Source organism: Medicago sativa, chromosome 6, assembly GCF_051527215.1.
Source record: "Medicago sativa cultivar Bolivia chromosome 6, Bolivia_mono, whole genome shotgun sequence".
Lineage (NCBI taxonomy): Eukaryota > Viridiplantae > Streptophyta > Magnoliopsida > Fabales > Fabaceae > Medicago > Medicago sativa.
Window position 1 is genome coordinate 86,484,746 of NC_140754.1, and position 144,179 is coordinate 86,628,924.

At 37.5% G+C, this 144,179-nt stretch overlaps 6 protein-coding genes and 3 long non-coding RNA genes across 21 annotated transcripts; 3 read left to right on the plus strand and 6 right to left on the minus strand.

Annotated features, from left to right (window-relative positions):
* Positions 1 to 8,061: 8,061 nt before the first annotated feature.
* LOC146917752 (uncharacterized) lies at positions 8,062 to 25,426 on the minus strand. 2 transcript variants are annotated; one of them, XM_085716576.1, is made up of 11 exons: positions 24,827 to 25,426; positions 21,718 to 22,924; positions 21,180 to 21,461; positions 19,005 to 21,032; positions 18,450 to 18,921; positions 18,142 to 18,347; positions 17,905 to 18,024; positions 17,135 to 17,265; positions 8,981 to 9,371; positions 8,760 to 8,884; positions 8,062 to 8,675 (listed from the first exon to the last, which is right to left on the minus strand). In XM_085716576.1, the coding sequence occupies exons 1-5, from the start codon at positions 25,285 to 25,287 to the stop codon at positions 18,451 to 18,453; spliced, it is 4,449 nt and encodes a 1,482-aa protein (XP_085572702.1). In that variant the 5' UTR covers positions 25,288 to 25,426; the 3' UTR covers positions 8,062 to 8,675; positions 8,760 to 8,884; positions 8,981 to 9,371; positions 17,135 to 17,265; positions 17,905 to 18,024; positions 18,142 to 18,347; position 18,450. The 2 variants fall into 2 exon arrangements, with proteins under 2 accessions (XP_085572702.1, XP_085572700.1); XM_085716574.1 differs by lacking the exon at positions 24,827 to 25,426 and adding an exon at positions 24,015 to 24,536 and having other exon boundaries at positions 18,142 to 18,275.
* On the plus strand, positions 9,652 to 16,725 carry LOC146917753 (uncharacterized). Of its 7 annotated transcripts, none has more exons than XR_015013497.1 (4): positions 9,652 to 10,677; positions 12,285 to 13,748; positions 14,331 to 14,573; positions 16,654 to 16,725. It is a non-coding gene; the product is annotated as an uncharacterized LOC146917753 (long non-coding RNA). The 7 variants fall into 7 exon arrangements; XR_015013496.1 differs by lacking the exon at positions 16,654 to 16,725 and adding an exon at positions 16,527 to 16,623; XR_015013495.1 differs by lacking the exon at positions 16,654 to 16,725 and adding an exon at positions 16,181 to 16,436.
* A 9,454-nt stretch (positions 25,427 to 34,880) lies between the features above and the next one.
* Positions 34,881 to 38,924, plus strand: LOC146917754 (protein MOR1-like). 6 transcript variants are annotated; one of them, XM_085716597.1, is made up of 8 exons: positions 34,881 to 35,434; positions 35,512 to 35,660; positions 35,921 to 35,987; positions 36,269 to 36,979; positions 37,319 to 37,359; positions 37,740 to 37,811; positions 37,926 to 38,031; positions 38,775 to 38,924. In XM_085716597.1, the coding sequence occupies exons 6-8, from the start codon at positions 37,770 to 37,772 to the stop codon at positions 38,894 to 38,896; spliced, it is 270 nt and encodes an 89-aa protein (XP_085572723.1). In that variant the 5' UTR covers positions 34,881 to 35,434; positions 35,512 to 35,660; positions 35,921 to 35,987; positions 36,269 to 36,979; positions 37,319 to 37,359; positions 37,740 to 37,769; the 3' UTR covers positions 38,897 to 38,924. The 6 variants fall into 6 exon arrangements, 4 of the variants coding, with proteins under 4 accessions (XP_085572723.1, XP_085572725.1, XP_085572722.1 ...); XM_085716596.1 differs by having other exon boundaries at positions 34,885 to 35,434; positions 36,269 to 37,104; XR_015013490.1 differs by adding an exon at positions 38,587 to 38,699 and having other exon boundaries at positions 34,889 to 35,434; positions 36,269 to 37,359.
* A 10,175-nt stretch (positions 38,925 to 49,099) lies between these two features.
* Positions 49,100 to 51,302, minus strand: LOC146917755 (uncharacterized). The gene is made up of 2 exons (XM_085716585.1): positions 49,420 to 51,302; positions 49,100 to 49,252 (listed from the first exon to the last, which is right to left on the minus strand). Exon 1 carries the CDS (start codon positions 51,294 to 51,296, stop codon positions 49,482 to 49,484), a length of 1,815 nt encoding a protein of 604 aa, XP_085572711.1. The 5' UTR covers positions 51,297 to 51,302; the 3' UTR covers positions 49,100 to 49,252; positions 49,420 to 49,481.
* A 180-nt stretch (positions 51,303 to 51,482) lies between these two features.
* LOC146917756 (TMV resistance protein N-like) lies at positions 51,483 to 53,060 on the minus strand. Its single transcript, XM_085721925.1, has 2 exons — positions 51,948 to 53,060; positions 51,483 to 51,770 (listed from the first exon to the last, which is right to left on the minus strand). The coding sequence occupies exons 1-2, from the start codon at positions 53,037 to 53,039 to the stop codon at positions 51,483 to 51,485; spliced, it is 1,380 nt and encodes a 459-aa protein (XP_085578051.1). The 5' UTR covers positions 53,040 to 53,060.
* Positions 53,061 to 66,030: 12,970 nt separating this feature from the next.
* On the minus strand, positions 66,031 to 66,695 carry LOC146917757 (toll/interleukin-1 receptor-like protein). Its single transcript, XM_085716592.1, has one exon. The coding sequence runs from the start codon at positions 66,590 to 66,592 to the stop codon at positions 66,062 to 66,064; it is 531 nt and encodes a 176-aa protein (XP_085572718.1). The 5' UTR covers positions 66,593 to 66,695; the 3' UTR covers positions 66,031 to 66,061.
* Positions 66,696 to 88,448: 21,753 nt separating this feature from the next.
* On the minus strand, positions 88,449 to 89,860 carry LOC146917758 (uncharacterized). Its single transcript, XR_015013502.1, has 4 exons — positions 89,593 to 89,860; positions 89,096 to 89,267; positions 88,923 to 89,013; positions 88,449 to 88,752 (listed from the first exon to the last, which is right to left on the minus strand). It is a non-coding gene; the product is annotated as an uncharacterized LOC146917758 (long non-coding RNA).
* A 272-nt stretch (positions 89,861 to 90,132) lies between these two features.
* On the minus strand, positions 90,133 to 102,730 carry LOC146917759 (TMV resistance protein N-like). The gene is made up of 6 exons (XM_085716581.1): positions 101,967 to 102,730; positions 95,382 to 96,588; positions 94,880 to 95,161; positions 93,156 to 94,760; positions 92,579 to 93,068; positions 90,133 to 90,383 (listed from the first exon to the last, which is right to left on the minus strand). Exons 1-5 carry the CDS (start codon positions 102,422 to 102,424, stop codon positions 92,580 to 92,582), a joined length of 4,041 nt encoding a protein of 1,346 aa, XP_085572707.1. The 5' UTR covers positions 102,425 to 102,730; the 3' UTR covers positions 90,133 to 90,383; position 92,579.
* LOC146917760 (uncharacterized) lies at positions 97,270 to 99,723 on the plus strand. The gene is made up of 3 exons (XR_015013503.1): positions 97,270 to 97,669; positions 97,898 to 97,981; positions 98,063 to 99,723. It is a non-coding gene; the product is annotated as an uncharacterized LOC146917760 (long non-coding RNA).
* Positions 102,731 to 144,179: the final 41,449 nt, after the last annotated feature.

Sequence of the window (144,179 nt, forward strand, 5' to 3'; positions counted from 1 at the left end):
TGGCATTCAAATCAATCAATGCAAAGATGGAGTCTATGTTCATCAATCAAAGTACACAAAGGAGCTTCTGAAGAAGTTCAAACTTGAAGATTGTAAAGTGATGAACACTCCAATGCACCCCACGTGCAACTTAAGCAAAGAAGATGAAGGAGCTAAAGTAGATCAGAAGTTGTATAGAGGTATGATTGGTTCTTTGTTATACCTCACTGCATCTAGGCCAGATATTTTATTCAGTGTATGCTTGTGTGCAAGATTCCAATCAGATCCTAGAGAATCTCATATGACTTCTGTCAAGAGAATCTTCAGGTATTTGAAAGGAACAACTAATCTTGGACTCCTTTATAGGAAATCCTTAGATTATAAGCTAATTGGATTCTGTGATGCTGATTATGCTGGTGATAGGATTGAAAGAAAGTCAACCAGTGGCAACTGTCAATTTCTGGGTGATAATCTTATATCCTGGGCTAGCAAAAGACAAACAACTATTGCTATGTCTACAGCAGAAGCAGAATACATTTCAGCTGCAAGTTGTTGTACACAACTACTCTGGATGAAACATCAGTTGGAAGATTATCAGATGACTGCTAACAGTATTCCCATTTATTGTGATAATACTGCTGCTATTTGTTTGTCTAAAAATCCAATTTTGCATTCAAGAGCGAAGCACATTGAAATCAAACACCATTTTATCAGAGATTATGTTCAAAAAGGAATTTTAGATATACAATTCATTGATACTGAAAATCAATGGGCTGATATATTTATTAAGCCTTTAACTGTTGAAAGATTTGATTTTATAAAGAAAAATTTGAACATGCACTTTGTATCTGATTAAATGCTTGCTTGCTCCTGAATAGGATTTTAGGTTCTGAAGTTAGTTCAGAAGCGGTAGTCCATCAGAAGCTCTTTATTGAGGTTCTGAGGAAAACTCGCTTCTGATGATGACGTCAGCATCTGAAGTCCAGAAGCTGGATTTGTTGCTTCTGAATAGTTGAATTAGTGGAAACGTTGGAAGTTACCTTTTAAAAAGTAACTTCTGGCCCACTAACTTGGTAGTCACTCTGTGAACTTCTTACGTGGCCTGTATGTGTTGGTGTATAACTAAAAGGGCAATGATGATTTAATAGCTTTGAAAGTACTTTTCACGCGCCCCCAATTTTGTCATTAATGTTATGTTTGTTTGTCTCTTTTGAATTGCAATCGTTTTACTTTTAACACTTTGACAATTCACACACTACTCACTCACAACAAACACATTTGCTCTCAAACCTCTTGCGAAGTAAGCGCATTCTCTCAACCTTAGAACCCTAAAATCTTCATCTTCTTCAAATCTTCGTCAATCATCAAATGGCATCATCAAGCTCAAAAGTTTCAGAATCTACATCAAACAAGCAAAGCGTATCAGAATCTGGGTCCATCTACAAAGAGAAGACTATGGATATTCCATGGAAATCCTTAATCGTCCAAGTAGAATCACCAGTGGACTTCACTTCACTCAAGAAGTACGAAGTGGACATGGAAGGCTACGTAGAAACTCAGAAACTGTCTGGCTACTTCAACATGCTAAATGGGCCAACATATGTGAACTTGGTCAAAGATTTCTGGTTAAGGGCTGAAATTGTCAATAGAAAGCCTGTGAAGGCAGCAGATAAACCAGCTGGGTCGAAGAAAGGAAAGAAGGAGATTGAGTTGAATCCCACTTCCTTCAGTAGCCTTGAGATAAGGTCTGAAGTGATGGGTATTCCTGTAATCATCACAGAGGAGATAGTTGCTAAAGCTTGTAGAATGGATGCAGAAGGAAGGTTTCAAGAAATTGTTAAGAAGGATGATGTCCTTCTGCAAAACTACTACAACACTCTTCTGGGTGGAAACAAAGATGCTAAGCCTTCTGAAATGGAGATTCACAATAGAATGTTGGTGAAATTCAGCAATGATTGCTTCTTTCAAAGAGCAGGTGGGTCTGATCAACCCAACAACCAACAGAAGCTAGCAATCTATTTCATGACCAATCTGGAAAAGATAAACTTTCCAAGATATGTATTGGATCATCTCTGCTGGGCTATTAATGAAAGCACAGTCAAAGGAAGGAAACAAGTGCCCTATGGAAGATTGCTCTCTGAGATCTTTTATCAAGGGAAAGTGCTGGATTTGTTGAGAAGAACAAGGGATGCTTCTGATAAATGCTTCGAAGTTTCTACTGCAGAGAAGACTATCAGTAGCAAGACTTTGCATTCAATGCACTTTTTCAAGACAGCTCCTAAAGATGAGAAATGGTTGGAGTTGACCACAGAAGAATCTGAAATTATCAGAGACTTTCCTTCCATAGTTAAGGAAAGTAATCCTGAACACTTAGCTAGATTAGTAGCTGAGTACGTCTTGGAGGAAGATGCGAGGTCTCAGGAGGAAGCTGCTCTTGCTAAAGGGAAAGGCAAGAAGGCCAAAGCAGTTGCTGTGTCAGAAGCTGCTGTTTCTGATGCACCTAAAGGGAAAAGGGCCAGAACTAGTTCTGAATCTGATGCTGCTCCTACTAAAGGAAAGAAGGCCAGAACCAGTACTGAGTCAGAAGCTGCTATTGCTAAAGTTGCTAAGTCTGAAGCTAAACCTGTTTCTATCAAGGATAAAGGAAAGATGCAGAAGATTGGTGCTGCTTCTATTCCTCAGAAGAGAAGAAAAGGTAAGGCAGACTTGGTAATCACTCAAGAGCAGCTGGAGGAAGCTCTTGAAGAAATGGAAAAAGAAGAGGCTGATCCCAAGCTGAAGAAGAAGAAGGCTCCCCTTCAACTTGTGAGTCCTATGGTTGAGATGACTCCAATAAGGAAAAGGATGGCAGATGAACGTACTTCTGAACTTATTGCAGACAAAAAGGATCTAAAAGCACAATACACTCATCAAAGAGATGAAAAGCTCAAGGCTTTGGGATTGGAAGACTGTGATAGGTTCTACAAAGATAAATTGGCTGAAGTAAGAGCCATTGCTGGTAAGCCCACTGAAGACAATGAGGAAGACGATATGATGCTCATTTCTGAAAATGCTCCAGAAGAGGGAACTTCAGAAGTAGTTCCTCAAGCTGCTGATCCACAGAAGATCACTTCTGAAGCTGGCCCTGCAGATCAGGTAATTCAGATTCCAGTCACCTCTATCCCCATTTCACCTTCTTCACCATCTGTACCTGAACCAATAGAAGACACTTCTGTCTTAGACAATCTTGCTCTCCATTACTCAGGTGAGTTACCCATAGACAAATCTACTTCAGAAAAGGCCTCTGAAGCAACTCCAGAAGCAGCTGCTTCTGAAAACGTTGTTTCAGAAAACCCCCATCAACAAACACCTGAACCACATAAACCCACAACACCCCCACAATCACCAACAGCTACCATTGACCCCCAACTCAACACTCAAACATCAACTTCACCACAACAACCACCAACTGAAATTGAACACTCCCCACAACCAACTCCCATGGATGTTGACATCTCTCTAGTCAATGTTCAAGCCTCAACCTCTACCACTCACATTGCCTCTGACCAGCCTTCATCTTCAAACACACAAACACACTTTACCATTCCACTTCCTAACCCTGTTCAAGATCTGGAAATCAGTGATTCTGATCTTGAAATCCTTGAACAACCACCCACAAACATCCTGGAATCTGGATATATTAATTCTGAGCTTCTGACAATCCTTAGTAGATTGCATAATCTTGTGGATCAACGAAGGACAATTGATCTCACAAGTGCATATGAAGACTCCTGGACATCTCTTCAGAACCGGGCAGCTGAGCTTATTGAAGATATCAAGGCTAAATGCATCAGAGTCAAGCAAGCTTCTGTCAGGAAGTTAATAGAGCATTTGAATCAGAGTCTCAGAGTAAGAAGTTCTACACTGCTCCTGGCAAACCAGCCTTTCTTCTTAGAAACGGATTACTTGACCAGAGAAGCAAGGTTGTGTAAGCTTCTGAAGAAACAGATGGCACAGCAGCAGCAAGAAGCTAAGGAAAGGGAACAGGCTCTTCTCCAGAGGCAACAACAGCTTGAAGAACTGTTGCAGAAGAAGATTGAAGAAATGGAGGAGATGAAGAAACAACATCAAACCAACACTTAGTTGCACACCCTTGTGTTTTTCTTTTTGTTTGTTGTTTGTTTTGAATTCCTAGTCCTTGCTTCTGAAACCATTCTGTTTTAATTCTCTTTGCTTCTGAATGCTTACTGATTCTGACTGTTTAGCTGCTTCTGATATTTTAGATATTCATGTTCATATATTTTTGATCTGATTAATTTCTTGTATACTCTCTTTTGATTAATTTCTTGTATACTCTCTTTTTGTCTTTTATGTTTTTTTTTTATCTTTTTTGATAATGACAAAAGGGGGAGTATATGTGACAAGTATTTAAAGGCTCTGAGCCCCATTAATGGCATTTGAAATTTTTTGAAAAACTTCTATCATTTTTTTTACCTTATTGGTATAAGCTATGAACGAACGAAGGAGTATCAAAATTCAAGTAAAATTAATTGAACCATTCTTCTTATCTATAAGTTAATTCTTTCAATGATTCAATTTTGTTTTTAAGCTCTGATATTTTTTATTGTGCGAAAAATGAATTTAATTAACCTGGATAGAACTTAGGGGGAGCTTACAAACCTCACCTTAAATACTATCAGACTCAGGGGGAGTTTGAGCTTACAAACCTCAGATTCTGAGCTTACAAACCTTAGAACCCCAAAGTCAACTTGTTAATTAGATTAACAACAATTGATCAATTTTAAATACTTTTGTTTGTCATCATCAAAAAGGGGGAGATTGTTGGAACAAAATGTGTTTAACAATGAACCTTAAAGAGTTTTGATGATAACAAGGTATTAAAAATTGTAAATTGGACTAGCTAATATTTGTTCAAGTGTACAGGACCATAATTATAAAGTCACATCATCATTGGTTCTGAATGAGCAAATAAAGAGCAAAAGAAAATGAAGCTTAGATGATTCTGAAGGGAAAGCGCTCCTGAAGTCAAGCTGCTCCTGAAGAAATAGCGCTCCTGAAGTAAGCCACTCCTGAAGAATAGTGCTTCTGAAGACAAGAGGTCCAGAAGCCACATCATCAGAAGCTGCGTCATCAGAAGCTGCAGAAGTCATATCATCAGAAGCTGCATCATCAGAAGCTGCCTCATCAGAAGCTATTTCACCAGAAGCTGAATCTCAACTGGATTTGCAAAAGATTCAAGAATTGAAGAATTATCAATGCAAAAGCTGTCCATTGGATTCGAAAACACAAACAAAGGATTAGTGGAATTTTGCAACGGTCATTTCAAAGGTGTTTGAAGGCTTGTGCTTGCATTTTGGACGAAAGCGTTGACATTGTACTTTGTACGAATTGTACAACCACGTTCTCCACTACTCTGTTTTGTGTCCACGCTTCAAGACAAGAAAACAGCTCCAGAATACGGTCTCGCCTGCATATATGTTCCTTTGGATAAGGAATGGATTTCAAATTGGTTCTTCATAGGACAACAACCAAATCAGGCAAAAGATCATTGGTGAAAGATCAAGCTTCACTAACGACTCTTTGGTGTGCTGGCAATTTCATAACGTCTCTTTCACACCTCTATATAAAGGAGTGAAGACCTAGAGAATTGGTAATGCAAGAACGCTGAACGAAAGACTCACAAGATTTTCACAAGTACCAAACCTCTGCTGAAATTGTTCTGCATTCACTTAGAATTTCTGTGTCTCAAAGTCATATCTTAGAAATTCTTAAGTCCATTGAGTCTGTATCTGATTTGTATTGTGAGCACCTCTGATTGTATATCAAGTGTTCAACCTTAAACAATTTTCTGTGTAATTTTGTTTAGTTAGGAAGTCTCTTGCAGTTGTGCTTGAGCAGGAAGTCTCTTGATTGTGTTCTTGAGCAAAGGAAGTCTCTTGCTTGTGTGCTTGAGCATTGGAAGTCTCTTGCTTGTGTGCTTGAGCATTTGTAATCAGATATTACTCATAGTGAAATCTCCTTGGAAGTGCAAGGGGGACTGGACTACTTCCGGATTGTGGAAGGAACCAGTATAATTGCTTTGTGTCGTTCTTCTTCTCTCTCTCTGTTTTATTCCGCTGCATTTAGATTCTGATTATCACTTCAGAAGCTGTCTCGCTTAGCTTCTGATCAGTGTGTTCAGTTTTTAGGAGAAACGAAGAATTTTTTTTCAAAAACACAATTCAACCCCCCTTCTTGTGTTTTTCTCACCTTCAGGTTTCCCTTGAGGTTGCCTATAGCCTAGGATTTAGGGGAACTCACTGAGACATTATGTCTCATCCCAATCCTTATTTGTTTCAGATAAGCAGGATGAGTATGCATGTTCGTAGCTGGATGAATATTACTTCAAGGGTTCGTTCGTACCGCTGCAGGACAATTTGGATTTCAAGAATGTATTTTTATGTATGGATGAGTTGTATTGTATTATGATTTCTACGAACGTGACTTGATGTAAATATTATTCATTCGGTAAAATTTTATGTTGTATATTTTTAATGTATCCAGTATCAATTTAACGCACATGCTAGGCTTTCTAGATACGTATAGTATGGGTGTTACAGTCATGCTGCCATTATCAGGAATAAAAATAATCTAATAATTTAGTGAAGGACAAAACAAATCTTATATTTGTCATTTTAACAGGAATTTAAACCTTAATGTATTACAAAAATCTAGATAAACGCACTGAAATCTGAACATATGCCTGCAGTTTTTAATTGCTTATGAAGTTATTCACCTGCTCCATCATTTTCATCCTTGAAGTTAAAATCTAGAAACAATGTAAAAGACAGCTCATTACTATCATAGATACCAACTCTCTCATTTCATACAGTTAATCGATCTAAAAGATTGATCGAATTTGAACCTGGCTTACGCTTGCAGTATGCCAGAGTTATGAGGAACAAAGTTGTCGGCTAATACATAACCGGCTTCAAGAACGTCTTTGCTACTGTCGTCATTGACATTGTTCGTATTGTGAGGTATTCTTCATGGAACTCTAACTCCGAACAGCATGAATTCACCAGAGATGGCGATGGAGGCGCAAGACTTCATTGGGTTGAGAATTGATTGTGGAAAATCGCACTCAGAGGGATAAGGATAAAATAATCAATTACAGATGACCTACATGGCTTTTGTACGATAGAATTGACGTGCACTGGCATAAAGTTAGCGGTTATTGTACCATAATCTTAATTTGATAATTTTGAAAAGTATGGTGACCAAATTACAATATTAGAAAGAAAAAAAATTAAGAATGAAGAAATTTGAAATTTTTAACTTTTAGGTGTCATCTGAAATTCTCTAAATTTAGCTTGGGCAAAATAGTTCATAAATTTCCTTCATTTTGAAAATTCTACGAAAAATCATCCAAACAATGGAATTTACGTAAAAGGATTTGAATTCATTCAAAAAACTACATTACCTCAAAACATTCATTTATCCAAACACACTCTAAGGTATTTTGTTAACCATCTTATTGGTGTGGAGCATCCATCAATTTTATCAACAATAAGAGAAGTCTCTCATCTCAACCACATTTTTTCCATCAACTAAAACACACTAACTCAGAGATATTGCTTATGGCAAGTTCCACTCTGAGTATTGGCCTGCGGGTAGGGGAATGTTAGCTTTTCTAATGATAAATAAAAATATTGATGGTATGTCAAGGCTCACGAATGTTGGTAATGCTTCTTATACGAGCAGGTACTCATTTGGGTGATTTTTCAATGTTCAGTGACTATTACGTTTTGCATAGCGATGCTTTGTTGAAGAATGTAACATCCAAACTAAAATTTCAAATCAATTCAATTATTTCTAAATCTCTCTTTGAGAAATGAAGCGGATCTTAACCCTTGATGGGTCGATTGGTTTCCAATTTCCACGAGTTGAAAAAATATTATAACCAAGTCCTAGTAAGAAATTTTGTTCCACATTAAAAAGGGAAATCAAGATAATATAACCCTATGTAATGTAAAAATAGTACTACTTTATAAACTATAATATGTGAAACTAAAAGCTTGTATGTAAAAATATCTCCAATAATAGAAGGAAAACTTAAAGCATGAATAGAGATCGAATTAGTGTTACTAAAAATTGTACTACATATAATGACGGACAGAGGAACTTTTCACACTTGGCTGTGTGTATGGTGTTCTAATCTTTGTTTACACAACATTACCAATAATCATGTGCAACACAGAAATATTAACATTCATCACCCTTCCCTCATCTTCTTTAGTCACATTGCTGAGATGTTTTGATCAACCTGAGTCCAAATCCAACGCATTCTTAACATTACAACTGTTACAAAATTTATAAACTATAAGAATAAGAACTTCATAAAGAATATTAATAAATTACTTCGAAGTAAATGACAGAGGATTTTGACTCAGAACAACACTAACTAATGTCATCAAAAGTTCATCTATTCTATCAAACTGCTATGTTCTGCTATTTCATTATAACAAACATAAATTCAGAATTATGACTCGAATTTTCACGTCCCTAATAGTGTCTCCAGAAGAAAGAAACTTTTCAGAATCAGTGATGAAAAGAAAGAGACCCACCGGTACATAGCGTCTCCAGAAGAAACCACCTTCTTGCAAAGCCAGTCTGGCACAATCTTTCCAAAATCTCAACCTGTTCTTCAGCTTCTCCTATTAGGAGAACAAGATTAGTTAGCTAGATATTTGATTACTAAGAAATCATCTGTATTATAATAAAATAGAATTAGAACATACCAAATATAGAGTCAATCACATTAACCAGATCCACCAATGATGAAGGATTTGCAGTCCTCAGACCAATCTTTTTTCGGCCATAAAACACCACGCAAACTTTTGGGGAGGGCAGTCATTTTCTGAGGCTTAACATAAAAACCGAGCAACAATCTCTCAGATGTTTACTATGCAGGTGTGTGTGTGTGTCGACAAACTATCCATACAAGAGATAATTTTCAAACCTGTATAGCACCGACACCTCTTATGGCGTATCCAAAATGCGGAGGGGAGATCTTATGTACTGGTGGATTGGATAACAACATTTGGTTGAAAACACACCGACAATGTTTCCTTCTGCTTGCCTCTTTCTGCATTCTCTCTACCATGTGCTTTCACTTTCTTGGTTATCAAGGCAGTCAGATTCATGGGATGAAAAGCTCTGAACTTGATCAGTCTCCTTAGCAACATTCTTATGAGAAAAGAGTGTTTTAAAAGATGGACTCAACTGTAAGTTATTCAGCGACAATTCAATTTCATTGGAAGTTGATGAAAGTTCTGTTGACAAATTTACAGGTCCATCTTTGAAAATCAAGTTATAAGGTCTTTCGCTAAAGGGCTCTGCTAGTGTGGCCTCTGGAATAAAAAGCAAAAGAACAAGAAATGAAAATCAAAAAACAACAAAATGAGTAACCTTATCCACAATGAAAAACAAAAAATAAAATAATGAAATCAATTCTTTTGCACAAGTCAAACTTTTAAATTTGTCTACTTTAGGAAGAAGAACAAAAATAAATATAGCGGAGTCGGACCCAACGAAAATGTAATATCCCTCAAGATTTTTTTTAAGCAAGGGACAGAATTGTAATTTTGCCACTCAAGATTATTTAAGTGGAAAAAATCCACAATTTTCTACATTCTTCCACAACCTTTCTACCACAAAAAACATTTTCCCCTTCTTTCTTTTTCCTCCCTCCCACGTGTTCCTTCATTCCTCTCCATCTTTGCACAACCGCCCACTCCTTCAACTTTCCAATTCTTCATTTCTCTTTCAAATTTCTTGGGAAATCACATATAACCTTGTTTCTAGGGGACTCAAGAGTGGTATAATTACAAGGTAAGTGACAAAATTCATTCCTTCTCTCTTTCCCTTATGAACCGCACCATACACACACCATGTGTATAATTCCCTTTTCATGGAAATTTATTTAATTCAAGCTTTGGTGTATGTTTTATGTGTAATTTGAAGATGGTTATGTGTGGTAATGGCATTTAGAAACATGATATGAAGAATGATAGAAAGTTAGAAGCTTGTATGTGTAAAATTGGAGTTTTACAAGGTAAGAAAATTAAGCTGTTTTAAGAAGTTAAGTTGTAGCTTTTGAGTTGGAATGATTATGTATTTTGGGCTATTAGGACCACCAGAAATTTGTTGGGGTGCTGTTTGGAATGAAAATCTAGAAGCCAAAAAGCCATAAGCTGTTTTCGGGTAGGATTAGAAGCTGTTGCAATTGCTGTTCGGACAGCTTCTGTTTTCGAGTCATATCTTTTACTGTGTAAATCAGAATGAAGTGATTATTGGATATTTAGATGGTACGCTTAATTCCCTTCAATTCGGATATAAGATTTGTATGATTCGGAATAGAAATGAATTCAGAAAACGCATTAGAAGTTGGACTTAAGTGCTGAAAATCTGCAGAAAAAGCTATACGGGTTTTGGCGTGGAAAGTGCAAAATAAGTGATTTTGAAGTTTAAGTTGCTGAATAAATGATCTAAAAGTTGTTCATAAGTGTTTGGCTGTGCGGATTGAAGTTTGTAATGAATTCGGAACACGCAGAAGCCATAAGCTATAGTTAAGATGTTTCGGATAAAAGTGCTTACGGAGCACACCGGGAGCTTAATTAGGACTCAAGCAGCGAGGAGACTTTAGAAAATGTTAAGGTGAGTTCCCCTTTAGTTTTATAATTTGGTAACCATAAGTCCAAGCATATGTCTTATTATTTTAGTTGATCAGATATGGTATTTCTCTTAGATTGAGTAATTTATTTTATACGCATCTCATACGTGTCACTTTGAAGGTAGTAAGAACCATCATCATTATTAAAGAATTATGATTCATAATATGCATGAGATGTTTGTGAAATGTCCTATATGAGTATTAGTGTGTAGATTAGATGATTTGTTAGAGTTTATTAGTAATGATATTGTTACTAGTGTATTTGACATTGATAGTTCGTGGATTTAAAGAAGTATATGGATGATTAGTAATAAAAAGAACATATAAAGTTATACGATATGTGTATAGATAATTTAAGAACTTGTTCGGAATTGGATTAAGATAGTGATTGATGGAATGTTTATGAATTAATAGAATAAGTTGGGATAATTATAGCATGACTATTATGCCATATGAATGGTACATTTGAAACATAATAAATATGAGATAGTGGAATGACTATTTCTGAATTAGGTATCCTTATTAGTGTATCCTAAAACCTCTTTTATGTTAATAAGTATGTTTATGCTAGTATAATATAAATGTTGGAGGGAAATTCTATTAAGACAATTGATGTATAAAATTATAGAAATGATTTGAAAGAAAATTTGAAATGCAACCAATGAGTAATATGCTCATAGTGAATTATAGAAAATCACAGAAAAAGGAAATGATGAGAAAAATTGAAATGAGTAACATGCTCATAGAAAAAGAAAGAAAGAAAGAAAGAAAGAAATGAGAATATTGAGAAAAAAAAATCCGTTAGCTGCAACGAAGAGATAATGCAGCCTATGAGTAACAAGCTCATAGATATTTTATGAAATTCCGTTCGCCACAACGAAGAGATAATGTGGTATATTCCGTTCGCCACAACGAAGAGATAATGTGGTATATTACCGTTCGCCACAACGAAGAGATAATGTGGTATATTCCGTTTGCTACAACGAAGAGATAATGTAGCCTATGACGTACGGGTCATAGTAACGAATATGAAAATTCCGTTTGCTACAACGAAGAGATAATGTAGCCTATGACGTACGGGTCATAGTAACGAATATGAAAATTCCGTTTGCTACAACGAAGAGATAATGTAGCCTATGACGTACGGCTCATAGTAACGAATGAAATGTATAATTAATGATATGAAATTTTAAGTCTAAAATTATTGGAATAATATTTGAAAGAGAACAAAAAAATAGAATTGTGGAACCAAAGAAAATTCTAAGGACCCTCCAACATGAATACTAACATAGCATACACATATTAACATAAAAGTTATGTTTAGAATGAATTAGCTACGGAGCAATGTTTCATGGGTATTTTATCAATAGTTGGAAATGAGGAGTGTTAGTTATGGAACTAGGGCTTAGTTAGCCGAAATTAGATATTATCGGAAAAGGTTCAGATACATACTCAGATAAGTATGTCAAAGTATAGGTTATATCAGAATACGACATATTGGATATATGATTGTGATTGATTTGATTGTGGTGATTATGATTATATTTGATTTGTTATATGATTTTGTTATTGTTGCTGAAATGAATTTTAGAAGTTGGTGCCGAGCGGAGCATTGCTTTCTCTGATGCTAGGGGGAGAAAGGACTCACTTTGTCCTTGCTATTGTTAATGGAATTCATGAGGTTCCATTCTATTATATGGATATTGCCAGTAGTTTAGATTATGGAATTGATTAACGTTAATATTGACGCATCTTGATGACATAGAAAATGATTGTAGACTAATGTCAAACTATATATATATGAAGTATATGATAGTAATTTTGAATCAGAAGTATTTATCTGATAAGATGTTTTATTTTTAAATTGTACAATTAGTATGAAAATAAAGATGTTATTTGGATATTCTGGCTGATAGAACAAGTTTTTTTTAAAACAGGATTTACATCTTGGAAATGTTAAAAATACAGAGGAAACTCTGTCGAATTCCAGTGAACATTTATTTGAAATGAAATTCAAATTGGAATTTTTATTTATTTATTATAGTTGTCAAATTTGTTTAATAGGCTTGCCGGACTAGAATGATCTAGTTCGTGCGCCGGTCACGATGATTGTTTTTGGGTCGTGACAAAGTTGGTATCAGAGCTGGTCGATTCAGATCGTGCCTTGGGTCAATGGAATTCAATAAGATGTAGTGTGACTATTGGGTTCCAGATATTTATTTCAAATGTCATGTCTGGCTGAGCCTGATCAACTCAGACTAGTATATGACAGTTAGAACAAATGTCTGAGAGCTGAATATGACCTTGGAGGAATGAAGTACGAGAAGAAGAAAAGTCTGGAAGCTTACAATGAATTTCGTTAAGGAAGTATTCAACGCCACCAGTGTCTGGTGATTTATGAAGATGAAATTTTTTCAAGAAGGGATATAAATTGTTATGGGTAAGACAGAGTACTTTAATATTATTAAACGTTACATCGTATGTGGATACAAGAAAAGTAAGAAATTTAGGAATGAATGAAACCTTAACAGAAGACGCAGTATAAGGAGTATGATGTAAGGTGTGAAGAAATAAACCAGAGTGACGCCGCGGAAGCGTGGTGGCTGGTACCTGTGCAGTTTAAATTAGTCAGTCAGAAAGAACCAGTTAGTAACAAATGTACGTTAGAGCCTAAAGTCAAAAGTATAGAGGAATTATTGGTACTTATTAGCAAGTAAATCCCTAAATTTCGAGGACGAAATTTCTATAAGGGGGGTAGAATGTAATATCCCTCAAGATTTTTTTTAAGCAAGGGACAGAATTGTAATTTTGCCACTCAAGATTATTTAAGTGGAAAAAATCCACAATTTTCTACATTCTTCCACAACCTTTCTACCACAAAAAACATTTTCCCCTTCTTTCTTTTTCCTCCCTCCCACGTGTTCCTTCATTCCTCTCCATCTTTGCACAACCGCCCACTCCTTCAACTTTCCAATTCTTCATTTCTCTTTCAAATTTCTTGGGAAATCACATATAACCTTGTTTCTAGGGGACTCAAGAGTGGTATAATTACAAGGTAAGTGACAAAATTCATTCCTTCTCTCTTTCCCTTATGAACCGCACCATACACACACCATGTGTATAATTCCCTTTTCATGGAAATTTATTTAATTCAAGCTTTGGTGTATGTTTTATGTGTAATTTGAAGATGGTTATGTGTGGTAATGGCATTTAGAAACATGATATGAAGAATGATAGAAAGTTAGAAGCTTGTATGTATAAAATTGGAGTTTTACAAGGTAAGAAAATTAAGCTGTTTTAAGAAGTTAAGTTGTAGCTTTTGAGTTGGAATGATTATGTATTTTGGGCTATTAGGACCACCAGAAATTTGTTGGGGTGCTGTTTGGAATGAAAATCTAGAAGCCAAAAAGCCATAAGCTGTTTTCGGGTAGGATTAGAAGCTGTTGCAATTGCTGTTCGGACAGCTTCTGTTTTCGAGTCATATCTTTTACTGTGTAAATCAGAATGAAGTGATTATTGGATATTTAGATGGTACGCTTAATTCCCTTCAATTCGGATATAAGATTTGTATGATTCGGAATAGAAATGAATTCAGAAAACGCATTAGAAGTTGGACTTAAGTGCTGAAAATCTGCAGAAAAAGCTATACGGGTTTTGGCGTGGAAAGTGCAAAATAAGTGATTTTGAAGTTTAAGTTGCTGAATAAATGATCTAAAAGTTGTTCATAAGTGTTTGGCTGTGCGGATTGAAGTTTGTAATGAATTCGGAACACGCAGAAGCCATAAGCTATAGTTAAGATGTTTCGGATAAAAGTGCTTACGGAGCACACCGGGAGCTTAATTAGGACTCAAGCAGCGAGGAGACTTTAGAAAATGTTAAGGTGAGTTCCCCTTTAGTTTTATAATTTGGTAACCATAAGTCCAAGCATATGTCTTATTATTTTAGTTGATCAGATATGGTATTTCTCTTAGATTGAGTAATTTATTTTATACGCATCTCATACGTGTCACTTTGAAGGTAGTAAGAACCATCATCATTATTAAAGAATTATGATTCATAATATGCATGAGATGTTTGTGAAATGTCCTATATGAGTATTAGTGTGTAGATTAGATGATTTGTTAGAGTTTATTAGTAATGATATTGTTACTAGTGTATTTGACATTGATAGTTCGTGGATTTAAAGAAGTATATGGATGATTAGTAATAAAAAGAACATATAAAGTTATACGATATGTGTATAGATAATTTAAGAACTTGTTCGGAATTGGATTAAGATAGTGATTGATGGAATGTTTATGAATTAATAGAATAAGTTGGGATAATTATAGCATGACTATTATGCCATATGAATGGTACATTTGAAACATAATAAATATGAGATAGTGGAATGACTATTTCTGAATTAGGTATCCTTATTAGTGTATCCTAAAACCTCTTTTATGTTAATAAGTATGTTTATGCTAGTATAATATAAATGTTGGAGGGAAATTCTATTAAGACAATTGATGTATAAAATTATAGAAATGATTTGAAAGAAAATTTGAAATGCAACCAATGAGTAATATGCTCATAGTGAATTATAGAAAATCACAGAAAAAGGAAATGATGAGAAAAATTGAAATGAGTAACATGCTCATAGAAAAAGAAAGAAAGAAAGAAAGAAAGAAATGAGAATATTGAGAAAAAAAAATCCGTTAGCTGCAACGAAGAGATAATGCAGCCTATGAGTAACAAGCTCATAGATATTTTATGAAATTCCGTTCGCCACAACGAAGAGATAATGTGGTATATTCCGTTCGCCACAACGAAGAGATAATGTGGTATATTACCGTTCGCCACAACGAAGAGATAATGTGGTATATTCCGTTTGCTACAACGAAGAGATAATGTAGCCTATGACGTACGGGTCATAGTAACGAATATGAAAATTCCGTTTGCTACAACGAAGAGATAATGTAGCCTATGACGTACGGGTCATAGTAACGAATATGAAAATTCCGTTTGCTACAACGAAGAGATAATGTAGCCTATGACGTACGGCTCATAGTAACGAATGAAATGTATAATTAATGATATGAAATTTTAAGTCTAAAATTATTGGAATAATATTTGAAAGAGAACAAAAAAATAGAATTGTGGAACCAAAGAAAATTCTAAGGACCCTCCAACATGAATACTAACATAGCATACACATATTAACATAAAAGTTATGTTTAGAATGAATTAGCTACGGAGCAATGTTTCATGGGTATTTTATCAATAGTTGGAAATGAGGAGTGTTAGTTATGGAACTAGGGCTTAGTTAGCCGAAATTAGATATTATCGGAAAAGGTTCAGATACATACTCAGATAAGTATGTCAAAGTATAGGTTATATCAGAATACGACATATTGGATATATGATTGTGATTGATTTGATTGTGGTGATTATGATTATATTTGATTTGTTATATGATTTTGTTATTGTTGCTGAAATGAATTTTAGAAGTTGGTGCCGAGCGGAGCATTGCTTTCTCTGATGCTAGGGGGAGAAAGGACTCACTTTGTCCTTGCTATTGTTAATGGAATTCATGAGGTTCCATTCTATTATATGGATATTGCCAGTAGTTTAGATTATGGAATTGATTAACGTTAATATTGACGCATCTTGATGACATAGAAAATGATTGTAGACTAATGTCAAACTATATATATATGAAGTATATGATAGTAATTTTGAATCAGAAGTATTTATCTGATAAGATGTTTTATTTTTAAATTGTACAATTAGTATGAAAATAAAGATGTTATTTGGATATTCTGGCTGATAGAACAAGTTTTTTTTAAAACAGGATTTACATCTTGGAAATGTTAAAAATACAGAGGAAACTCTGTCGAATTCCAGTGAACATTTATTTGAAATGAAATTCAAATTGGAATTTTTATTTATTTATTATAGTTGTCAAATTTGTTTAATAGGCTTGCCGGACTAGAATGATCTAGTTCGTGCGCCGGTCACGATGATTGTTTTTGGGTCGTGACAGAAAAGCAGTTACAAAAAGTAAGCCTAACCAGTAGCCACAAAATCTGATATACTTTCTCATAATCATCAACCCATTTTCAACTAAATCTCATATAATAATTTCTGATTATCATCAATGCATTTTCAACTGAGTATAACATGCTTACATCTACCTAACATATGGAATCCCAAATCACAGAATAGAATACTATGCAGAAAATGAAAATCTAAAAAATGACAGTATTATATTGATTGCATTGGATCTTGTCAGATGTATAACTCAGACACAGCCAATGAACATCTAAAATAACAATCCAAATCAAACCTAAAGACCGAATAAGTCCCGTCTACCACTGTTTAGATAGCTGAATTGCTCAGTCAAATACAGATAATACAATTAACAAGAGCAACGCCCTTAAATAAAAAAAAATATGTTACCTTTTCAAATAGCTAGGTGATCTTCAAATCCAACTTTGTACACAAGTTTATATCAACAACAACCACTCAAATTCTATATATCTTCGGGGACTACATATTTCATCTGCGCTAGATGAGCATAAGAGAAGTTTCTGAAAATAAAACACAATACTATTATTCCAAAAAACACAACTACAATCCCTTCCTTAATCTATCAATAAAAGGAAATGTACCCCCTATAGTCCAAGTGCATATTTGGTATCATGGTAAGTTTGCTAAAATGAAGGTGGCACCATGGTTTTGTAGAAGCTCCAAGCGTAGTTTAGCAAAATCATGGTGGCACGCCGTCATTCTATCAAACTCACCATGAATCCAAATATACACTAAAGAGTATCATTGATTGCTGAAAATTCAAAAAACATCATTTAAAGCAGCCATATTCGCCACAAAATGTCATGGTGCCCCCATGTTTCACAAAATGGCCACGGTAGTAGTCAAAAAAGTCAGCCAACACAATCCATATTGACATGACTAAGTCTAAAATTTAACTGCATATGGTGCACTTACACACATTCCTCTACAGCACTGACGACTCTTATGGCGTGTCCAATGTCAACACGTTTCGGTGTCGTACACGGACACATGTGATTACATTCAATTAATTCATTTTCTCATATTATTACCGTATTGACATGACAATGGCAGTGTTGTGCCCGTAGTTGTCTGTGTTACTGTGTATCGTCCATTAATTAATTTGGGGAAATTTGACATAACAAAACAAAAAAACTCACCTCTTAGCAGGAACTTCAACTTTGTTGCAAATAATTTGAAAAGTTGGAGACTTTCTACCCAGATGCAACAATCTAATCGAACAACTCATATCACTAAACAAATCAGCAATAGTTCTGTACCTGTATTAAGAAAAAAAATACAAAAAGTACTTCTTTTTTCTACAAAACATTCAAAAACAAAAAAAAAAAAATTCCTATAAAAGTTGAAAAAGTGTTAAATTTAATTAGGGTTCATACTTTTCTGGAAGCTGGGTTTTTGAAATTGATGGGTAATAATGGTCAGGTCTTCTTCTCTAGAGTTGGACATGCAATTAATTTATCAACTGTGTGGAGAATCTTCTTCTCACACTTGAAATCTGAACCATCTTTCACTGATTCATCACATACTCCAAAAAAATAAGGGAAATAAAGATAGCTCTTCGATAAAGCGGAATCAAAGCTTCCTACAACTTATCATTAAAACATGGATAGTCCAGCCTATAATTGTGATTATACATAAAAAAATCTATCATAAAATCATGAAACACAATGAATGATATACTTACTTCAACATCCTGAGTGTAACACAATCTTAGCATCATTCTCTGGGTTGGTGAATCGAATATCCTTCATGTTACTTTTCTCTTTCAATACATGGATTCCACTTTTCTGGAATGGCAATCCAAAATCAACCCTTGCATGTTTCCATGAATTTTCGAAAAGTGCTTTGTCCATATTATCATCAAAGTTTTCCATTTTCATATGAAAAAGATGCAAATGATATGTATTCGGCTGTGACTTCGTACCCATCTTCGAACCATCTGTATTGAAAAATGTATTGCCGTTGATGATTACTCTTACAACACAACGTTGAGAACCATCCCATGTTAATGGAGAAACAACACAGAGAGCTATGGCAGGAAACTTGTTACGAAACCAGAAAGAAATTGACAATCCTGCCGAGCATTGGTGGTCAAACCACTCTGGAATTTTTGCCCGTGGCAAACGGAACCAAGTGTCTCCAGCCTCATGTAATTCCTGTTGGTCATAACTAATGTAAGTGTAACTATATCAAGAAGAATATAATATACATTACAAATAAAAACAAAATAAATCATAACCTGATTTAGTAATTTGCTTTTGCACGACGAAGTCAACGATGTGCAGTTTAGTGCAGATAACATTCTTAAAGATGGTGGAATGCCTTTAATTTCTTGAAGTTCCTCGCAATCATCCAAGACAAGCCTCTTTAAAGAATGACATTTTTCGATAGATTTAGGAAGAACTGTGAATCGATTTTTAGTTAGGTGTAATTCTTTCACATTAGCAAACAACATGACACTTGTTGACAAATATTCATCTGAAAGTTTGCAGTTCCCGAGACAAATATATTCTACATGTGAAGATTGCATTGAGCTCACTTTTTTCCCACCCTCGATGGTAAATTCATCCAGTTTTGACATTGCAACAACTCTAGTATATGGTAAATCAACAATTCCACAGTTACATGGATTAGATGCCGGAGATGGAGTAAAATTTTGAAATGGAAATGGCAATTCTTTTATGGGAGTATTATCCAAATAAAGGTTCGTTAAATTTCTAACCTCTCCCAATATTTCTGGGAAACTCTCTAAAATCGGACAATATGAAAGATCGAACCATTCCAATGAAGTCAACCTGAGCGGTGGAATACTCCTAAGCATGACGCAACGTTTAATACTCAAGAATTTGAGTTTATCCAACAACCCATCCACCACACTTGGAAAACTCTCAAGAGTACTACAATTTGAAAGGTCAAGTTTTTCTAAAGAATCCAACTTGAGAGGTGGGATGCTCCTAAGATTGTGACAACTTGTAACATGCAGGGTTTTAAGTTTTCCAAGAAACCTATCACCTACCAGTGGGAAACTCTCAAGACTACAACAACATGAAAGGTCAAGAGTTTCTAGCGAATCCAACTTGAGAGGTGGAATACTCCTGAGATTGTGACAACTTTCAACGTTCAGGGTTTTCAATTTTCCAAGAAACCCGTCCACCACAAGTGGAAAACTTTCAAGACTATGACAATGTGAAAGGTCAAATGTTTCTAGTGAATCCAACTTGAGAGGTGGAATACTCTTAAGATTGTGACAACTTTTAACAATAAGAGTTTTAAGTTTTCCAAGAAACCCGTCCACCACAAGAGGAAAACTCTCGAGCCTATAACAATATGAAAGGTCAAGTGTTTCTAGTGAATTCAACTTGAGAGGTGGAATACTCCTGATACTCCGACAACCTTCAACAAGCAAGGTTTTAAGTTTTCCAAGAAACCCGTCCACCACAATTGGAAAATTCTCAAGACTATAACATTTTGAAAGGTCAAGTTTTTCTAGCAAATCCAACTTGAGAGGTGGAATACTTTTGAGATTGTGACAACTTTTAACAAACAGGGTTTTCAGTTTTCCAAGAAACCCGTCCACCACAAGTGGAAAACTCTCAAGACTATGACAATATGAAAGGTCAAGTATTTCTAGAGAATCCAACTTGAGAGGTGGTATACTCCTAAGATTGGGACAACTTTTAACATATAGGGTTTTAAGTTTTCCAAGAAACCCGTCCACCACAAGTGGAAAACTCTCAAGCATATAACAATTTGAAAGGTCAAGTTTCTCTAGTGAATCCAACTTGAGAGGTGGAATACTCTGGAGATTGTGACAATTTCCAACAAGCATGGTTTTAAGTTTTCCAAGAAACCCATCCACCACAAGTGGAAAACTCTCAAGCCTATAACAATTTGAAAGGTCAAGTGTTTCTAGTGAATCCAACTTGAGAGGTGGAATACTCCTGAGATTGTGGCAACCTCTAACACTTATGGTTTTAAGCTTATCACCAAACCCATGTACCACAGGTGAAAAACTCTCAAGACCAGTACAATCTGAAAGATCAAGTTCTTCTAGAAAAGGTAACTTGAGAGACGGAATCATTATGATTTTGGGGCATTTTATGATTCTCAAGATTTTAAGTTTGCCCAAAACTGATTTATCAATTGCAATTAGTTGACCATAATTTTGAATTGAAAATTCTTCTAAATTTGGGAGACCAGATATATCAGGTATTTGTGCTAAATGTTCACTACCATCAAGATTTAAAACTCTCATATCCTGTAACTTCTGCAAAAAAAAAAAAAAAATAGAAATAAAAAAACACGCAGATAATAAAAAGTATATGAATAATCTTAAACTGGTTTTATTAATATAAGATAAATGATATAGATATGTTGCACTTGCCTTCTTTTTCGACAGAAATGTTGCATTTGCCTTCTTGATAAAGCTCTCCCCCTCAAATTGACTTGATGTTAGGAAAGAGAATAAATTGCATATAACAAGATCCTTCGGATTAAAACCAGATGGTAAATCGAATAAAGAATTATTGTGACATTCCAATACTCTTATACTATTTGGAAGATGTTTTGGACTTTTATTAAATTTGCCATTCCTTATGATCAGTATTTTGAGATTTTCCATCTTCTTGAAAGCTTCTCCATCCCATTCTACTTTCATCCAAAAGTAGGAATGTATGATTTCAATTTTACTTGTTCCCTAATAAACAAAAACAGGAAAAATCAATAGAACACATGGTAGGATTTTATCCCACGTATTTAAAGACCTTTCAATATTATAAAGCTGACAAATTGAAATAATGTGACAATTAATAACATTAATAATGCATAAAGCGAAAAGGGTAATGTGAGCATTAGTAACATCAATCAAAGTTAAAGATTTTTTTTTTTTTGAGGGAATCAATCAAAGTTAAAGATGAAAAGCCCAACCATCCATCCATATCATTATAACTCACCGTATTTTCTTTTAAAACTTTATTAATATCTTGAGAGTCCCATAACCTACTGCGTTTTCCAGGATCTTTTGGTGATTCTTGTCTAACAATTTCTTTTCCCATATCCTCTACCAAATCATGTAATGTCACATTACCAGACTCACTTATTTTTATGAGAGATTTTTCCACTAAAACATTAATGTGATCTTTCATGATATCACCATGATGAGCATGAAGTATTTGTTCCACTCTTGTCAATTTATATCCTTTGAAGCAACAAGCAATGTCAAGAAAAACAAGCTTCTCATCATCTTGCAAAGCATCAAAGCTCAGTTGTAGTGTCGTTTGGATCTTTTTATCAGGAACCCTTTCATAACGATCTAGTGCACATTTACATTCCTCTATTGTCTTATTAAAAAAATGAGAACCTATGACTTCCAAAGCGAGTGGAAGGCCAGAAGCATAGGCTACGGCACGTTTTAAAACGTGCGCATAATCTGGAAAAACTTTGTCATTCTTCAAACCTTTCAATTTACGCAATTCGTTCACATCCATTAATTCTCTTCCAAACTTTTGTACTGATAAAATATCTTTATAGCTTGGACTATATTTGTGTTTTAAAGCTTTCCATCCCACCAAGTCAAAAGCATCTTCATCATTCAATCCCTTCACCTCATATGCTTTTTCAACCTCATGCCTTGTTAGCAAGCTTTTGTCCCGAGTCGTAATGATGACTCTACTGCCTGGACCAAACCAAACGGATCTTCCAGAAATGGCCTCTAATTGCTCCAAATTGTCAACATCGTCTAGAAGCAAAAGAACCTTCTTTTGGTGGAGCCTTTGTTGTAATATGGAAATTCCTTCTGCAACGCTTGTAAACTCCATGTTCTTCTCTCCAACAATTCGAGACAAAAGGATCTTTTGGAGATAAATCAACCCATTTCTGTTGGAATTTTCTCTGACTTTTTCAAGAAAACAGGAACTTTGAAATTGACGGACAATAGAATTATAAACTTCTAAAGCAAGAGTAGTTTTCCCTATTCCACCAATCCCATGGATCCCTACCATGTGGACTGTATCATCAGACCCAACATTCAAAAGTGACGTTACATGTTGCTTTTGGTGCTCTAGTCCAACTAGGTAATCCCCGACAGGTAAGACAACAGGTTTTATATTTCTCAACACTTGTTCCACAATCTTCCCAATAAACACATGCTCATACCCATCCCTGTCCAATAAGAGAAAAAAGGTCACTCAAGTGGATATGTATATGTTTTTAACACTGATTATATATCAGGCTTAATTGTGTTTTCCGACATTGTACAATTTTTGTCCCCTCTTTTTTTTTTAAAAGGAATTTTGTCCCCTTATGTTTTCCCCATTCTTTGATAGTATCTCCCAAAATTTACGTTGATGTGATATCATTTATTGACGTAACACTCACCTCTTATAGTGATGTGACTTTTCTTTAAAATAAAAAATGTCAAAATCAGCTTGTACACTTGAGCGAATCAAACTTTTAATTAGGGTGTCAAACATTTTGACATTATTTGGAGTTTTATTTTTTAATTTTAAACAAAAGTCATGGGTTGAAAGTCATGTCGAAAAATGATGTCACCACAAAGTAAATTTGGAGGAAAATTACAAGACTAGCAAATCATAAAGGAGGAAAACATAAGGGGCCAAAATCATTTAAAAAAGATATGAGCCTAAAATCACAAAATTATGTTATATCAAGGGTCAAAAGTTGTCTTTTTTTTTTTGTGGTGACCGGGGTTCAAACTTCAGATCTTACAAATATTATACATTGTCCTTACCAACTGAGCTAAACTCATGGAGACAAAAAAGTGGTCTAATTACTACAACTAAAATTGTCTTCTGCTTTTGTTTATCATTTAATGTTTTGAAAAATGAATTAAGAAATATAATTATAGTATATTTTTTAATAAAAAAATTATTGTTTAGTGTTCTTATCATTCTCTTTACAGTCTATTATATCAATTAAACTTCGGAAAAAAATACGTGATGATAAAGAAAGACATAAATAATGGTAAAACAGACATTTCAGACAATATTATAAACAAAAGCCTATATTTCAGATTCATTAAATTAGTAATACATGTCACCCAACAACACTTAGATGCAAAGGATACCCGGTTTACACACAAAAAAAAAAAAAAGTAATATATGTGGTTTATATTATAGACCACATACATTATTTATAAAATGAATCTAAAAAGTTAGATTTTTTTTTCCTAAAAATTTCAATTACCACTCAACTAGACAAATGAAATGAAAAACAAAAGATTGGAATATACCCTTTCTTGTAATGAAATCCGGACAAATTAGCAACTTGACGAAGAGACACCTTCCATTTATCAAGATTGGAGCTGGCCTTATGTTTATCCATGGCTTCTCCATAAGTCTTTTCTAACTTTCGTACAACGGAAGGATCCACCTTATAAAATACTGGGAAAACAGAACGGCCCTTATCTTTTATGGAGTCAAGGATCTTTGAAAGTTCTTGTAAGCAAAAGGAGGAGGAAGCATAATTCTTAGAGAGGACAACGATGGCGATTTGGGAGTCTTCAATTGCTCTGAGAAGTGATGGTGTGATTTCTTCGCCTTTTTGAAGCTCCTCGTCATCCATGAAAGTTCTGACTCCTTTGTCATCAAGTGCTTTCTTGAGATTGCCAGTGAAACCGTAGCGAGTATCCTCACCTCGAAAGCTGAGAAAAACATCATACTTGAATTGATTTGTGACTGTGAGGGAAGCCATGATGAGTGAATGGAGTTGGTTTGATGAATATGAATTGAAGAGTCCGCACTAGCTCTACGTTCAGATGCTTATTCAGATGCTTATTCAGATGCTTTAAACACTAGCTCTACGTTCTTTTACAATTCTGTTTCGCGTCCGCACGTGAGTGCGTTGGATTGTCCGTGGTAGCTGCTGTTTTAAGTTTTGCCTTTTACCCTTCAAGGTTGTTTCATTGAGATTTACTGGGTCAGGTCCATACCTCATGTATTTCCTCTTTATTTTAATCTTATTTCTATTTTACTTAAAAAAAAAGACCCAACAATATTACAACAACAAAAAAACCGACATATGAAATGAAAAACAATAACATACCCTTTCTTGTAATGAAAGCCGGACAAATCAGCAACTTGACGAAGAGACAGCTTCCATTTATCAAGATTGGAGCTGGCCTTATGTTTATCCATGGCTTCTCCATAAGTCTTTTCTAACTTTCGTACAACGGAAGGATCCACCTTATAAAATACTGGGAAAACAGAACGACCCTTATCTTTTATGGAGTCAAGGATCTTTGAAAGTTCTTGTAAGCAAAAGGAGGAGGAAGCATAATTCTTAGAGAGGACAACGATGGCGATTTGGGAGTCTTCAATTGCTCTGAGAAGTGATGGTGTGATTTCTTCGCCTTTTTGAAGCTCCTCGTCATCCATGAAAGTTCTGACTCCTTTGTCATCAAGTGCTTTCTTGAGATTGCCAGTGAAACCGTAGCGAGTATCCTCACCTCGAAAGCTGAGGAAAACATCGTACTTGAATCGATCTGTGACAGTGAGGGAAGCCATGATGAGTGAATGAGTGTGGTTTGATGAATATTAGTATTCAGATTCAGATTCAAATGAAAGAACAGTTGTTTGGATAAAATTTAGCTAGGATGATGAATATGAAATGCAGAGTTGACCGAACTTAAAAGACTTTTGGAGTATCTAAAGTCAAGAAAGTGGGACATGCTTGTCAGTAGAGGCAATTTCCCCATATATTGATTAACCATAAATGTTAAATTGCTTGGACGCGCTTGTGTCAGTAGGGTAGGAAAATTGAAATTACCCGGTAGTGATTAAACAAAAATGTTTAGAGATGATAATAAAACAATCATTTTAGGACAATTTCTGTGATAATTTTCTCTCATACTTTTGTTATTTTCTTACTTCATCTCTCTTTTTTCTCATTTCTATGTTGTTTTAGTCTAATAACAAGAGAGAAAAACAAAGTATACCAAAAATTCTCATCAAATGATTGTTTAAATATCATTACCCTATGAGATACCTATTATTTCATACACAGTGAAACAGTAAAATAAAGCAATCATATACTCAATTGAATAATGAAATTTTTATACATGATTAACCAGATGTCATGCAGAAGCATAAAAAGCTGGTTAGCATTATTGTTTCTAAACAATCACATGAATTCCTGTTTTTGTTTGGTCACGTTATTTTTATCCAGTAGTCACAATTTCTAAATCAAATAGATAAAAAGAAGAAAAAAATTGTTTAGTTCACTCATCTATTTTTTAGCAACTGAAAGACACCTAAAAGTTGAACATTAGGGACTAATTCATATAGTAAATCAACTACAATAGACGTAATCATGGTTGCTCAATTGACCCCTCAAAATTATTCATCTTGTCAAAAAAAAAGTTGATAGTAAATTATGACTCAATCAAATTTTACACAAAAACAATCGATCAAAAGTTATGATTCAACTGGCGGCTAAATTAAAGGGCCTATTGAGCAACTATCTATGATCATTCGAGTAGAGCTGTCAATTGAGCCCCAAATTTCAAAGCCCACTTGAAAAAGCCCCCACCAAGCCCACTAAATTAAAGCCCCTAATTGAACAAAATTATTTGGGGCCAAGCCCACTATAAAATCAACTTATTTGTGGGCTTAAAAAAAGCCCACATTAATTTTTTTTGGGTAAAAAAATTCCGGTAAATTTTTTTTCTGGGGTAAAAAAAAAAATTTACGGTAATTTTTTTTTTGGGTAAAAAATTCCGGTAAATTTTTTCTCTGGGGTAAATATTTTTTTTTTACGGTACAAAACTTTTGGATTGCTGGTTCCTGCATTAAAAGTAAGGGGGGTGTATTGGATTAGGATTTTGAAGGACAATTTTTGCTTAAAAAAGTCTCAAAGATTTTAAAAGATTTTAATGACTTTCATGATTTTAAAAGACAATCAGGATTTTCAATTTGGATTTCAATGGATTTACATCATAAGATTTTAAAGGATTTTATGGATTTATAAGATTTCAAAAGATTTTATGAATTTTAAGGACTCATTGAAAAGAAATGATTACAACACACTCTCTATCATAATATTTTGAATACATACTCTTATTTTTTATTTTATTTTTATGAGAGATAGAGAGAGGGGGGAAGAGAGGAGGGAAAGAAGGGATAAAAGAGAGGAGATAGAGGGAGAAGAGAGAGAGAGAGAGAGAGAGAGAGAGAGAGAGAGAGAGAGAGAGAGAGAGAGAGAGGGGAGAGAGAGAGGAGAGAGAGAGAGAGGAGAAGAGAGACGAAGAGAGAAGGGAGAGAGAGAAGAGGGAGAGAGAGAGGAGGGAGAAAAGAGAGGAGAGAGGGAAGGGAGAAGAGAGAAGGAAGAAGGGATAAGAAAGAGATAGTAAAAACTTTTAAAGAAAAACAATCCCAAGAAATCTTATGTCTTCATGAAAGACTTTTTTTTGTTAAAATTTCACTAGACAATCTCACAAAATCAATCAAAATCTAATTTATTAAACAATCCTTTGAAATTTGAATGATTTTGAATACCATGAGACTTTTTTTAAGTGATGAAAAGTCTTGATTGAATACCTCAAGACTTTTTTAAAATGACAAAGAATCTTGATTGAATACCATAAGACTTTTTTTAAATTGCAAAGAGTCTTGATTGAATACCACAAGACTTTTTCATAATTAAAAAGTCTTTTAAAATCCCTTAGAATCCTAATCCAATACATCCCCATAAATGTGTGATTGCCATTACTTCCTACCTTCCTTATTTGGAGCATTTGAACCATTCAAGTTAACAAAAACTCCATCATTATTGGCCTAACCAGAATTGGAATTGGCATTAATTTCCATATTATTTAAGGGTCTTCCTACCTTGCTTTAAGGTCTTATCCGCTTAATTTAAACAACTTTTAAACTTTTTTTACAAGAACTTTTAGAAATGTGAATTCAATACTTTCACCACTTTTCAATACATTATTTTTATTTTTGTACTCTAAAAAATTATATAGTTAGGTAACTCGTGCATTATCATGTAGACTCTTTTTTTTGGTTACATTATTATCATGTAGACTCTCGTAGGGAAATCAGAATAATTCTACTCATACCTTTCATTTTATATTAATCGTAGTGAATACACCAATACTTAATAACGCTAATTTTATTTGTCAAAAAAAACAGCGTTAATTTAATAAAATTATGGGTTAATAGGTCTTTACCACCATGTAATATAGGTCATTTCCGGTTTTCCCCCTGTAAATTTTTTTTTCCAACCCCTGTAAAATATTTTTTTTTATTTACCCCCTAATAGGCCATACAAAAGCCAATTTTGTTGGAACAAAATGTGTTTAACAATGAACCTTAAAGAGTTTTGATGATAACAAGGTATTAAAAAATTGTAAATTGGACTAGCTAATATTTGTTCAAGTGTACAGGACCATAATTATATAGTTACATCATCATTGGTTCTGAATGAGCAAATAAAGAGCAAAGGAAACAACAAAAATTTGAAGCTTGGACGCTCCTGAAGGCAACTTGTTACTGAAGAGAAAAAGCGCTCCTGAAGTTAAGTCGCTTCTGAAGTGAGAATAGTGCTCTTGAAGTTAAGACGCTTCTGAAGTAAGAATAGTGCTCCTGAAGACAAGAAGTCCAGAAGTCATATCATCAGAAGCTGCATCATCAGAAGCTGCATCATCAGAAGCTGCAGAAGTCATATCATCAGAAGCTGCATCATCAGAAGCTGCCTCATCAGAAGCTATTTCACCAGAAGCTGAATCTCAACTGGATTTGCAAAAGATTCAAGAATTGAAGAATTATCAATGCAAAAGCTGTCTATTGGATTCGAAAACACAAACAAAGGATTAGTGGAATTTTGCAACGGTCATTTCAAAGGTGTTTGAAGGCTTGTGCTTGCAATTTGGACGAAAGCGTTGACATTGTACTTTGTACGAATTGTACAACCACGTTCTCCACTACTCTGTTTTGTGTCCACGCTACAAGACAAGAAAACAGCTCCAGAATATAGCTTCGCCTGCATAGATGTTCCTTTGGATAAGGAATGGATTTCAAATTTGTTCTTCATAGGACAACAACCAAATCAGGCAATATATCATTGGTGAAAGATCAAGCTTCAACAACGACTCTTTGGTGCACTGGCAATTTCACAACGTCTCTTTCACACCTCTATATAAAGGAGTGAAGACCTAGAGATTTGGTAATGCAAGAACGCTGAACGAAAGACTCACAACATTTTTACAAGTGCCAAACCTCTGCTGAAATTGTTCTGCATTCACTTAGAATTTCTGTGTCTTATAGTCATATCTTAGAAATTCTTAAGTCCATTGAGTCTGTATCTGATTTGTATTGTGAGCACCTCTGATTGTATATCAAGTGTTCAGCCTTAAACAATTTTCTGTGTAATTTTGTTTAGTTAGGAAGTCTCTTGATTGTGTTCTTGAGCAAAGGAAGTCTCTTGCTTGTGTGCTTGAGCAAAGGAAGTCTCTTGCTTGTGTGCTTGAGCAAAGGAAGTCTCTTGCTTGTGTGCTTGAGCAATTGTAATCAGATATTACTCTTAGTGAAATCTCCTTGGAAGTGCAAGGGGGACTGGACTACTTCCGGATTGTGGAAGGAACCAGTATAATTGCTTTGTGTCGTTCTTCTTCTCTCTCTCTGTTTATTCCGCTGCATTTAGATTCTGATCATCACTTCAGAAGCTGTCTCACTTAGCTTCTGATCAGTGTATTCAATTGTTTAGGAGAAACGAAGAATTTTTCAAAACACAATTCAACCCCCCCTTCTTGTGTTTTCTCACCTTCAATTGGTATCTAGAGCCTTGGTCTGTTGTGTAACACTTAACCGTGCAACAGTCAAAGATCTGAGAAAAACATGACTACTCCTCCTCCTAATGGTTCTGGTTCTAGTGATACTAGATATAAAAATGTCTCACATGATTATAGTGATAGTAAGAAAACCAGTGTTGGAAAAGTTCCAAAGTTCAATGGAGATGCTGAAGAGTTCTCTTGGTGGAAGACCAATTTTTACAGTTACATCATGAGCCTAGATGAAGAATTATGGGATATTCTGGAAGATGGTGTTGGTGATTTAGTCCTTGATGAAGAAGGAGCTTCTGTGGATAGAAAGAAACATACTCCAGAACTGAGGAAACTCTACAAGAAGCATCATATTATCAGAGGAGCTCTTGTCACTGCCATACCCAAAGCAGAGTACATGAAAATGAGTGACAAATCCACTGCTAAAGCTATGTTTGCTTCTCTCTGTTCAAATTATGAAGGGAGCAAGAAGGTCAAAGAAGCAAAGGCTCTTCTGCTTGTACATCAGTATGAGTTATTCAAGATGAAGGATGATGAAACTATTGAGGAGATGTACTCAAGGTTTCAAACCTTAGTTTCTGGGCTACAGATTCTAAAGAAGAGCTATGTTGCTTCTGATCATGTAAGCAAGATTCTCAGAAGCTTACCTGCCAGATGGAGACCGAAGGTGACTGCCATTGAGGAAGCTAAAGATTTAAACACTTTAAGTGTCGAAGATCTTGTTAGTTCTCTCAAAGTTCATGAGTTAAGTCTTAATGAACATGAGTCTACTAAGAAGAGTAAATCAATAGCTCTTCCATCCAAAGGCAAGTCATCAAAAGCTCTCAGAGTGGTTGAATCTGAAGAGGAAGAACAGTCAAGTTCAGATTCTGAACCAGATGCTGCTGAAATGGCCATGCTCTCAAACAGACTTCAATATCTTTCCAAGAAGAACAGAAAGTATCTCGCCAAAAGGGGTAACTCCAGAAGCTCAAGGAAAGAAGATCAGAAGGGATGCTTCAACTGTAAGAAGCCTGGACACTTTATTGCTGAATGCCCTGATCTTCAAAGAGAAAAGTCAAAGGAAAAATCAAAGAGGTCTACATTCAAACCAAGCAAATTCAAGAAGCAGATTAAGCAGAGTTTAATGGCAACCTGGGATGATTTGGGTAGTGAATCTGGATCTGATAAAGAGGAAGCTGATGAAGATGCAAAGGTAGTTGTTGGGTTGGTAGCAACAGCAACTTCAGAAGCTGGATCAGATTCAGACTCAGAAGATGAAAACGAGGTATATTCCAAAATTCCCAGAGATGAACTTGTTGAGTCACTTAAAGAACTTCTTACACATTTTGAAGTAAGAACCAATGAGTTGAAGGATTTAAAAGAAAAATATGCTGATTTGGTACAACAGCAAAAATCAACTCTATTGGATCTGAAAGCTTCTGAACAAGGACTTAGGGGTTTTGACTTCATGTGTAAAACATATGAAGATCAGCTCAGGTTCTTATGTCAGAAGCTACAAGAAAAGTGTAATGAAAAACCTTTAAGTAATCATGAAATTGCTCTTGAAGATTTCATTATATCTGGCATTGACAGAAGCAGAGTAGCTTCTATGATTTATAGCATTTACAAGAACAATGGCAGAGGAATTGGTTTTCCATAGGTGAAACTTGAGAAAACCAATCTAAAGTCTTGTTGTGAATGCATCAAGGAAGGTCTGAAAACATTCTTTGTACCAGAAGGGGCTGAGTTGGAAACTGTTGTTCAATCAGAACCTGAAGCTTCTAGTTCTAAGGCTAAGATTATTTCAAAGCCAAAGAACTCTAAGTCAAAGGCTATGATCAAATCTGATTCCAAGACTTCAAAGGTTAGGATCCTGAAAAGATCAGAACCTATTCCTCAGAGTCTGGTGAAACCAAAATCTGGGGTTCTGAAGTCTAAGTTTCAGAAGAAGACAGTTACTGCTTCTGAAGTACCAAAACCTAAGGTGATGGTTAATCAGAAGCAACCCAACTCACAGCACAAGGTACAAGAAGTGAAGAGTAAAGCCTTAAGTACTAACCTTCCAGGACCCATAGAACAATGGGTACCTAAAACTAAAAATGTCAATGATGCAGGTATGTCTAAGAGCAGTGCCAAAGCAAAGATCATGGTACCTAGACAGCGGTTGCTCAAGACACATGACAGGAGACAAGTCCATGTTCCTCAGCCTAACAATGAAAGAGGGAGGAAATGTGAAATTTGGAGGCAACCAGTCAGGCAAGATCATAGGTACAGGAACTATTGGTAATTCCTCTACCTCAATTAATAATGTATGGTTGGTAGATGGTCTTGAACATAACCTTTTGAGCATTAGTCAATTTTGTGATAATGGTTATGATGCGCTTTTTGAAAAATCCAACTGTACAGTAATCAACAAGGAAGACAAATCCATTGTGTTCAAGGGAAAGAGAGTTGACAACGTCTATAAAATCAATTTTTCTGAACTGGCTGATCAGAAGGTGATTTGTCTACTATCAGTGAATGATAAGAAATGGATGTGGCACAGAAGGTTGGGACATGCTAACTGGAGGTTAATCTCTAAGCTTAGTAAGTTACAACTTGTGAAAGGGCTACCAGACATTGACTATCATTCAGATGCACTCTGTAGTGCATGTCAGAGAGGGAAAATTGTGAAATCATCTTTTAAAACCAAAGACATTGTTTCAACCTCAAGACCTTTAGAATTACTCCATATTGATTTATTTGGACCAGTGAGTACTGCATCCTTATGTGGAAGTAGATATGGATTAGTCATTGTTGATGATTACAGCAGATGGACTTGGGTGAAATTCATAAAGAGTAAAGATGTTGCGTGTGATGTATTCAGTAGCTTCTGCACTCAAATTCAATCTGAAAAAGAATCAAAAATTTTGAAAATCAGAAGTGATCATGGTGGAGAATTTGAAAATGAGCCATTTGAAGATTTTTGTGAAAAACATGGAATTTTCCATGAATTCTCTTCTCCTAGAACACCACAACAAAATGGGGTTGTAGAGAGAAAGAATAGAACTTTACAAGAAATGGCCAGAACCATGATTCATGAAAACAATTTACCAAAACATTTTTGGGCAGAAGCAGTGAATACAGCATGCTATGTTCAAAACAGGATCTATATTAGACCTATTTTGGAGAAAACAGCATATGAACTCTTTAAAGGAAGAAAACCCAATATCTCTTACTTTCATCAATTTGGATGTACATGTTACATTCTGAACAACAAGCTCTACCTAAAGAAATTTGATGCCAAGGCCCAAAGAGGAATCTTTTTAGGTTACTCTGAAAGGTCAAAGGCATACAGAGTGTATAATTCAGAAACACTTTGTGTTGAAGAATCTATGCACGTTAAATTTGATGACAAGGAGCTTGAAGATAAAACTTCAAAGCAAGGTGAAAGTTCTGCAGAGATACAGGTTCCTGAAGCTACTCCAGAACCTGATCAGATAGCTGAATCTGAAGAAAGTCCAGAAGCTGAACCCACATCAGAAGTGCAAGATGAAACTGCTTCTAATGAAGCACAAGATGGCTCACATCAAGAAGATCCTCCCAGAAACACATTCAAACACAAGTCTTCACATCCTGAGGAGCTAATCATTGGAAACAAAGATAGTCCAAGAAGAACAAGATCACATTTCAGACAAGAAGAGTCAATGATTGGACTAATCTCAATGATTGAACCTACAACAGTTGATAAAGCACTTTCAGATGATGGATGGATCCTAGCTATGCAAGAAGAGTTGAATCAATTTCAAAGAAATGATGTGTGGGATCTGGTACCCAAACCTCAGCACAAGAACATTATTGGAACAAAATGGGTATTCAGAAACAAGCTGAATGAGCAAGGCGAAGTAACAAGAAACAAAGCCAGGCTTGTTGCACAAGGGTATAGTCAACAAGAAGGCATTGATTACACTGAAACGTTTGCTCCAGTTGCAAGATTGGAAGCAATCAGGTTACTCCTTTCCTATGCAGTTAATCATGGCATAATATTATATCAAATGGATGTCAAGAGTGCATTTCTAAATGGTGTCATAGAAGAAGAAGTGTATGTCAAGCAACCTCCTGGATTTGAGGATATTAAATATCCTGACCATGTTTTTAAACTGAAGAAATCACTATATGGCTTGAAACAAGCTCCCAGAGCTTGGTATGATAGACTAAGTAATTTCTTAATCAAAAATGATTTTAAAAGAGGACAGGTTGATACTACACTCTTCAGAAGGACCCTTGAGAAAGATATTCTTGTTGTGCAAATATATGTTGATGATATAATATTTGGTTCTACTAATGCATCTCTTTGCAAGGAATTTTCTGAGTTAATGCAGGATGAATTTGAAATGAGCATGATGGGAGAGCTGAAGTTCTTCCTGGGCATTCAAATCAATCAATGCAAAGATGGAGTCTATGTTCATCAATCAAAGTACACAAAGGAGCTTCTGAAGAAGTTCAAACTTGAAGATTGTAAAGTGATGAACACTCCAATGCACCCTACGTGCAACTTAAGCAAAGAAGATGAAGGAGCTAAAGTAGATCAGAAGCTGTATAGAGGTATGATTGGTTCTTTGTTATATCTCACTGCATCTAGGCCAGATATTTTATTCAGTGTATGCTTGTGTGCAAGATTCCAATCAGATCCTAGAGAATCTCATATGACTGCTGTCAAGAGAATCTTCAGGTATTTGAAGGGAACAACTAATCTTGGACTCCTTTATAGGAAATCCTTAGATTATAAGCTAATTGGATTCTGTGATGCTGATTATGCTGGTGATAGGATTGAAAGAAAGTCAACCAGTGGCAACTGTCAATTTCTGGGTGATAATCTTATATCCTGGGCTAGCAAAAGACAAACAACTATTGCTATGTCTACAGCAGAAGTAGAATACATTTCAGCTGCAAGTTGTTGTACACAACTACTTTGGATGAAACATCAGTTGGAAGATTATCAGATAACTGCTAACAGTATTCCCATTTATTGTGATAATACTGCTGCTATTTGTTTGTCTAAAAATCCAATTTTGCATTCAAGAGCTAAACACATTGAAATCAAACACCATTTTATCAGAGATTATGTTCAAAAAGGAATTTTAGATATACAATTCATTGATACTGAAAATCAATGGGCATATTTACTAAGTCTTTAACTGTTGAAAGATTTGATTTTATAAAGAAAAATTTGAACATGCACTTTGTATCTGATTAAATGCTTGCTTGCTCCTGAATAGGGTTTTAGGTTCTGAAGTCAGTTCACACTACTAGAAAAAACACATTTCACAACAGGACATCCACATCAGTGGTCAAATACCTGATGGGAAATGTCAAACGGCGGGGTATTCACATCGGTGCAGTAAATGACTGAGGGGAAAATTTGTAACTGAAGCTTTTTCACATCAGTGGGAATAACACCTGTAGGGAAAAGCAAACGCGGTGGCATTTTTGAAATTTTGATGAACTTGTTTTGACATCAGTCGCATATACCTGTGGGGAAAAACATGTCACTTTTCCAATTTAGCCTTTCCCTTTCACGTTTTCACACATACGCGTTTTCCCCTCTTCACTCCTCTGCAGAGAAACCTAACATCAAACCCTTCTCCTCCCAAACTCAATCAATCACTCACAAAAACGTTTTGGTTTTCCCTCTTCACGCAAAATCGAACAACAAACTGAAATTGGAGATGTTTTTACCCTTATCCCCAAACGACTGAACCCCAAAATCGAATCTGGACCCCGAACGAGTGAACCCTAAAAATCAAACCTGAATCACTCTATCTGAATCTCAATCTGTTGAACATGAATCTCAGTCTGAATCACTCACTCAATCTCGATGTGAACTCACTCGTCGAAATCTGAATCAGGTGAAACTCGATGTTCTTATTTCTCTCACTCACATGTTTTGATTTTCTCTTAATCTGACCTCTCAACCACCGCAAAGCTTCAAGCTAAGCTTCCCTTAAATCGAAGTTGTTCGAAATGCTCAAAGTTGGGTTCGCTCAGATAGATGTTCTTCAAAAAGCTCGAAGTTGCGTTCTCTCAAAACTTGTTCAAACTCGTGGTCTTTAAAGGACTCTTACTATCTGATTTGTGAGTTTCATGCTTCTAGTTTCTGAATTTGATCTAATTTTTGAATTTTAGGTTTTAGATACTTTCATTCTAATTCAACTGAATTTGATGTTGAATTTCTGATTTGTGAGTTTCATGATCCTAATTTTTAAATTTGATCTAATTTATGAGTTATATGTTTTAGATTACTTTCATTCTTATTCAACAGAATTTGATGATGAGTTTCTGATTTGAGTTTCATGATCCTAATTTGTGAGTTTAATCTAATTTATGAGTTTTAGGTTTTAGAGTCTCATGCATGGTGATCACGAGATTTTCATTCAAGGAGCTTTTCATTCGAGGAAATAGGTAATTCATTCATTGCTTACTGAAAATTGAATTTTGGAGAAGGCACGTAATGTGTTTGATGAAATGATTGTGAGGAATTTATTTACTTGTTCTGCTATGATTGGTTCTTGTTCAAGAAACAAGAGTAATTTAAGGTATTGTTTGCTTCTTACTTACTACATTTTTATCAACTGTCCAGGCTTTGAAACAAGGGTCTGATCTAGTATCTCTAATATATGTTTTCTAATACATTGTTTTTTTAGCTAATATTTGAAAATAGACATACATAACAAATATTGCAGTGCTGGTGTTGAGAAGGTTTGCATCCTGCACAGCGTCATGCATCTGCTATAAGAAGGAAGATCACAATATTGGGGACCTGTAAAGTGTAACGTGAGTATTCAGCTGGTGTTTATCCTGATTAAGAAAGGATGGTGCTATTATAGCAGTGCAATGAGGACCTGAACTCAATGTCCTGTAGTAATATGATACTTTTTATTTTGAAAAATGTTTTGTGGAATTCTCCATATCTATCCCCTTACCATTTTCTTATGATTATACTATGAAACTTTTGTGATAATACTGATAAGAAAATATGTTATCAATATAAGGTCAGTGTCTTCTTTTGAGCTGCAAAGGCATGTGATGTAATGCATTTCACGTTTCTGTCAACTGATAAACAGGTCTGAGAAGGAGACGAATCGTCGCAAGGACAACCTTTCAAATTTGAGGTCAAAGGTTAACCAAATGGTGTTTTTGGGTTATCCTTTGTGGTGTTCCGCATATATATGGCACCTTTGTAATCGCTCCTCTCTATATTGTCCTGCATCCCCTGAAATATGTTCTATGATGCACCACCTGATGTAGCTGAGTTCTCTGTCAAAATAGGGAGATGAGATTCAGAGTCATATTGAGTATCACTTACTAATAACCTTGGGCTATTGGAGTATACAAGGCCTAGTCCCTTTGATCACCATGTGACTTTTCTTAGGACCACTTTCTCAAGTTGGAAGGTGGAACAAATTGACCTTTATTGTAATGCCTTTTAATCCCTACGGAGTGATGTTATTAACAAGTATGAAGTTCTTAAAATTTTTCTGATCATCACATTTCAAAGTGTTCCTCAATCTGACATTAGGTACTTGTAAATGCGTTAGACAGTTCTTGTCAAATTGTATGCGGCATTGGAAAATGAATTTCACTAAATCTTGTGTGACTGGAATTTGTTTTAAGCTTTCGAGTTTATCTTTTTCTGTAATTGGCTTGATTTTTAATTGTAATTTAATTTATTTGCTTCGAAACTTAAAGTACTTGTTGGGGTGTTTTGCTGACAATTGATAATGCTCTTTCAGTTTCTGTGCAAAATACACGGGCAAGTGCGTCATCTACAGAGGTGTGTGTATCTTTTATCTTTTAGTTTAATAAATCTGGGTTTTAGTTTCATTTCTTTAGTGCATTGTACTGGGTGATTATTTTTTGACATGCAAGATGTTTGTTTTTCAATATGTTATTTAAAGTATTCTTCTGTCAAACATCCTTTCTTTAGTTACCACCCTCTCTTCAAAACTTGGTACCATGAATAAAATTAATTGCGAGACTTTGCTGTTAACAGTGCTTGGGAAAACAAATGCTAGTTAGTTGTATAGGAATTTGTGGAACATTCTAAAAAGAGAAATCTAAAAAGAGAAAATGAACAATTTATTATTGTTGAAGTTTACAAGCGTAAAGGTTTCTTTGGAGACGTACAATCATTATTCCTTGATTTACATACAGACTGGTGCACCTGTTAGAAGTGCTGCAAGTATGCTTAGTGGAAAATCGATTGAAACACCCGAAGATGTTGAGGTAATATAATATTTGTTTGTGTTCTGTCTCTCTGATTTGAATCAGCTCCGACAGTTTATCACGTGATTAACTAATGACGGTTTATACAACCTTTGTGTATCTAAATGCATGCAGCCCACTGAGATGAGTCTTGAAGAGATTGAAAGCCGAATAGGTTCTCTTCTACAGTCATATACCATCACACTATTGAAAAGTGATGTGTGGAAGGAGCGTCTTGAAGGTTGGAAATCACCAAATCAGTTTTGTGACTTTGTTTTATAAACATTGGAGGAGGAATGATGTTGGAAGTAGGATCGATAACTTGGTTGAGGATCTGACCTCCAACATCATTACACCCTCATATACTAATTTGATAATTTATGCCTTTGATACTTTGATACTTTTGTAGATCTTGTTACATTTTCCTATAATTTTTCTCAGGTGTTTTGATTATTTATAATTTAGGCCTTTCTAGATAATGATTTCATGATTGTGTCAAAGTAACATGGATCTTCGTATCTTTTGGCATTTTTTAGGCTTTAAAGATGTTTTATAAGTTGGAGTACAATAGAATGTTTTTTGCATTTATCATATTTACTTCAATATATTCTTTGTTGACATGTATTTTAGGTCTAGCCGTCTAGGGTATCTATAAGTAAACTATTTTTGTTGTTTTGCGTAATGTTGAATTTGGGTCTGCGTCTCATCCATTCTCAGAACTTTATCTTCTGATTTTTCGTTCAATGTCTTTTTCTAAATGCCATATGGGTAAGGCCACTGATTTTGATTTTTACAGCTATTTCTTCGCTGAAACAAGAAGTTGAAGGTTTATAGAACCTTGACCAATCCGTAGAAATATTGATTAGATTACTGTGCACCTTGCCTGGTTGGGGCGAGAAAAATGTTCAGGTTCAGAAGTATTTCCTTGACCAATCCGTAGAAATATTGATTAGATTACCCACATTTCTGTTTTAATTTGTGTAGGATTAAGCGAACGTGTAGCAGATATTAAGACACGGGCACATGCTATGAAATGCCTCACTACTTTTTGTGAAGCAGTTGGTCCAGGATTCATTTTTGAAAGAGTAAGTATGGTTGTTCTTTAGGGGAAATGTCTTTTAATTATTGGGCAAAAGTGTGTCCATCAGAAGCTCTTTATTGAGGTTCTGAGGAAAACTCGCTTCTGATAATGACGTCAGCATCTGAAGTCCAGAAGCTGGATTTGTTGCTTCTGAATAGTTGAATTAGTGGAAACGTTGGAAGTTACCTTTTAAAAAGTAACTTCTGGCCCACTAACTTGGTAGTTACTCTGTGAACTTCTTACGTGGCCTGTATGTGTTGGTGTATAACTAAATGGGCAATGATGATTTAATAGCTTTGAAAGTACTTTTCACGCGCCCCCAATTTTGTCATTAATGTTATGTTTGTTTGTCTCTTTTAAATTGCAATCGTTTTACTTTTAACACTTTGACAATTCACACACTACTCACTCACAACAAACACATTTGCTCTCAAACCTCTTGCGAAGTAAGCGCATTCTCTCAACCTTAGAACCCTAAAATCTTCATCTTCTTCAAATCTTCGTCAATCATCAAATGGCATCATCAAGTTCGCAACGAGAAGATTCAGTATCTACTTCACGAATGGTCCCTGAATATGACTACAGAGGAAGAAGCATGAAATTGGAAGAATGGGATTTACAAGTTCAGATAGAGAATCCAGTGGATTTTGATTCTCTGGATTTTCATAAGTGTTGGATCAGAAGCTACTTTGAAGAGCAAGGACTCATGCATTACTTCAAAATGTTGAATGGACCAACATATGAAGCTCTGGTTAGACACTTCTGGGTAAGAGCAAAATTTTACAACAGAGCAGCATCCCTAGCTGAGGAAAGTCAGATGGTGTTAATGTATCCTGAATTAGAAGGAAAAACAAGAGAAGAAATGGGTCTTGAGCCGTTTGTTGAGGATGAAATCAGATCAAGTATTTGCGGTATTCCAGTAAGAATTACTCAATGGCAGATAGAAGCTGTTCTTAAGGTTGAAGCGTCTGGTTATTACTCTGGAATTGATCTTTCAAGTGCTGCTGAACAACGCATTTGGAAGGAAAAAGCTAACTTGGTTATATACAATTCTGAAAAGGAGAAGAAATATGCTGAATTAAACATGGAAACCAAGATGCTTCTGAAGATTCAGAATGAAGATTTGTTTCCATGTGGTGATAATGAGAAACCAAATTTGGCTCAGAAGGTCTTTCTCCAGCACCTCATCAAGAAGGAAAAGGTGAATATGCCCAAATACATGTTCAAGTACTTGGTAGAGTGTCTGAAATAGAGTCAGCTGCAGGATAAACCAAGGCCCTGGGTTCCTTATGGAAGACTCTTATCAGAGATATTCTATCAAGGAGGTGTCTTGGACAGTTTAAGCAGAGCTCAAGGCTACACAGATCAGATGCTGGATACAAAAACTGGAGCATTCATAAATGCTCAAACTCTCAAGAATATGAAGCTGATCAGCAAGGTCTCCAAACTTAAGACTGATCTAAGTGAATCCCATGTCGTGTCTGATCTTATGAGGGATTTTCCACCCATCTGCAAACAGGATCCTATTGAAGTACAGATGAGGTACATCAAGGAACATTATGTGGCAACTAAAGAGGTCATCAGGTTGGATGAGGTACCTGAGGAAATGTATGGTGGTACTGTGCCTCTGGCAAAAAGCAGAAGTGTTAAGAGGAAAATGACCAAAGAAGAATATCTGAAGGTTGAAGAATCTGCTAAGAAGGCAAGACCTGCTTCTGTCAAGCTTAAGATTGGTGGTTCTGCAACACCATCAATTGAAGAGGTAGCTGAAGACAACAACTCTTGTGCAGTCCTAGGTTCTGGTATTGCCCCTATACAACCAGCTATACCAAAGAGGAAGAGGAAGCAAGCTTTGAGGAGGACCAAGGATTTTCCTCATATCTCTTTGACAGCTCAAGCTGCTTCTGATTTGGAATTAAAGGAGTTAAAAGGGAAGAAGGCAGCAGCTGAAAAAGTCTTGGAAATTGCTGCTGAGCTACAAGAGTCTGTAGTTTCAGAAGCCAAGCAACTGTTGCTGATGACCAGTGAGTCTGCTAAAGAGGATTCTGATCCTGAACCAGAGAAGGTAATTAATATATCATCAGATTCCGCATCCACACCATTATCAGATTCTGATGATTCTGATGATGATATACCCTTAGCCCAACTTTTTCAAAAACCATTAAAAAACCAGTCAACATCAACCAAAACCAACAAAAAGCCCTCTCAGTCAACTACTTATGAACCAGTTGGTCACATAATTAATGAGAAGTTGGCTGAACTGGCTGAGCAGAGAGAAAGAGTCATTGATACTATCTTTCGCCTTAACCCTCAACCCCTTAACATTCAACCTCTCAACATGATTCCTCCAGAAAATGTTGAGTTTACCTCAGAAAAGGCCTCTGAAACAACTCCAGAAGCAGCTGCTTCTGAAAATGTTGTTTCAGAAAACCCCCATCAACACACACCTGAACCACATAAACCCACACCACCCCCACAATCACGAATAGCTACCATTGACCCCCAACTCAACACTCAAACATCAACTTCACCACAACAACCACCAACTGAAATTGAACACTCCCTAGAACCAACTCCTATGGATGTTGACATCTCTCAAGTCAATGTTCAAGCCTCAACCTCTACCACACACATTGCTTCTGACCAGCCTTCATCTTCAAACACACAAACACACTTTACCATTCCAGTTCCTAACTCTGTTCAAGATTTGGAAATCAGTGATTCTGATCTTGAAACCCTTGAACAACCACCCACAAACATCCTGGAATCTGGATATATTAATTCTGAGCTTCTGACAATCCTTAGTCAATTGCATAATCTGGTGGATCAAAGAAGGACAATTGATCTCACAAGTGCATATGAAGACTCCTGGGCATCTCTTCAGAACCGGGCAGCTGAGCTTATCGAAGATATCAAGGCTAAATGCATCAGAGTCAAGAAAGCTTCAGTCAGAAGGCTAATGGAGCATTTGAATCAGAGTCTCAGAGTAAGAAGTTCTACACTGCTCCTGGCAAACCAGCCTTTCTTCTTAGAAACGGATTACTTAACCAGAGAAGCAAGGTTGTGTAAGCTTCTAAAGAAACAGATGGCACAGCAGCAGCAAGAGGCTAGAGAAAGGGAACATGCTCTTCTCCAGAGGCAACAACAGCTTGAAGAAATGTTGCAGAAGAAAATTGAAGAAATGGAGGAGATGAAGAAACAACAACAAACCAACCCTTAGTTGCACACCCTTGTGTTATTTTTTGTTTGTTGTTTGTTTTAAATTCTTAGTCCTTGCTTCTGAAACCATCTTGTTTTATTTTTCTATGCTTCTGAATGCTTACTGCTTCTGACTGCTTAGCTGCTTCTGATAATTGTATATTCATGCTCATATATTTTGATCTGATTTATTTAATTAATTTCTTGTATACTCTCTCTTGTTTGAGTTTTTCTCAAATCTTTTTGTCTTTTATGCTTATTTTTTTTATCTCATTTTTTTTGATAATGACAAAAGGGGGAGTATATGTGACAAGTATTTAAAGGCTCTGAGCCCCATTAATGGCATTTGAAATTTTTGAAAAACTTCTATCATTTTGACCTTATTGGTATAAGCTATGAACGAACGAAGAAGTATCAAAATTCAAGTAAAATTAATTGAACCATTCTTCTTATCTATAAGTTAATTCTTTCAATGATTCAATTTTTTTTTAAAAGCTCTGATAATTTTATTGTGCGAAAAATGAATTTAATTAACCTGGATAGAACTTAGGGGGAGCTTACAAACCTCACCTTAAAGACTATCAGACTCAGGGGGAGTTTGAGCTTACAAACCTCAGACTCTGAGCTTACAAACCTCAGAACCCCAAAGTCAACTTGTTAATTAGATTAACAACAATTGATCAATTTTAAATACTTTTGTTTGTCATCATCAAAAAGGGGGAGATTGTTGGAACAAAATGTGTTTAACAATGAACCTTAAAGAGTTTTGATGATAACAAGGTATTAAAAAATTGTAAATTGGACTAGCTAATATTTGTTCAAGTGTACAGGACCATAATTATATAGACATCATCATTGGTTCTGAATGAGCAAATAAAGAGCAAAGGAAACAACAAAAATTTGAAGCTTGGACGCTCCTGAAGGCAACTTGTTACTGAAGAGAAAAAGCGCTCCTGAAGTTAAGTCGCTTCTGAAGTGAGAATAGTGCTCCTGAAGTTAAGACGCTTCTGAAGTAAGAATAGTGCTCCTGAAGACAAGAAGTCCAGAAGTCATATCATCAGAAGCTGCATCATCAGAAGCTGCATCATCAGAAGCTGCAGAAGTCATATCATCAGAAGCTGCATCATCAGAAGCTGCCTCATCAGAAGCTATTTCACCAGAAGCTGAATCTCAACTGGATTTGCAAAAGATTCAAGAATTGAAGAATTATCAATGCAAAAGCTGTCTATTGGATTCGAAAACACAAACAAAGGATTAGTGGAATTTTGCAACGGTCATTTCAAAGGTGTTTGAAGGCTTGTGCTTGCAATTTGGACGAAAGCGTTGACATTGTACTTTGTACGAATTGTACAACCACGTTCTCCACTACTCTGTTTTGTGTCCACGCTACAAGACAAGAAAACAGCTCCAGAATACAGCTTCGCCTGCATAGATGTTCCTTTGGATAAGGAATGGATTTCAAATTTGTTCTTCATAGGACAACAACCAAATCAGGCAATATATCATTGGTGAAAGATCAAGCTTCAACAACGACTCTTTGGTGCGCTGGCAATTTCACAACGTCTCTTTCACACCTCTATATAAAGGAGTGAAGACCTAGAGATTTGGTAATGCAAGAACGCTGAACGAAAGACTCACAACATTTTTACAAGTGCCAAACCACTGCTGAAATTGTTCTGCATTCACTTAGAATTTTTGTGTCTTATAGTCATATCTTAGAAATTCTTAAGTCCATTGAGTCTGTATCTGATTTGTATTGTGAGCACCTCTGATTGTATATCAAGTGTTCAGCCTTAAACAATTTTCTGTGTAATTTTGTTTAGTTAGGAAGTCTCTTGATTGTGTTCTTGAGCAAAGGAAGTCTCTTGCTTGTGTGCTTGAGCAAAGGAAGTCTCTTGCTTGTGTGCTTGAGCAAAGGAAGTCTCTTGCTTGTGTGCTTGAGCAATTGTAATCAGATATTACTCTTAGTGAAATCTCCTTGGAAGTGCAAGGGGGACTGGACTACTTCCGGATTGTGGAAGGAACCAGTATAATTGCTTTGTGTCGTTCTTCTTCTCTCTCTCTGTTTATTCCGCTGCATTTAGATTCTGATCATCACTTCAGAAGCTGTCTCACTTAGCTTCTGATCAGTGTATTCAATTGTTTAGGAGAAACGAAGAATTTTTCAAAACACAATTCAACCCCCCCTTCTTGTGTTTTTCTCACCTTCAAATTTTTTTTTCTTTCAAGAAATGACCTATATTACAGGGTATAAAATCCTATTAACCCTAAAATTACTGTCCCTTTTTCATTTATATCATTCATTAATCTATGTGAAATAATTGTTCCACTAACTCTGAGAGAGAATATAACCAAAAAAGAAACTGAGATTGAGACAGAGAATACAATATGTGGAACAAAAAGCTTAAGAACAATTTATAAAACCAGTTCTAACTAGGACAATTTTTGTGATAATTCTCTTTCTCTCTTGTACTTTCGTTATGCTCTGTCTCTCTCTCTCTCATTTTAGAATAATAAGAATCTCTCTCTCTCTCACTCTCTCTCTCTCTATCTCTTTCTCGCTCTCTCGCTCGTTTTAGAATAATAAGAAAAGAAAGAAAAACAAGGTGTATCAAAAGTTATCATCAAATGGTTGTTTAAATATCATTACAATATGATATGAGATACCTATTTTTTCATACACCGTGAATCTGGGAATTGAATCAATCATTTACTCAATTGAATAATCATATTTTTATACGTGATTAACCAAATATCATGCAAATGTATAAAATGCGGGTGTTAATGTATCAATATTGTTTCTAAACAATCACATAATTCTTGTTTTTGTTTAGTTACATTATCTGTTTTATCCCGGTCTTGTAAACAATTTCTGTGAACAATTTCTAAATCAAATAGATAAAGATATAGAAAAAAATTGTTTAGTTCAGTCATCTATTTTTAGAAATTCAAAAGAATGTTGAAAATTGGGGACTAATTCATATGTAAATCAACCACAATAGACGCAATCATGATGGTTGTTCAATAGATCCGTCAAAATTATTCATCTTGTCAAAAAAAGTTGATCGAAAATTTTGACCCAATCAAAATTTACACACAAAAACAATTGATTCGAAGTTATATTCAATGGTGAGCTAAATTAAAGGGTCTATTGAGCAACTATTTGCAATCATATATGGCTGTAGTTCCCTCATTGAAAGTAGCCGCATTAAAGGTAGGAAGTAATGGGTCTGGCACAATCTTTTCCAAAATCTCAAATATGTTCTTCAGCTTCTGCTATTGGGTAAAATAAGATTAGTTAGCTAGATTGTTTATTACTAAGAAATTGTGTAAAATATAATAAATAGAATTAGAACATACTTATCTCGACAAAATCTAAACAGTTCATCATTATCTTTTGCAGAAGCTCCTCTTGTGATTGAAGTTCTTTTGACAGAGTCAAATATAGAGTCAATCACATTAACCAGTTCCACCAATGATGACCGATTGTTATTCGATGCATCCCAACAATGTTGATCTACATTGATTTTCTGAAAAGAATGACCAAGGTTAGGTTCTCATCTACCGGGATCAAGAAAGCAATTAACAAGAAATCAATTACTTTCACGAGAAAAAAATTTGCTTTAACAATAAATTAAAATTAAGGAAAATAATGTCGATCAGATGCGAATATTAGATATCAAGAATATGCTTAAGTATAAACAATTATAAACACAGAGCACAAGCATATACTTGTGAAATGTGAATAAAGAGATTTTAATGGAACCAGAACATGGGAGAATAGTAAGAAAATACAAAATGAATGAAGTGCAGTTAGTATATGCTTTTCTTGTTGTCAATATAGAACGAAATGAGTATTTTAAAAGAGGAGCTTTTGCAAAAGATAATGAAAATAAATTGCTTTCTTTGCACAAACTATTTGACAGAGCCAATCTAAGAAATCGACTAACTACAATATTATAAGTGTGTTATAAATAAAATCGTTACTTTTTTTTTTATAACCATCCTCGATGTTTCACTCTATATCTTCGACATGTTTCACACCCAATATATTCATTATCTTATAACAATCTCTAAAGCTTCTCTTTTTCATGATAAATATATGATGAGTACCCCACTTGCTAGTTAAAATTTAACATGGACTACTAAATGTTAGGAAAATAAATTGCTTTCTTTGCAAAGCTCTCCGGGAAGGATAGATTGAAAGGTACAAAATAAAATAATAAGTGAATAACAAAGTATGATTTTAGGGAAAAATCTAAAATTAAAACCAAAACTAGATAGCAGGCGCACACCATCTTGAAGCGGGGAAAGAGAATCAAAAGATTTGAAATCCTCAGAACATCCTCTGCTATGTCCCAATCATCACTGCGTTCTGTGAGTGTAAAGTCGAGCACTCTTTTTGCAGGCTTAAAACACGACGAAGACTTTTGGGCAGTCATTTTCTCAAGCTTAACATTAGAACCGAGCAACAATCTCTCAGGTGCTGACTGTGCAGGAGTGTGCATCAACAAACTATCCGTACAAGAGACAATTTTCCAATCAGGGCTTTCAGCACGGCTAACAGAATGTGGAGGGGAGATCTTATGTACTGGTGTATTGATAACATTTCGTTGAATACAAATGGACAGTGACGGCCTTCTTTGTAGAGATCCTTTCTTTTCAAAAATTTGGAACAAGTTGGTGCGGTTCAATGTGTCTTGCCTTGTTTTAAAAAATGCCAACGAAGGAAAACCTTGTTGATTGAAGATTGTTGCCTCTTGTCAAAGAGGAGGTGTGAAGTGGAGGCAACTACCCATTTTTTCTTTGAATGCCCCGGGTTTGCGCAAGTCTAATGGTTATGTCTTCATTGGTTGAAATTTATATCAGTCATGCATAATGACTGCTGGAATCATTTCCTGCAGTTTCCGGGATTACTATAGGAAGTTATACGTCACTCGATCTGTAAGAAGTTGGTTTCTATTAGAGATATTTTGAACCGGTGGGTCTCTTTCTGTTTACAGTTGATTATAATTTTGTAGTGCATTTGGAGAGGTATTCTCTTCTCTTAGTAGTGAAATTAGATCTTTATAGTCTATTTACTCAGATGAGTTAATTTGAAAGAGTTATCCTTGATGGAGAAAAGTAATGAAGCTAGAAGAACATATCAATTCCAACAAAGCTTGAATATTTGCTTCTGAATTTTTGTAAATTTTAGTTTTATTATGTATGTTTTTATATTTAAACTTAGGAACAAATTGTTGTTCTAAGGACAAATTTATACAGAAAAATACCCGAGTAAAATTGGTAGTTGCTCTTTCAGTTCTCTTTATAGTGTAGGTTTAAACACTAGAACAGAATATCCTTTGGTTAAATTCCTAACCACTAGTGTGTGTGGTTATTGTGTAACAGGTAAGTGATGCAATAGTTGTAAAAATATGCATGGTAAGGAAAATAATTAACTAAAATGAAAACCTGCACCCTTAAAAATTAGAATCATGTGTTCATATAAAGAAGAGCTTTCACTTTATAACAATGCATCCTTCAAAAAGCCACATGAACAAAATTGTAACTATCAACTGGACTTTGATAACAATCAACAAGAAAACATGTAATACTTTAATAACTATAATCATAACATACAAATTTTAAAAGAAAAAACTTGATTGTTCGTAATCATCTTTTGAAAGAGCTCTGTGGTAATTGGAGTGATTTTGAAAAAATGAAATAAAGTGAACCACATTAATCATACCCAGCAATGCCATAAAGTGTCCCAATGCACTTTTTTCCGCGGTATTTGTGACGCTACAATTTGGCGCTTCAGCCTTGTCATGCATTTTAACTGCAAGAATATTGGAGGGGAAAAACTTTGTTTGAAATTACTGGTGCTGTTGGAACACCTCTTCTCATAGCAATTAACTATAGCTGTGTGTATGGTGTTCTAATCCCCCTCGGAATCTCTGTTTACTTTTCTGACAGTCATTTATGTGCCAGCCAAGATATTCACTATAGCAGTTACTCAAAGTTGTAACCAAAACAATGAGCGCAAAACACCAACCAAACAATTCCCTTGCTATGCACAACGTACCAACAATCATTTGCATCATATCAATTGACGTTCATCATCTCATTCAACAAAAACCCTTCACTCATCTCCTTTGGTCACAATGTTGAGAAGTCTTGATCAAACCGAGTCCAAATCCAACTCATTCTTAACGCTGCAAATGTTACAGGTTTCATAAACTATAAGAATAAGAACATAAGGAAAATTAATGGATTTTGGCTCACAAGAACACTAACTAATCTCATCAAAAGTTCTGTTACTCTATCAAACTGCTAAGTTCTGCTATTCCATTATATCAAACATGTATTCAGAATTCTATATTTTTTGTAGTCCAAAGAAGGCTGGAATTTCATGTTAAACCTGACTCAAATTTTCACATCCCTAAACAAGTCGGATACTTTAAAAGCACAAATATTTAATTAGTGATAAAAAGAAAGAGACCCACCGGCGGTGCATAGTGTCTCCAGAAGAAACCACCTTCTTGCAAATCCAGTCTGGAACAATCTTTTCCAAAATCTCAATATGTTCCTCAGATTCTCCTATTTGGAGGACAAGATTTTAGATTGTTTATTACTAAGAAATCATGTACATTATAATAAAATAGAATTAGAACATACTAATCTCAACAAAATCTAAACAGTTCATCATTATCTTTTGCAAGAGCTTCTCTTTTGTGATTGAAGTTTTTTTGAGAGAACCAAATATAGAGTTAATCACATTAACAAGTTCCGCCAATGATTAAGGATTGTTGTCTGATGCATCCAGACAAGTTTGATTTGATCTACGTTGGTTTTCACAAAAGAATGAGTAAGGTTCTTGTCAACCTGAAATGAGAAACCAATTAACAAGAAACCAATTACTTTCATGAGAGAAAAAATTGCTTTTACTGTAAACTTACAAGAAAAAAAATTTATCAGACACAAAGGGTGAAATTTGACAACTCTGGGGCAAAATAGGAGGATCAAAATCATGATTGAGGCAAAATACATAAATCAACATTTAAACCTTTAAAAAATGCATAAGATCTAATTGACAGTAAAACAGACCTGCACAATATAGTATATATCCAGTAGAATCGAACCTTTTTGAGATCCAATCCGGCTCAAACTTCTCCAAAAACTCAACATGTTTTCACTTCTTCTGCAGAGAGGCGACGGCCAGAAAGGATTAGTTTGCTACTCAGTTATTATTAATAACAATCAACAAGAAAACATGTACGCTGTAATATAATAATTAGAACCAAACCATATACAAGTCTTAGAAAAGAAAAGGAAAAAAGGTTCATAATTATCTTTTCAAAGAGCTACCTAGTAATGGGAGTGCTCTTGAGTTGACAGAAAGAAATGGAGTAAAATATGAATCTCTTCCATCAGTCAGAGGTGGTAAACTCGAGACTCTCACATCCTGAATGATCAAATATATGTAAGGAAGCCACATTGATAGCTGGAATTTTCCTGAGCTTATTACAACCTTCAAGTCTCAATATTTTAAGTTTAGCCATTGACTGACTGGTGATACGTGGAAAAATCTCGAGACATTCGCAATATGAAAGATGAAGGATTACTAGTGAAGGCAACATGACTGATGGAAAACTCCACAGCTTATACAAACCTTTAATTTTCAAGATTTTAAGTTTATCCAATGACCCATACAACAAGGGAGAAAGACTCTTAATGCTATGTAAATTTGAAAGACAAAGTTCTTCCAAAGAAGATAATTTCAGAGAAGGAATAGTGTGGAGCTTTGCACAATAGCCGACCTTCAAAATTTTAAGCTTATCCAATGACTCATCCAACATGGCAGAAAGACTCTGAATACCAGATAAACATCTAAGACTGAGTTCCTCCAATGAAGCTAATTTGAGAGGTGGAATAGTTTCGATCTTTGGAAAATTGTGGACACGCAAAATTTTAAGTTGATTTAATGACTCATCCAACATGGGAGAAAGACTCTTAATGCCATGTAATTCTGAAAGATCGAGTTTCTCCAATGAAGCTAATTTGAGACGGGGAATAGTTTCGATCTTTGGACAATTCATGACAATCAAAATTTTAAGTTTATCCAATGACTCATCCAACATGGGAGAAAGACTCTCAATATTATATAAATAAGAAAGTGTGAGTTCTTCCAAGAAAGCTGATTTGAGGAGTGGAATATATATGAGATTAGAACACCGGTAGACCTTCAAAATTTTAAGGTTATCCAATGACTCATCCAACATGGGAGAAAGACTCTTAATGCTATGTAAATCTGAAAGATAGAGTTTCTCCAATGAAGCTAATTTGAGAAATGGAATAGTTTTGATCTTTGGACAATCGAGGACACTCAAAATTTTAAGTTTACTCAATGACTCATTCAACATGGGAGAAAGACTCTCAATACTAGATAAATATGAAAGAATGAGTTTTTCCAATGAAGCTATTTGGAGGAGTGGAATATATATGAGATGTTCACAGCTTTTGACCTTCAAAATTTTAAGTTTATCCAATGACTCATCCAACATGGGAGAAAGACTCCTAATGCTATGTAATTCTGAAAGATAGAGTTTCTCCAATGAAGCTAATTTGAGAAATGGAATAGTTTCGATCTTTGGACAATGGAGGACACTCAACATTTTAAGTTTACCCAATGACTCATTCAACACGGGAGAAAGAATACGAATACTAGATAAATATGAAAGAGTGAGTTCTTCCACGGAAGCTAATTTGAGAAGTGGAATATATATGAGATATCTACAGCTTTTGACCTTCAAAATTTTAAGTTTATCTAATGACTCATCCAACATGGGAGAAAGGCTCTTAATGCTATGTAATTCAGAAAGATAAAGTTTCTCCAATGAAGCTACTTTGAGAGATGGAATAATTTCGATCTTTGGACAATCAAGGACACTCAAAATTTTAAGTTTATCCAATGACTCATCCAACATGGGAGAAAGACTCTTAATGCTATTTAATTCTGAAAGATAGAGTTCCTCCAATGAAGCTAATTTGAGAAGTGGAATAGTTTCGATCTTTGGACAACAAACGAAACTCAAAATTTTAAGTTTACCCAGCAACCCAATGGAGTCATCAAATGTAATTAAATCATTACACCACCAACATGAAAAATCTTCTAAATTTTTTAGACCTGACATATCAGGTACCGATCTCAATGAATCACAATAGTGAAACTGTAAAATTCTCATATTATTGAAGTCCTGCAAAAGAAACAAAAAAAAAAATCAATTAATTAATTATTCAACTGTAAAAGGTAAAAGTTTAATGATGTATGAATGTAGTAGAGAGTAAAACTACGTAATGGAGAATTATAAGAACACAAACATGTCATTTTGTTGCAAAATAAGAACAAAAACATCCATTTAGTTAGATACTTAAACCTTCTTGAAAAAGACTTCCCGTGAAAGATCAAATGTAGAGTTCAATTTGCATATTGTGAGTTGCTTCGGAAAAAAATCAACCGGTAAACGCTCTGGTGGATATTCCCAGAAGTACAGTACTCTTAAACTATTTGGAAGATGCTTTGGACTTTCAGAAAAATAAACTCTTTGAATAACAAGTGTTCTAAGCTTTGTCATATTCTTAAAAGCCTCTCCATCCCATTTTACTACAATGTTGTCTTTGGAATCCGAACACATCATGATTCCAATTTTATCTGTTCCCTGTTAACAAAAAGAGCATAAATGAATCAAAATATATGCATATACGTTAGAATTTAGTTACGCATATTTAAATAACATTACAAATTACAAATATGAGCATTAGTAACATGGATAATAAAGAGGTCTAAATCAAGGTTAAAGATGAAAAGATCAATCATTCTTATCAATTTTACTCACCGTATTTCCTTCTAAAACTGCAACTATGTCTTTAACAGACCATAATCTACTGCGTTCTCCAGGCTGATATGGTGATTCTAGTCTGACAATTTCTTTTCCCATGTCTTCTATCAGATCATGCAATGTCAAAACATTAGACTCGCTTATCTTTATCAGAGATTTATCAATTAACACATTGATGTGATCTTTCTTTTCGTCACCATAATGAGCATCAAGTATTTTTTCGACATCCTCCAATTTATCTCCTTTGAAAAAACAAGCTATGTCAAGAAAAACATCTTTCTCTTCTTGGACCAAACCATCGAAGCTCAGTTTAAGATTGTCAAAGATCTCTTTCTTAGGATTCCTTTCGTATCGATCTAACACAGAGTTCCATTCTTCTTCTTTTTTTGAAAATAAGTAAGATCCCATTATTTCAATAGCTAATGGATGGCATCCAGTATAGGTTAAAGCACGATTGAAAACATCTTCATGTCTTGGACGAACTTCATTAGTTTTCAAAGTTTTCCATCTAAGAAAGTCGTAAGCATCTTTCTTCTTCAACTCTTTCATCTCATATGTACTTTCAACCCCATGACTTCTTAGCACTTCTGTGTCACGGGTCGTGATGATAACTCTACTTCCACGACCAAACCATCTGGGTTCTCCAACAATAGCGAGTAATTGATCCAACTTGTCAACATTGTCAAGAAGCAAAAGAACCTTCTTTTGTTTGAGCCTAACTCGAAGTTCTTTAATTCCCTCGTTAACACTTGTTACCGCATATTTATTTTCTCCAAATATTTTTGAAAGGAGGATATTTTGGAGATGTATCAACCCCTGTTTCCCTGGATTTCCTCTTACATCTTCAAGATAACATGAACCATCAAATTGATCGACAATTGAATTATAAACCACCTGAGCAAGAGTTGTTTTCCCTATTCCACCAATTCCGTGGATTCCAACCATATTGACATTATCATCAGACCCAACATTCAAAAGCGATAATACATCTTGTTTTTGGGCCTCCAACCCAACTAGGTAGTCAGGAATAGATAAGGAAAAAGGTTGGATCACTTTTGAGACGTCTCTAACAATGTTATTAATAAACATGTATTCATATCCATGCCTGCCCAATATTTGAAATGAAGTCATCTTAGCAGACCTTTTTGAGAGGATTTTTTAACACTTTTTTATTACTGAAATACCCTTTGGACACAAATTTGGATTCAGAGTACTCATGATGATATGTGCTCACCAGATCAAGATCAGACGGCTCTAAAAAAATAGCATATTTTATTTTTTGAAAATTCAAAATTAACAACTTTAAATTTGAACCATCCGATCTAAATCAGACTGTTTCATTATGGCTTGCATGAGTCCATCACAACATGTTATTGACTGTTAACACTAAGGCAAGAAGAGAAGATATGGCATATGGTACTAATCATTGAATATATTGTGGTTAACGACTTATGGTTACTGGTTATTAAACAGTTTATTTTATATTATTTTTTACATAATTTTCTTTTTTTCATTTGGGTTGGCCTGATGGTATTGACTTGGGACTGTGCTCCTCCTCAAAGTCTCAAGTATGATTCTTCTCGGAATCAGTTTGAGTGGGCTAATTTAGCTTCTTAAAAAAAAAAAAATTCCACAACGACCGAAAAATTATGTCTTTTTTAACTAACTTTTCGATTTTTAGAATAATGGACTTAAGTAATCTGAAGTTCGACAAGGAACCCAATTGTGTTCTCCCGAACAATTCGTTTTAATGAGGGTTGATTAATCATTTGAGTTCAATGATTTGGTTAAAAAAATAAGCAAAATTACACAATTAGTCCATGAACTTAATTTTAGGTAACACTTTAGTCCTTTATATTTTTTTGTCCTAATTTCGTTCTTTATGTTATAAAATGTCAACATAGTTAAGATAAATGACTAAATCGGGGCAAAAAAGATAAATGACGAAAGTGTTACCTAAAATTAACTTAGGGAACGAATTGTGTAATTTTACCGAAAAAATATATTGCTAATTTAATTCATTACATGGTTAACAAATTACAACATGTTCTCTTGTCAAAAAAAAATTACAACATGTTCTTTTGTCAAAAATAAATAAATAAATAAAATACAACATGTTCTCTCAAAACAAATATTACACCATGTTATATTCATTAATCATTAATTAGATATAATTAACCACATCTTCAAACTGTGTTAACCATGAAATAAAATAAAATTTCAAAACTTTATGTGTCAAAAAACAATATTTAAATATACAATAAGTTTAGTAACCATCTATTAAAAATAACTTTCTTTAATAAAAAAAATTAAACATAACTAACTATGTATTTGACACACAACAAATCAGCTAGTTTTTTTCCCTTCAAATTTTCTCTTTCATTTTCTTGGTTTTGGATATTTTTTAGGGTAAATATCTCTTTTCGTCCCCGTAATATTAGCGAATTCCGGTTTTTGTCCCTGTAAAAAAAATTTAGATTCCATCCCTGTAATTTCAGATTCTTTCACTTTTGGTCACTCCTTTCATCACGTCAGCAGATTATGCATAAATTACGTCCATGTAATTTCAGATTCCTCCCACTTTTGGTCCCTGTAATTTCAGATTCCTTCACTTTTGGTCCCTCATTTTACGTGTTGATCGTACCTGATCAGAAGGTGACTGTCGGTGCTTTGAATGATGTGGTTGTGACGGTGGTGGAATGCGTCAGAATGCTTCTTGGAGCGGATGGGGGGTGTGTACCTGCAGGCACTCCGACGCTCAAGTCAGTAGAGATCAGAGAGCGAGGGTTTTCAGGGAGAGTGAGATTCTACCTTGGGGACTGCATTGAGTCCCCTATTTATAGAGGTGGAGGGCTGCAGAGCCGTTGTGGTGGCACACCTGGCTCTGGCGGTTACGAAATCGTGGGAAGTGTAACCGCCAGAGAGTTTATTGCAGGAACGTGCAGAATGTCTAAAGAGACGTTGGGGGTTCGTTTGAACCGGTCTCGTTTGCTTCGTGCACCCCCTCGCAGAGAAGGGGTATGTCGCAAGCAATGTTGCCAAACGTGGAGTTTGGGCTTTGGATTGTATTGGGCCTAATTAATTGGCTAAGGATCCTTTTGGTCGGTCCAGAACAGTAACCCCCTAAGTCGTTGCTCTTGACTAAGAGTGATGACTTAAGTGCGGGCGTTTGATCATTGGCGACCGACCGCCGGAGGATTTTTTTTGTCGAGCATCTTTCCCGTTGGAGGGTAAAGACAGTCTTGTTCGCCAGACTTGGAGACCTTTTTGACCCAGGGGGTATCTTGCGAGGGCGGTCTAGAGCGTTTAAGAGGGTTAGACGAGCGGACTCGTTTTTCTCTAGCCCTGTTCGCCCTGTACCTGAGTGAATTCACCAATTTTGATGAGTCATGCTCGACATCCTAATGTTCGGAACGTAGGATCAGACGGAAAGATTCCCTCGCCAGAGAGTTTGGTCGAATGTCATTCCGCAATTAATGCCCCCGTTTCGAGGGAAAAATTGAAGAGACATGACCTTTGGCTTCTGTATGACACGTGTAAAGGCCATTGTAGTACTTGAGTACCTATAGTCTGTAGAGTGTTCTTGGTTTGTGTTTCCAAGGTGTCATCATAACCGTTGATTCAATCCTGACGTTCCATGAACCGCTATGAAGGATCAGGGCCCTTAGATGAATGGTTTGATCAGATTTGGACCGTAGGAATGCTACAGGGAAATAGAGTTATATGTGAAGGGTTGTATTGGATAGAAAGTCGCGACTTTTGAGTGGTTTATGAAACGAGTATAAATAGCCCAAACGTTGTTTGGAACACCACTTCGTTTCGTTTTCTCCGAGAGTTAGAAGTTTTCTCCAGAGTTTCTCAAAGGCGAAATCTTTCCAGTCCTTCAACTTTCTACTTCAAGTCCAAACCATCCATCGTAACAGGTAACATTCTGATGACTTCATCTTTTTGCTTTTGTGTTTGTAACTTCTTTAGTTTCTGTTCTTTTTTAGAAACCGTAGAGATGCATGCCTTTAGGGCAAAATTGTTTCTGACTCGGTGGTTACCGTCGTTGGCGACGGCGGTTTCCACCGTGCATCAAAAGACTTTGGAAATATTTGCTGTCTGTTTTCTATTAGTGTATAGAAGAACATTGGCGACAGGCTTAGGCTGCTAGTGTTAGGTTTAGCCGTAGTGCGAGCGTTTCCTCCGTTTATTGCATCTCTAGTCCTTTTGAGCCTTTTTCCATTGCGATCAAACCCGTTAGTTTTGGGGGAGATGATTGTGACTTTCTCTTTGTTTTCCCCCTTTCAGGTTTGATTATGGCGAAAAACCTAGGTCAGAGTAGAGGAGTGACGTCCACAGATCCCAGGGTAGGAGAAGAAATTCTAGGAACAGCATCCCACTTTGCGGTAGATGGTGCTGGGTGTCCTTCCGCCAACGTACATCTCTTTTTGAGAACTTTAGTAGCGGAGTTAACAGGTTTCATGAGAGATTCTTCTTGGTGAGGCCTCAGACAGAAGTGGCGCTTCTCAGCGTTCTGAGAGTGGTAGAGCGCCCTTATGGGGATAATAGTGTCACATCAGTGCGAGTTCCCCGCTTCCACTTTAGTTGGAGTCGCGACCATTTTAAGCATGAGCCCGCCATGTATAGGTACAATTATGATCAGCTGACCGAGCGGAATAAAGATAGTTTCGCCAAACTCATTGAGTTTGTGAATTCTTTTTCTCGATCGGTGGTGGTTGGTGAGGGTGGCAACCCGGTGATCGATTCACGGGGGAATCCGGTTACCAAGCCCCGTTTGATTGACACTCGTTCCTTGGTGTTTTCCAAGAACCCTATGGTTCTTTTAGGTATGCTAGAACTGCTGTTTTATTCCTGTTTTTATGTTCTCTTGAGTTTTTGACTAATGATTTGCCTTTGTTCTCACGTGCAAGAAAAATGTCCAACATCTGTTCCCTAGTGAACAAGGCTAGCCACAAAGTTAGTGGATCAGGCAGTAGCAGCAGGAAGAGGGCTGAACGGCGAGAGAGCGAACGGCAGACGCCTGGTTTCCTGTCCGTGTGACTGAAGAGCCAGTCGAGGAGGAGGAAGAGGTTCCTCTTAAAAGGAGAAAGGTCGCTGCTCTCGACAAAGGCAAGCAATTCCAAACCCAGGATGTAGTTCCCTCTAGAGGTGTCCCTCCTGCCGATGAAGGCCTGTTTCAGCTTCCCAAAGTGTGGTCCCAGTCTGGTCGCTTCGGTCCTCAGGTGTCGCTTTATCTTGGCGACTCAGAGCTGAAGGCAATTCGTGACTTGGGGCCAGCTGGTCGATCCCGTGAAGTGACCGAGGGGGTCGTTGGGGCCATGAGGGCTCTAGAGGCTGCAGTATTCCTTAACAACTCGTCCATGGAGGAGACTGTGTGTGCTGATGCCCTTGTTCGTGAGCGGGAGGAAACATCCAAGAGGATGGCTAATCTTGAAGCAAAGGTGGCCGCCTTGAGGGCGGGTACTGTAGTCAAGGAAAAGAGGATCGCTTTGTTGGAGGAACAAGCTAAATCAGCGTCCCGCTACCACCGTAAACTGAACGAGGTTCATGCCAGGTTTGCTGCTGAGAAGAAAGCCCTTGAGGATGCCCTCCGTGATGCCACCCAGCCTGGAGAGGACGAGACCGAAGACACAGTTGTGCTAGGTCGTCCCGCGTTGGTGTACAAGCTTGAAGAATTGGAGAGGAACCTCGTTGGTGCTGCGCGTCATGGCTTCGACAATGATATAAAGCAGGTTAAGGTGGTGAACCCTGGTGTGCAGTTCTGTGTGGATGGACTCCATTTCTTGAAGTATGTTAGGAATGGTAAGATCGTTGACCAGGATGATGATGGGCATGTTTGAAAAGCCCGGGCGTGTGTTGCCCTGTAATTCTTTTGCTTGATCGGCCTTTGCGCCATTGACATTATACGACCCTTTGTGGCTCGTATGTATTTGCTTGTTTCGTTGATAATTGTTTTGAAATGCATGATTTACTTCCAAGTAGAATGTTTTGAATTTGATTGCTCGTTGTGTGAGGCTTTTTAATACTGTTTGAAGTATTTGTTGAGAGCGAACTATCTATCTTGTGTGTTTCACAGACTGTAATAATTTGTATGCTCTTAGCTGTTTGACTTGTACTGTTACTTGCTTTGAAGTGCAAGGTTTTTTTTTAAGCCGAATAGTATTTTATTGTGGTGGGATGGACTACCCGCCGTAGTCATTATTTCGACGAAGTGATTTAATAACTTGAGAGTTTGCATGCCTGCCTGACTTCTTGTTACTTTGACTTGATGAAATCAAAGGTTTGCCCTTTTCTTCCCAGGTAACTTTGTTTGGAAAATTTTGCCTTTGCGTTGTTTTGCAAGGAAGAGTTTGGGCAGGAGGTTTCCAACTGTTTACGCGGAGTATTAGTTTGAAGTATTGCACATCCAAGAGATAGTTTATCTGAATGTGTGTCCAAAGTTGTGTTTCGGACGTGTAACAGCGGATGAACGAAGAAACCATTCTAATTTCAACGCACTGAGGCGTGAATCACCCATCGCGAGCTGGGGTTCTACCTAACATGTCGAGCAGTGATGTCGCAGCGGTAAGCGTACATACTGAGGAGTAAGAGAATTTGTTGTGTAAATTTCTCTCATCCTTTTTCTTTTTGGATTCGGGGTGGCACGACTTTCCTCTTCTGTTTATTTGCTCGTTGGGGAGCGAGAAGTTCGTTGCATAGAACTGAGTATGTACATTAGAGTAAATTGGCATTGTCTGCCGTCTAAATGTAATACTTTTTGAGTTTTTCTGCATTCCAAGTCCTTGGAATTGCGTTTTGATGGAGGTCTTCGAGTCTGTAAGCTCCCGATCTGGTCTTCATTCGGATCCTGAAGGGCCCGTCCCAGTTGGCGGCTAATTTCTCTTCTTCGGTATCCTTTTGGTTTCGCCGGAGAACGAGGTCGCCCACTTCTAATTCCCTTTTTCTGACTTTCTTGCTGTGGTGAGCGGCGATTTTTTGTTTTAGCGCAGCCTCCCGCAAGGTGGCGTTTATTCTGACTTCGTCGACGAATTCGAGCTCTTCACGCAGATTTGTTGTGTTGGTCGGGAAGTCGGTGCTGGCATCAGTTCGCCAAGTGAGTTCTGTCAACTCAATTGGTATGACCGCTTCTGTTCCGTAAGTGAGCCTAAAAGGTGACTCGCCAGTGGTAGAGTGGGGAGTAGTTCTATAGGCCCAGAGGACCGCGTGTAACTCTTCAGCCCACGGAGTTTTAGCCATGTCTAGCCTTCTTCGTATCCCTCGCAGAATGACCCTGTTTGTGGCTTCGGCCAGGCCGTTGGCTTGAGGGTGTTCTACGGAGGTGAAGCTTTGTTTTATGCCGATGTTCCTTAGGTAGTCCTGGAACCTTTGGTCCGTGAACTGTGTACCATTGTTGGATATAACTAGAGCTAGTACTCCAAATCTTGCTAGGATGTTTCTTTTGAAGAAACGAAGTACGTTTTTAGTTGTGATCTTAGCCAGTGGTTCGGCTTCGATCCACTTTGTTGAGTAGTCGATGGCGATTACCAGGTATTTCAGTTGTCCGGCGGCTTTAGGGAATGGTCCCAGATGGTCGATGCCCCACCATGCAAAAGGCCAAGGGGAAACTAAGGATGTTAGTTCGGCGGGGGGTGCTAGGTGCATGTCCCCGTGTCGCTGACATTTGTCGCAGAGGTTCACGTAATCTTGGGCGTCTTTTAACATGGTAGGCCAGTAATATCCGGCTCGTAGGACCTTTTTCGCGAGAGCTTTCGCACCAAGGTGTTGTCCGCAGATGCCTTCATGGATGTCGAGGAGGACTTCTTGGGTCTCGTTAGGTCCTAAACACTTGATAAGTGGCGTTATGAAACCCCCTTTGTATAAGGTCCCTTCCACTAAAGTGAATGAGAAAGCCCTTCGCTTCAGCCTTGTTTTCTCATGTGGGTCAGAGGGGAGTTCCCCCACTTTCTATGTATCGAGATATAGGGGCCCTCCAATCTTCCATCCCAATGATTGAGTTGATGTCCTGTGATTGAGCTTCTTTTTCTTGGATGCTCGGTTTGTCGGGAACCTCTTGTATTACGATCTTGTTTCCGTTCGAGGTTCGCGTACTTGCGAGTTTTGAAAGAATGTCTTCCCGAGTATTCTGTTCGCGGGGAACGTGAGTTACCTCGACAGTTTTGAATTCTTTCATCTTCTCTAGTACTAACTGGACATACTTCTGGAGATGGTCTTCTTTTACTTGAAATTTTCCTGTGACTTAGGAAGCCACGAGTTACGAGTCGGTGAAGATTTTCACCTTTCTGGCCCCCATGTCTTGGGCGGTTCGTAGACCAGCCAGGAAGGCCTCGTACTCTGCAGTGTTATTTGTTACGTGGAAAGATAAAGTGAGGGAGATTTCAACAACGATACCTTTGTTATCTTCCATAATTATTCCAGCCCCGCTTCCCTTGGAGTTGGATGACCCGTCCACGAAGACGGTCCACTCTTCTGAGTTATCCTTAGTTGGGAAAGTCATCTCTGCGAGGAAGTCGGCGAACACATGTGCCTTCAGTGCCTTTCTGGATTCGTAATGTATGTCGAACTCGGATAGTTAGAGCGACCATTTCATCATCCGACCGGCTACATCTGGGTGACCCAATATCTGCCTGATGGGTTGATCCGTCCGGACTACCACCGTGTGAGCTAGAAAGTACTGTCTCAGTCTTTGGACTGCGGTGAGGAGTGCGAGACCTACCTTTTCGATTCTCTGGTACCTTGTCTCTGGCCCTAACAGTGCTTTACTGGTGAAGTAGACCGGTTTTTGTCCCTCCGTCGTTTCTCGAATGAGCACGGCGCTTATCGCGTGAGAAGAGACGGATAGGTACAAGTACAGTGTTTCACCTCGGTCGGGTCGCGAGAGTACAGGCGGTGTCGAGAGGGTATCTTTGAGGTGCTTCAGAGCGTTCTCGCATTCCTCTGTCCAATCGAACTTCGTTTCTTTTCTCAAGAGTTTGAAGAAAGGAAGAGCGTGTTGAGCGGATTTTGCCACGAATCTGGAGAGGGCAGTTAGTATTCCGTTGAGTGTTTGGATGCACTTCTTAGAGTGGGGCATTGGGAGCTCGGTAAATGCGCGGCATTTATCCAGGTTCGCCTCTATTCCTCTTTTCGTTAGGTAGAAACCAAGGAATTTACCCGCTTGGACTCCGAAGGTGCATTTTTCTGGGTTGAGTCGCATGTTGTACTTCCGAGTTTGTTCGAAAACTCTTCTGAGGTTAGCGACATGATCCACCTCTAGTTGAGATTTTACGATCATGTCATCCATGTAGACTTCAATGATGTCGCCTAGGAGTGTCTTGGCATAGACTCTGTTCATCATTCTTTGATAAGTTGCCCCCGCATTTCGTAGACCAAAGGGCATTACGTTGTAGTAATAGTTCCCTGATTCGGTCATGAAGGTTGTTTTCATTTTATCTTCTTCGGCCATGGGTATTTGGTTATACCCAGAATAGGCGTCCATGAAGGATAAAAGTTTATAGTCGGAGGAATTATCTCCGAGTTTATCGATGTTAGGAAGAGGATATGCGTCTTTAGGACAGGCCCTATTAAGATCGGTATAGTCAACACACATACGCCATTTTCTATTAGATTTCTTGACAAGTACAACATTGGAGAGCCAGGTAGTGTATTTGGCCTCAGAAATAAAATTTGCCTCTAGGAGGTCTTTTACAGCTTTTTCTCCAGGAGACTGTTTTCTACGTCGCTGGGCTACAACTGTAATATCCCACGAAATTTTAAATAGACTAATGGATCAGTTGAATGTGTCAGACAGAAATAATTTCTGAAGGGTAAATGATTTATTAAGAAATGCAAAGATATTTGATAAACATCTCGCATATCATCCCTACGGACTTGAGAAATTAAATTGTTAAGAATTAACGGAGGGTAATTGTGACTTTTCACTTGAAGGGCATTTTGGTAATCTTGCCATTTGAGATTTTTTTAAGTTGAAAATCCACCATTTCTTCTTGATTCTTCTACATCTTTCCATTGAAAAAAAAAAGAGAGAGAGTTAGAGAGGGAGGGAGAGAAAACGAAAGAGAAAGAGAAAGGAAGAGGATGAAGAGAAATGGAACATGGTGGAGTGAGGAAAAAGAGAAGATCAATTAGGAGGATATCACAATTAAGAAGAAGAAGAAAGTAAAGAAATAGGAAGAAAAGAGGAGTACGGGAAAGAAGAAAAAAATGAAGTTGTGAGAGCCATCATCACCATTAATTATCATCATTATCCTCACTACTTCAAATTCAGAAAATCATCAAACTAGAGATATACAAGTTATTATACAACGGGATGATACTTGATGAAGGTGCAGAAGTTTCTGAACCATATAAAGTACACGTCAGTGGTACTATTTCTGAGTTAACAGGTGAGAAATTCTATGAATTATTCAAAAAGTTTATATTTATTGTAATTTTAATGTACCTGATGCCGAGTTTAACACTCATGCTAGATATCCTAGGTAATTTTCTAGTAGGGGTGTTTCAACAACACTAACTCCGGGATCTACAGTCAACTGTGACAGGCGACGCTAGGGTCGATTTCGGGCATGTCGGTCGCGCTCTATGCGAATAGGTCAGCGTTTTCCCTGAGGCAAGCGATCAGCTGTGCTCTGACAAGTTCGGGAAGATCCTTGCCGATTTTGAAGTTCTTGGAGGGGTCGTCTTCGAAAGGGACCAACTCGAATTCACCATCAGGAACAGGTCTAAGAAGTTTCGCGTTGAGCGGATCCTTCTTTTCTTGTTTTTGTTCCTTGAGGTCTTCCTTGGTGAACCTGGGATCAAGTTTGACCAAGTTAATGTCCAGAGTGCTTGCAGCAGCTTTCCGTTTGTCCTCAGCAGGTTTGCTGGACTGGGAAACCGAGTTCTGGGATTTGTTGGCTTGGAGGAAACATCTTCTTGCAGCTTCGATGTCTCCGTTGAGAGAGGTGATGATGTCATCCTTTGCGTGGTACTTCAACTTGCGGTTGAACATGCAGCCCTAAGTTGGGCGAGCCCGGTTCTCCCTATAATGCAGTTATAGAGAGAAGGGCAGTCGATCACCAAGAATGGGATCTTGATTGTTTTCTTGGCCTCCTTTTCGCCGAAGGTGACCAACAGCTCCACGTATCCCCATGGCTGTGTAGATGAGCCGTTGAAGCCGTAGAGTTCATTTCCAATGTAGGGAGAAAGGTTTTTCTCCGTTAGTTGAAGAGTTTTGAACAGGCTGGTGTACATGATGTCGCACGAGGCCCCTGTGTCAATTAGGACTCGTCGGACATCCGCGTTGGCCATCGATGCTCACACGAGCAAAGGGATGGCGGAATTTGAAGCTCCACCAGGAAGTTCTGAATCGTAGAACGCCAAAGATGGCCTTCCTCTATGATTGGAGGGGGCCAGCAAGTTGACGCTCATAAGTTCCTCGAATTTCCTCTTCATGCTCCCCATGGAGATGTTCAGCGTTCCTCCGTGATAACGTTGGCAGTGGGGAACTGTTCCCATGTGCATGAGTAGGGGGTGATTTCCACGTTGTCAGGGAAATCTCCAAGATGTTCCACGGACATGGCGATGGTTTTGCCCGATTCAGAACCGTCACCGATGAGTTCGACGGTCTTTCTTTCCGCCTCCGGGTTCTTAATGAACTGTTTGAGCCCGCCTCTCTGAATGAGTAGCTCAATGGCATCCTTCAGATGGATGCATTCATCGGTGGTGTGGTCGTGGCATTTGTGGAATCGGAAGTACTTCGTCTTGTCGACCCCCTTCCTCTCCTGTGACGGAGCCTTTGGTGGCTTGATGCCAGCTTCGTTCAGATCGGCTACTGCGATCTCGGCGACAATTTTCTCTCCTGACATGGCCAAGGGAGTGTACTCGGTGAAGTGACTGTTGGGCCTCTTGCTTTCCCGAGCAGTTTTGCCTTACTTCTTTTTCTCATGGAAGGGCTTTTTGGAGGCTTCAGGAGCAGGTTCCTCCTTCCTGGATTTGTTAAGGCTGTCCGCGTACAGCTCCTCCTCGTAGTCGATGTAGATCTTGGCGATCGCTAGGAACTCATTGAGAGTCCTTGGGCGATCTAAGCGGACAACATTCTTCACGTCAGTGTCTTCGCGCAGACCTTTGGCGATGAGGTACCGCTTCATTGTTTCATCGGCACCTCTTACTTGAACGGCTTCTTTGTTGAACCTCTTGATATAGTCTCTGAGGAGTTCGTTTCTTCATTGGACGATGGCTTCGAGAGAAGCCACCGTTTTTGGTTGCGTCCTTGACGCGGTGAAATGGGTTGTGAACTCGTGACAGAGGTTGCTCCATGAGTTGATGGAGTTTCTTCGTAGGTTCTTAAACCACGTAACAGCTCCTCACCTCAGGGTAGTGACGAAAAGCTTGCATTTGACGGCGCCTTGCACAGACCGGTAAGTGAGAACTGCCTCTATGTTCTCGATGTGCTCATCTGGATCGGTTGTCCCGTCGTACGAGTCCATTTGTGGAGGCTTCTCCAGCCCACGGGGAATAGGAGCTTCCCAGATACGCCGTGTGAACGGACCGTAAGCGTTGCAATTGGTTTGGGTATCTTGAGAGTCTTCTGAACTGGAGGATGACCAAGAGCGCCCGCTGCGTCTGGGTGGAGATCTTCCAGAGGGGTCCGGCGTGGAGGAGATCTCCTAGGTGGAGTCCGCCTGGGAGGAGATCGTCTAGGTGGAGACCGTCGAGGGGATCTCCTTCTGGTTGATCTCCTGGTGTAATTTCGAGATCCGATGCTCACCGAGTGTCTCGGGGACCAAGAGCGTGATCGGCGAGGGCTCCCTCCTCTTCTGCTACGTATAGGGGAAGGAGTCCGTTTGGCTCGAACTGATGGGCGTGTTTGCTCCAAATCCATCAGGTGTTGGTTCTGTTCCTCGATAAACGACGTCTGTCGTTGAACCGTGCGAATCAGGTTGCCGATGAGTACGCCGGTTGGTGTTGCATCTTCAGGTGTCTCTGTAGGTCGCAGGAAACCCTGCAGAGGTATTTGCTGGAGAGGAACTATCTGAGCTGGTTCCTCCCTGGGTGTATCCACAGGTGAAGGTGAAGATGTCACGCCATCCCGTTGAGGGATACGTATCTCACTTCGTATCTGGGGATTGGCACCGTTGGCAGCCATGGTATGTTTTTTTGGAAAGCTTTGGTTTTTAGGAGTATAAAAACGGGGAGAGCTTATATATTTCCCACAGACGGCGCCACTGATCGTACCTGATCAGAAGGTGACTGTCGGTGCTTTGAATGCGGTGGTTGTGACGGTGGTGGAATGCGTCAGAATGCTTCTTGGAGCGGATGGGGGGGGTGTTCCTGCAGGCACTCCGACGCTCAAGTCAGTAGAGATCAGAGAGTGAGGGTTTTCAGGGAGAGTGAGATTCTACCTTGCGGACTGCATTGAGTCCCCTATTTATAGAGGTGGAGGGCTGCAGAGCCGTTGTGGTGGCACACCTGGCTCTTGCGGTTATAAAATCGTGGGAAGTGTAACCGCCAGAGAGTTTATTGCGGGAACGTGCAGAATGTGCAAAGAGATGTTGGGGGTTTGTTTGAACCGGTCTCGTTTGCCAAACGTGGAGTTTAGGCTTTGGATTGTATTGGGCCTAAGTAATGGGCCAAGGATCCTTTTGGTCGGTCCAGAACACGTGACATGTATGCAGATTCTGATGACGTGATGAAATGGTGGACCAAAAGTGGAAGAATCTGAAATTACATGGACAGAATCTAAATCTTTTTTTTTATAGGGACTAAAACTGGAATTCGCTAATATTACATGGACGAAAAGAAGTATTTACCCTATTTTTTATTTGAAATCACCCATCTTCATCTCTTTTTCTCTCTCCATATTTTAATCTAACTAAGTTATTTTTATATAGATCTAAATTTTATTTTCATGATTTTGTCGTTTGAGAGCAATATTGTGTTGTTGGTCAACTTGCACGACGTTGTTTGATTTTCTATTTATTGTAGTGTTTGTTTAGTTCCTATTAAAAGATCGATTTTAATAATTACAAATTCAATCTATGATTCGGGTGTCATACTTGTAAACCATGTAATTCTCTTGTGAACGGTAAGTAACATTTATGTATTTATTATATCTCAAATTGCAGAAATTAGACAAAAGAAAGTAAATAAGAACATACATACCCTGTGTTCCATTTGTAAACGTTACCAGACAAATTAGCCAATTGATTCAAAGCATTCTTCCATTCCTGCAACTTATCTTCGCTATACCAATTGCTCGCCTTATGTTCCGCCATTGCTTTTCCATAAGTGTCTTCTAACCATCTCACATTTGAAGGGTCAACTTCATAAAAGATTGGCCAAACATATTGACCCCTTCCCTTTATGCATTTAAGGATATGACAAAGTTCGTCTAAACAAAAGGATGAAGTTGCATAATCCGGAGAGAGAACAACGATGGCCGCCTTCGATTTTTCAATAGCTTCGAAAAGTGATTCCTCGAGATTGTTCCCTTTGTAAATATCCAAGTCGTCCCTAAAAGTGCGGATTCCCCTATTATGCAAAGCATTCCAAATATTTCCTGTAAAATCACGACGTGTATCAGGGCCTCTAAAGCTGAGGAACACATCGTATTCGTATCCATCATTCGTGATGGACGAGGAGGATGGTGATGCAGCCATGAGAAGAGAGGTAAGGTTTTTTTGAACAAAAGAAGAGTGGAAAGGTTAATCTGTATTGAGTATGGAATATGGATGATGTGATGAAAGTGTTTGGTTGGTAACAATTATATATAAAGCATTCGAAAAATATAGTCATGTGACCGAAGCAATGTGAACGGTGAAATGAAGAAAGCTTAGACAAATGAAATAATATATATGAAAGTGTTGAATTAAACTCAAATTCCTTAAAAAAAAACTAATATACGTATTAATCATCCTCTAAAAAAAATATACATTAATTACGTGGGTTAACCACTAAATTTGTTTTTATCTATTATTATTTGTTTACCAAAACTGTTTCGCCAATGAAAGGTTAGACTAATGAGAACGCGTTTTTGACAATTTGGAATTTGAGCAATATATAAATAAATTTGGTAAAAAAGATGAAGTTTCCTTTGCCGTCCATGAGCAAAAAAACAAAATAGGAGAGAAATCATCGTTTCTTTTGTTTGAACAATTAATTAAATAGGATAAAAAGGGCAACCCGGTACACTAAAGCTCCCGCATATGCAGGGTCCGGGAAGGGGTCCCACCATTTGGTGTATTGTATGCAGCCTTACCCTGTTTTTACACAAGAGCCTGTTTCCAGGACTTGAACCCGTGACCGTAAACTTTACCAGTTGCGCCAAAGTTACCCCTCAATTAATTAAATAGGATAAGTTAAAAAAAAAACATTCATTATCAAAAATGGGTTCCTAACTATAGAAATGAGTAGTACATAAAATGATGTAGCTCACATGAAGTTCAACTGCTTAGAGCTAAGAGAAAGAAGTTGGAAGTTTTAGGTTGAAACCTATACAAAATAATAAATATTAATCTAAAAAGATAACTACTAACATTTGTTTTATCTTGGTTTTCGGGTGTCAAACATTGATTACGTTTGAACCTTTTAAACCGGTGATATCTTATTTTTTCTTGGGAAGGGAAAAAGTAAACAAAACCCTTGAGAATTGAGGTCCGGGAGTTGTTTTCGCTACGGGAAGGTGTTAGGCACCCATAACGACTATAGTATCCTATAGGAACCGTCTTTAATTTCTACGCGCGCGCTTTATTTTTAAATGCTATTTTGAAAATGATATTAAGCCTAAAGGTATTCTAGGTGAAGAATTGGAGGGAGAAGAATGTTTTTGGATTTTTATTTTATTTGAATTGAAGGAATTTTGTTCCTTGCCTACGTACCCGTTTAAGGGATCAAATCCACCGTAGTTCTCTTCCAAAAATGTTTTTGTTTTTGTTGGTTGATTTTAAGTTTGAAAATGGGAATTTTGAAGAATGAGAGAAAGAGGCCTCAAGGGCATGAGATTTAGAAAAGGTGAGGTGGAATTAGTTATTTGCAAAATATGGTCCAAGTATGATTAAAGTTCATTAAAATTTGATTAAGAAAATAAAAGGGAAAATTACAATGGGATTTTGATCCCAAGGTTTATTTAGAAAATGGTTTGAGTGAAGTTGTTCATATTTTTTTGGAAAGTTGGTTTTTCTAAGTATAAAGCCTAATCATTCATCTAAACATACAATCCTAACCATACATCTAAACATGCATATTCTAGCTATATATCTAAAGTGAGGTGTGTGCATGTGTCGGTGTTTGTGTCGGTGTACATCATTAGAGTCCATTATCCATATTACATCATTGGCCTAGATACATTCTATGGTCTTGCAAGAATTTAAATGACATGAAAGTAAAATACAAAATATCCTAAGTCTTTACATTCTAATGTTTGGTGAAACTTAAAGTGCAAGAAATAAGATGGATATGGAATGAAATGGGAATGCTTATGAAATATATGAGACATGAGATGAAATGGTTAGTAACACATGGTAATATCAAAAGAAATAAAGCAAGGAAAACACTATAACACAAAGCATAGAAAACAACCCAAAAATAAAGGCAACATGAGTGCAAAACATGACTAAAATTTGCTCATAAAATGCAAGAGCCATATGACCTATAATTCTCACATTCCACCACATTTTAAATGGGTTTAGAATCAGGCTTTAGAATGGGAATTAAGGCAACATGGTTAACTTGACATTTTTTAAAGCAAACTTAAGCGTTTATTTATTTACACAAGTAACTTGTAAGCTAAGTAACTAATCAAGATTCATACCCATGCAGCAATATCAAACACAAACAGTAGCTAAGACTTCATAAAATCAAGTGGTATAGGTCACAAAGATTCATCAAGAAAATGGAATTGGAATCAAGCAAATTTTCATCAATTTTTAGCACAAAACATCACAAAGTAGTAAGAAAACCACCACATTATCTTTATCAATTTTAATATGCAAAAATCATCACAAAACACTACAAAATTATCAAGAAATGTATATGAATTTTTGTAGAATTTTTTAAAAGATTTTTGGACTCAAAAACATATAAACTTCACAATTTTTTAAAAAAATGGTAAACATTTTACAAGAAAATACTACATATTTTTAAACCAAGATTTAGCACATGACAACACCACAAAAAATATCAAGGAAACAATCAAGAACACATAGAAAATTTTTAGAATTTTTTATGAACAATTTTGGACAGGCAGGGGTGTAAATAGCAAGAAAATAGCAAGAATATGCAGGAATGGGGGGGCGCATAGCAAAACGTGCAGGAAAGGCTTAGGACAGTTATTGGGCTCAAAAACAAGCAGGCTGGGTTGGGTTTGGAGCGGGCATGGGCTAAACCATGGGTTGAACCATGGATTGAACCGGTTCGTTGGCCTATATAAGGCCTTGAACCGGTTCTGGTTCATTTCCCCTCTCCACTTCTCTCTCTAAGACAAAAACTAGAGAGAGAGAGAGTCTGCAAATGACTCTCTCTTCTCCGACGAGACCTTCCTCTTCCGACGTGGTGGCCCATGGTGGCGCCGCCGCGTCGGAGCTTCAACCTTCTCCGATCTAAAAACAAAGCACATCTTCTTAAAGCTCTTTCTCTCCTCTTTATGATTTCGAAAACATTTTCTTGAAAAAGAGCTTAGATCGGAGTAGATCTAGGATTGAATCGTTCGGTTCAATGTTTCCAAAACTTCTTAAATCTCAGGACACGAAACCCTAATCTTTCTATTTTCTTCACTGATTATGAAATTGAACTCGTATTTGAAAAGTAAACGGTGAATCTTCATGATTTTTCAACTTAGGGTTTCGTTTCGAATTTTTTTTGAATCTCTTCGAAGTTTTCACTTCGATTCACCGTTTATTTTCAATTCGAAGCCTTCGATGATGATTTAATGTGCAAGGCGAGAAGGTTCTTTGAATATACCTGGATTTTAATGGAGATTCGAACGAAAATCCTTGAGAAAACTTCTGGTTCTTCTTCTTCTCACTCTCTCTGACTGTGATCGTGTGAATCTACTGGATTTGCACTTGAATTGCAGTCAGCATAGTTCGATGATGATGATTCTTCGAAGAATCTCTGAGAACTTAGCACGAAGTCCACTTCGATTTTGTTCAATTAGTGATTCTGGAAACTTTTAGGGTTTGCACGTGATTTTGTTAGTTTCTTGTATTCTTGTGAAATTGAGATGATTCTGATGATTGTAATGGCTTTACGATGTTGGATTTGGTAAAAACTGAAGGATTTTGTGATGAATTTGTGATTTGGGAGTGGAATTGAATCGGTTAGGGTTTGAAGATTCGTTGAATCTTCAAACTGTTCTTGGATTTTCTGGGTTTTGATCTGTTAATTCTGGAGAGAGAAATGGAACGGTGTTTGTTGAGTTGGCACCTTATGATTGCTGATTCTGACACATTGCAGTAAATGCTCCTTTTTATAGGGAGCCATGTGTAGCTTCTGGACCAATAGCAGCATGACACGTGGACTTGGACTTGAATAAATTCGGCCTTGGCTTGAAATTGTCTTGGGGACTTTCCTGCAAAAATGAAAACTAAAAGGACCAATCTGCAATACTAATAAAAGAACTAAAAACAGAATTAAAGACCTTAAAGGACTGACATGCAAATTTTAGGAATTAGAGGACTAAAGTGCAAAAAATGAAAATAAAAATAAAATTGAACTAAAAATTGGTAAAATTGACTAAACGTAAAGTGAAACGATTAAAATTGACAAAACGGACTAAAATGAACCAATGACTTAAATGAGGTACTTTAAAGTAACCTCTCTCTGCCGAAATTTTGTGTGAAATGACCAAAATGCCCCTGGGGCTAAAACGACTAAAGATGACTCAGATGCGAATTGTAAAATGGTTTCTTAACAGGAATTTAAAGCAAGAACTTATATAAACAACATTAAAAGACTCAGAGACAATTTTAAGAGTTTAAACAGAATTTTGACACATGAAAAGACCAAAATGCCCCTAGGGGCAAAACTGACTCAAAATGGCTTCAAATGCAATTTTTGAAATGGATTTTGACATAGAATGAAACAGAGGCTTATTCAAACCAAATGAAAAGACTCAAACAAATTTTTAAAAGACTGAAAGAAATTTTGACATAGGAAATGACTAAAATACCCTTCTATGTGAATTTTGCAAGTAATATTGAAATAAAATGCAGAGAAAGAAGCAATTGATCAGAGACAGTTCAAATGACTTAAAATGCAAGAAAAGAAGAATTGAACAAGTATTTTTAGGTCCAAAATTAGGGTATAACAGCTGCCCCTATTTAAGTTTCTTTGTCCGGAGAGTCAAGAGACGAAGTCTTTAGAGTTGACGGGACGAAGATACTTAAATATTAACATTTGCACTGCTTTTGGACATAAAAATACGTTTTCAGATTTTCAAAAATATGAATGCCATGCAACATTATGAATGCAAGACAAACGACTGGAGTCTATGGAACATGTCATGTCACTGGGGATTTAGGTGGACATTGACAGGGTAGACAAGCCAGGGGATAGAAAATAAGGTACAAGTTGTTCTTTGGATCGAACTAGCCACTTAACCAAGGAATACAGAACAAGAGATAGGTACAAGTTGTTCTTGGGATCGAACTTGGCACTTGATCGGAAACATAGACATATAGGTAGATACAAGCTGTTCTTTGGATCGAACTTGACACTTGATTGAAGATACAAACAGATAGGCAGGCACAAACTGTCCTTTGGATCGAACTGGCTGTTTGGCTGGAGATATAGACAAAAGGGTAGATACAAACTGTTCTTTGGATCGAACTTGCCATTGGATCGTCACCACATCATGTAAGTGAGTGCAAACTGTTCTTTGGATCGAACTTGTCGTTTGACTGATAACAAAGCATAAGCTGGGTACAAACTGTTCCTTGTATCGAACTTGTCGTTTGACCAGAAATATAGGTATATAAGCAGGTGCAAGTTGTTCTTTTGGATCGAACTAGTCACTTGACCGATAACAAGATACAAATTGGAAGCCTGATTTGACAAGATACCAATTGAGGGTAAATTGTCATTGACTTGATTTGAAGATAGACATGACCATTTTTGTTGGCCCAAAAGCAAATTGAGAGTGGATTGACATTGATTTGAATTGAATTGAAAGTTGACATTGAAAGAGAGATTGAAAGTTGAGATTGAGCAGAGACATAGACATTGAATTGAGAGTTGAAATTGACATTGAGATTGGATCGAAAATTGAGATTGAATTTGACATTTGAAATTGAAATTGAAGGTTGAAATTGGATTGAATTTGACAATTGAAATTGGAATTGAGTTGAATACTGAAATTGAGATTGCTTCGGATTAGGATTGGATTGAATTGAAATTGGAATTTGAGAGTTGAGATTGCATCGAATTTGACAGTTGAAATGATTTGAAATTGAGATTGGAGAGTTGAGATTGCATCGAATTTGACAGTTGAAATTGAATTGAATTTGACAGTTGGAGTTGAAATTGAAATTGAAATTGAGTTTGACAGTTGCAATTTGGATTGAGTTGAAATTGGGAACTGAGTTGGATTGAAAATTGAAATTGGAAATACAGCGTGTATGTATGGTATAACAAGATTATTGAATGTATGAGCACATAAAATGCATGATTATGCATGTATGAATGCTTGAAATGCATGATTGGTTTGCAGTTTGACAGAGGAGTTTCACAGAGGCAGACAAAACATTGGAAGGTTGGGCACGTAGTGGCTCGTGCTGCAACATATTCACAGGGGAAAACCTCTTTCGTGAGACCGTCGTTGAGAGACGTATCGAAACCATGGCTGAGGGCAATAAAACTTGTAGAGGAGGGACCCTTTGGAAGATTCGTGGATACAGGTCGCCGTTGATAGGCGTGTCAGTGCTGGGTAAACATTGGATGTTCGCCTCTGTGGTCAATGCTTTTATATCATTTTCATTCTTTTCATTTTTCAATCCCATTTTGCCTGAACCGCCCTTTCGGGTTTTCGATTCACCGGGGAATAAATTCTTTTCATTGCCCCATTTTTGCCTGAATTGCCTTCATAGGTTGTCAATCAGCGGGGTGCTCATTTTTGCCTAAGCCGCCCTTTCGGGTTTTCAACTTAGCGAGCTTTTGGTTTTTCATTTTTGATTTCTCATTCTGTTTTTTCATTCTTGCCATTGACCACAGATCATCATGGGGAGTAACCTGCTTGTAACATGTATTGAAATAGACATTGACATTCATTTATTCGTGCATGTTTCATTGAAATGTACCCTGTTGCTCAGGTTTGCTTTCAAAATAGACAGAAAAAGATGTTTCAATTTTTAAAAATGTTTGTTTCAGTCATTGACATCATCAAATAGAAAGAAAGTATTTTGTCTATAGCTTTGAAAATGGAAAGAAAAAGAAAATAGAGTTTCGAACAATAGCACAGGCTCAAATTGATGTAGAAGAGTGAGAGTCAGCCAAAGGCATGACTTCACGGATTTACAAAGCTTGGAAAATGGTAATTTTATTGGTTGGTGATACATTGAACACGATGACCGCTACATTTCATAGAAATTTTGAATTCACAAGTACAGAAGCCTCTGATGAAGACGATCATTGACAGTTGCAGATGCCCCAAGGGGTGATGGTAATTTGCCAGATATAGTTACTTGTCTTTTATCAACCTCATTTTTGCATGAACCGCCCTTTCGGGTTTTCGGCTCATCGAGGCGCTCATTCTTGCCTGAGTTGCGTACAATCTCAGCGAGCTCTTTCATATTCATTTTTTGTCCCTAACTTTTGCCTGGATCGCCCTTTCGGGTTTTCGATCCACCGGGAAGCGCATTTTTGCCTAGGCCGCCCTTTCGGGTTTTCGACCTACCACGCTGTTCTTTTCTTTTTTAGACAAAGTATTTCTTGACTATATCGGCATTAACAGGATTTGGGAGTTCAACACCATCCATGTGTGTAAGAATCAAAGCACCACCAGAGAAAGCCTTCTTGACAACATAAGGACCTTCATAGTTAGGTGTCCACTTGCCCCTTGGGTCGGGTTGTTGACTTATTCTTCTTTTCAATACAAGTTCGCCTTCCTTGAATTCTCGAGGTCGGACTTTCTTGTCAAAAGCATTTTTCATTCGCACTTGATACAACTGTCCATGAGTCATAGCATCCATACGTTTCTCTTCAATCAGATTTAACTGGTCATACCGACTTTGACACCATTCAGCCTCAGTTAGTTTTGCTTCCATGATCACTCGAAGAGATGGAATCTCCACTTCCAGAGGGAGAACTGCTTCCATGCCATATACCAGAGAGAAAGGAGTTGCCCCGGTTGAACTGCTTACTGTAGTACGGTAACCATGCAAGGCAAAAGGTAGCATCTCATGCCAGTCTTTGTAAGTAGTGACCATCTTCTGAACAATCTTCTTGATGTTCTTGTTAGCGGCCTCAACTGAACCATTCATCTGAGGTCTATAAGGAGAAGAGTTATGATGTTCAATTTTGAATTCTTCACATAAAGCTTGCATCATGCTATTGTTGAGATTGGAACCATTGTCAGTGATGATTTTGTTGGGAACACCGTATCGACAGATGATGTTATTCTTGATAAACTTGACAACCACTTGTTTGGTCACATTTGCATAGGAAGCAGCTTCAACCCACTTGGTGAAATAGTCAATTGCCACTAGAATGAAACGATGTCCGTTGGAAGCCTTTGGTTCAATTCTTCCGATCATGTCAATGCCCCACATAGAGAAAGGCCATGGGGAAGAGATAACATTGAGGGCATGTGGAGGCACATGAATCTTATCAGCATAAATCTGACACTTGTGGCATCTCTTAGCATGTTTGTGGCAGTCACGCTCCATGGTCATCCAGTAATAGCCGGCTCTTAACAGTTTTCTTGACATGGTATGACCCGAAGCATGGGTCCCAAAAGTACCGTCATGTACATCATGCATCAATTTCTCAGCTTCTTGTTTGTCAACACATCTCAACAAGACCATGTCATAATTCCTCTTGTATAGGATTTCTCCGTCCAGAAGGAATCTGCTAGCCCATCTTCTCAAAGTCTTTTTATCCCTGTTGGAAGCACCAGGTGGATATTCACGATTCTGCAAGAATTGCTTGATGTTATAATACCAAGGCTTTTTATCATTCACATCTTCATCAGCTTGATCTGGCATATTTTCAATAGTAAACACATGAGCGGGTCTATCAAGACGCTGCACTTTGATTACGGGCACATCATTCCAGTGATTGACACGAAACATGGAAGACAAAGTAGCGAGAGCATCAGCCATCTGATTTTCATCCCGAAGGATGTGGTGTAGTTCAACCTTGGTAAAGTATGTCAACAGACGTCTTGCATAGTCGCGGTAAGGGATCAACTTTTCATGATGAGTCTCCCATTCACCTTTTATCTGATTAATAACAAGTGCAGAATCTCCATAGATGTCAAGGTGCTTAATTCTCAGGTCAAGGGCTTCTTCAATGCCCAAGATGCATGCTTCATATTCGGCTATGTTGTTCGTGCATTCAAAAGTTATTCGGGCGGTGAAAGGAATGTGGTGCCCCTGCGGTGTTACAATGATGGCCCCAATTCCTTTACCATAAGCATTAACAGCACCATCAAACACCAATCCCCACTTGCTATTGGGATCCGGCCCTTCATTGATCAGTGGTTCTTCACAGTCTTTCGCTTTCAAATACATGATCTCTTCATCAGGGAAATCAAACTTAATCGGCTGGTAATCATCAAGAGGTTGACAAGCAAGATGCTCAGCAAGGATGCTTCCTTTGATTGCTTTCTGAGCTTTGTACACAATATCATATTCAGAAAACAACATTTGCCAACGTGCAATCTTTCCAGTAATAGCAGGCTTTTCAAAGATGTACTTGATTGGATCCATTCGGGATATCAACCAAGTTGTATGATTCACCATATAATGACGCAGGCGTTTGGCAGCCCAAGCTAAAGCACAACAAGTCTTTTCAAGCATTGTATACCGAGTCTCACAGTCGGTGAACTTCTTGCTCAGATAGTAGATAGCATGCTCTTTCTTACCAGTCTTGTCTTGTTGACCGAGAACACAACCCACTGAATCATCTAATACGGACAGATACATAATCAAAGGCCTTCCTTCCACTGGTGGGACAAGGATAGGTGGTTCCAACAGGTATTCTTTAATGCTATCAAAAGCTTCCTGACATTCATCATTCCATACAACAGGCTGATTCTTTCTGAGCAATTTGAAAATTGGTCCACAGGTAGTAGTCATGTGAGATATGAATCTTGAAATATAGTTCAGACGTCCGAGGAAGCCTCTAACTTGCTTTTCAGTTTGAGGGGCCGGCATCTCTCTGATGGCTCGGACTTTGTCAGGGTCAACTTCAATGCCTCTCTGACTGACAATGAAGCCTAGCAACTTTCCAGATCGTACACCGAATGTGCACTTGTTAGGATTCAACCGCAGCTTGTACTTTCTCAGTCTTTCAAACATCTTTTTCAAATACACAACATGCTGCTCTTCATCACTTGACTTCACAATCATGTCATCAACATATACTTCAATCTCTTTGTGAATCATATCATGAAACAGAGTGGTCATACCCCTTTGATACGTTGCACCAGCATTTATCAAGCCAAACGGCATCACTTTGTAACAGAATGTTCCCCACGGAGTAATGAAGGACGTCTTTTCTCTATCTTCAGGAGACATTCGTATCTGATTATAGCCAGGGAAACCATCCATGAAGGAGAACACCTTGGATTGAGCAGTACTCTCAACAAGCACATCAATATGAGGCAATGGGAAGTTATCTTTTGGACTGGCTTTGTTCAGATCTCTGTAATCAACACACATTCGAACTTTCCCATCTTTCTTTGGTACTGGTACGATGTTGGCAATCCACTCAGGGTATTCAGCTGTCATGAGGAAACCCGCATCAATCTGCTTTTGCACCTCAGCCTTGATCTTAAGAGCCATGTCTGGACGAGACCTTCTCAATTTCTGCTTGACAGGAGGACATTCAGGTCTTGTCGGTATCCGATGTTCCACAATCTTGGGATCTAGACCCGGCATATCTTCATAGGACCATGCAAAGACATCTGGATAATCATGGAGGAGCTGAATAATCTTCCTTTTCACTTCTGGCTCAAGTGCAGCACCAATCTTGATCTCTCGCTTGTTTTCTTCAGTACCCAGGTTGATGAGTTCAATCTCTTTCTGGTGAGGCTGAATGGCTCTTCTTTCTTGCTCAAGCAGTCGAGTGATCTCATACGGTATCTCTTCATCATCATCATCCTCATCTTCAGCTTCATATACAGGGAATTCAAAATTTGGAGGAACCATAGGGTCACTGTGTTCAACGGGTTTATTATGGTTCAATCTGCATATTATGATTGGGATGATTTTAGAAAAATGTTTTCTATGCAGATTTTTGAAATTAATAAGAAAATACAGATGTTTTGGTTTTTTCTAGCATTACCATTATTTCCAAGAAAAAGGAACTAAAAAGTAAAAAACAAAGAGTCGTGAGAAAGACGACAACTTTTATTGATAACGGCAATGCCGAAACAAACACGCCCTTACAATGATATCACTTTCGCCTTGGGCAAAGCGAAAGGATTGTTATTTTGAAAACAAAGAAAAACATGAGCAACAAGACACATTACATGGAAGCATGCATGACTAAAGGAACATCAATGGCCTCCCAATTTCTCACAGTGCCTCCTGGTACAATAAATGTGGGCACGTAACTACTTTCAGCACCATCTTCAGTAATAGCATTAATGAACCCAGCACTGTAGAAAGTTCCTGTTGAAACACCAGATGTTGGGGAGAATCCAAGGCCCTCTTTACGTTTGTTTTCCAAGATCTGAATCACTTTGCCCCAGCCAGCAGCTTGCCATTCTTGAACAGCCTTCTGGGCGTCTTTCAATGAAGCCATGCTAACACCAGCCCTCCGGGGTTCTGCACCCTCAACAGTCAAGCCTTGAAATGACGTCCCTTCAGCGGACCCTGCTTCAACACAAGAGAAAGATGACACTTGGCTAACCAGATATGCTTCTTCACCATGCACAGTGACAATCTTACCATTCCTCATGAACTTGAGTTTCTGATGCAGAGTAGAAGTTACTGCTCCAGCGTCGTGAATCCACGGTCTCCCGAGGAGACAACTGTAAGAAGCATTGATGTCCATGACCTGGAAAGTGATCTGAAATGTCTTAGGACCAATGGTAATTGGCAAGTCTACTTCCCCAAGAACATCTTTGCGAGATCCATCGAAAGCCTTAACCAGATAGCTACTTCCCCTCAGAGAGATTCCATGATGACTCAACTGTCTTAGTGTAGATTCAGGCATTACATTTAAGGATGATCCAGTGTCCACCCACACATTGGATATCATGTCAGACTTACAGTGCACCGAGATATGCATAGCCAAGTTGTGGTGTTTCCCTGCTTCGGGGAGTTCATCGTCACCAAATCCCAAGTTATTGCAAGCAGTAATGTTACCCACTATTCCATCGAACTGATCCACGGAGACTTCATGATCAACATAGGCCTGTTCCAGTACCTTCATCAACACTTTCCTGTGAGCTTCTGAGCTCATGAGCAGAGACAAGATGGATATCTTTGACGGAGTTTGTAGCAGCTGGTCAACAATCTTATAGTCACTCTTTTTGATAAGCCTCAGAATTTCATCCAGATTAGACTCTTCAATGGATTGGCCTGATGAGCCGGTGTTTTTGTCAACAGGAGGAGCAACTGGTGGAGTTATTGTGGCAATGGGTGTAACCACCTTCTTTTGGAACAAGGGTGGACGGACTTTTCCGCTTCTCAGAGCTGTAATTTCACTGGCAACGTTATCAACCGTAGTTGGGGATACCAGAGGCACTTCCACTCCATTCTCAATCATGGTTGCATTGTACTTGTAAGGAATTGCTTTGGTCGAGGCATAAGCTACTGGACCAGGTAACTTGATCACTAAGGGCTCAACATTCCTCGTCTGAGACGCACTTTCAACAGGAGAATCATGAAATACTGGCACAATCAAACATACATCACTGGCAATCAAGTGTTTGTCATCCATCAGGCTCTGGATATCATCTTGCACCACACAGCAGACCATAGGATTTTGAAGACATTCTGAGCAAGAAGCATGATCATGATTGAACAGGGAAGCCTGACAAAGTTTGACATGTAGCGGTACCAAGGGAGTAACGGCATTGCGGACATTCAACATGGGATCCTCTTGAGGAACAGGGACCCTTTCAAAAGCCTCGATCATGTTAACAGCAGCATGGTTTGGAAGTGGATTGTCAAGAACATGAGGAACACTGTTCTCAAAAGTCAACCGTCCTTTTTCGATCAGGTCTTTTACAATATACTTCAGAGCAAAGCAACCTTCAACATCATGGCCTTGAGCACCCTGATGGAATTCACATGTGAGATCCTGTCGGAACCTAGGAGGCAATGGATTAGGCGGAGGCTTTCCTGGTCTAGTGACACAGTGCCCCTTAGCAAGTAGAGTTGGGAGCAGCTCAGCATACCACATTGGTATTGGTGGAAAAGAAGGTCTGGGTCGGGGACCCTGTTGTTGCTGCTGTTGTTGTTGAGCAGGAGGCTGTTGTTGTACTTGTTGAGCAACGGCATTAACGGGCACTGGTGGTTGACCCGGCGGCAGAGGATATTGCTGGTAGAATGGTGGGAAGAAAGGATGTTGAGAGTACTGCATGTAGTGATAGGGCAGAGGTAATTGTGTAGCAACTGCAGATGGGTTACCAGATACCATCCCTACTTCAGATTCTTTCCTCTTATGGTGGCCGTTACCGTACTTCTTTGGTGCACTGGCTGAAGATTCACCCTTTTCAAGAACAATGATACCCTCTCTGACAGCCTCTTCTAGACGTGTTCCCATGGTAACCATGTCGGAGAAGTTGTTTGGAGTAGAGACTATCATTCTTTCCTTATATTCCTTCTTCAGAGTCTTCAGGAACGTCTGTGTTAATTCTTCCTCATCGAGTCGAGGAGAAACACGGGCAGCTGCCCCTCTCCACCTCTGAGCATATTCACGGAAGGTTTCATCTGACTTCTGAGACAAGGACTTAAGAGAGTCCCTATTCGGCTTCAAGCGAGTGTTGAATTCGTAATGACTTTCAAAAGCAGCAGCGAGTTCCTCAAAAGTATGGATATTTTCTTTGCTTAGACCAGTGTACCAATCTGCTGCATCATCTGCCAAGCTACTCTGGAAGCAGTGGATCATCAGTGCGTCATTATCTGCGTAGTTAGCCATCTTTCGGACATACCGGATGACATGGTTGTGTGGGCAAGAAGTCCCATTGTATTTATCAAATTCTGGCTCTTTGAATTTCTTAGGAACCTCAAATCGGGATACCAAGCATAGATCACGAGCTTTAGCAGGAGCACCATTGTTTCCCCGGCTAGCCTTGACCTCACGGAGTTCTCCAGCCAACTCCCTTAACTGTCTTTTCATAGCTTCCATTGCAGGATCTTGTCCGCGCGGAGTATCAACATCAATCACCTGTTGCACAGTGTGTACAATAGGGTCGGTAACGACAGTAGTCACTTGAGGCATAGAAGTACTTGCACCAGCAAAAGTTGTCATAGGAATCTGTCCTTGACCAGCAAAACCAGAGACACCAGCAGCAGTATTAGGAGAATAGTAAGCCGAGAGTCCATAAGGACGCCCATTGGGCATAACAAACCGAGCATCAGTAGCCACAGTAGTCAGTGGGATAGAGGGAATCACTTCTGCAGAAACTGGAATAGATGTGGCTGGTTGTTCTTGTGCAGCCATCATGGTGGACATAGCGTCATGAGCCTTAGCCAAGTCTTCTTTCATAGCAGCCAGTTCGGCACGGAGCTGAGCATTTTCTTCTTCAAAGTTAGCCATGATTCTTCTCTTGTAAAATCTTGTTTGATGAATTCTATCTGGTTGGTAAACTTTGCGAGCACGAGCCACTTTTCAGACTGCGGCGGACAAAACCAGGAAGCAATGAGCACGAGAGAAGTTTTTTGTGACCAATGAATGCATATGATGCATGAAATGTGTTAATGCATATGCAAAAGGACTCTTTTTTTGTGGTATCGAAGGGTTTTAGACAAATTAGGAGTTTGTAAACATTACTAAACAACATTTAACATAAACGGGAAACAAACAACCAACATATAGTTTTACAAGACGATTCCCTTTGAAATGTTAAGCCAAGGGATAGACAGACTTTGAAATGTAAAACAACACAAACAAAAGGAAATAACAACAGGAAATAGAGACCCTCAAGCATAGGAAGTGGAAGCATCATCCTCAGACTCAGACTCATAGCTGCAGTATCGTGCATAGAAGTCACGGGCACCCCTAGCCCTCTTGGAGTCTCTCATAAGCAACCTATCTTTCTCTTCAATCTCTCTCTTAGCCTTAGCTAACTCTTTCTTCAGTGTCATCACCTCATGAGTCTGCTGCTCATCCTTTCCATCTAAAGTCATGATCAAGTTCTCAGCCTCATAGTATCTAGCCCTCCACTGATGCTTCTCCCGACTCTCCATAGCTAGATGCTCCTGATACATCTCCTGGGTAGGTGGGAGTGGAGGCAAAGGCATGGTAGGAACAGATGCAGACACATATCTCATAGAGGGGTAAGGCATACCAATCTCCTCAGCTTGGTTTATCACCCACTGTGTATAGGCCTCATGAGCAACACCGGACCTTACACCCATATGCTTCACCTCTTTCTTCCGAAGTTTAGACCAAGCTTCCATGAAATCCTCTCTTATTCCCGTGGGAGCATTGGAGTAGTGAAAGAAGTAAGGGGCTGTAGCAAGATTGATGGGTTTTTCTTTCATCGGGAAACCAAATTGTCGCAAAGCGAGCTCCGGGTTGTAGTTGATTCCACCCCGGGTACCGAGAAGAGGTACATTAAGAAACTTTCCGCCACCAAAGATAATTTCCTTAACCCTAGAAGCGGGAGTGAGCCAAACCACTTCATTAGGAGTGAGAGCCATAATCCTCTGTGAAATAGACCAATTCTCCGGATTGTCGTGGAAAGACTTCGGAAGGTGCGAAATAAACCACCTATAGAGGAGAGGCACGCAACAAAGAATGTACCCACGACCCTTGCCGGATCGATCATGAATAGCATGGTATGTGTCAGCTAGCAAAGTAGCAACCGGATTCTTGGAGTGGAAGATCATAATAGCATTCATGTCTACGAAGTCATCAAGATTCGGAAAGAGAATAAGCCCATAGATGAGAAGTGCAAGGATAGCCTCAAGAGTGTCCTGACAAGTGGTATTGAGGTGAGCTTTCCCAAGAAGATACTCTGAAGTGAACCCTCGGATGCGTGCCTTAGTGGCAAGATTCTTGGAGACATCGGAGGTTGTAAGATGGAGATCCTTAGCAATAACCAAAGAAGTAGGAGGATGCTCAAGTCCCGCGAAGGGTACCCCCTTAGCAATAGATAGACCCATCAAGTGAGAATAAGCCTCTAGAGTAGGCACCAACTGATAGTCTGGAAAAGTAAAGCACCGATACCCCCGATCATAGAATTGCACTAGAGTGTGCACAAGCTTCTCATCCACATTAGTCTGGAGAATAGTAAGTAGAGCCCCGTAACGATGTCGGAAACCAGTCGGATCCTCAACCTTGAGTGCCAAATCTCTCAAACTAGCCAAATCCACTTCCTTGAACTTGTAGGACTTAGTCTTCTTCATTCCTACAATGTTTACAAATTCAACTTGTCTAAGCCCTTCGATAACAATGCATGGAAAAAGTTTATGCATGTATGTATGTATGCATGAATGCATGATTATGTTCAAGTTCGGAGAAAACATGGTGGGTTGAAGTTCAAAGTCGAGGAGTCATGGGTGGACACGGTGTCCGGTGAATCTAGGGCTTTAGGAGATAGTAACCGGGTTCTAAAAAGGTTCCCAAGTTGCAACCTCTCCGACGTATATCATGGTGTCACGAGACAACACTCGCTCCATAATTATCCGTGGAAGGTCTAACTTGAGTGTAGTATCGCGTGACGACTAAAACTCGAGACAACACTCGGTTTAGCCTCCGCACTACATCCTAGAAAAATGGCCATGGATGGGTTTGGTTATCTACGGTCCATAGCGTCATAGAACAATTAGAAGTAAAGTGCCTAAACGCGACAACACGCGTCGACAACATCACCCCCAAAATGCCTTAGCTATGTGGGATTGATCGCATAATCCAAAACACGAGGCAACCCCCGGAATGAATTGTCGATTATATCCCTCCTAAATCCTAAGTTCACTCAGCCCGGGTGCAGGACTTTTGATATTCTCACCCCACACGTTTGCAAGAAATTAAACATTTATTCACATAGGAAAGCAAGTAAAAGAAACAAGTAAAAACGAAGCGCAAGCGTGGAAATAAAGACTAGGCGTAACTCTCGAAATTCCCCAGTGAAGTCGCCAGCTGTTTTATCTTGGTTTTCGGGTGTCAAACATTGATTACGTTTGAACCTTTTAAACCGGTGATATCTTATTTTTTCTTGGGAAGGGAAAAAGTAAGCAAAACCCTTGAGAATCGAGGTCCGGGAGTTGTTTTCGCTAAGGGAAGGTGTTAGGCACCCATAACGACTATAGTATCCTATAGGAACCGTCTTTAATTTCTACGCGCGCGCTTTATTTTTAAATGCTATTTTGAAAATGATATTAAGCCTAAAGGTATTCTAGGTGAAGAATTGGAGGGAGAAGAATGTTCTTGGATTTTTATTTTATTTGAATTGAAGGAATTTTGTTCCTTGCCTACGTACCCGTTTAAGGGATCAAATCCACCGTAGTTCTCTTCCAAAAATGTTTTTGTTTTTGTTGGTTGATTTTAAGTTTGAAAATGGGAATTTTGAAGAATGAGAGAAAGAGGCCTCAAGGGCATGAGATTTAGAAAAGGTGAGGTGGAATTAGTTATTTGCAAAATATGGTCCAAGTATGATTAAAGTTCATTAAAATTTGATTAAGAAAATAAAAGGGAAAATTACAATGGGATTTTGATCCCAAGGTTTATTTAGAAAATGGTTTGAGTGAAGTTGTTCATATTTTTTTGGAAAGTTGGTTTTTCTAAGTATAAAGCCTAATCATTCATCTAAACATACAATCCTAACCATACATCTAAACATGCATATTCTAGCTATATATCTAAAGTGAGGTGTGTGCATGTGTCGGTGCTTGTGTCGGTGTACATCATTAGAGTCCATTGTCCATATTACATCATTGGCCTAGATACATTCTATGGTCTTGCAAGAATTTAAATGACATGAAAGTAAAATACAAAATATCCTAAGTCTTTACATTCTAATTTTTGGTGAAACTTAAAGTGCAAGAAATAAGATGGATATGGAATGAAATGGGAATGCTTATGAAATATATGAGACATGAGATGAAATGGTTAGTAACACATGGTAATATCAAAAGAAATAAAGCAAGGAAAACACTATAACACAAAGCATAGAAAACAACCCAAAAATAAAGGCAACATGAGTGCAAAACATGACTAAAATTTGCTCATAAAATGCAAGAGCCATATGACCTATAATTCTCACATTCCACCACATTTTAAATGGGTTTAGAATCAGGCTTTAGAATGGGAATTAAGGCAACATGGTTAACTTGACATTTTTTAAAGCAAACTTAAGCGTTTATTTATTTACACAAGTAACTTGTAAGCTAAGTAACTAATCAAGATTCATACCCATGCAGCAATATCAAACACAAACAGTAGCTAAGACTTCATAAAATCAAGTGGTATAGGTCACAAAGATTCATCAAGAAAATGGAATTGGAATCAAGCAAATTTTCATCAATTTTTAGCACAAAACATCACAAAGTAGTAAGAAAACCACCACATTATCTTTATCAATTTTAATATGCAAAAATCATCACAAAACACTACAAAATTATCAAGAAATGTATATGAATTTTTGTAGAATTTTTTAAAAGATTTTTGGACTCAAAAACATATAAACTTCACAATTTTTTAAAAAAATGGTAAACATTTTACAAGAAAATACTACATATTTTTAAACCAAGATTTAGCACATGACAACACCACAAAAAATATCAAGGAAACAATCAAGAACACATAGAAAATTTTTAGAATTTTTTATGAACAATTTTGGACAGGCAGGGGTGTAAATAGCAAGAAAATAGCAAGAATATGCAGGAATGGGGGGGCCGCATAGCAAAACGTGCAGGAAAGGCTTAGGACAGTTATTGGGCTCAAAAACAAGCAGGCTGGGTTGGGTTTGGAGCGGGCATGGGCTAAACCATGGGTTGAACCATGGATTGAACCGGTTCGTTGGCCTATATAAGGCCTTGAACCGGTTCTGGTTCATTTCCCCTCTCCACTTCTCTCTCTAAGACAAAAACTAGAGAGAGAGAGTCTGCAAATGACTCTCTTCTCCGACGAGACCTTCCTCTTCCGACGTGGTGGCCCATGGTGGCGCCGCCGCGTCGGAGCTTCAACCTTCTCCGATCTAAAAACAAAGCACATCTTCTTAAAGCTCTTTCTCTCCTCTTTATGATTTCGAAAACGTTTTCTTGAAAAAGAGCTTAGATCGGAGTAGATCTAGGATTGAATCGTTCGGTTCTATGTTTCCAAAACTTCTTAAATCTCAGGACACGAAACCCTAATCTTTCTATTTTCTTCACTGATTATGAAATTGAACTCGTATTTGAAAAGTAAACGGTGAATCTTCATGATTTTTCAACTTAAGGTTTCGTTTCGAATTTTTTTTGAATCTCTTCGAAGTTTTCACTTCGATTCACCGTTTATTTTCAATTCGAAGCCTTCGATGATGATTTAATGTGCAAGGCGAGAAGGTTCTTTGAATATACCTGGATTTTAATGGAGATTCGAACGAAAATCCTTGAGAAAACTTCTGGTTCTTCTTCTTCTCACTCTCTCTGACTGTGATCGTGTGAATCTACTGGATTTGCACTTGAATTGCAGTCAGCATAGTTCGATGATGATGATTCTTCGAAGAATCTCTGAGAACTTAGCACGAAGTCCACTTTCGATTTTGTTCAATTAGTGATTCTGGAAACTTTTAGGGTTTGCACGTGATTTTGTTAGTTTCTTGTATTCTTGTGAAATTGAGATGATTCTGATGATTGTAATGGCTTTACGATGTTGGATTTGGTAAAAACTGAAGGATTTTGTGATGAATTTGTGATTTGGGAGTGGAATTGAATCGGTTAGGGTTTGAAGATTCGTTGAATCTTCAAACTGTTCTTGGATTTTCTGGGTTTTGATCTGTTAATTCTGGAGAGAGAAATGGAACGGTGTTTGTTGAGTTGGCACCTTATGATTGCTAATTCTGACACATTGCAGTAAATGCTCCTTTTATAGGGAGCCATGTGTAGCTTCTGGACCAATAGCAGCATGACACGTGGACTTGGACTTGAATAAATTCGGCCTTGGCTTGAAATTGTCTTGGGGACTTTCCTGCAAAAATGAAAACTAAAAGGACCAATCTGCAATACTAATAAAAGAACTAAAAACAGAATTAAAGACCTTAAAGGACTGACATGCAAATTTTAGGAATTAGAGGACTAAAGTGCAAAAAATGAAAATAAAAATAAAATTGAACTAAAAATTGGTAAAATTGACTAAACGTAAAGTGAAACGATTAAAATTGACAAAACGGACTAAAATGAACCAATGACTTAAATGAGGTACTTTAAAGTAACCTCTCTCTGCCGAAATTTTGTGTGAAATGACCAAAATGCCCCTGGGGCTAAAACGACTAAAGATGACTCAGATGCGAATTGTAAAATGGTTTCTTAACAGGAATTTAAAGCAAGAACTTATATAAACAACATTAAAAGACTCAGAGACAATTTTAAGAGTTTAAACAGAATTTTGACACATGAAAAGACCAAAATGCCCCTAGGGGCAAAACTGACTCAAAGTGGCTTCAAATGCAATTTTTGAAATGGATTTTGACATAGAATGAAACAGAGGCTTATTCAAACCAAATGAAAAGACTCAAACAAATTTTTAAAAGACTGAAAGAAATTTTGACATAGGAAATGACTAAAATACCCTTCTATGTGAATTTTGCAAGTAATATTGAAATAAAATGCAGAGAAAGAAGTAATTGATCAGAGACAGTTCAAATGACTTAAAATGCAAGAAAAGAAGAATTGAACAAGTATTTTTAGGTCCAAAATTAGGGTATAACAACATTTGCCATTAAAAAAAATGATTGCGTGATTTGAACAATAAAATTTAAAAAACTTTTAAATTGGTTAACACAATTCAAATACATGGTTAATTAATCACATTTAATGGATGATTAATTGATATACTAGATGTTGAAACTTATTAACCATCAACAAATTTTACTAACTATAAATTTAAATGTGGTAAACAATAATTACATGTCAAATCTACATGCAAGTGAACACCTGAAAGTGATATATTATATGTTGGAGACTAATGTTGGACTAAGTTTTTCTTGGTTTCTTGACAACTCAATGAAATGGGACATTGCAAGATTTTGCTCAAAGTGACAAACCAAGTATGAAATTAGTATTAATGGTTCAAAGGGTAATAGCCTGAAATAATTGAAAGAAAAAGCTGATTTTTAACCTAAACATTTATAGGAACAAAGCAATGGGGTTAACATGGACATCGAATTAAAATGAGGTGCATTCATGTTTTTAATAAAAATATGATAAGACTAAATTCTGTAAACAAAATAACCTTGTAAGGAAGGCTCGTGCATTAATTGTGTTAGCAGTGGAAGTTGGACTATGGTTCAAACCAATTATTTTTAGTTGGATTGATGTTTACGGTAATGAAGTGCTAAATTTTGAATAAAATGGCGACCATCCAACCTGTGATATTTTCAAATTTTCATGAGAGTCAACATAAGCATTTTGGCATCTTTGAGCTATTCTCTGTTGCTTTGTTTCCCATGGAAGTCACTACTAAGTTTCCGAGAGTGATGAGTCCTTTCTCTGAAATTTCTATCACCAAGGACAGTTCCAAGAGGATTTACCGCATTAGAAACCAATGCCCTGCATTCTCTAAACATTTCATATATAGGACTTGTATGTTGCAACACATTATTTTTGTTATCAAAATTTGAGCATGAGTTTATAATGTCTAAGAAATGAGATGTTTTTTGCCATTCAACCATATCGATTCTTAATTTTAATGAGACAATATGCCAAGGAACAAAACATATTATTAAGCACATACTATGTGCTTGAGAAACATGTGTTGATAGTAGAGATCAAAGGTAAAGATGCAGAATGATAGAAAACACGAATAGAAAGAATTATTGCATCAATGAGGAAGAGTGCATATTGTATAGTGAAATAAAAGGTGAATGTTATGCTGCCATTATCGGAGCTGTCATTGAAACGAAAATGATCCTGCAAAAAATATCATTGTTGGATTTGCTAGAGACGGCAGTGGAGGCACAAGACATCGTGTGATGGAGCATTGACAAAACAATAGTCTATATTGCGTTGAATTTTAAAATCGACAAGCAAATAGATACAAATTTTTATTCCAAGAATGACAAGTAAAAATGAATAGTGGAATTACAAAATTACACTACATAGCATATGTAGAACATGCACTTTTCACACTTGGCTGTATATGAATGCAAAGATCCAACAAAACAATTGTGATTCAATGCATAGCATTACCAGCAATCATTTGCAACACAACAATTAACATTGATTATCATTCTCCTTTGGTTACCCTTGACAGAACTGAGTCCAAATTTAATGCATTCTTGACGCTGCAGATGGTACACGTTTTAATAAGAAACTCATAAAGAAAATAATAAATAACAAGCTACTTTAGAAGATTTTGGCTAACTCATGCCATCAAAAGTTTGATAATCTATCCATAAAAGACACTCATACTTTGAAACCACAAAGGTCTAATCATAAATAGAAAAAGACCCACCAGTACATAGTGTCTCCAGAAGAAACCACCTTCTTGCAAATCGAGTCTGGCACTATCTTTTCCAAGATCTCAATCTGTTCTTCAGCTTTTCCTATTAGGAGGACATGATTAGTTAGATAGATTCTTTATTACTAAGAAATCGTGTACATATAATGAATATAATTAGGACATACTAATCTCAACAAAATCTAAACAGTTCATCATTATCTTTTGCAGGAGCTCCTCTTTTGTGATTGAGGTTCTTTTGACCAGTTCCACCAACGATGAAGGATTGTGATCCAATGCATTCAAAGAATGTTGATCTACATTGATTTTCTGAAAAGAATGACTAAGGTTCTCATCTACCTGCATCGAGATACCAATTAACAAGAAATCGATTACTTTCACAAGAAAAAAATTACTTTAACAACAAAAAAAATTAAGGAAAATAATGTTGATCAGATGCGAAATGTGGAAGCAAGGGATATTAGATATCAAGAATATGCTTGTGAACAATGACTAAACATGAGATTTGAATGGTGCAAGAACATGGGAGAATAGTAAGAAAAGACAAAATGAATGAAGTGCAGTTAGTATATCCCTTTATTATCGTCAATCTAGAAAGAAAGGATTATTCTAAGGAATCGACTAAACTACGATATTATAAGTGTGTTATAAATAAAAACGTTACCGTTTTTGTATACCCATCCTCGATGCTTTACTCTAAATCTTCGACTTGTTTCTCACCCAATATGTTCATTATCTCTAAACTCCTCTCTAGAATTTAACATGAACTACTAAATGTCAGGAAAATAAATTGCTTTCTTTGCAAGCTCTCCGGCAAGGATAGATTGAAAGGTACAAAATAGAATAATAAGTGATTATCAAAGTATTATTTTAGGGATAAGTCGTAAATTAAAACCAAAACTAGATAGCATGCGCATACCTCCTAAGGTGGGGAAACAGAATCAAAAGATTCGAAGTCCTCAGAACATCGTCATCTAGGTTTAGACATGTATACTCTATTATCCAAATCATCGCTGCCTTCTGTGAGTGTAAAGTCAAGCACTCTTTTTGCAGCCTTAAAACACAACCCAGACTTTTGGGCAGTCATTTTCTGAAGCTTAACATCTGTACCGAGCAACAACCTCTCAGGTGCTGACTGTGCAGGAGTGTTCATCAACAAACTATCCGTACAAGAGACAATTTTCAAATCAGGGCTTTCAACGCAGAAAACAGATGGTTGAGGGGAGATCTTATATACTGCTGTATTAATAACATTTCGTTGAATACACATTGACAGTGATTCCTTCTGCTTGCTTCTTTCTACATGATTATTACTCACACAAACAATGGTTTACATTCTTTCTGCCATGTGCTTTCACTTTCTTGGTTATCCAGCCAGTCAGATACATGGGATGACAGAGAGTTTTCAGATGATGAAAAGCTGTTAACTTTCTCAGTCTGGTCAGCAACATTCTTCTGAGAAAAGCAGACCCAAAGAAAAGCAGTTGTCAAAAGGTAAGCATAACCTGATTTAGTAGCCAAAAAATCTCGTAAACTTTCTCATAATGATCAACAACATTTTCAACCAAGTATAACATGCTTAGCCTCAGATAATCATAAATATATTTTCAACTAAATATCGTATAGTACCTTATTATTATCATTAATACATTTTCAACTAATTATAACATGTTTACATCTACCTACCATATGGAATCACAAATCATAGCATAGAGTACATGAGCATAGGAAAAGTTTCCAAACATAAAGCACACTACCGGTATTCCAAAAAAAAAAAAAAACACTATCCCTTCCTTAATCTATCATTAAAAGGTAATGGATCCTCTATAGTCAAAGTGCATGTTTGGTTTCACGGTGAGTTTTCCGAAATGAAGGTGGCACCATCATTTTGTAGAAACTCCTAAGCGTAACTTATGCAAAATCACGTTGCACAATGTCATTCTGTCAAACTCATTGCGAATCCAAACATACACAAAACAATATCATCAATTGTGGAAATCCAAAAATTTAAAGCGGCCGTAATCGACACAAAATGTCATGGCACCCTCATCTTTCACAAATTGGCCATGGCATAGGTCAAAAAGTCTGCCAACACAGTGTGTCTGCCATAATTTCACAAAATGGCCATGGCAGTTGATGAGTCATTAATTAGTCTATTTTAATATATGATTTAGTATCGTTTTATTTAGATTTAGTTTTATTTTATTTCAATATTATTTCCTTTTTGAATCTTTTACTTCAAATTGCATTTTATTTTATTTCAGGAACGAATATATGATGGAAGGAGTCTTGGAGCAAAAGAAAGGAGTCTGGAGCAAATTCGGTACAAAATTACGAAGATACGGAGACAAAAATATGTCTCCCACAAGTCAGAAGCTTGGCACGGCCCGTGTCAACATGTGGCACGGCCGTGCCACCCTCCAGGATGCCTTTTGTTGCTTTTTCTTCGGGCCCAAGTTACTCTGTTTTAGTTTTACTGATTAGCCCTTATAGTTGCTTAGATTTTAAGTCAATTGTAAGCTATAAATAGAGTAGCATTCCATCATAAACATTCACCTTTATTTCTTAGAATTTATTAGTGACAATTATTTTAATAAAGTTCTTTTATTTCTTTACTTTCTTTCTTGCAATTTATTTTATGCTTTCTCTCTTCTTCCCCATCTCTACAATGAACATGAGTGAGTAGACTTCTTTGTCTTGGGATTATCGGGTAAGTCTAATGACGTAATCCTAATCAAACCAAGCTTTAACCCTAACTTCATGTAACTCTAATTTTTAATCTAAATTCACTGTTTTAACATGAATTGACCATTATCAAACTGTAGAAGCGAAAGCGGAGGGTTTGATAATAGTTAATCCATCATCTCAAACATCAATTCATAATGCGAAAGCGGAGCTTTGATGTTGGAACAAGTGAATTTAAACAAGAATTGCAAAGGCAGTGAAATAGTTTTGCAATTCTTGAGACGTGTGTAGTTTCAATCCTTATAAGCATCTTCTAGTAATCAAGTCAGCGAAATAGGCTTGGTTGCTAGGGGTAAACTCTCACCGGACTTGATTGGAAAGGTGAGGGGCTAAAGGGAAACCGGTCTTTAGAAATTAGGTATAAAACATGGAATTAGAAGTTAAGGTTTTGGCTAGTAAATGATTCGTCGTTACGATAAACCAATAATCCCAAAGCTCTTTTTATTATTGTTATTTAATTTCAATCAACTGGACCTCCTCTTTTTAATCTCTTTTCTCCTCTAATCATTTTCTAAAAGTTAATCAGATTGAACAACTCCCTAGCGGAACGATACTCTTTTACTACTATTACTTCGATAGACCGTGCACTTGCGGTTTGGCCCTATCAGCGGTGAGCTTACACCATTATCTTTTGAAAGAGCTCACTAGTGACAGGAGGGCAAAAATTCAATATTTCTGCATAAACATGCCAACTTGTTGTTAAAACATGGCTAATTCCACCTATAATTGTGATTTGGTGAATACATAGAAAAATCTATCATAAAATTATGAAACAAATTAACATTCTACAATACAGGAGGAAAGATTAGAAAAATCTATCATAAAATTATGAAACAAATTAACATTCTACAATACAGGAAGAAAGATTTATGACAATTTGGGTAAAATGAATGATATATACTTACTTCAACATCCAGAGTCTAACACAATGTTAACATCATTTTCTGGGTTGGTGAATTGAATATCGTTCATGTTACTTTTCTCTTTCAATACATGGATTCCGCTAAACATGAATGGGAATCCAAAGTCAACCTCTGCATGGTTCCACTTATTTTCTAAAAGTGCCTTGTCCATATTATCATTGAAGTTTTCCATTTGCAAATGAAAAAGATGCAAATGATATGTATTCGGCTGTGATCTTGTACCTATCCTCGAACCATCTCTATAGAAAAATGTATTGCCGTTGATGATCACTTTTACACTGATGATCCCTTTTACAGCACCACATCGAGAAACATTCCATGTCAATGGAGAAACAACACAGAGAGCTATGGCAGGAAACTTGTTACGAAACCAGAAAGAAATTGACAATCCTGCCGAGCATTTGTGGTCGAACCAATCTGGAATCTTTGCCCGTGGCAAACGAAAACAAGTTTTTCTAGCCTCATGTAATTCCTGGTAGTCATAAATAACTGATGTAAGTTTAAATATATCATGAAGAATATAAAATACGTTACAAATAAAAACAAAATAAATCATAACCTGATTTAGTAATTTGCTTTTGCACGACGAAATCAACGATGTGCAGTTTAGTGCAGATAAATTTTTTAAGCATGGAGGAATCCCTTTAATTTCCTGAAGCTCCTCACAATCATCCAAGATAAGCCTCCTTAAAACATGACATTTTTCGATAGATGTAGGAAGAACTGAGAATCGACTTTTAGTTAGGTGTAATTCTTTCACATTTGCAAAAAACATGATACCTATTGACAAATATTCATCTAAAAGTTTGCGGTTACTGAGACAAATATATTCTACAAATGAAGATTGCATCGAGCTCACTTTTTGTTCACTCTGGATGGTAAATTCATCCAATTTTGACAACGCATCAGCATTACTTGGTAAGTAAAGACTTTTACATTTACATGGATATAATGGTTGAGACGGATTAAAATTTTGAAATCGAAACGACAATTCTTTTAAGGGAATATTATCCCAGTAAAGGTTTGTTAGATTTTGCATCTCTCCCAATACTTTTGGAGAACTCTCTAGACTTGGACAATACGAAAGATCGAACCATTCCAATGAAGTCAACCTGAGCGGTGGAATACTTTTAAGCATGACACAACGTTTAATACTCAAGAATTTAAGTTTGTCCAACCACCCATCCACCACACTTGGAAAATGCTCGAGACTACTACAATTTGAAAGGTCAAGTGTTTCTAAAGAATCCAACTTGAGAGGTGGAATACTCCTGAGATTGTGACAACCTTTAACAAGCAGGGTTTTAAGTTTTCCTAGAAACCCGTCCACCACAAGTGGAAAACTCTCAAGACTATAACAATGTGAAAGGTCAAGTGTTTCTAGTGAATCCAACATGAGAGGTGGAATACTCCGGAGATTATGACAATTTTCAACAAGCAGCGTTTTAAGTTTCCCAAGACACTTGTCCACCACAATTGGAAAATTCTCAAGACTATAACAATCTGAAAGGTCAAGTGTTTCTAGTGAATCCAACATGAGAGGTGGAATACTCTTGAGATTATGACAATTTTCAACAAGCAAGGTTTTAAGTTTTCCACGACACCCGTCGACCACAATTGGAAAATTCTCAAGATTATAACAATGTGAAAGGTCAAGTGTTTCTAGTGACTCCATATTGAGAGGTGGAATACTCCTTAGCTTAAAGCAACCTCTAACACTCATAGTTTTAAGCTTATCACCAAACCAATCTACCACATGTGAAAAACTCTCAAGACTAATACAATCTGAAAGATCAAGTTCTTCTAGAGAAGCTAACATGAAAGATGGAATAATTCTGATTTCGGTGCAACTCGCAGCCCTCAAGATTTTAAGTTCTCCAGCAAATCCATTCATCACTAGAGGAAAACTTTCTAGACTATAGCAATGTGAAAGATCGAGTTCTACCAATGAAGCGCAATTGAGTGGTGGAACACTCTGGATTTTAGGGCAACTTATTCTCAAGATTTTAAGCTTACGCAAAAAACTAACCGATTTATCAATTGCAATTAGTTCCTCACAACTTTGAATTGAAAATTCTTCTAAATTTGGGAGACCAGATATGTCAGGAATTTGTGCTAATAGTTCACATTGATCAAAATTTAAAACTCTCATATTCAGGAACATCTGCAAAAAAAAAAATGGAAATAGAAAAACATGAAAATAATTGAAATAAATAAGAAATATATAAATAATCAACTGGATTTATTAATATAAGATAAGTGATATAAATATTTTGCACTTGCCTTCCTGAGAAAGTTCTCCAACTGAAATTGATTTGATGGCAGGCAAGAGCGAAAATTACACATAGCAAGTTCCTTCGGATTAAAACCAGATGGTAAATCTGATGAAGGATAAATGCACCATTCCAGGACTCTTAGACTATTTGGAAGATGTTTTGGACTTTCAGAAAAATCATCATGCATAATAATTAGTGTTTTGAGATTTTTCATCTTCTTGAAAGCTTCTCCATCCCATTCTACTTTAATCCAACGGTCGAAATGTATGATTTCAATTTTACCTGTTCCCTGCAAGCAAAAAAAAAAAGGACAAATCAACAAAATGCATGGTAGAACTTTATCCCATGTATTTAAAGACCTTTAAATATTAGTATAAATGAAAAAATTGTAATGATGTGACAACTAATAACACTAATATTGTAGAAAGCCAAAAGGGTAAGGTGAGCATTAGTAACATTAATCAAAGTTAAAGATGAAAAGTCAGACCATCCATATCATTATAACTCACCGTATTTCCATTTAAAACATCAATTATATCTTTATAGGCCCACAACCTACTTCGTTTTCCAGGATTTTTTGGTGATTCTTGTCTAACAATTTCTTTCCCCATATCCTCTATCAAATCATGTAATGTCACAATACCAAACTCTGTTATTTTTATGAGAGACCTTTCCACCAACACACTAATGTGATCTTTCATGATATCACCATGATGAGCATGAAGTATTTCTTCAACCCTTGTCAAATTATATCCTTTGAAGCAACAAGCAATGTCAAGAAAAACAAACTTCTCTTCTTCCTGCAAAGCATCAAAGCTCAGTTGTAGTGTCATTTGGATCTTGTTATCAGGAACCCTTTCGTAACGATCGAGCAAACATTTACATTCCTCTACTGTCTTATTAAAAAAGTGAGAACCTATGACTTCCAAAGCAAGTGGAAGGCCAGAAGCATATGCTACGGCACGTTTTAAAACATGTGCATAACCTGAAAAAACTTTATCATTCCGCAAATCCTGCGGTTTACGCAATTCGTTCACATCCATTAATTCTCCTCCATGCTTTTGCACTAATAAAATATCTTTATCACTTCGACTATATTTATTTTTTAAAGTTTTCCATCCCACCAAGTCAAAAGCATCTTCATCATTTAATCTCTTCACCTCATATGTTTTCTCAACCTCGTGACATGTTAGCAACCTTTTGTCCCGAGTTGTGATGATAACTCTACTACCTGAACCAAACCAAACGGATCTTCCAGCAATAGCCTTTAATTGCTCCAAACTGTCAACATCGTCTAGAAGCAAAAGAACCTTCTTTTGTTGGAGCCTTTGTTGTAATATTGAAATTCCTTGTCCAACGCTTGTTAACTCCATGTTCTTCTCTCCAACAATTTGAGACAAAAGGATCTTTTGGAGATATATCAACCCATTTTTGTCGGAATTTTCTCTGACTTTTTCAAGAAAGCAGGAACCTTGAAATTGACGTACAATAGAATTATAAACTTCTAAAGCAAGTGTAGTTTTCCCTATTCCACCAATCCCATGGATCCCTACCATGTGGATTGTATCATCAGACCCAACATTCAAAAGCGACGTCACGTATTGCTTTTGGTGCTCTAGTCCAACTAGGTAATCACCGACAGGTATGACAACAGGTTTTATATTTCTCAAGACTTGTTCCACAATCTTCCCAATAAACTTATGCTCATACCCATCCCTGTCCAATAAGAGAAAAAAGGTCACTCAAAAGCATGTGTCTATGTTTTTAACACTGATATATCAGGCTTAGTTGTGTTTTTCGCCATCTATCATGATTGTACAATTTTAGCCCCCTCTCTTCTTTTTTTTTTTTAAGGAATTTTGTCCCCTTATGTTTTCTCCGTGATTAATTTGATAGTCTCTCTCAAAACTTATGTTGATGTGATATCGTTTATTGACATAACACTCATCTCTCATAGTGATGTGACTTTTCTTTAAAATAAAAAAATGCCAAAAATCAGCTTGTACACTTGAGCGAATCAAAATTCTAATTGTGTCAAAAATTTTGATATTATTTGGAGTTTTAATTTTTAATTTAAAAGAAAAGTCATGAGTTGAAAGTCATGTCAAGAAATCATGTCACTACAAAGTAAAATTGAAGGAAAATTACGATACTAACAAATCATAAGGGTGGAAGACATAAGGGGCCAAAATCGTTTAAAAAAGATAAGAGGCTAAAATCACATCTTTATATCTAATCCAAAGGTACCTTTGCAAACAACCCTACCAAAACCCTAAAACTCTCTTATTTGGCGCTAAACAAATGTTGCCCCACCTAACCACACTTGATGCAAAGCAATCCCACTAACCCACTAACCCAAAAATGCTCATTAATTGCCGAATTTGAAATTCAAATTTCACATCTAGGGAATACAAATTTTGTAGTTTGTCTGCCACACTCTGATTTTTGTTCAATTTCCAAAATAAAAAAAAAAAAAAAATCAAACTTTGTATTCTATCTTATTTTGGCACAGATCTCTTTAGTTTCATTCTTATTGTCCCAAGGAAAAAAAAAGAACCCTTTGGGATTACCTGATGATTTACACATCCGATCCTTCTCTGACCTTTCCCCTTCTTCATCTACCTTTCCTCACCTCCTTCTCCCTGCCACCATCGCACCTCTACCCTTTCTTCTCCAATTCACATAATTATTTTCATCTTCCCTTTTTTAATGTTCTTTGTTTCCTCTGTTCAAGATGTGGTATGGATTCGGCGACTAGAGATTAATAAATTTCACTCATCTTCAAATCATATCTATGGTGAGTTGTTTCCTTTTTCCATACATTTATAATTAATTCATCACCTTCTGTGTTAAGTTTTCAACTTTAGTTACTTCTTCTTTTACATGTTTGATTGAATGCCTCATTGAATTTTACTTTTACAACTCATTTCTTCTTGGGTTACAGATGTGAGTTATAGATTTAGGCTTTGGAATTGTCTCCATTTCTGTTACATTCTTCAACTAATTATTTTCTTTTATTTAGTAGGTTCTGAATTCAACTTTCAGCACTGCTATGCAAGAGATTGAGAAGAGATAAAATATGGACCTTGAATTTATTTTCTTTATCTGGGTAACTTTTTTTAGATGTACAATATTCTGGATTTTCCCTTTGAAAGAATTAATATGGAACTAAACAGTTTATTGGATGCAGATCAATCCTACCATGTATTTTGTTTTATTGGTGCTGATCTGAAGTCAACTGGGAGAAGTAGCTTTGTAGGATTGATCCAATAACTGATACTTATTAGCAAAAACTGTCATAGAGAGGCTGGCTATTGAGTATTTGCATTTGATCTCTTTATTCGTATGCTCCATCACTAGCAGAGGCAGAGGAAAAAGAATTGGCAGATGAGTTTTTACCTGAAACACTACTTCATTACTAACGTTTTATTTGCCGTAAAATTGCTTTATACACTATGTATTCGTCCATGTAACTCAATTACGGACTTTGCCTTTGTCTCCATTGATGGATGTGAGTCAGTGACAACAGATAGAGAGAGGGAGAAGAAAATTTTGTTTGGTGTGAACGTAGGTTAGCTTTCTTTGAGAACTTTTTTGTTTGAGTATATTTACTTTTCATGTTTATGGTCCTTTGTTTTCCTTGCTTATACTGCTTTCTTTAGAATGAAATGTAGGTTAGTTTTCATGGATCTCTGGAAAATAAAGTGGATTTGGTTGAAGATTTTGTTTACATTGCTGTAAAAAGAAAGTCATTGTTGTGTCATCGAATCACCTTTGAACTCTCCCTGTTTGGAAGCAAGAGATAAGTGTTAACTCTTTTAACCTTTTCGCAGAAATTTTGTTATACTCATGTGAATTCATAATTTGATAGTGTGATATAATATTTGATATGTTACCACTTTAGGAATCACAAAAAAAAAAAAATGGAAAGAAGTTACTGGGTTATTTTAGTTTGAAACATGTATATTAGTGTTATATATTACACATGATTCTATTTTTCTGCACCATAGTTATAATTTGTGTGAATGATAGTTTTGTTTGTGTACTGATATTATCTTTTAGATAAAAATTCCAGCTTAATTTGATTTCAGTTTGGTGGATATATGTGATTTGTAATCAATATTGGTCCATGGCCTTTACTAATGTCTAATGATGCATGTACTGTGACTCCAGTGAAATTTTTATGTCAATGTCTCCCGGTTAGATATGATGAAGGGAGGAGATTCCACAACACATTTACAAAGAATGTATATGTTCATCTCAGGAAATGATATACAATGACTAATGCTCAGCAACTGCACCAAATTAAACAAAGATCAACAACAGAAAAATTGTCTGCTTAATGAACTGATCAATTCTATGCCTTACATTGCCTAATAGTTGCAACTAACTATAGAACATCATGATCAATACTATGCCTTGCACATGCAGATGGTTTGACTGGGATCAAAACGAGAATGCTGAAATTCACAAGTTGGGTCTGAAGGTTTCAGAGAAGTTGCTCACCCAGTAGGATAATGTTGGACAACAATTGGCATTGGCATTCAACAATGATGGCTCTGCACTAGCTGCTGGTGGAGAGGTATTGGCTTCCTTTAAATTCATATAAAGGAAGAGAAACTGTTTGCTAGCACTGATGAAAGTTTTTAGTTACTGAAGTAAGCAGGTAGTAAGATACTTCTCTGTCAAGGGGATGTTAGTTGGTTAAATGGTTCATCATATATAGTTAATGGTTTGGGTTTTAATTTGTTTTGTACTTTCTATTGCTTTTGTTCATTTCTTTTCTTTTTGTTGTTCGATGTAAATACTTACTGTCATTTATAAAATAAAAAAAATATTTGAAGGAATAAACTTTTGCAAGATTTTGCCAGAATTTTAGAATGGTTATAGATTCATAAGTACTAATGTAATTATATTTTATAACTTATATTTCATGATCAATAATATATCATGTGATACATAGGTTCATCAAGGAGTGGTATGAAAATTTTGCTAACAGATGACGATGGTGTTTGCATTGATAAACGTAGTTTTCAAAGAAATTTTTCGCAATATCTAGACATGAAAAACTTCAAATATAATATATTTATTATAGTAAAGTTTTAAGCTGGGTATATAATATATCATTTTGTTTTTGCCTACTACATTTTCGATGTATATGACCCGTGCGGCAGCACGGGTGTAAAGTCTAGTAGTTATGTTATACCAAGGGTCAAAAGTGCATGCAAGTCTATTTACTTAACTAAAGTTGCCCCCGCTTTTGTTTATCGTATACTGTTTTGAAAAATGAATTAAAAAATATGATTATACTCTTATAGTATTATTTTTTTTAATAAAAAATTATTGTTTGGTGTTCTTATCATTCTCTTTACTATCTATTATATCGATTAAACTTTGAAAGAAATACTATTGCGGGACCATTTTAATATAATCAAAGTTCGAATGCATATTTTATTGCTATTTTTATTCACAATTTCATTAACATATAATTTTAAATCCTATTATAAAATATGAAACAACACAAAATATGTGAATGATTACTAAAGTCGATAAAGTATGATTATTTAAAAGTGAATTTTATACTTTAAATTATAAAATTTAATTATCATTAACATTTAAATCATAAAGAAATGAATTCATTTTTTTAAATGGTGGTTCAAAATTAGTATATATCATAAAAATATTTAATTTTGTTAAAATAGGTTAAAGTGTGGTGCATATTTAATTATTAAAAAAGGTGGTTGTAATTCAAGAGCGGAAGAAATTATAAATTTTAGATAGGAAAAGAGATTATAAATTTAACTTTTCAATAATAAATCCGGCCCTAGTTTTCTAGTGAGAGAAACTCCAACTTCTCTCTAAACTTTCTTTCTCCTTCGTTCATCGAGGATGGGTGGTTTTAGGTCATTTTTTGACCTAGAATCACTCCTCTACATCTTTTTTTTCCCTTTTCTTTCAATCTAAATAAGTGGTTTTCACATATATCAAGTTTTTTCTTTTGTGTTTTTTGTGATTTCGTCGTCTAAGTGTGGCGTTGTGTTGTTCGTCATTTTGTGCGGCGTTTGATTTCGCCTCTTGTCGCGGTGTTTGTTTAGTTCCTATTGAAAGATCGGCATCAGTCAATTACAAATTCAACCAATGATTTGGGCGTTAACGTTGTAGATCCGGAAGCATGTGAATTTCGGTGACTTAGGTTCTATCATATTATTTGTAGGCATTTTGTCGTCTTATGCTATTAACTTGGGTGCTGTGAGTTTGTTCGCAGATTCACCATTTACGTTTTTAGCGATGTTTGTATATGATGTACTCTATCGATCTAAATGAATGAATATCGTTTTGTTTTTGTCAAATTTTTTTTTTTAACTTTTCAAGAAAGGAAAGTGTATATTTCAAAAGAAAGTGTATATTTCAAAAGAAATGAAGAACTATTCATATGGAGTATGTATCAATTTGAATTGATCGCAATTGTTGGTGCTTATAGAATAACTACTAGTTCAAAAAAGGGATAGCGATGTGTAATTTATTCAATAAATAAATTGGGGTAGCCAAAGTTGGCATGCTGCTGCTATCACTACTCCACTAGCATCCGCCTTCTTTTTTTTTTTTTTTTTTTTTTTTTTTAAAATAGCATCCTTATTTTGTCTTAAATTATACTCTCTTCGGTCACTATTATAAGCAAAAAATAACTTTTTAGGTTCATTCATTAAATGATGTATTTAGTCTATATTTTGGACCAAATACATCATTTAATGAATGAACTTAAAAAGTTAATTTTTACTTATAATAGTGACCGGAGGGAGTAAGTGTCTTCTTTATTTTATATTCATCTTTCTTAAATTATTTGTAATTTTAGAACATCAATTCAATTTTATTAACTATTTGTCTAAGAATTTCAATCACTATTGTACATTCACCTAACCACTCAACTAGACAAATTAAATGAAAAATACTTCCTCCGGTCTTATTTATAATAGAAATTTGAGTCAACAAAAGTAAATGTATTTGGTCCAATTTTTTAACCAAATACATTAACTTTTGTTGACCAAAATTTCTCTTATAAATAGGACCGGAGGGAGTACAAGATAGGAATATACCCTTTCTTATAATGAAAGCCGGACAAGTCAGCAACTTGGTGAAGAGACACCTTCCATTCATCCAGATTGGAGCTGGCCTTGTGTTTTTCCATTGCTTCTCCAAAACTTGTTTTCAGCTTTCGTACATCAGAAGGATCAACCTTATAAAATACCGGCAAAACGGAACGACCCACCTTATCTTTCATCGTATCAATGATCTTAGAAAGTTCTTGTAAGCAAAAGGAGGAAGATGCATAGTTCTCAGAGAGGACAACTATGGCCATCATGGACTCTTCAATAGCTTTGAGAAGTGTTGGTGTGATTTCATTCCCTTTTTGAAGCTCCTCGTCATCGATGAAAGTTCGGACTCCTTTATCATCAAGAGCTTTCTTGAGATAGCCGGTGAAACCATGGCGAGTATCCTCGCCTCTGAAGCTGAGGAAAACATCGTACTTGAATTGATCTGTGAGGGAAGCCATGATGAGTTGGTTTGATGAGTATTGATCGGAGAGTGTGAAACTGAGAGACAGACACGCTTGTGAGTAGTGATTAATATGAATTGCATAGTGTAGACATATGGACTTTTGAGTATCTTTATAGAGTCAAATGGGACACGTCCATAGAGTAGGAAAAATAATAATTTCTCGTAATAATAGGGAGCAATTTCCCGGAATTGAGGGAAGCCATGATGAGTGAATGAGTTGGTTTGTGGAATATCCAGATTCAAATGAAAGTGGGAGACACACGCTTCTAGTAGTACGTGATGATGAATATTAAATGAGTGTGAACATATGGACTTTGAAGTATCTAGAGACATAATAATCACGTGAAGTGGGAAAAACAAGTTTTCGTTCTCTAAATATTAATACTCCCTCCGGTCCTTATTACAAAAAACAATTGACTTTTTTGGCACATTGTGTAAGTGATGTATCTAGTCTATATTTACAATAAGATACATTAATTATTCTATAAACCTAAAAAGTCAACTTTTTCTTATAATAAGGACCGGAGGGAGTACATATATACATACGTTAGTGTATGATATTTTAAGTATGATATTTTAAGTATTTTTATTTTTTTTTAAGCAAAAGAAGGGGTGCAGAGGGGTCTCCTGTTGCAGAACCCTAATCATATGTAAAAAGAAAGAAGTACAAAGAGTGAGGGGGACAAAACCAAAACCCTCAAGAAAATTAAAAGCGGAAACCAGAAAGAAAACCAAAAAAAAAAAACAAGAGAAAAGATACCCGTAAAAGATCTAGTGAGGCGAACGTCTAGAAGTACCAACCTTGAAACCTTTGCTCGCTTCAGACTGTGGCTTCTTGCTCTTCTTCTTTCTTGGGACCACAAGTTGAAAAGGTTGGCCTGTGTCTCTTGCTAAATCAACAATATCTTCTTTCTGACCCATGTTAGCCCAAGAATCACTAAAAAAATCCATAGTTTGTTGAGCCACAGTAGGAACAAGTCATAGAACTTGCATATCATGAATAACATTTGCACTAAAGTTTGACAAGTTAAGGTCTGTCCCAACTACAGAATTATTTGTTCCAAATTCCTGCTCAAAGTTATCGAGAGTATGATCATTACCGTAATCCATATCAGTCACCGCATCACAACAAGGGCCAGTGATACGCATATCAGCAAAAGAATTGCTCTGTTGGTTCCCATTATGTGTCTCAGCCAAAGCTAAGGTGTCTTCCACCTGCACAACATGCACAGGAAGAGTTTCAACAGAAATGGAAGATGTCTCTTCCACAAACTTAATAGCATCTCTTACATGTATTGTAGTTGCCATCTCTCTAGACCTTATAATATCAATAATAAGTGGATCCTCATCTACAATGATTTTGCTTCCTCCTGAAGGTTGCACAATAGCATCAGTTTTTTCAACCTCATGTTGTCCAACCTCCTGAGGAATGGGGTGCTTCACAATATCAGATGTCTCACCCTTGTGAGCATTCTCTTTCTGTTTCTTAACAACTTCTGTGGAGGCATTATAATTGTTATGCAACCACTTGCATTAACCAATGGAATGACCGATTGTAGCACAATTGTTACAGTAATCAGGAAGCCATTCATATTGAATTTCAACATAAAAGGAAAACCCTTCACATTCAACCACGATTTCGTTAAAAATTCTTTTGGAGAGGTCAAGATCAACCAAGATCCTTGCAAAATGGCCAAAAGTGCGATTCTTAGTCGAATTATCTAAAGTTATAGGGGTTCCTACCCCATTAGCAATTTCAAACAAAGTTGTATGTCTCCAATACTCTTGAGGGAGATCTATCAATCTAATCCAGACTTGCACATGAGTTTGTTTATGATTGCGAATGCTAAAATCTGAAGACCATTTAGAGAGAAGAAAAATATCTGGTTTGAGATTCCAAGAACCTGCTGCCCATATTTTCTTTAAGTCTTCCATGGAAGAAAACTCAAAATCAAAAAAACCTTTCGCTATTCCAATTTCCAGTAGGCTTCCATAATGCAAGTAATTTCTCATGAAGGTAACTAATAGAAATTGGTTTATCACCTTTAAAAGTCTGCCTCGAAGATTATGTTGACAATCTTCAAAGCCTTTCTCATATTCACCTTGTGAAATTTTGATACAAAGAGAATCCCCTTTGATTGCAGGCTTCAGCAATTGATTTTGTTGAACTTTGCAAGAATTCGTCTCAGCTTGTGCAAAAGAGCGGTTGTTGCTATCCGCCAGAGTTGGTGTCGGCAAGGGCAAGAACGGCCACGGTACGACAGATGCCATAAAAGCCAAACCCAACAAAACACAGCACAAAATTCCACAAACCAAAACAGTAGCCTTGATGACCCAGAACTAGTTCAAAATAGCGATAACGGAAGTTGAACGTGACCCATAAAACAACTTGAAAGTGAATGCAAGAACACCTTACCCAGAATTTCAAAGGGGATGAATAAATAAATAATGTGAGTTGTTTTACAAAACTGTTTTTAATAAATGGTATGAGAAAGATAAATAAAATAATTTAAATTTGACTTTTTTGATTCATTGAATAATTAATGTATATTGTCTAGAATATAGACCAAATACATTATTTATGCAATGAATCAAAAAAGTCAAATATTTCTTATACTCCCTCCGTTTCAAAATACATGTCCAAGTCAACCACTTCACACATGCCAATGCACAATTTTGACTGTTAATTTCTTTAATTATCTAAAATAAAAAATTATAAAAATTTAATATTTTGAAAATATTTGTCGAGACAAATCAAACAACATCTTACATGCTAATATTTGTATTTATAGATTAGTTAAAAAATATGGTCAAAGTAAGTCAAGTGAATAGTGCACATTGCAAAAAATGGACATGTATTTTGAAACGGAGGGAGTACATAAGACCGGAGGAAGTAATAAGAAAAATATCATTAATTCTTCATTGGAATTCTAAAACGAATTAAAATTTAAGATAATTTTTTTTGTTCTGAAGAGACTTATAATCTGGGACGGAGGAAGTAACTAATATATTACTACCTCCGTTCCTTTTACAAAAACCAAGACAATCAATAAATGTTGCTACTTTTGATACAATAATTTCTATTTTTACTATAATAACCTTATTTATTTAATACTCCTCATTATATATATTTCTCTCTCCACAATAATAAATAAGGGTAATATTAGTAAAATAACATTTAATGTTGCATTGAACTATGTAAAGTGACACTTAAATAGGAACAAAAAAATTCTCCAAAAATGACACTTAAAAAGGAATGGTGGGAGTAATAATTGGGAAAATGCTAACAAATGTCTTTAGGGCACCTAATAAGAAACTTAAAGTATCAACTTTTGGAAATTGTGTATTCAACTTATTGAAAGATTAAAAAGCAACTTTTTCTACATGAAATTTAATAATTATTTCCTTTTTAGATTCCTTAACAAGTGCGCTTAGGACACTTATTAGCATACCCTTAATAATTGTTATACTAAAATTGCATTTAACTCTTTAACTTCTTTGACAAAATTAAAGTTTTGGATCTTTAACTTCTTTTATCTTTTAGTTCAAATTAGTTAAACTACTCAACCCCTTTACATACGTATAAAAAGTGACAGATCATATGGTAAAGGTTCAATTAAGTGTCTCATCGGTGGACCAGCAAAAATAGACCATCAATTTTTTTTTTTTTGAAGAAGATAAAATGAATTAATACCACACAATTGGCCCTCCTAGCACAAGATGTACTAAGGAGGAAACACCAAAAGAACTAGAAACAGAGTCAGTATTATTTACAAGGCAACACTGAGTGCCCAAAAGAGAACAAAAAGAAATAAAATTAGCCTATTCCAAGGATGGTAAAAGGGCTAAGCCACCAACCATGATAATTGAAGGGAAGAGTAACAAGTTTCACCTTCAACCACCTGAAAGTTTGTTGGTTTTCGATTTAAAAATTATACCGAACGAAATTACTGGGTGAGTCACGACCAGGTCGCTTTCTTTAAGACGTTTCACGGCACTACCCTAGTTTGTGCAAGGTAGACTATCAACCACGCCGTCTCCAGGATAAAACAGCCCAGATCACTGTTACGAGTATATACTGCACAGTATATAGTCGCTCGAGAATTACACCTCAAAATATGGTTCAATCGTTTGATCGAAGCCACTCGATACGGTACGTAACCGCTCTATTCGAAATTGATGGGACAGAAAGGAGTAGAAGAAGAAGAACGATTTGTTAAAATCGAAGGGAGAAGAGAGAAAATCGCACAGGAAGCATCAACTGTAAGATTTTGGTGTGAAGAATGAGTGGGGCGAGCTCTCCTTTTATAGGCAGAGTTTGTAACAAAAAACGGGTTACTTGGGGATTAAGTCTGCTTAATCCTTAAGCAAACGCGTTTTGTTTCTTAATTGGAAATATCCGGAAGTTTCTGGATCGGGTCGGATTGTAACACATCAATTTGTTACGCGTACGCTTTCGTATAAAAAATATATATCAATTTTTAACCCACGACCCAAGCCCAAGCCCGGCCGGTCGGACGGACGGCGGCGGCGTCGTCGCGCGCGTGATATATATATTTTGTAAGCGTTCACCCGTTCACAAAAATGGGTACCCCAAGGGCACACCCTTGGAGGTCAACCCACCCTTATATAAACACTTACTAGTTGGGGTGACTTTCCAATGTGGGACATTTTTAAGTCACATACCCACACACTAGTTTCTAATAGTGATTTCTTTCCAATTTTCTTACTAGAATTAACTAGTGTTCCAACAAAGTTACTGCCTTAATCTTGTCCACCACCTGAGAAATAGAGCTTTCTATAGAATTAAAGATTATGTTATTTCTTTCCTTCCATAATTCCCACGTTGTTGCAAACCAGTTAACATGTAATAACGACCGCCTCGTTTTTGTCGCACCACCTATATTGCAAAATTGAGTAATAACGTTAACGGGCATGACCGCAGATACACCTATCCACCGATAAATAAAGCTCCAAAATAGAGCCAAACAGATTACAATGTAAAAATAAATGTGAAGATGATTCCACCTCACCACATCCTCCTATACAAAATTGAGCATCTATGTCAACAACACGGCGACGAAATAGATTGTCCTTGGTGGGTAATCTATTCTAGAACAAACGCCAAGCAAACAGCCCCACCTTTAAGGGAGCATCCTTATGCAAAAAAGAAGGTAACTGGGCCACAGCTACATGATTAAGCTGCTCATTCAAAAATTTAATAGCACTACGAACCATATAAATAGAAGATGAATTCAAACTCCATAACCATCTGTCTTCCGTAGTAACCTGCAAATTAACATTATCAAGTAACAGGATCATTTCCCCCACCAACTCCTCCTCCCAAGCGAAAAGCCTATGCCTCTACTGCCAAGATCCACCATCACTCCCCCACCCTAAATTACACATCGTCGAGACACAATCCCCCTTTAGAGTCGACAACTCAAATAATCTACTAAACCTATCCCGAAACGACACACCACCCACCCAAACATCAGTCCAAAAGAGGGTACTATTACCGTTACCAACAGAGCGACTAACATGGTTGATAAACCACCCCTCCTCACGCAACAAACAAATATCCCTCCACCACAGAGAGCCATCACGACCACCCTGACAACATCGGCCACCCTCCACACCGTACCTAGCCGACAACACCCTAAACCACAAACTATCCCTATCTACCAACAACCGCTAATACCACTTCCCTAACAAAGAAATGTTAAACTCCCTAATTCTCCGAACCCCCAGACCTCCAACCTCCTGACTCCAACAAATAGAATGCCAGTCAACCCAAATGATTTTCCTGTGGTCTACACTCCCCCCCCAAAAAATTTTTATTTAAAATAGATTCAATAGAGGAGATTATACCTGATGGAGCCTTGAAAAAAAAAGTGCATAAACAGGCAGAGATGACAGGCCAGACTTCAGCAAGACCATACGACCACCCAAAGAAAAGTACCTCGATCTCCAACCCGACAGTCTAGAGTTTATACGGCTAATAATAGGGTCCCAAAACGACAACCGGCGAGGATTTCCACCAATAGGCAACCCAAGATATAAGAAAGGAATAGAACCAACCTTACAGTTTAAGACCAATGCTGCTTCAGTCAACCAAGAGCCAGTAACGTTCACCCCTACCAACATACTCTTTGAAAAATTCACCTTTAAACCCGACAAGTCTTCAAAAAGTAAAAGAATAGCTCGCATAGCACGGATATTGGCCCAAGATTTTTCTCCCAAAATTAAAGTGTCATCAGCAAATTGTAAATGCGAATCACACAAAGGATCACGCCTACCCACTTTGTAACCAGTGAAAAGATTGTTAACTGACAAGATTCCATCAAAACATGAAAGCCCTCAGCTGCAAGAAGAAACAAGAAAGGCGATAGAGGGTCACCTTTCCTCAACCCCCTTTCCAACTTGAACTCATCTGTTGGCGACCCATTTACTAAGACAGAAGTTGTAGCAGTCCCAACACATTCTTTTTGTTATACCCTAATTTTGGACCTAAAAATACTTATTCAATTCTTCTTTTCTTGCATTATAAGTCATTTGAACTGTCTCTGATCGATTACATCTTTCTCTGCATTTTATTTCAATGTTATTTGTAAAATTCACACAGAAGGGTATTTTAGTCATTTCCTGCATTCAACTCATTTTAATCTTTGAAAATTGTTTGAGTCTTTTAATTTGGTTTGTATAAGTCCTCATTTCAATTCTATGTCAAAATCCATTTCAAAATTGCATTTGAAGTCATTTTGAGTCAGTTTTGCCCCTAGGGGCATTTTAGTCTTTTCAAGTGTCAAAATTCTGTTCAAATCTTAAAAATTGTCTCTGAGTCTTTTAATTTCGCCTGTATGAGCTCTTGTTTCAATTCCCTGTTAAAAATCCATTTTAAAGTTACATCTGAGTCATTTTTAGTCGTTTTAGCCCTAGGGGCATTTTGGTCATCTCACACGAAATTTCGGCAGAGAGAGGTTACTTTAAAGTACCTCATTTAAGCCATTGGTTCTTTTTAGTCCGTTTTGTCAAATTTTAATCGTTTCACTTTACGTTATTTTCATTTTACCAATTTTAATTCAATTTTATTTTAAATTTCATTTTTAGCCCTAAAAATTCTAAAATTTGCAGTTTGGTCCTTGTGTCATTTTATTTTAAGTCTTTGTTAATTTTAGGTCAATTTTCGTCTTAAGTTCTTTTTTTTTGGTCAATTACATTTTTGTCCCCAAAGTTCCAAGTATTGCAAAATGGTCCTGACTTTTGTCCAAGTTCCTTTTTTAATTTTAATTTTTTGCAGGTCAGTCCTTAAGAGTTCCAAAATTACAAAAAGGTCCAAATGTCCAAAATAAGCCAAGCCGAATCAGTTAGAGTCCGATCCAGGTGTCAACTTTCTACTGGGTTACAAGTACACATGTCAACTATAAATACAACACATCATCATCACAGAGCCACGGATTCATTGCCAACTCACCAAAACACAGTCACCATTCATTTTCACGCGCCCCACACGCCACCCTAACAGAACCGTAACAAACTCAGTCACCACCGTAACAAACTCAGAAACCACCACACAAACACAAATTCGCACCAGTTTTCGCAAAATTCATCATCAAACATTCAAAATCAACATGAATTTCGAGAGAATCAAAACCGAGGCATTCAATTCAACAAAATCCTTTTGAATTAGGATTGTTCTCAGAGATTTTCCACGAAAATCATCATCATCGAACTATTTTCTTTCGTCTTCTTGCAATTCAAGTCTAAAGACGATCACAAGAAGATTTGAGTGAGAGAAGAAGAGAAATTGAAGCAAGATCAAACCAGTTCGAAGAAGAAGAAGATTAAACACCGATTTATTTTCGGTTTTGAAGCTCACCAGAAGAATCCAAAGCTCGCAAGGATCCACCTGTTCGAATCTCCAAGCACATTCAGGTAAAAATACGAAAAATCTTCTCATAATTCATCATCGAAGTTTCGTATTAAAAATAAACGGTGGATCCGAGTGAAAAGCTTGAAAAATTCGAATGAGTTGAAAGCTGAAACCCTAAAACACAAAAATCATAAAGATTCACCGTTTACTTTTTAATTCAGAGTGTAAATTCATCATTAGCATAAGAAACGAATCAGAGTAGGGTTTCAATTCCAAGAAAGCTTCAAAATCCAAAACGTTTCGAACTTGTGAAGGATTAGGATAGAATTCGTTCGAATCAGTGTGGTTTGAAACATTTCAATTCGATTTTCCTTAAAAAATATCAAGTTTAAAGTGATTCGAACGACTTTCTTCGAAAAATCTGGATTGAAACGTTTTAAACGGTGTTCTTCAGAAAATATCAAGTTTGAAACATTTCGAATGATTTTCTTCAGAAAAGTGTCCAGATCGAAGCGTTTCAAACAAAAAATGTCCAGATCGAATCATTTCAAACGATTTTTGTCAAGAAGTAGCAAGATCGAAACGTTTCGAACTGATTCCATGGAAAATGTTTAGATCGAAACGTTTCAAACGGTTTCCTTCAAAAAACAACAACATCGAAGCATTTCGAATGGATTCTCTTCGAAAAAGTACCAAGATCCAAAACGTTTTGTCCAAGCTATGTTGATGTGTGGTTTATTTGTGATATGTGGTTTGAATCCATGTGTATGGTAGGAAGAAAATGAATGGAAGATGAGAGAACGAGGGAGAAGAACGGCGGAGAGGTTAGAAGATTAGGGTTAGAAGTGAGCTGCCATGTGTTAGTATGTTTATATACCCCTCCCCAATCCAGTGTGTGCGCGTCTAGGAAACTCACCGTGCACCCTTCTTGTGAGCCGTTAGATCTTTGATCTAACGGCCACTGTCAACCTTCACTCTAGTGGATGCATGAGCGCCGTTAGATCTAAGGGCTTGGGTCTCTGGATCCATCGTGTGGCTCGCGAGGCTTCCTGAGACCCAAATCCAGTTGGTGCTTGGGCCTGGATCTTAGGTCTGGTAGTTTTCCTTAGTTCCTTAGATTTTCTTACTATTTTACTACTACGCTTTAATTTTTTACACCCCTGTCTCACTTGAAAACTTTAGTAAACTTCCTAAAATTTTTCTAGTTGTTTTCTTGTAATTTTCCTTGTAATTCTTGATCTATTTTTCTGGATTAAAATGTGTGTGGAAATTTTCTTGTTAGTTGTTTGTTTTTTGATAAAGCTTTGAAATTTTACATTTTTCATGTGTCTAAAATCCTTCAAAAATTCCCAAAAAAATTCATGTAAGCTTCTTGATGAGTTTGTAGTATTTTGTGTTAATTTTTGCATATTGAGAAAATTGGTAAAAATAATGTGGTTAATTTTCTTACTATTTTGTGCTAAAAATTGATGAAAATTTGCTTGATTCCAATTCCAATTTCTTGATGAACATTTGTGACCTATGCCACCTACTTTTATGGAGTTTTAGCCACTGTTTGTGTTTGATATTGCTGCATAATTGTGAATCTTGATAGGTTACTTAGTTTACAAGTTACTTGTGTAAGTAAATAATGCAAATATGTCTAAGTTTGCTTCCAAATGTCAAGTTAACCATGTTGCCTTAATTCCCATTCCAAAATCTGATTCTAAACCTTTAAAAGTGTGTTGGAATGTGAGAATTATAGGTCATATGGCTCTTGCATTTTATGGGTAAGATTTGGTCATGTTTTGCACTTATTTTACCTTTATTTTGGATTGTTTCCTATGCTTTGTGTGGTAGTGTTTCTCTTGCTTTATTTCTTTTGATATTACCATGTGTTACTAACCATTTCATTTCATGTCTCATATCTTTCATAAGCATTCCCATCTCATTCCATATCCATTTTATTTCTTGCACTTTAAGTTTCACCAAGACTTAGAATGTAAAACTTAGGATATTTTGTATTTTACTTTTATGCCATTTTTAATTCTTACAAGACCATAGAATGTAATTAGGACATGATGTAATAAGGACAATAGACTCTAATAATGTACACCGACACAAGCACCAACACATGCACACACACCACTTTAGGTATGTAGCTAGAATATGCATGTTTAGATGTATGTTTAGGATTGTATGTTTAGATGAATGTTTAGGCTTTATACTTAGAAAAATCAATTTTCCAAAAAATATGAACAACTTCACTCAAATCATTTTCAAAATAAACCTTGGGATCAAAATCCCATTGTAATTTTCCCTTTTATTTTCTTAATCAAATTTCAATGAAAAATAATCATACTTGACTTCTTTTGCAAAAATGACTAATCAAACCCCACTTTTTCTTAAATCTCATGCCTTCAAGGCCTCTCAATCTCCATTCTTCAAACTCCATTTTCAAACTTAAAATCAACCAACAAAAACAAAAACATTTTTGGAAGAGAACTACGGTGAATTTGATCCCTTAAACGGGTACGTAGGCAAGGAACAAAATTCCTTCAATTCAACTAAAATAAAGATCCAAAAACATTCTTCTCCCTCCAATTCTTCACTTAGAACACCTTTAGGCTTAATAACATCTTTCAAAATAGCATTTTAAAATAGAGCGCGCGCGTAGAAATTAAAGACGGTTCCTATAGGATACTATAGTCGTTATGGGTGCCTAACACCTTCCCGTAGCGAAAACAACTCCCGGACCTCGATTCTCAAGGGTTTTGCTTACTTTTTCCCTTCCCAAGAAAAAATGAGATATCACCGGTTTAAAAGGTTCAAACGTAATCAATGTTTGACACCCGAAAACCAAGATAAAACAGCTGGCGACTTCACTGGGGAGATTCGAGAGTTACGCCTAGTCTTTATTTCCACGCTTGCGCTCTTTTTACTTATTCCTTTTACTTGCTTTCCTATGTGAATAAATGTTTAATTTCTTGCAAACGTGTGAGGTGAGAATATCAAAAGTCCTGCTCCCGGGCTGAGTGAACTTAGGATTTAGGAGGGATATAATCGACAATTCATTCCGGGGGTTGCCTCGTGTTTTGGATTATGCGATCAATCCCACATAGCTGAGGCATTTTAGGGGTGATGTTGTCGGCGCGTGTTGTCGCGTTTAGGCACTTTACTTCTAATTGTTCTATGACGCTATGAACCATAGATAACCAAACCCATCCATGGCCATTTTATAGGATGTAGTGCGGAGGCTAAACCGAGTGTTGTCTCGAGTTTTAGTCGTCACGCGATACTACACTCAAGCTAGACCTTCTTATGTATAATCATGGAGCGAGTGTTGTCTCGTGACGCCGTGATATACGTCGGAGATGTTGCAACTTGGGAACCTTTTTAGAACCCGGTTACTATTATCCTAAAGCCCTAGTCTCACCGGACGCCGTGTCCACCCATGACTCCTTGACTTTGAACTTCAACCCACCATGTTTTCTCCGAACTTGAACATAATCATGCATTCATGCATACATGCATACATGCATAAACCTTTTTCCATGCATTGTTATCGAAGGGCTTAGACCAATTGAATTTGTAAACATTGTAGGAATGAAGAAGACTAAGTCCTACAAGTTCAAGGAAGTGGATTTGGCTAGTTTGAGAGATTTGGCACTCAAGGTCGAGGATCCGACTGGTTTCCGACATCGTTACGGGGCTTTACTTCCTATTCTTCATACTAATGTGGATGAGAAGCTTGTGCACACTCTAGTGCAATTCTATGATCAGAAGTATCGGTGCTTTACTTTCCCAGACTTTCAGTTGGTGCCTACTCTAGAGGCTTATTCTCACTTGATGGATCTGGCTATTGCTAAGGGGGTGCCCTTTGCGGGACTTGAGCATCCTCCTACTTCTTTGGTTATTGCTAAGGATCTCCATCTTACAACCTCCGATGTCTCCAAGAATCTTGTCACTAAGGCACGCATCCGAGGGTTCACTTCAGAGTATCTTCTTGGGAAAGCTCACCTCAATACCACTTGTCAGGACACTCTTGAGGCTATTCTTGCACTCCTCATATATGGGCTTATTCTCTTTCCGAATCTTGATGACTTCGTGGACATGAATGCTATTATGATCTTCCACTCCAAGAATCCGGTTCCTACTTTGCTAGCTGACACATATCATGCTATTCACGATCGTTCAGGCAAGGGTCGTGGATACATTCTTTGTTGTGTGCCTCTCCTCTATAGGTGGTTTATTTCGCACCTTCCGAAGTCTTTTCACGACAATCCGGAGAATTGGTCTATTTCACAGAGGATTATGGCTCTCACTCCTAATGAAGTGGTTTGGCTCACTCCCGCTTCTAGAGTCAAGGAAATCATCTTTGGTGGTGGAAAGGTTCTTAATGTACCTCTTCTTGGTACCCGGGGTGGAATCAACTATAACCCGGAGCTCGCTTTGCGACAATTTGGTTTCCCGATGAAAGATAAGCCCGTCAATCTTGCTACAGCTCCTTACTTCTTTCACTACTCCAATGCTCCCACGGGAATAAGGGAGGATTTCATGGAAGCTTGGTCTAAGCTTCGGAAGAAAGAGGTGAAGCATATGGGTGTAAGGTCCGGTATTGCTCATGAGGCCTATACACAGTGGGTGATAAACCAAGCTGAGGAGATTGGTATGCCTTACCCCTCTATGAGATATGTGTCTGCATCTGTTCCTACCATGCCTTTGCCTCTACTCCCACCTACCCAGGAGATGTATCAGGAGCATCTAGCTATGGAGAGTCGGGAGAAGCATCAGTGGAGGGCTAGATACTATGAGGCTGAGAACTTGATCATGACTTTGGATGGAAAGGATGAGCAACAGACTCATGAGGTCTTGACACTGAAGAAAGAGTTAGCTAAGGCTAAGAGAGAGATTGAAGAGAAAGATAGGTTGCTTATGAGGGACTCCAAGAGGGCTAGAGGTGCCCGTGACTTCTATGCACGATACTGCGACTATGAGTCTGAGTCTGAGGACGCTTCCACTTCCTATGCTTGAGGACCTCCATTTCCTGTTGTTATTTCCATTTGTTTATGTTGGAATTGTCTTATAAAACTATAGGTTGTTTGTTTGTTTCCCGTTTATGTTAATTGTTGTTTAGTAATGTTTACAAGTTTCTAGTTTGTCTAAAACCCTTCGATAACACAAAAAGAGTCTTTTTGCATATACATTAACACATTTCATGCATCATATGCATTCATTGGTCACAAAAAACTTCTCTCGTGCTCATTGCCTCCTGGTTTTGTCCGCCGCAGTCTGAAAAGTGGCTCGTACTCGCAAAGTCTACCAACCAGATAGAATTCATCAAACAAGATTTCACAAGAGAAGAATTATGGCTAACTTTGAAGAAGAAAATGCTCAGCTCCGTGCCGAATTGGCTGCTATGAAAGAAGACTTGGCTAAGGCTCATGACGCTATGTCTGCCATGATGGCTGCACAGGAACAACCAGCCACATCTATTCCAGTTTCTGCTGAGGTGATTCCCTCTATCCCACTGTCTACTGTGGCTACTGATGCTCGGTTTGTTGTGCCCAACGGCCGTCCTTATGGCCTCTCAGCTTACTACTCTCCTAATACTGCTGCTGGTGTCTCTGGTTTTGCTGGTCAGGGACAGATTCCCGTATCCACTGCTATGCCCCAAGTGACTACTGTTGTTACCGACCCTATTGTACACACTGTGCAACAGGTGATTGATGTTGACACTCCGCGTGGACAAGATCCCGCAATGGAAGCTATGAAGAGACAGTTAAGAGAGTTGGCTGGAGAACTCCGTGAGGTCAAGGCTAGCCGAGGAAACAATGGTGCTCCTGCTAAAGCTCGTGATCTATGCTTGGTATCCCGATTTGAGGTTCCTAGGAAATTCAAAGAGCCAGAGTTTGAAAAATACAATGGAACTTCTTGTCCACGCAATCATGTTATCCGGTATGTCCGAAAGATGGCTAACTACGCAGATAATGACGCACTGATGATCCACTGCTTCCAGAGTAGCTTGACAGATGATGCAGCAGATTGGTACACTAGTTTGAGCAAAGACAATATCCATACTTTTGAGGAACTCGCTGCTGCTTTTGAAAGTCATTATGAGTTCAATACCCGTCTGAAGCCGGATAGGGACTCTCTTAAGGCCCTCTCTCAGAAGTCAGATGAAACCTTCCGTGAATATGCTCAGAGGTGGAGAGGGGCAGCTGCCCGTGTTTCTCCTCGACTCGATGAGGAAGAATTAACACAGACATTCCTGAAGACTCTGAAGAAGGAATATAAGGAAAGAATGATAGTCTCTGCTCCAAACAACTTCTCTGACATGGTTACCATGGGAACTCGTCTAGAGGAGGCTGTCAGAGAGGGTATCATTGTTCTTGAGAAGGGTGAATCTTCAACCAGTGCGCCAAAGAAGTATGGTAATGGCCATCACAAGAGAAAAGAATCTGAAGTAGGGATGGTATCTGGTAACCCATCTGCAGCTGCTACACAATTACCTCTGCCCTACCAATACATGCAGTACTCTCAACATCCTTTCTTTCCGCCATTCTACCAGCAATATCCTCTGCCACCGGGTCAACCACCAGTACCCGTTAATGCCATTGCTCAACAAGTACAACAACAGCCTCCTGCCCAACAACAGCAGCAGCAACAGCAGGGTCCCCGACCCAGGCCTTCTTTCCCACCAATACCAATGCGGTATGCTGAATTGCTCCCAACCCTACTTGCTAAGGGACACTGTGTCACTAGACCAGGCAAGCCTCCGCCTAATCCATTGCCTCCCAGGTTCCGACAGGATCTAACATGTGAATTCCATCAGGGTGCTCAAGGCCATGATGTTGAAGGTTGCTTTGCTCTGAAATATATTGTGAAAGACCTGATAGAAAAAGGACGGTTAACTTTTGAAAACAGTGTTCCTCATGTTCTTGACAATCCACTTCCGAATCATGCTGCTGTTAACATGATCGAGGCTTTCGAAAGAGTTCCCGTTCTTCAAGAGGACCCCATGTTGGATGTCCGCAACGTTGTTACTCCCTTGGTACCGCTACATGTCAAGCTCTGCCAGGCTTCTTTGTTCAATCATGATCATGCTTCCTGTTCAGAATGTCTTCAAAACCCTATGGGCTGTTGTGTGGTACAAGATGACATCCAGAGTCTGATGAATGACAAGCACTTGATTGCCAGTGATGTATGTGTGATTGTGCCAGTGTTCCATGATTCTCCCGCTAAAAGTGCACCTCAGACCAGGAATGTTGAACCTTTAGTGATCAGGTTACCTGGTCCGGTGTCTTATGCCTCTACAAAAGCAATTCCTTACAAGTACAATGCAACCATGATTGAGAATGGAGTGGAGGTGCCTCTGGTGTCCCCAGCTACAGTTGATAACGTTGCTAGTGAAATTACAGCTTTAAGAAGCGGAAAAGTCCGTCCACCCTTGTTTCAAAAGAAGGTGGTGACACCTATTGCCACAATAACTCCACCAGTTGCTCCTCCTGTTGACAAGAATACCGGCCCATCAGGCAAATCTATTGACGAGTCTAACTTGGATGAGATTCTGAGGCTTATTAAGAAGAGTGACTATAAGATTGTTGACCAACTGCTGCAAACTCCGTCAAAGATATCCATCTTGTCTCTGCTCATGAGCTCAGAAACTCACAGGAAAGTGTTGATGAAGGTACTGGAGCAAGCTTATGTAGATCATGAAGTCTCTGTGGATCAGTTTGACGGAATAGTGGGTAACATTACCGCTTGCAACAACTTGGGGTTTGGTGACGATGAACTCCCCGAAGCAGGGAAACACCACAACTTGGCTCTACATATCTCGGTGCACTGCAAGTCTGACATGATATCCAATGTGTTGGTGGACACTGGATCATCCTTGAATGTAATGCCTGAATCTACACTAAGGCAGTTGAGTCATCATGGAATTTCTCTGAGGGGTAGCAGTTATCTGGTTAAGGCTTTTGATGGATCTCGCAAAGATGATCTTGGGGAAGTAGACTTGCCAATTACCATTGGCCCTGAGACATTTCAAATTACTTTCCAGGTCATGGACGTCAATGCTTCTTACAGTTGTCTCCTCGGAAGACCGTGGATTCACGACGCTGGAGCAGTAACTTCTACTTTGCATCAGAAGCTTAAGTTCATGAAGAACGGTAAGATTGTCACTGTGCATGGTGAAGAAGCATATCTGGTTAGCCAAGTGTCATCTTTCTCTTGTGTTGAAGCAGGGTCCGCGGAAGGGACGTCATTTCAAGGTTTGACTGTTGAGGGTGCAGAGCCCCGGAGGGCTGGTACTAGCATGGCTTCATTGAAAGATGCCCAGAAAGCTGTTCAAGAGGGGCAAGCTGCTGGCTGCGGCAAAGTGATTCAGATTCTGGAAAACAAGCGTAAAGAGGGCCTTGGATTCTCCCCAACATCGGGTGTTTCAACAGGAACTTTCTACAGTGCTGGGTTCATTAATGCCATTGCTGAAGACGCTGCTGGAAGTAGTTATGTGCCTACATTTGTTGTACCAGGAGGCACTGTGAGAAATTGGGAGGCCATTGAGGTTCGTTTAGTCATGCATGCTTCCATGTAATGTGTCTTGTTGCTCATGTTTTTCTTTGTTTTCAAAATAACAATCCTTTCGCTCTGCCCAAGGCGAAAGTGATATCATTGTAAGGGCATGTTTGTTTCGGCATTGCCGTTATCAATAAAAGTTGTCGTCTTTCTCACGACTCTTTATTTTTTACTTTTTAGTGCCTTTTTCTTGGAAATAATGGTAATGCCAGAAAAAACCAAAACATCTGTGTTTTCTTATTAATTTCAAAGATCTGCATAAAAAACATTTTTCCTAAAATCATCCCAATCATATTATGCAGATTGAACCATAATAAACCCGTTGAACACAGTGACCCTATGGTTCCTCCAAATTTTGAATTCCCTGTATATGAAGCTGAAGATGAGGATGATGATGATGAAGAGATACCGCATGAGATCACTCGACTGCTTGAACAAGAAAGAAGAGCCATTCAGCCTCACCAGGAAGAGATTGAACTCATCAACCTGGGTACTGAAGAGAACAAGCGAGAGATCAAGATTGGTGCTGCACTTGAGCCAGAAGTGAAAAAGAAGATCACTCAGCTTCTCCATGATTATCCAGATGTCTTTGCATGGTCCTATGAAGATATGCCGGGCCTAGATCCCAAGATTGTGGAACATCGGATACCGACAAGACCTGAATGTCCTCCTGTCAAGCAGAAATTGAGAAGGTCTCGTCCAGACATGGCTCTTAAGATCAAGGCTAAGGTGCAAAAGCAAATTGATGCGGGTTTCCTCATGACGGCTGAATATCCTGAGTGGATTGCCAATATTGTACCAGTACCAAAGAAAGATGGGAAAGTTCGAATGTGTGTTGATTACAGAGATTTGAATAAAGCCAGTCCAAAAGATAACTTCCCATTGCCTCATATTGATGTGCTTGTTGACAGTATTGCTCAATCCAAAGTGTTCTCCTTTATGGATGGTTTCTCTGGTTATAATCAGATACGAATGTCTCCTGAAGATAGAGAAAAGACGTCCTTCATCACTCCGTGGGGAACGTTCTGTTATAAAGTGATGTCGTTTGGCTTGATAAATGCTGGTGCAACCTATCAAAGGGGTATGACAACTCTGTTTCATGATATGATTCACAAAGAGATTGAAGTATATGTTGATGATATGATTGTGAAGTCAAGTGACGAAGAGCAGTATGTTGTGTATTTGAAAAAGATGTTTGAAAGACTGAGGAAGTACAAGCTGCGGTTGAATCCTAACAAGTGCACATTCAGTGTACGATCTGGAAAGTTGCTCGGCTTCATTGTCAGTCAGAGAGGCATTGAAGTTGACCCTGACAAAGTCCGAGCCATCAGAGAGATGCCGGCCCCTCAAACTGAAAAGCAAGTTAGAGGTTTCCTCGGACGTCTGAATTATATTTCAAGATTCATATCTCACATGACTACTACCTGTGGTCCAATTTTCAAATTGCTCAGAAAGAATCAGCCTGTTGTATGGAATGATGAATGTCAGGAAGCTTTTGATAGCATTAAAGAATACTTGTTGGAACCACCCATCCTTGTCCCGCCAGTGGAAGGAAGGCCTTTGATTATGTATCTGTCAGTGTTAGATGATTCAGTGGGTTGTGTTCTCGGTCAACAAGACGAGACTGGTAAGAAAGAGCATGCTATCTACTATCTGAGCAAGAAGTTCACCGACTGTGAGACTCGGTATACGATGCTTGAAAAGACTTGTTGTGCTTTAGTTTGGGCTGCCAAATGCCTGCGTCATTATATGGTGAATCATACAACTTGGTTGATATCCCGAATAGATCCAATCAAGTACATCTTTGAAAAGCCTGATGTTACTGGAAAGATTGCGCGTTGGCAAATGTTGTTGTCTGAATATGATCAAAGGAAGTGTCCTTGCTGAGCATCTTGCTTGTCAACCTCTTGATGATTACCAGCCAATTAAGTTTGATTTCCCTGACGAAGAGATCATGTACCTGAAAGCAAAAGACTGTGAAGAACCACTGATCAATGAAGGGCCGGATCCCAATAGCAAGTGGGGATTGGTGTTTGATGGTGCTGTTAATGCTTACGGTAAAGGAATTGGAGCCATCATTGTAACTCCACAGGGGCACCACATTCCTTTCACCGCTCGAATAACGTTTGAATGGACAAACAATATAGCTGAATATGAAGCATGCATCTTGGGCATTGAAGAAGCCCTTGATCTGAGAATTAAGCACCTTGACATCTATGGAGATTCTGCACTTGTTATTAATCAGATAAAAGGTGAATGGGAGACTCATCATGAGAAGCTGATCCCATACCGTGACTATGCAAGACGTCTGTTGACATACTTTACCAAGGTTGAGCTGCACCACATCCCTCGGGATGAAAATCAGATGGCTGATGCTCTTGCTACTTTGTCTTCTATGTTTCGTGTTAATCACTGGAACGACGTGCCCGTAATCAAAGTACAGCGTCTTGATAGACCCGCTCATGTGTTTACCATTGAAAATATGCCAGATCAAGCTGATGAAGCTGTGAATGATGAGAAGCCTTGGTATTACAACATCAAACAATTCCTGCAGAATCATGAATATCCACCTGGTGCTTCCAACAGGGATAAAAAGACTTTGAGAAGATGGGCTAGCAAATTCCTTCTGGACGGAGAAATCCTATACAAGAGGAACTATGACATGGTCTTGTTGAGATGTGTTGATAAACAAGAAGCTGAGAAATTGATGCATGATGTACATGATGGTACTTTTGGGACCCATGCTTCGGGCCACACTATGTCAAGAAAACTGTTAAGAGCCGGCTATTACCGGATAACTATGGAACGTGACTGCCACAAACATGCTAAGAGATGCCACAAGTGTCAAATTTATGCTGATAAGATTCATATGCCTCCACATGCTCTCAATGTTATATCTTCCCCATGGCCTTTCTCTATGTGGGGCATTGACATGATAGGAAGAATTGAACCGAAGGCTTCTAATGGACATCGTTTCATTCTAGTGGCAATTGACTATTTCACCAAGTGGGTCGAAGCTGCTTCCTATGCAAATGTGACCAAGCAAGTGGTTGTCAAGTTTATCAAGAATAACATCATCTGTCGATATGGTGTTCCCAACAAGATCATCACTGACAATGGTTCCAATCTGAACAATAGTATGATGCAAGCTTTATGTGAAGAATTCAAAATTGAGCATCACAACTCTTCTCCTTATAGACCTCAGATGAATGGTGCAGTTGAGGCCGCTAACAAGAACATCAAGAAGATTGTTCAGAAGATGGTCACTACTTACAAAGACTGGCATGAAATGCTACCTTTTGCCTTGCATGGTTACCGTACTACGGTGCGCAGTTCAACCGGGGCAACTCCTTTCTCTTTGGTGTATGGTATGGAAGCAGTTCTCCCTCTGGAAGTGGAGATTCCATCTCTTCGAGTAATTATGGAAGCAAAGTTAACTGAGGCTGAATGGTGTCAAAGTCGGTATGATCAATTGAATCTGATTGAAGAAAAGCGTATGGATGCTATGGCTCATGGACAGTATCAAGTACGAATGAAGAATGCTTTTGACAAGAAAGTCCGACCTCGAGAATTCAAGGAAGGCGAACTCGTATTGAAAAGAAGGATAAGTCAGCAACCCGACTCAAGGGGCAAGTGGACACCTAACTATGAAGGTCCTTACTTTGTCAAGAAGACCTTCTCTGGTGGTGCTTTGATTCTTACACACATGGATGATGTTGAACTCCCAAATCCTGTTAATGCCGATATAGTCAAGAAATACTTTGTCTAGAAAGAAAAGAACAGCGTGGTAGGTCGAAAACCCGAAAGGGCGGCCTAGGCAAAAATGCGCTTCCCGGTGGATCGAAAACCCGAAAGGGCGATCCAGGCAAAAGTTAGGGACAAAAAAAATGAATATGAAAGAGCTCGATGAGATTGTATGCAACTCAGGCAAGAATGAGCGCCTCGATGAGCCGAAAACCCGAAAGGGCGGTTCATGCAAAAATGAGGTTGATAAAAGACAAGTAACTATATCTGGCAAATCACCATCACCCCTTGGGGCATCCGCAACTGTCAATGATCGTCTTCATCAGAGGCTTCTGTACTTGTGAATTCAAAATTTCTATGAAATGTAGCGGTCATCGTGTTCAATGTATCACCAACCAATAAAATTACCATTTTCCAAGCTTTGTAAATCCGTGAAGTCATGCCTTTGGCCGACTTTCACTCTTCTACATCAATTTGAGCCTGTGCTATTGTTTGAAACTCTATTTTTTCTTTCTACTTTCAATGCTAAATATACAAAATATTTCCGTTCTATTTGATAATGTTAATGTCTGAAACAAACATTTTTGAAAATTGAAAACTCTTTCCATGTCTATTTTGAAAACAAACCTGAGCAATAAGGTACATTTCAATGAAACATGCATGAATAAATGAATGTCAATGTCTATTTCAATACATGTTACAAGCAGGTTACTCCCCAGGATGATCTGTGGTCAATGGCAAGAATGAAAGAACAGAATGAAAATAAAAAAAGTTGAAAAATGAAAATGAAAACAAAAGCTCGCTAAGTTGAAAACCCGAAAGGGCGGCTTAGGCAAAAAAGAGCACCCCGCTGATTGACAACCTATGAAGGCAATTCAGGCAAAAATGGGGCAATGAAAAGAATATTATTCCCCGGTGAATCGAAAACCCGAAAGGGCGGTTCAGGAAAAAATGGGGTTTGAAAATGAAAAATGAAAAGAATATTGAAAAAGCATTGACCACAGATGTGAACATCCAATGTTTACCCAGCACTGACACGCCTAGCAACGGCGACCTGTATCCAAGAACCTTCCAAGGGTCCCTCCTTTACAAGTTTTATTGCCCTCAGCCATGGTTTCGATCCGTCTCTCGACGACGGTCTCTCCAAAGAGGTTTTCCCCTGTGAATATGCTGCAGCACGAGCCACTACGTGCCCAACCTTCCAATGTTTTGTCTGCCCTTGTGAAACTTCTCTGTCAGACTACAAGCCAAACATGCATTTCAAGCATTCATACATGCATAATCATGCATTTTATGTGCTCATACGTCCAATGATCTTGCTATACCATACATACATGTTGCATATCCAACTCTCAACTGTCAAATTCAATCCAAATTTCAAACTGTCAAACTCGACTTCAATTTCAATTTCAATCTCAATTCCAACTGTCAAATTCAATTTCAATTGTCAAATTCGATGCAATCTCAACTTTCCAATCTCAATTTCAAATCATGTCAACTGTCAAATTCGAAGCAATCTCAATTTCAATTTCAATTCAATGTCAATTCGAAGCAATCTCAATGTCAATGTCAATTCCAATTTTCAATTCAATTTCAATCCAATATCAATGTCAATGTCAATCTCCAATCTCAATGTCAATGTCAATCTCCAATCTCAATGTCAATGTCAATTTCAATTTTCAATTCAATTCCAATCCAATCTCAATGTCAAATGCAACTCTCCAATCCAATGTCAATGTCTATGTCTCAATCCAATTTCAATTTCCAATGTCTCTTTCAATTTCAACTCTCAAATCAATGTCTATGTCTCTGCTCAATCCCAACTTTCAATCCCTCTGTCAATGTCAACTTTCAATTCAATTCAAATCAATGTCAATTCACTCTCAATTTGTTTTTGGGCCAACCAAAAATGGTCATGTCTATTTTCAAATCAAGTCAATGACAATTTACCCTCAATAGGTATCTTGTCAAATCAGACTTCCAACATGTCTTGTTATCGGTCAAGTGGCTAGTTCAATCCAAAGAACAACTTGTACCTGCTTATATACCTATACTTCCGGACAAACGACAAGTTCGACCCAAAGAACAGTTTGTACCCAGCTTATGCTTTGTTATCGGTCAAACGGCAAGTTCGATCTAAAAGAACAGTTTGCACCTACTCACATGATGTGGTGATAATCCAACGGCAAGTTCGATCCAAAGAACAGTTTGTATCTACCCTTTTGTCTATATCTCCAGCCAAACAGCCAGTTCGATCCAAAGAACAGTTTGTGTCTGCCTATCTATTTGTATCTTCACTCAAGTGTCAAGTTCGATCCAAAGAACGGCTTGTATCTGCCTATACGTCTATGTCTCCGGTCAAGTGCCAAGTTCGATCCCAAGAACAGCTTGCACCTATCTCTTGTTTTGTATTCCTTGGTCAAGTGGTTAGTTCGACCCAAAGAACAACTTGCACCTTATTTTCTATCCCCTGGTCTGTCCACCCTGTCAATGTCCACCTGAAACCCCAGTGGCATGACATGTTCCATGGACTCCAGTTGTTTGTCTTGCATTCATAATCAAAGTATTGCATGACATTCATATTTTTGAAAATCTGAAAACGTATTTTTATGTCCAAAAGCAGTGCAAATGTTAATATTTAAGTATCTTGGTACCGTCAATTCAAAGACTTCGTCTCTTGACTCTCCGGACAAAGAAACTTAAATAGGGGCAGCTGTTATACCCTAATTTTGGACCTAAAAATACTTATTCAATTCTTCTTTTCTTGCATTATAAGTCATTTGAACTGTCTCTGATCGATTACATCTTTCTCTGCATTTTATTTCAATGTTATTTGTAAAATTCACACAGAAGGGTATTTTAGTCATTTCCTGCATTCAACTCATTTTAATCTTTGAAAATTGTTTGAGTCTTTTAATTTGGTTTGTATAAGTCCTCATTTCAATTCTATGTCAAAATCCATTTCAAAATTGCATTTGAAGTCATTTTGAGTCAGTTTTGCCCCTAGGGGCATTTTAGTCTTTTCAAGTGTCAAAATTCTGTTCAAATCTTAAAAATTGTCTCTGAGTCTTTTAATTTCGCCTGTATGAGCTCTTGTTTCAATTCCCTGTTAAAAATCCATTTTAAAGTTACATCTGAGTCATTTTTAGTTGTTTTAGCCCTAGGGGCATTTTGGTCATTTCACACGAAATTTCGGCAGAGAGAGGTTACTTTAAAGTACCTCATTTAAGCCATTGGTTCGTTTTAGTCCGTTTTGTCAAATTTTAATCGTTTCACTTTACGTTATTTTCATTTTACCAATTTTAATTCAATTTTATTTTAAATTTCATTTTTAGCCCTAAAAATTCTAAAATTTGCAGTTTGGTCCTTGTGTCATTTTATTTTAAGTCTTTGTTAATTTTAGGTCAATTTTCATCTTAAGTTCTTTTTTTTGGTCAATTACATTTTTGTCCCCAAAGTTCCAAGTATTGCAAAATGGTCCTGACTTTTGTCCAAGTTCCTTTTTTAATTTTAATTTTTTGCAGGTCAGTCCTTAAGAGTTCCAAAATTGCAAAAAGGTCCAAATGTCCAAAATAAGCCAAGCCGAATCAGTTAGAGTCCGATCCAGGTGTCAACTTTCTACTGGGTTACAAGTACACATGTCAGCTATAAATACAACACATCATCATCACAGAGCCACGGATTCATTGCCAACTCACCAAAACACAGTCACCATTCATTTTCACGCGCCCCACGCGCCACCCTAACAGAACCGTAACAAACTCAATCACCACCGTAACAAACTCAGAAACCACCACACAAACACAATTTCGCACCAGTTTTCGCAAAACTCATCATCAAACATTCAAAATCAACATGAATTTCGAGAGAATCAAAACCGAAGCATTCAATTCAACAAAATCCTTTTGAATTAGGATTGTTCTCAGAGATTTTCCACGAAAATCATCATCATCGGACTATTTTCTTTCGTCTTCTTGCAATTCAAGTCTAAAGACGATCACAAGAAGATTTGAGAGAGAGAAGAAGAGAAATTGAAGCAAGATCAAACCAGTTCAAAGAAGAAGAAGATTGAACACCGATTTATTTTCGGTTTTGAAGCTCACCAGAAGAATCCAAAGCTCGCAAGGATCCACCTGTTCGAATCTCCAAGCACATTAAGGTAAAAATACGAAAAATCTTCTCATAATTCATCATCGAAGTTTCGTATTAAAAATAAACGGTGGATCCGAGTGAAAAGCTTGAAAAATTCGAATGAGTTGAAAGCTGAAACCCTAAAACACAAAAATCATAAAGATTCACCGTTTACTTTTTAATTCAGAGTGTAAATTCATCATTAGCATAAGAAACGAATCAGAGTAGGGTTTCAATTCCAAGAAAGCTTCAAAATCCAAAACGTTTCGAACTTGTGAAGGATTAGGATAGAATCCGTTCGAATCAGTGTTGTTTGAAACATTTCGATTCGATTTTCCTCAAAAAATATCAAGTTTAAAGTGATTCGAACGACTTTCTTCGAAAAATCTGGATTGAAACGTTTTAAACGGTGTTCTTCAGAAAATATCAAGTTTGAAACATTTCGAATGATTTTCTTCAGAAAAGTGTCCAGATCGAAGCGTTTCAAACAAAAAATGTCCAGATTGAATCATTTCAAACGATTTTTGTCAAGAAGTAGCAAGATCGAAACGTTTCGAACTGATTCCATGGAAAATGTTTAGATCGAAACGTTTCAAACGGTTTCCTTCAAAAAACAACAACATCGAAGCATTTCGAATGGATTCTCTTCGAAAAAGTACCAAGATCCAAAACGTTTTGTCCAAGCTATGTTGATGTGTGGTTTATTTGTGATATGTGGTTTGAATCCATGTGTATGGTAGGAAGAAAATGAATGGAAGATGAGAGAACGAGGGAGAAGAACGGCGGAGAGGTTAGAAGATTAGGGTTAGAAGTGAGCTGCCATGTGTTAGTATGTTTATATACCCCTCCCCAATCCAGTGTGTGCGCGTCTAGGAAACTCACCGTGCGCCCTTCTTGTGAGTCGTTAGATCTTTGATCTAACGGCCACTGTCAACCTTCACTCTAGTGGATGCATGAGCGCCGTTAGATCTAAGGGCTTGGGTCTCTGGATCCATCGTGTGGCTCGCGAGGCTTCCTGAGACCCAAATCCAGTTGGTGCTTGGGCCTGGATCTTAGGTCTGGTAGTTTTCCTTAGTTCCTTAGATTTTCTTGCTATTTTACTACTACGCTTTAATTTTTTACACCCCTGTCTCACTTGAAAACTTTAGTAAACTTCCTAAAAATTTTCTAGTTGTTTTCTTGTAATTTTCCTTGTAATTCTTGATCTATTTTTCTGGATTAAAATGTGTGTGGAAATTTTCTTGTTAGTTGTTTGTTTTTTGATAAAGCTTGTGAAATTTTACATTTTTCATGTGTCTAAAATCCTTCAAAAATTCCCAAAAAAATTCATGTAAGCTTCTTGATGAGTTTGTAGTATTTTGTGTTAATTTTTGCATATTAAGAAAATTGGTAAAAATAATGTGGTTAATTTTCTTACTATTTTGTGATATTTTGTGCTAAAAATTGATGAAAATTTGCTTGATTCCAATTCCAATTTCTTGATGAACATTTGTGACCTATGCCACCTACTTTTATGGAGTTTTAGCCACTGTTTGTGTTTGATATTGCTGCATAATTGTGAATCTTGATAGGTTACTTAGTTTACAAGTTACTTGTGTAAGTAAATAATGCAAATATGTCTAAGTATGCTTCCAAATGTCAAGTTAACCATGTTGCCTTAATTCCCATTCCAAAATCTGATTCTAAACCTTTAAAAGTGTGTTGGAATGTGAGAATTATAGGTCATATGACTCTTGCATTTTATGGGTAAGATTTGGTCATGTTTTGCACTTATTTTACCTTTATTTTGGATTGTTTCCTGTGCTTTGTGTGGTAGTGTTTCTCTTGCTTTATTTCTTTTGATATTACCATGTGTTACTAACCATTTCATTTCATGTCTCATATCTTTCATAAGCATTCCCATCTCATTCCATATCCATTTTATTTCTTGCACTTTAAGTTTCACCAAGAGTTAGAATGTAAAACTTAGGATATTTTGTATTTTACTTTTATGCCATTTTTAATTCTTACAAGACCATAGAATGTAATTAGGGCATGATGTAATAAGGACAATAGACTCTAATAATGTACACTGACACAAGCACCGACACATGCACACACACCACTTTAGGTATGTAGCTAGAATATGCATGTTTAGATGTATGTTTAGGATTGTATGTTTAGATGAATGTTTAGGCTTTATACTTAGAAAAATCAATTTTCCAAAAAATATGAACAACTTCACTCAAATCATTTTCAAAATAAACCTTGGGATCAAAATCCCATTGTAATTTTCCCTTTTATTTTCTTAATCAAATTTCAATGAAAAATAATCATACTTGACTTCTTTTGCAAAAATGACTAATCAAACCCCACTTTTTCTTAAATCTCATGCCTTCAAGGCCTCTCAATCTCCATTCTTCAAACTCCATTTTCAAACTTAAAATCAACCAACAAAAACAAAAACATTTTTGGAAGAGAACTACGGTGGATTTGATCCCTTAAACGGGTACGTAGGCAAGGAACAAAATTCCTTCAATTCAACTAAAATAAAGATCCAAAAACATTCTTCTCCCTCCAATTCTTCACTTAGAACACCTTTAGGCTTAATAACATCTTTCAAAATAGCATTTTAAAATAGAGCGCGTGCGTAGAAATTAAAGACGGTTCCTATAGGATACTATAGTCGTTATGGGTGCCTAACACCTTCCCGTAGCGAAAACAACTCCCGGACCTCGATTCTCAAGGGTTTTGCTTACTTTTTCCCTTCCCAAGAAAAAATGAGATATCACCGGTTTAAAAGGTTCAAACGTAATCAATGTTTGACACCCGAAAACCAAGATAAAACACTTTTATCCACTTCCGCCACAACGTCGGGAACCCCATTTTCAACATAACATCATCCAAGTAGTTCCAATCAATGGAGTCATACACCTTTTCAAAGTCAACCTTAAAGAGAATCAATTCCTTCTTGAATTTTCTACCTTCGTCGACAACCTCATTAGCCACAAGAATACCGTCAAGAATTTGACGACCTTTAATAAAAGCCGACTGAGAATCAGATATGACAGATCCAATTACCAATCGGAGCCTATATGCAAGAACCTTCGCCAAAATTTTGTACAAACTCCCCACCAAAGATATCGGCCGAAATTCATTAAGATTTTGAGGGTTATCTACCTTAGGATTAAGTGCAATAAAAGTACTATTTATCCCTTTGGTCAGCTTGCCATTTCTATAAAAATCCACCATAAATCGCATAACATCTTCTTTCAAAATGTCCAATTTTTTTTTAATAAAACCGAAAGAGATACCATCCGGACCCAGGCTCTTGAAGTTGTCACAATCCCACACAGCTTCCTTAACCTCAACAATCGAAAAAGGCTTAGTCAAGGTAGCTCCTTCACTACCTGGTAACAAACGGAAGTGCAAGCCATCCATGTTGGGGCGACTTATTCCACGAGATTTAAAATGAGAAGAAAAATGATTCAACACCACCGAACGAACATTATCCACCCCTTCAACCAACACCCCATTAACAAGAAAGAACATAATTGCATTTCTACGTCTTTGGTTAGACATAATACCATGGAAGAACTTAGAATCCGCATCCCCTTCTCGTAACCATTGCAAACGCGACTGTTGCCAGCAAATACTCGTGTTCGCCCTTGAAAGAGAGAACAACTCCTCCGTAACCACATGCAACTCTTCTATCTCATCATCTAACAGAACCGTAGTCTAACCCTTCAATTCAAGAGATGATATACAATCTTTTAAAGCTGAGATCCGAGAAGGAATATTTTTTGCGTGACGCTGATGCCAATCTTTTAAAGCCAATTTAATCATCTTCAATTTTTCTTTCAAATTATAACCTCCCCATCCTTCCACCTGGAAAGAGTTCCACTTCTCACAAACAAAAGAATCATAGCCTGTGAAATTCTCCCAACATTTTAACATGTGAACCGGTCTTGGACCCCAATTCTCAACATCAATACAATGTTGCAACGGACAGTGATCAGACAAACCTCTAGCTGAAGCCAACTGAAAACAATTAGGCCACGTCAGGCACCACCTTTCTGATAACAAAAATCGATCAATACGGCTCATAGACTTCCCATCCCCCCGGTACCACGTAAAACTCCTTCCCCTGAGAGGTAAATCAACCAAACAAGAGTCAACAATTAACTGATTAAAGCGTACTGAAGCTGCTGTTGGAAAAACGGTACTTCCCACACTTCTACGTTCCTCCAAGGAACGAACAACATTATAGTCGCCACACACACAAACATTTTTGTCTTGCAAAAAATCCAAACGGACTGATAAATTCTACCAAAGAACCTGTTGACGGCCAGAGTCACAAGGGGCATAAACATTGAAAATAGTGAACTCATCGTCTGACCTCACAAAGCGACCTTGAATCCCTAAAACATGCTCAAAAAATATTGAAGACCACACCTCAACCTCCTTGCTATCCCAGAGCGTAAGTAAACCTCCGGAAGCTCCCATCGAAGGTTGGAAAGAAAAATCAACGTCATTATCTTTCCAAAGAGAATTACACACCACAACATTACAAACTCATAACTTCGTTTCTTGTAGACAAAGAATTAACGGACATTTTTCCTTCACCAAAAGACTCACCTCCCTCTTTTTTTCAACTCCACCTAAACCCATGACATTCCATGAGATTATCTTCATAACAACCACCACACCCCCCACCCCCAAACACCCTCTTACCTCTCCGCCTAAACCACTCCCCCATCACCCTCTTTATTTTTTTTACTCGCCCCTGATAAAACATCAAACATATTGTTTTTGTCGCCTTTGAACTTCAAACCCACCACCTTCCCTATACCTCGAACATCATCTGACTTTGCCTTATCACCACCATGCAGAACCAACCAATTAGACCAGTCATTATTATTCACCGACTCGTGTGAACCACTTTGTGAAGTGTGATCAGGCATAGCAACCTTGACTTGGGAACCTTCAGACACCACCTTCCGCCTTTTATTTGCCTTTCGCAGAGCACGTTGCACTTCCTTCCAATCAGCATCAGAAAGTCGCGCAATTTGTTTCAACCTTTGAGCACAATGATGCAAGTAACCACCCTTCTTCTTGTAACCTCTATGAACATGCGAAGGAGACTTTCTATTTCCTGTTCCCTCTCCCGTAACCACTGTCTTGTGCCTATTGAACCATTCTAAACTCCATGGGCCAGACTTAGAAGACCGAACTCTACCTGGTGGGCATGATGAAGTTCGCTTCACAACTCGTTTATCACCTATAGGAAAATGACAGTTTTCAAAATGACCACCATCATCTCTAGTAACCACGTTAGCATGAACCTTGCTGGACAGAACTTCTTCATTAGATGTATGCATCATAGAAGGCGCATTTCCTTCCCTTACTGGCACACAAAAGGGTGAAGAAGGAACCTGAATTAACGCTGTTGGGCTCACTACCTCTGCTGCAGAAAACGTATGCACTTCTGGTCCTGTAGCCGAAACTCTTGACCTCTCCTTCACTTCTGAATTTTCCTTATGCCATTCCTCTGTTAAATGATTCAAGAGGTTATCAACATCGCCTCTATTTGCCATCTTTTCAAAATCATTAGCATGGTCCGAGGCAACATCATTAACCGACCTTTCAACATCACATAGGCATGCGTCCTCCCCTAATGACAACTGTCATACCCTAATTTTGGACCTAAAAATACTAATTCAATTCTTCTTTTCTTGCATTTCAAGTCATTTGAACTGTCTCTGATCAATTACATCTTTCTCTGCATTTTATTTCAATATTGCTTGCAAAATTCACATAAAAGGGTATTTTAGTCATTTCCTATGTTAAAATTTCTTTCAGTCTTTTAAAAATGGTTTGGGTCCTTTCAAATAGTTTGAATAAGTTTTATTTCAGTTCCATGTCAAAATCCATTTTTAAAATTGCATTTGAAGTCATTTTGAGTCAGTTTAGCCCCTAGGGGCATTTTAGTCTTTTCATGTGTTAAAACTCTGTTCAATTTCCAAAAATTGTCTCTGAGTCTTTTAAATTTGCTTGTATAAGCTCTTGCTTCAATTCTCTGTTAAAAAATCATTTTAAAATTGCATCTGAGTCATTTTTTAGTCGTTTAGTCCCCAGGGGCATTTTGGTCATTTCACACAAAATTTCGGCAGAGAGAGGTTACTTTAAAGTACCTCATTTAAGTAATTGGTTCGTTTTAGTCCGTTTTGTCATTTTTATTTGTTTCACTTTACGTTATTTCCAAATTACATTTTTTACCATTTTTTTTATTTTAATTACTTTTTAGTCCTTTTTCTATTTTTTGCGTTTTAGTCCTTCAAATAGGTCCAAAAGTTTGTTATAAGTCCAAGTCCATGTGTCATTATCCTATTGGTCCAATCATCACAAGTGGCAGCCTATAAAAGGCCACTTCATCAGTCAAAGTCAGCACCACCATTCATTCAGTGACAACTCATCAGAAACACAAATACACATTTCTCTCTCTGCCTTTTTCGATCAAAACCCAAAGTTCTTGATGAACTTGATGAATGTTCATCAAGAAAATCAAGAACATTCATCCCTAACCGAAACCCTAAACCACCAGAAACATTGAATTCATCATCCAAATCCACAATTCCTGTGTCAATTAACATGAATACATAGCCAGTAAAAGTGCAGTGCAGGCCCTGGTGGCCCCTCGCAAGGTACTGCACCCCCTGCACTGCACTGTTACTCACAAGCTTAATCATTATCCCCCTGATAGTGTTTTTGCCTCCCGTGGGAATCGAACCAAGTACCTTGGGTTAAGTACTACTTCAATGTATTCCCACTACCAATTGAGCTAGTTGTAACGCCCTACTTTTAATAGTTACTATTTAATTAGTTTATTATATTTTAAGTATAATATTATGTGGTTTATTAAATATATTTGGATAGAATATATGTTATTAGATAATAATATAAGTATTATTCTTAAGTGGGGGAGAAATATTAATAATAGTAGAAATAAATAATTATTAGGGGAGAGAGTAGGAGTGTGGTGAGAAGAGTAATGAGAGAAAGAATAAAATCTGTAAGTGAGAAAGAAAAACATAACGCGTAAAATTGGAGGAAAAGAGGAGAGAAAGAAGAGAAGTCAGAGAGAACCCTAAGAACGAAGAACGCCACTGTTGGATTTCAGAAATATAATCTAAGGTAAGGGTTAGACTAACTCTTATTATTAACAAGTTTTGATTCATAGGAAGTGGTCAATTGTTGTAGGTTTAAGGAATTGGGATTAGGTCAAGAATCATTAAAATTGGAAGATTTAAGTGAACTGTTGTTAATTTGATGTAGAAAGATGTTAATCAATCATAGAAAATGTTTAGATGTTGATTCCTAATGATTTCAAGGGCTTGAGTAGTAGAATTTTGGGTGCTGAGTGAGAGAGCAGAGCTGCGACAGAACCCCATTCTGTCATCGCTCGCCATTGCGAGTGATCAAGCTCGCCACTGCGAGCAAAACCCTCACTCGCCACTGCGAGTAGTTTCCCTCGCCACTGCGAGCAACCCTATAGCTCGCAACTGCGAGCAATGTTGTGCGCAACTGTGAGCTTCCCTGTTGAGCTCGCCATTGCGAGTAGTTTAGCCGCCATTGTGAGTTAGTGCAGTACAGACCTGCTGTTTCGCAAATTCTTGCAGTTTTGACTCGTTTCTATGATAGGATAGGTTCTGATGTTTAAATGAAAAATGTTGCTGATTTAATTGTTGTTCCAGTAGATGATGTTTGATATGATGAAATCCTTGTGAGTAATTGTTAATGAATTTAACATTATAAATGAAGTTGTTGCATTTAGCGTTGTGTAGTTGCATAGTCAGCGATGGGGGCTTAATGCCTGGCAGGTCCTTTGTGACCTTAGCGATGGGGGTTTAATGCCCGACAGGTCCAAACATGACCTTAGCGAAGGGGGCTTAATGCCCTGGTGGTACCACATGCATATTGACGTTGTCTAAGTTGTTGTCGAAGTTGTTGTTGCATTGTAGAGTCGTCATAAATTATAATAAATGATGATTGCTATGATGAATGTTGCTGTCTTGCTGTTGTTGTTGCTGTCCTAACATTAATAAATGATGTAAACGATGTGTTATAAAGAGGAATATGTTGTTTTTGGGTAACTATGAAGTCGTTAAATGCTTAATCTTGTTAAATGATGTTAAAATGGTGATATTAATGTTAGATATACGCTGTTGATTATCTTTTTATGAATTATTACTTGTCATTAATGAATGTGAAATCTCACCCCTTCTGTTGTAATGTTGCCCTTACGTTGGTTACGCGCAGGTAACCAGGACTAGCTGTGTTCGTGAGTAGACTCCTCACATCGTGTCTAGGTGCTCTGATACGTGACGGGATGGGGATTGTCTGATGCTTGTTTTTCCTTGTTACGTATTATATTTTTAATAATGTTGAAGCATTTTAAGAAGAATAATTGAGATGTTAAGTTGTGGCCTTTTAATGCCAAGAATTTTATGAGATGATCTAACCTAAATTCCGCTGCATTTGATTATTGAATTTTATAAAGACAGGTTGTTTAGATAAATAGTATTTTCTATTGCTATATTGGTTGGAATGGATGTATGTGATGCTCCATTATGATGTTAAACTCTGATAATTTTTATGAAATTTTTAAGTTGGGAAAAACGGGGTGTTACAATTGGTATCAGAGTAGGTCGGTCCGTCCGGCCAAGTAGTTGAGTCGAGTCGTGTCGTTAACAGTTGGAATACCATCATTATGTTGTTCTAATTGTTGTGTGCTGTGCAGAGAAGAGGAGGAGACCTGGAAGCTACTAATTTCATCTGTTATAAGAGAACTAGAATGGCTGGAAGAAATGATGTTGCGATTGCTGCTGCTTTGGAAACTGTGGCTCAGGCTGTGGGGCAACAGCTTAATCAGAATGCTGGTGCTAATGCGGGAGTGAGGATGTTAGAGACATTCTTGAGGAATCACCCCCTACTTTCAAAGGAAGGTATGACCCTGATGGAGCTCAGACGTGGCTCAAGGAGATTGAGAGGGTCTTCCGTGTTATGCAATGTACGGAAGATCAGAAGGTACGTTTTGGTACGCATATGCTGGCTGAGGAAGCAGATGATTGGTGGGTGAGTCTCCTACCTGAATTAGAGCAAGATGATGTTGTGGTTACTTGGGCTATTTTTAGGAGAGAATTCCTAAACAGATACTTTCTGGAAGATGTTCGCGGGAAGAAAGAGATAGAGTTTTTAGAGCTGAAACAGGGTGATATGTCTGTGACTGAGTATGCTGCCAAGTTCATGGAGTTAGCTAAATTCTATCCACACTACACTACTGAGAATGCTGAGTTTTCTAAGTGCATCAAGTTTGAGAATGGTCTGCGTCCCGAGATCAAGAAGGCTATTGGTTATCAGAGGATCCGTAATTTTTCTACATTGGTGAGTAGTTGTAGGATCTATGAAGATGATTCAAAGGCTCACTATAAGATTATGAATGAGAGGAGGAACAAGCAGCAACAAAGTCGTGGGAAGCCTTATAGTGCTCCAGCTGATAAAGGCAAGCAAATGGTAAATGATGAGGGAAGGCCTAAGAAGAATGAGACTCCTGTTGGGATTGTTTGTTTCAAATGTGGAGAAAAAGGTCACAAGAGTAATGCTTGTGGTGCTAATGAGGTGAAAGGGTGCTTCCGTTGTGGCGTCAAGGGGCATACAATTTCAGAATGCAAGCACGACGACATTATTTGTTTCAATTGTGGTGGAAAGAGGCACATTTCTGCTAAGTGTACTGAACCAAAGAAGGCCCCAGCCAGGGGTAAGGTGTTTGCTTTAGCTGGTACTCAGACAACTATGAGGACCGTTTGATCAGAGGTACTTGTTTCATTAATAATATTCCTTTAATTGCTATCATAGATACTGGTGCTACGCATTGTTTTATTGCTGCTGATTGTTCTTCGAGGTTGAATCTTGATGTGTCGCCGATGAATGGAGAGATGGTTGTCGAAACCCCCTCTAATGGTTCGGTAACTACCTCTCGAGTATGTTTGAGTTGTCCTTTGTCTATGTTTGGTAGAGATTTTGCTATGGATCTAATTTGTTTGCCATTGAAAGGAATGGATGTGATTCTTGGTATGAATTGGTTAGAGTATAATAACGCTCACATAAATTGCTTCAACAAGACGGTGCGGTTTTCTTCTCCAGAAGAGGAAACGGAGACCGAATTTATAACTACTAAGCAGTTGAAGCAGCTGATGCTTGACGGAAGTCAGTTGTTCTCTTTGATGGCGTCCTTGTCCATTGAGAATCAAGCAAAGATTGACAAGTTGCAAGTTGTGTGTGAATTTCCAGAAGTATTTCCTGATGAAATTCCTTACGTTCCGCCAGAGAGAGAAGTTGAATTTACCATTGATCTTGTTCCAGGAATGAAGCCTGTGTCTATGAAACCTTATCGTATGTCAGCTTCAGAGTTAGCAGAATTAAAGAAACAGTTAGAAGAATTGTTAGACAAGAAGTTTATAAGGCCAAGTGTATCACCTTGGGGAGCACCGGTGTTGCTAGTAAAGAAGAAAGATGGAAGTATGAGATTGTACATTGACTATCGTCATTTGAACAAAGTAACGATAAAGAATAGATACCCTCTCCCCAGAATTGATGACTTAATGGACCAGCTAGTGGGTGCACGTGTATTTAGCAAGATTGACTTGAGGTCAAGTTATCACCAGATTAAAGTAAAGGATGATGATATTCAGAAGACGGCCTTTAGGACGTGCTACGAACATTATGAATATTTTGTAATGCCGTTCGGAGTATCTAATGCACCAGGTGTGTTTATGGAGTACATGAATCGCATTTTTCATGACTACTTGGATCGTTTCGTGGTTGTATTCATAGATGATATTTTGATATATTCGAAGTCTGAAGAAGAGCAAGCTGAACATTTGAAGATCGTTCTGCAAGTATTGAAAGAAAAGAAGTTATATGCCAAGTTGTCTAAATGTGAATTCTGGTTGAAAGAAGTAAGTTTTCTTGGCCATATCATCTCTAGCAGTGGTATTGCAGTGGATCCATCTAAAGTTGATGCAGTATCACGATGGGGGACTCCAAAGTCAGTTACCGAAGTTAGGAGCTTTTTGGGGCTAGCAGGTTATTACCGAAGATTTATAGAAGGATTTTCTAAGTTAGCGCTTCCGTTAATGCAGTTGACCTGTAAAGGTAAAACCTTTGTGTGGGATGTTCGGTGTGAGAACAGTTTTAATGAATTGAAAAAGCCTTTGACGACGGCTCCAGTTTTGATTTTGCCGAAACCTGATGAACCTTTTGTTGTATATTGTGAAGCGTCCAAGTTGGGCTTAGGTGGTGTGCTTATGCAAGATGGCAAGGTAGTGGCTTATGCTTCGAGACAGTTGGAAATACATGAGAAGAACTATCCTACACATGATTTAGAGTTGGCTGCTGTGGTTTTTGTGTTGAAAATTTGGAGACACTATTTGTAAGGTTCCAGATTTAAAGTGTTTAGTGATCATAAAAGTCTGAAATATTTATTTGATCAAAAGGAGTTGAATATGAGGCAGAGAAGGTGGCTTGGGTTACTAAAAGACTATGATTTTAGGTTGAATTATCATCCTGGAAAAGCTAATGTTGTTGCAGATGCTTTGAGTAGAAAGACTTTACACTTGTCGGCGATGATGGTTAAGGAGATGGAATTGCTTGAACAGTTCAGAGACCTGAGTTTGGTTTGTGAAGTGTCGCCACAGAGTGTGAAATTGGGGATGTTGAAGATCAACAATGAATTTCTGGATAGCATCAGGGAGGCGCAGAAAGTAGACGTAAAGTTGGTAGATTTAATGGTTGCAAGCGATCCTGCAGTAGACAGTGACTTTAAGGTTGATGAGCAAGGGGTGTTGAGGTTTCGAGGAAGAATTTGTATTTATGATAATGATGAGATGAAGAAGATGATCCTTGAAGAAGGCCATAGGAGCAGCTTGAGTATTCATCCAGGAGCTACGAAAATGTATCAAGATTTGAAGAAAATGTTTTGGTGGTCTGGCTTGAAGCGCGACGTGGCACAGTTTGTGTATGCATGTTTGATTTGCCAGAAGTCGAAAGTGGAGCATCAGAAACCTGCTGGGTTATTGACACCGCTAGAGATTCCAGAATGGAAATGGGATAGCATATCCATGGATTTTGTGACGAGTTTGCCGAATACCAACAAAGGGAATGATGCAATTTGGGTGATCGTAGATAGATTGACGAAGTCGGCTCATTTCATTCCGATTAATATTACTTTTCCTGTGTCCCAGTTAGCAGAGATTTATATTAGAGATGTTGTGAAGCTACATGGTGTTTCATCGAGCATTGTGTCGGATAGAGATTCGAGGTTTACGTCGAGGTTCTGGAAGAGTTTGCATGAGGCTTTGGGTACTAATTTGAAGTTGAGTTCAGCGTACCACCCGCAGACAGATGGACAGTCGGAAAGGACAATTCAGTCGATGGAGGATTTATTGAGGGTTTGTGTGCTTGAGCAAGGTGGAACTTGGGATAGTCATCTCCTGTTGATAGAATTCACTTATAATAACAGTTATCACTCAAGTATTGGAATGGCACCTTTCGAGGCTTTGTATGGTCGGAGATGCAGAACTCTGTTGTGTTGGTTTGAATCCGGTGAGAGTGTGGTATTTGGACCAGAAATTGTCCAACAGACTACCAAGAAGGTAAAGTTAATTAGAGACAAGATGAAAGAGTCACAAGATAGACAGAAAGGTTATCATGATAAGCGCAGAAAGGATCTTCAGTTTCAAGAAGGAGACCATGTGTTTTTGAGAGTCACTCCTGTGACGGGTGTTGGACGTGCATTGAAGTCAAAGAAGTTGACTCCGAAGTTTATTGGTCCTTATCAGATATCTGAGAGAATTGGCACGGTGGCTTATAGAGTTGGCTTACCACCGCATTTATCGAATTTGCACGATGTGTTTCATGTGTCGCAGCTGAGGAAGTATGTTCCAGACCCGTCCCATGTGATTCAGAGTGATGATGTGCAAGTTAGAGACAACCTTACGGTGGAGACTTTACCTTTGAGGATTGATGATCGCAAGGTGAAGACGTTGAGAGGCAAAGAGATACCTCTAGTGAGAGTTGTTTGGAGTGGAACGACTGGTGAAAGCTTGACGTGGGAATTGGAGAGTAAGATGCGAGAGTCTTACCCAGAGTTGTTTGAACAAGGTACATTTACGAGGACGTAAATATTCTAAGTGGGGGAGAGTTGTAACGCCCTACTTTTAATAGTTACTATTTAATTAGTTTATTACATTTTAAGTATAATATTATGTGGTTTATTAAATATATTTGGATAGAATATATGTTATTAGATAATAATATAAGTATTATTCTTAAGTGGGGGACAAATATTAATAATAGTAGAAATAAATAATTATTAGGGGAGAGAGTAGGAGTGTGGTGAGAAGAGTAATTAGAGAAAGAATAAAATCTGTAAGTGAGAAAGAAAAACATAACGCGTACAATTGGAGGAAAAGAGGAGAGAAAGAAGAGAAGTCAGAGAGAACCCTAAGAACGAAGAATGCGGCTGTTGGATTTCAGAAATATAATCTAAGGTAAGGGTGAGACTAACTCTCATTATTAACAAGTTTTGATTCATAGGAAGTGTGGTCAATTGTTGTAGGTTTAAGGAATTGGGATTAGGTCAAGAATCATTAAAATTGGAAGATTTAAGTGAACTGTTGTGTAATTTGATGTAGAAAGATGTTAATCAATCATAGAAAACGTTTAGATGTTGATTCCTAATGATTTCAAGGGCTTGAGTAGTAGAATTTTGGGTGCTGAGTGAGAGAGCAGAGCTGCGACAGAACCCTGTTCTGTCATCGCTCGCCATTGCGAGTGATCAAGCTCGCCACTGCGAGCAAAACCCTCACTCGCCACTGCGAGTAGTTTCCCTCGCCACTGCGAGCAACCCTATAGCTAGACCTTGCGAGCAATGTTGTGCGCAACTGCGAGCTTCCCTGTTGAGCTTGCCATTGCGAGTAGTTTAGCCGCCATTGCGAGTTAGTGCAGTACAGACCTGCTGTTTCGCAAATTCTTGCAGTTTTGACTCGTTCCTATGATAGGATAGGTTATGATGTTTAAATGAAAAATGTTGCTGATTTAATTGTTGTTCTAGTAGATGTTGTTTGATATGATGAAATCCTTGTGTGTAATTGTTAATGAATTTAACATTATAAATGAAGTTGTTGCATTTAGCGTTGTGTAGTTGCATAGTCAGCGATGGGGGCTTAATGCCTGACAGGTCCTTTGTGACCTTAGCGATGGGGGCCTAATGCCCGACAGGTCCAAACATGACCTTAGCGAAGGGGGCTTAATGCCATGGTGGTACCACATGCATTTTGACGTTGTCTAAGTTGTTGTCGAAGTTGTTATTGCATTGTAGAGTCGTCATAAATTATAATAAATGATGATTGCTGTGATGAATGTTGTTGTCTTGCTGTTGTTGTTGTTGTCCTAACATTAATAAATGATGTAAACGATGTGTTATAAAGAGGAATATGTTGTTTTTGGGTAACTATGAAGTCGTTGACTGCTTAATCTTGTTAAATGATGTTAAAATGGTGATATTAATGTTAGATATACGCTGTTGATTATCTTTTTATGAATTATTACTTGTCATTAATGAATGTGAAATCTCACCCCTTCTGTTGTAATGTTGCCCTTACGTTGGTAACGCGCAGGTAACCAGGACTAGCTGTGTTCGTGAGTAGACTCCTCACATCGTGTCTAGGTGCTCTGATACGTAACGGGATGGGGATTGTCTGATGCTTGTTTTTCCTTGTTACGTATTTTATTTTTAATAATGTTGAAGCATTTTAAGAAGAATAATTGAGATGTTAAGTTGTGGCCTTTTAATGCCAAGAATTTTATGAGATGATGTAACCTAAATTCCGCTGCATTTGATTATTGAATTTTATAAAGACAGGTTGTTTAGATAAATAGTATTTTCTATTGCTATATTGGTTGGAATTGATGTATGTGATGCTCCGTTATGATGTTAAACTCTGATAATTTTTATGAAATTTTTATGTTGGGAAAAACGGGGTGTTACACCATCTCACTCCTTACAGTCAATCACAGCCCCTGTGATTCTCAGATTACAGACTCAATCAAAAAGATGAAGTTACCTTCAAAACAAAACGCCTACGACCTTGCTTAAAAGCTTTGGTGTAGCACAACGAGTTTACAACTCAATAAACAGTCCTTATCATGTAACAAGAAGATACAAGAAAGGCTCACAATAAAACAGTACTAAACCTGCATCAACACGATGCAAGAGTAGACACACAAAAGACTCAAAACCCTAAAATTGGACTTTTTAGAATGACGGCTTCGGTTAATGAATTAAGTCTTGTAGTCTTCTATATATACTGAAGCAATACGGGTCAGTAAACTTGTTGGGCTTCAGAACAATCTGGTGATCCATATCACGAACAACAGAACCAGAAAAGGAAACTCCTATTATGTAGGCACATTATTAGGAACAATCCAAACACGTCCAAAGTTTCCTAAAGTGTTGTCACAACTTTAGGAAATAACAAACCACTGATTCTGTACCAAAAAGCACGCAGCTTGGCCAACAAGAATAAAGGCGTGGATTCCTTAAATATAAAATGCGTGCGTAAATCAAGGCACAGGAATAGGTCACACTAAACCTTGCCAGGATGTTGGAACATCGTATCCAACATCACACTTGAATATTTGTTTTAGGCAAAAGTGAAACCAACATACAAATATCCCACAGATTACACAAGGCATTGTATGGATTGAAGCAGGCACCAAGAACAAAAGAATTGACAGTTTTCTTGTCCAGCAAGAATTTGTCAAATGCAAGTCTGAGTATGGTGTATATGTGAAGAAAGGAATTGAAGGTAATCAACTACTCATCTGTCTATATGTTGATGACTTGATAGTGACTGGTAGTGATGTGAATGAGATAGAAGCATTCAAAAGTCAGATGATGAATGAGTTTGAAATGTCAGATTTAGGAAACTTGACATATTTTTTAGGCATGGAATTTACTGAAGTTGCAGAGGGACTGGTGATGCATCAAATGAAGTATGCATCTGATATATTGAAGAGGTTCAATATGATGAACTACAATCCATCATCATCACCTGCTGAGACAAATGTGAAACTGGTGATGAATGAAAAAGAAGAATCAGTGGATCCCACATTGTTCAAACAAATTGTTGGTTCACTGGGGTATCTATGAAATAGTAGGCCTGATATTGCATATGCAGTTGGCATAATCAATAGATTCATGAGTGAACCAAGAGTATCTCATCTGCTAGCAGCCAAAAGAGTGATGAGATACATCAAAGGAACACTGCAGTATGACATCCTATTTCCTAAATGTCTGAATGAAAATTCTATGGAACTAATATCATATTCTGATGCTGATTGGTGTGGAGATAAGCAGGATAGAAAGAGCACCTCAGGTTACCTATTGAAGTTCTTGAATGCCCCAATTTCATGGTGTGCAAAGAAGCAACCAGTTGTGGCATTGTCAACCTGTGAATCTGAGTATATTGCAGGGTGTACGTATGGCAGCATGTCAGGCAATATGGCTTGAAAATATACTCAAGGAGATGGAGATAGAAGTTAACAGACGTATTGCATTGTTCATAGATAACAAATTTGCAATAAGCTTAGCTAGAAATCCAGTTTTGCCTGGAAGAAGCAAACACATAGAGGCTAAGTTCCATTTTCTGAGGGAGCAAGTGAACAAAGGTGCATTGCAAATTGTCCATTGCTCCACTGAGCTGCAGCTTGCAGACATATTCACTAAGGCATTGAAGGTTGACAGGTTCATCAAGCTCAGAAGCTTGATTGGCATGAAGGAAGTGGAAACTTGAATTAAGGGAGGATGTTAGTTTAGTTGATAATTCAAGTTTAGATTAGTGATAATCGTGATTAGTTGATTGATCACACTTTGTTTTAGTTTGTTTTGAAGTTTGTTACAAGTTGGTTAGAAGTTTTTGGAAAATAAGAGTTAGAGTTGTTACTTACTTGTGCTTCAAGTAATATAACACTTGCTTGCATATAAGCTCATTCTTTGTACAAATTTTCATAAGAATCAATAATACATTTTCTACATTCCTCAATTCATTATCTTTCTCTCTTCTCATTCTCTCAAATTCACTAAATCACAAAACCAGTAAACCCTAAATGTGACTTCCCTGTAAATGTGACTGCAATAAAAATGGATAGACTTTGTGAACCGTAAAGCAGTTCACAAACACTTAAAATATGATTCAACTCACACTTCAGTCCAACCTTTCAACTTGGCCTTATCAAGAGCACCGAATATTGCATTGAACTCAGCCAAAATACCTCCCTTATTATTTATTACCCATATTCATAGCCAAAAAGAGACTATGAAATTGTCCATCGATTGCTATTCTTG

Coding starts and splice junctions, on each gene's coding strand:
- LOC146917755 (XM_085716585.1), bottom strand. CDS start 51,296: ATGAGAATTTTACAGTTTCACTATTGTGATTCATTGAGATCGGTACCT.
- LOC146917759 (XM_085716581.1), bottom strand. CDS start 102,424: ATGGCTTCCCTCACAGATCAATTCAAGTACGATGTTTTCCTCAGCTTC. Junction 96,589..101,966: donor GGCTTTCATTATAAGAAAGG/GTATATTCCTAT, acceptor CTTATTGGACAG/GGATGGGTATGAGCATAAGT. Junction 95,162..95,381: donor ATGTTTTAAATGGAAATACG/GTGAGTTATAAT, acceptor TTTTGCTTGCAG/GGAACAGGTAAAATTGAAAT.
- LOC146917752 (XM_085716576.1), bottom strand. CDS start 25,287: ATGGCTTCCCTCACTGTCACAGATCGATTCAAGTACGATGTTTTCCTC. Junction 22,925..24,826: donor GGCTTTCATTACAAGAAAGG/GTATGTTATTGT, acceptor CTTATTGGACAG/GGATGGGTATGAGCATGTGT. Junction 21,462..21,717: donor AAGTTTTAAAAGAAAATACG/GTGAGTTATAAT, acceptor TTTGTTTATTAG/GGAACAAGTAAAATTGAAAT.
- LOC146917754 (XM_085716597.1), top strand. CDS start 37,770: ATGCTTAGTGGAAAATCGATTGAAACACCCGAAGATGTTGAG. Junction 37,812..37,925: donor AAACACCCGAAGATGTTGAG/GTAATATAATAT, acceptor AAATGCATGCAG/CCCACTGAGATGAGTCTTGA. Junction 38,032..38,774: donor GTGGAAGGAGCGTCTTGAAG/GTTGGAAATCAC, acceptor TAATTTGTGTAG/GATTAAGCGAACGTGTAGCA.
- LOC146917757 (XM_085716592.1), bottom strand. CDS start 66,592: ATGGCTGCATCACCATCCTCCTCGTCCATCACGAATGATGGATACGAA.
- LOC146917756 (XM_085721925.1), bottom strand. CDS start 53,039: ATGTTTATTAATAACATTGTTAGAGACGTCTCAAAAGTGATCCAACCT. Junction 51,771..51,947: donor CAGTTTTAGAAGGAAATACG/GTGAGTAAAATT, acceptor TTTTGTTAACAG/GGAACAGATAAAATTGGAAT.